Raw genomic sequence first — 131471 nt, 5'->3', positions numbered from 1 at the left:
GTCACGTTTTAGATATACATTATGTTTGGGGATATTATGAATTGAAGTTAATGGCGATTGAGTAGAGATTGTTTTCTGATGCTTCAAATTAATGAAGTTTTGATTCTTAAATAAACACATTTGTCGTGTACACGAAAACCGGAACACTATCATAGCCGCGTTTCAAATTGGTGACGTTCAGTCAGTGTTTGGCCACTTATAGTTTGAAATATAGTCATTGTTACATCGTTGCAGGTGGTACTTTCGAGAAATGTAGAGTCGACGTTGCTTTATATGTTTGGTTATTTGGATGTAGGTGACCATGCACCGTTTTGTAAATGTTTACCCTGCAGCCGTCAAAATAGGTATATCGGGGTCATTTATCATGTTACCGTTCGATGTTTAAAGCTGACTGCATGCTGTAGTCTCAGTCTATAGTGCAGAAAACTCTCATCAAAGTTTCGCCATGGAATCCAAGATGATTTCTCTGTGCATATGACGTAAATAATTCTAGTGGTGGGAACCAAACTCTGGTATTTTGCAAGTTTTAAATCCATGCATTTTCTGCAGATGTCATTAACTTGTTAACTTATGTCCATATTCGTTTGGATGTTAAAACTTGACAATCAACTGTCAGTAGAAAAGAATTGAAGCCATTCACAGGTGTGGTTGTGTGAAGTCTTTAAAGTGGGATGGCGGCAGACAGGCTCAACATGCCCAAAGATTTTGTGTATTTTATTTAACTTGTTCGAAACAAATCACATAAACACCACCATGCATGTCAAATCAAATTGTTAATATTTTAATAAAAACAGTTAATGGAAAGTACATGAAGAATTGAATACACTAAGGCAATGTCAGACTTACACAAGGGACACAATCCCAATGTCTAAAACTTTACTGACATGAGGCTTAGTTCCTGTTTGATCTAATATATCACCATGATATGGCATTGACTTATCATATAACCATCACATGGCTTTAATTTGGCATCTTGAAAAGAGATAAGATTTATACATCAAAACTATATACTATGGTAATAACCATCAAGGACCCCCATATTTTATAACTTTATATATATGAAACAAAAAGAATTACTATGGTTACTAGGTAACAGAAGTACAAGTTGAAGGAAAGTTTTATTTTTTTATGTTTACATTACAGGGAGCCCATAAGAGTTTCCGGATTAAGATGAAGCTGGCCAAGAAAATGAAACAGAATAGGCCAATCCCCCAGTGGGTCAGAATGAAGACTGGCAACACAATAAGGTAAATGAAAGTCATACTAATAATGACAGGTGCTAGGACATCGGGTTGGTTTGCGAAGAAGTAACAGATTGTAGAAACAGTTTGAGTCTGTATCTTGAATGAAAAAGTCATCTTTCAGAACCAGTTGTGTTCATAAGCAGCACCTACTTTTTTGTAGTACCGGTATAAGGCAACTATGCTTGTTGTAAGTGGTGACTAACAGTATCAGGTGGTCAGGCTCCCTGATTTGGTTGATGCATGTCGTCATATCCCAATTGCACAGATCTATGTTCATGATGTCAATCACTGGATTATTTCCAGACCGCAGTCATACAGCTGGAATATTGCTGAGGGCGGTTTTAAAAAACAAAGAAACAAACAAACCTTTTTGTATGTCAGTAAAGCAGTGATCCTCCATGAATAGAATTCAGAAACATAAGGAGAAATTTGCTGATCAAATTTGTATGTTTGAGCAGATAACATATGCAGAATGTTAACTAGTCTAGCTATGAAACTAAGCAAGAGTTATAGTTACCAGAAATGTAGTAATTTAAAAACAGCACTCCTTTGAAATCCATGTGCTTTCATTGGAAGACAAATGTCCTTATTCTGTTTATCCGTTGACGATGCAAAGCTTTCTTTTTTTAATTTTGTTATCATTAGTCCATAGATATTTCTGCTCTGTTCTAAAGTGTGTTGATTGAACATTGTATAATGCAAAGCATGTATCTTTATTTCAGGTACAACGCCAAGAGGCGTCACTGGAGGCGTACCAAGCTGAAGATGTAAATGCCTGCCACTTGTGGTACATTGACTGTTTTTGTCGAGGGCTGGAAGTTGTTCACATGTCAAGTTGTCTCCCTTTACAGGATTCTTTTGGGCACATTCTTGATATCCATGTATTGAGGGGTTCAGTTTTCATCAACTTTGGATTGTGTGAATAAATGTGCTTCTAGGCTAATGAATGTGTTTGTGGTTTCTGGTGAATTCTTTAACAATTGATGATTGGCATGGCGTCTTACTGTGGATCCAGAGAATGTTGCTATTCAGCAGAACTACCATTTTGTTATGAAGATCATGTGATCAACCATGTCATATGAAAAGACGTTGAAAGATGGTACTTGTAAACCTACCTGGCATTCAGCATTAACGCCGTAAAACAATGACTGGTCGGCTTGGACTTGGCATAATGTTATTGCCAAAAGCTGAGTAAAACAGTACTCACTATGTTGTGATTAGGTCTGACTATAGGGGCCATTTTCACTGTATTGATTGTATTGTCATAGTTGTCAACTATTGCAATAGTTTTTCAGTAGCGTTAAACAATCTTAAAGTCTTAATAATCATATTGTTGTAGCAGTGAATAACATATCGCTGACTACATACATAGTTTGATTAATGTTACACTCCACTTGTATTGCAGTCAAACTTATGTTGTGATGAAACATTGGTTTGTTACTGCTGGTCTACCAATCAGAATGCAAGGTTCTACATTAATGGACAAACTATAGTATACAGTAAATAAAGCACTTTATTCATCATTTGTATAAATACAATTGGATGAAGAGATGATCTTCAAATTGCTTAAATATTTTGACCATTCAAACTTTTTATATTGATAAATAATGTCGTACAGAATCTGTTGGTACTAAATTGATGATCTGTTGGTTACATAAGACCAGTTTAGTACAAACTTAACAATTCAGCAATAGTTAGTAAAAATGACCAAAATTTCTTACATTAAAACTGTGCTACAGGAATTGCCCTAAATGAAATGTAACAACATCCTGATCATGCATGTGACTGCAATGGTTAATAGGATCTGATCCCTTTTTCCAAAAGCCTGCACCATCACCATAGCATGAACCTTAAAAATACTGTGTTTTCCCTCTGTGTTAAAAAATTTCCAGTAAGAAATAATGTATCTTAGGGTTTACAAGGAAAACTTTGCTAAATTGGTACCGGGTACATAGCTCAAGCTTGGTAATTAACACTAACCTGTTGAACACTGTTTCTGTGACTAGGACATATGTTGTTACAAGACATACCATAAACTGTAAAAGTTAGTATTAATAGGGTGTCTTACATTCTATGTCACAGCTACTTCCTGGAAGTCTGGCCCCTTGGGTATTCTGAATTAGAGTGGGTCTCCAGCAACCTACGCTGGTCTTAAGAGGCGACTTGATGTATCGGGTGGTCAGGATGGTTGAGTGTGTGGTCCCTGACTGTGCATTGTTGCTCACATCAATTACTGGATTGTCTGGTCCAGACTCAATTATTTACAGACTGCTGTCATACAGCTGGAATATTGCCGAATGTGGCGTTGAACAAACAAGAAAAGGCCAGTGTGACTTACCATCAGACACTCAGATGATAATATTGAGTGAGTTAAGTTGTCATGTCACATCAGCAATGTTGCAACTATTCTCACTAAATAGCGAGGAAGTAAAACTGGATCCTGTTTTCAGATACAGTTGCCATTAGAACAAATACCGTATTCAACGTAATAAGCGCCCAGGGTGCTCTCAAAATTAGAAATAGGGGGCTCTTATTAGAATATTATTTTGGGGAAAAAAAACAATTAGAGTTGAAAGATGAATTTTGTGTTTTATGCTGACAACCTGAAATGTTTCTATACGACAGATATATTATTCCAAAATTTAATCGCCCATTATTAAGGGTGCATATAACACACAAGTGCGTATTATACGCGAATATATTGGTCTTCTGTACATTTATCAATGGGATGGGGATCTAATCAGGATTGTTCACTAGCCAATACATTAGCAGATATCGCCGTGGGTGCTGATTACGTCGAATACGGTAACCCTTTTGGAAAGGATATTATGACTGCTTCAAGAAAAATACAAAATGTTGGCACCCATTGGTGTCGACATGAAAGGTAGTCTTCTTGGTAAGCAGTTCATAAAACAACTGCACTGAATCACCATTATCACAAAGTGAGGATTCTGGAATAGAATTGGTCCTCTGTATCCTATTCTTCTTGAAGGAGTTGATTCAAATGGAGATTGGTTAGTCAGGCTCCGTGTCTTGACTGTGATTGTGTGTCATCCTGACCCTGTGTTTCTCATGTTTTCAGTCACTCGTTCAGAGTTTTCTTATAAGGGTGTTTTTCAATTTTTCGGCTGACACCATTTGAGGTCAAGACTTCCAAATTGGATCTTTGGTCCCCATGAACCCGCCTCTGTGTGTGCTACTTTTCCTGGTCCATACTGGAATATTACAGTCCACTTAGACTTAGCTGCAATATTGCTGACTGAGGCATAAATTTTGTTTGATCAAGGCCAAGTTCCATCAAAAATCCAGAACATGAACTTCACTCCGTACTTCCAGTAACAACTTATTCTAGCTTCTACATTTCCCCCCAGCTTGCTTTAGAAAAAGACCTTGTTTAAGTTGAACCACAGATCTATTAATAGATATATTATCCATTTGTGGTTGAAATAAAATACTGTGCTGCTCACTTCCTATTCATTTATGGGTCTTTAGTTTATTTATGCAATGTAACTACCCACACAAATATAAACTTGCATCAATATCAAACATTCAACAACCTAGACCCAACATTACATATTACCAACACAAAAAGCCTTCAACTGTTTAATTTTGTATAAGAACCCTTTTATTTCCTTCAGTTGATAGAAAGTGAACATATTGAGAAGCCTTTATCCAAAAAAGCTTCAGAGCAAATAGTGAGAACAGTACAGCCCTTTATAAGTGATAAATATCTGATCAAATGGATGAGCATGATCAATAAATATTTTTAAACACAGCACCATATTGTGTAAATCACACATATTCACATACAAGCTACATCCAACCCACAACCCAACCCAGTAACCATGGTAACATCACTGTTTTATCTAAAATCTAGAAGAGAGCCATCCATCCTAATGGTCAGGGCAATGTATCCACTTCTCTCCTCCAATACTATGAATGTTTCATAGCCAACTGATTTGAACAGTATTTTTACGGTCAACTGTGAGCCCTCCAGGATATATGGCTGAAGAAGTGGATGTATTGCCCTGAATGACAGAGGATGGATGACAACTTAACAACAAGAGCCATGTCACTCTGTGTTTACCTGACCAGCCAGTGTCAACATTAAACATGATACCATCTTGACTTATGGCTGTAAAGTACTGCTGAATACTGCATTAACTATCTGTTTAAAACTATTCTCACTAAGAACAATATCCCCCTATTTTGTTGAACAAAGAGGAACTACATGTTCATTGGTGAACTTCCAACAATATGATGAATAAATTCATCAGTATCAGTGTATACACATCATGAGAGAAAGAACAAAAACATACATGACTAATAATAATGACTCGTAGCATACAGAACTATTACAAATCTACAGCTGAGGGGAGATACACAAAATACAGATGACAGATGTATGTATGTAATTCACAACATCTATACACATGTGCATCTTTCAATTTCTCTCTTTTCTCAAAAAGAATAAATACAAACTAACACATGATTAGTATTCAGGAAACGTTATCTTTGATCGAGTTGTGACTTTATTTTTTCAATAAATCCTATCTTTTCAACAGTAAATCATTCTGTACACAACAAATCAACAAAAGAGAAAAGATTCCTTTTGAGCAATCGAGTGATAAGAATGATATTGAAAACATCAACATAGGCCATTAATAACAGAAGCAAACAATATAAACAAAAATAAAAACCAGGCATGAGAGCATGTGATGTAAATCCAATCAGATAGAAAAGGATCATTTGACAAAACAACGAAACCTTTACAAACACAATGTCTGTCCAAACATGATGATTAATATTATCCTACTACAAGTACTTAACAAATGTTTACCCCCTGAAAATGTACTATAGGTATAACACATGATTCACTCTTGTATGTACTTCATTTCAAAATCTAAAACAAAATTGGACAAAGAAACAGAAGGTGGACATAAATAAATGCACCAATATTGATAACATGAAGACATATAAAAAGTAGTCATAATTATCAGTGATCAATCAAAGTCAGCATGAAAATATTCAAAATTGCTGATTCAGCGAAAAGTAAGTCATTCATCCAACACCCAAGCTTATAATAATAATCAACACATTTTCAGTTAGAATAACTGTAAACACAACCTGACAAAATAATCATTTTTATTTTGTTTAACACGACCTCATAAATATTTTGAACAAAAGAAAATTATTGAACATTTTGCTTCAATGGGAAAACAGCATTTCAAAAAAGAATATTTCAGTAAAAAAGACAAGGCCTTGTTCCTTCTTTTCCAATGCTCCTTTGTATCATTATATCATTTGAAAAGTATTTTGATTTTGAACTTTTGAGACTCAGGTGATGAATGTTAATCTGATGATGAAACAGGTGTGCACACATACAAAAACATGTGCATAACAGGTGCCCTATAGCTTCATCACAACATGCCAACCCTCTATACCACATGCAGGGATAGAATCAGAGATCACCATCAGCCTTTTCAGCTGGAATGGTGACATTTTGTCCTTTAAATATACATTGTTCCATTGATGCTAACAAGTTAATGCACTAATGGATATAAGTGTAATACATATTCAATGCTATTTAAAATGAACAAATGGATCTATGAAATATTTTGCCACCGTCTTTGTGAAACTAATCGTCTTGATCATGGTTATACATTAATAGTTGCATGAGTGTGTGTCATACTGCTGCTTTTTAATCATTTTCTTTTTGCAGAGCCAAAGTGTGGGAGTAATATATTCTGAAACGAGTTTCCCCAAATCAGTAGGATATACACATGAGTAAGTGAGTGAGTGCCTTTTTTAACAGTATTTCAGTTATATCATGGCATGTCAGCTTGATGTGGGAGGCAAGCTTGAAAAGATGCAGGTCTCAGACAGTATGGTGCCGACAAACCTAGAAATATAATCTGGGCAAACAGGATTTGAAGCCACGTTCCCAGGTTTCTGGCACATATCTCTGCACAGTGAACTGCGGCACCTTGGACAACTTCGCCATCAGTGCCCCATGATGATATGGAAATAAGAAAGAGAGACTGAATTTTCTGATGAGAACTACCATCTTAACCTATAGATCAAGACATTGGTGTAAAGTGTTATGGGTTGGGTTCTTAACAAGGGCAGTGGGGGTGTAACAGATCCCACATGTCTACTTGGCAGAGGACGAGTACATGGGGGACTTAGAAATTCACTTATTCTGACATTTTACTTGTCCTCTAAAATTATACTGAAAGGATTGGGAGAACATTTATTGAAGAAAATACAATTGCTTTGTGAATCATCATTTCTACTGGACTAGTACTCAACAAAAATTTACAAATATAGGTTTTATGCAATCTGTTCAGACACATGGGAAATTACTTAGCATAAGCTTAAGCACGATTAGTTTTAGCAGTTATTCAAACCATAAAGATAAACAATTGTAGATTTCAATATTTCTTTTTTAGACACAGTGTTTCAATGCTGTTCTTGGCCTGATTACGGGGCTAGAGGTAGTCTTGAAATGTGTACAAAAATAAAGATAACAGAACTATCTGAGTTTAAGACAGAGTTTGAGAGAATCTTGTCTTATACATGAAAGAGTCCTTGTTATTCAGAGACCTATGGACAAAGCTAGATTCCTTTCCCTGGAGATTTAACATCCTAAAGGTTCATTCTTACCAAGGTGTAAACAACCTCGTCCCTCCAAAGATCATTTTCCTTCAGACATCCTAAACTTGACGCCAATACACATGATGAATGTACACACATCAGGAAACATAACATCTGCCTCTCCATATTACATGAAAGCATATGGGTTTGCATACCAAAGGCTGTGAAAAGTTTAAACATATGGTTCATCATTGTGTGGGTCATTGAAAACTTGCCTTGTGAAAAGAAATTCAGTTAAATAAGTAATTTCAGGTTTTAAAATAAGTTCTAAAAGAGTTATCTTTCCTTGCCTTAATGAACTTCTGTCCCCGTTTATGATGGGACTTCTGCCAACAGAAAAAAATTGCTGACCTCGTCATTTTGAAAATAACTTTCAGGCCTAACATTGTTGAATAGGGAAGTTCTTCAGACAGCCGTCAGAAATAAAAAAGTATTAACATAACATCACATTAGTGAGTAATGAAATAAATGAAGACAATACAGTCTAAGGAGAAAGGGACATATCTAGACTTAAGCACAAATAATAAGGACTTTATGAGGTTTAAGGACATGGGGGAGGGGGATTTCTTACATGATGATACAGACTTAAGGACGTTAACATTACATATATAAAGACTTAAGGATAATATAATAAGGACTGAATAAGGTTTAAGGACATATACCACATGAAGACTTGACGATTTAACGACATCATGTATGAAGACAATTAAGTTCAAGATGCAAGGACTTAAGGTAAAAAAACTTAAGGACATGTATGACAAGGCTATCAGAGGTCCTAAAAGAGATTTGATTGGTAATAACGCTGTAAAATGACTAGATCAATGAAGATGATTATATAAAAGATCCTTCAGATATTAATCTATATCTCTGCACTATATATCTTCTGCATAACATTCACTCCTTGCTAACCCGTACTTCCCTCAAGTTACCATCTGTTGTTTGTCCGCTTTTCTCTTTTCTTCACATCCTTTCCTATATGAATGAAACCAGTTGTGGCTCCATTCGTATGAATTTTTAGGCTGAGAGATCAACATAACAGCTCTAAAGTTACAGTGAGACCGTTAGTAAGTAAACCCAAGCTTATTGATGCTCATTGATGGGTGTGAAACATTACAAATATGTCATTCTTATTTATCATTTATATCATTAATATTATTAATAAAGCAATCATATATTGGACATCTTGAAATGGGATATAAAATGCAAAAAACGAAATGCTTTGCTCCAGATTTCAATATAGTCGAGAACATAAACATGCATGTCAGATATTCAGGCTCATTTTTTGTTGTAAACTTAGTTAAAAAAATACAGGTGTGAACTTACATCGCGAGAGGTATATAGATAATGATGCAATATTAATGGATCGCAGAAAACTGCCAATAATTATTTCATGTAGATGAATGATGCATGATCAACTGACTATAACTGACAGTGTCATCAACTTGGGTTACAAAATTCATTGCTGAATGGTTCAATTTGTATTCTGCATCAAATCAAAACATCCATGGAGAAAAACTTTCTCTTAAACTTTGGTACAATCTCATTAAAATCAGATCTAAGTTCTCACTGCCGTGAAACAAAGATCTTGGGATGTCCCATTATGGGTCACGTCAGAACGACCTCTTGCAAACTTTGGCCGACCACTGAAATGATTAAAAAGAAGTCAACATTAGCCAATTAGAAAGCAGCTTTCTTGAGCTTTTACAGCATTTGTTTCAACCTGGCGCCTTCCATTTCAGACTACGCTTAAAAGATATGTTGACACAGTTCTCTATTAAAATTTTGGAAAGTGAACAAACGGAATTCCGGAATATCTAATATATGGTTGAGATTGTATGGCAGTGCTTCCCACGTACTGTGAAACGCCTCCTCCATTCAAATGTTTATCCCACGGAAGCGAGAGAAAGATGATAATTTTAATGGAATCAGTCGTACAGGCCATAAATATCATTCGGAATACCCCGTGTTAACATTTTCGAGGATTAGAAAACACAATCCGACTGTCACTTTCATGATCTGGTAAGCGACGCTTTGATTGGTCGGATGAAAGGTCGTTCTGACGTGACCCATAATGGGATGCCCTCAGATCTTTGTTTAGCGGAAGCGAGAACTAAGATCTGATTTTAATGAGATTGACTTTGGTATGGCAACATGGAATGTATGGAACATTGTCACAGTTACCAAAAAAGTCTGGACTGGCAACTTTTATTATGAATTCTTGCCAGTCCTCCAGTCTGGCTTGAAAATATCTGAATTTAAAACACTGCTTTAATACTGTAAACTGATAATGAGCTTGGGTAGCTGACAAGGTCTCACACACAAAACAATGATTCCATAGTGAAGTTTTTTGCAATGGATGACAGACATCATCAGGAATCCAGAGAATCACGATTTCATTGAATATATAGAATTTCAAGCTGAAGTTATGGTAAATATTGTGTTTGTCTCAATGAGCATGTCAAAACAATGATGAGATTGGAGCCTAACTAGGATCAATATTTGTTTTAGCTTTTATTTGAAAATAACTTGATTACTAAACTCCTCATCTTGTCTTTTCAATCCGATTCAAGAACTGTTTCTGTTTAGATGTAAACACATTCACTATTCATTTATCTGGATAATTAACATCTGAATGTAAAATATGCTGAATGATATTCTGACTGAGATGTGTAATAAAACAACGATGACATCACTTCAGTTTGTTTTCTTCTCCTCGGCATTATCAACTTCTTCCTGTTCTGATGGCGGACTGAATGGCCACTGACTGAAGTAGGCAAGCAACGCTGACCCCATGGATAGATAACCAAGGACGATGAACGATGCATGCCAGTTGTAGAACCTTGCAATCAGACTAAGAGGAAGGCCTGATGCTACAATACCCACTGCAACAGAAACAATGGAGAGGTGAAGTGAATTGAGGTAATGTCTCGTTCAATATTATTACACTTATACAGCAACATGCATGCATGTGTGGCTGCTTGTAATACCCGGACTGATTCTGGTTTTATAGCCCACTGAGATACTATGCTGCAGTTTTAACATGAATACCCCACTCAGACACAGTATACTAACTCGGCGCCGAACCAGTCCTTGTTTTATTCCCTTAATGCTGAGCACCAGGCAGGATAACAACAAGTACCATCTTTTAACATCTTTTGATATGACATTGTCAGGGATTGATCCCCCGACCTACTCAGAGGCGGTCAAATGAATGAGTGAATCAGCTGGGATTAACATTATTGTTGTTGTATCAGCTTTGTGTGGGAGTAAGCCAAAAGTGATGCATGTCTTGGACGTTTACCACTATGAGCACGGGTATTGTGCTGACAAACAAAGGATTATAAGCAGGAGCCAGGCCGACCAAAGAGAAGCAACTCTGTACAGCTAACTGCAGTGTCTTACACAAATGAGCCACAGGTGAAACATAACTGTGTCTACTAAAACAGAATTCAAATGCAGCAAAAAGCTTCATGAACAAGACTGCACCAGGCAAGCAACTTTTGGGTATGTTGACTACTATCAGCCATGTCACACTAAAGGCCCCTCACAATGGGCACTTCATAGCTGTATCATTAAAGTTATTCATAACTTGGAAAACACATTTTTGATTGATCAGACCTTATAAGTCAACAACGTATTGAACTTATTATTCGCTGTTAGACTCTATTTTTGAATAAAAAAGTGCAACAAAATGCTGATCAGAAGCACAAGTGTCTCCGGCAATAAACAACTTAATGACTATTTCTACCTTTCCAGATTAATTATTTGTACAGTTTGTGAATCCTCAAATACAAACAGCAGCCTTAGAAATTCATTTTTTAAAGACTAGTTTAGAGGACGAGTATAAAGACTAGTTTAAAGTTTATTTTAATATACCTCAGAGTTGTAGCTAGTCCTTCTTGAACAAGGCAAAAATGTTGTAGCAAAATTAAAGCATTGAGAACTCATATACAACTAGTCAATTGGGACAAACAGCACTGGATTTTTACTTGCCCTCAGCACAATTCAGTAGTTTTGGGCTATCAGACTGGTGTGAATTTTGAAGGCTGAAAGAGAGTTACTCACGGTTAGAAGCAAGGGCTGCAATAGAATGAGCTGTTCCCTCCATGCGAGATGGAGCTGTTTCCATGGATGTGACTCCAAACATGGCTGTGGCACCATACAGTCCAAAGCCAATACCAAACCCTAGGGCACTCACCCAAAACTGCAAAGCAATTTCAGCAAAATAAACAATTCAGCAATTCAACTTAGAGATAATTTAGGGAAAACAACTTCATTATTTACTGTAAAGGTGATGTTTCGGTATAGATCCTTATACCGTTGTCAAGCAAGGCTTATCTCCACTTTGTCATCGATCAATTTCTAAGTAATGCCTATCAAACAATTCGACTCAGCAATTCATTCATACAATATCTCTTAAAGGATACGTCCATCTGTGCCAAACACACTTGTATCATGTTAAGTATTGAAATCAAGTGTTTCCCAATGAGTCACCGGGGCAAGTGATGAAGTAACGGTTCACTGAACACATGGTTTGTTTCATCGAATGTCGCCCATCGGTTGCTGCACATGCTATCATATTTATGGTGGTTAAACGAGCCAATTTTAAGCAGGGGTACAGGTACAACATATTTGATTAATGCAACTAAAAAGAGTTTTGTAAGTCGGTTCACAACCTCAAATTCAGTCTTGGTGAGAGTAGAAAGACCTCAGGGGACCCTTGGTCTGATTTTTAACCTATCCACCTCAAGTCTTACTACTTCCACCAAGACCAAGTCTGAGATCCCTTACTTACAGACTGCCATGATAGATGCAGGGATAGATCTAGGATGTATATATTCTCTAGCCGACTGAAGTGGCTAGAATTTTTGGTGATAATTTTGGACATATGGGTAATTGAATAGGAAATACATGCACTGTCAATTTGTTCAAAGAGTGTTATTACCTTTGATTTAACATGAAATGTCTTATTACATGGAGTCTACATGGAAGGAAAGAATTAAGGGAGCTCATGAATTCGAAGAAAAACTCAGTTTACCACCAAGGAGAAATACATTGACCACAACAATAACGAGGTGTCACAATACTGAACGTTAGTAACGTGTGTGACCCCCAAGACTCTGGACAACTGCCTGGGCATGTATATTGCTCTGTATGAGATTCCTGAAGAGCTAATAACGTTCTTTGACATGATGATTAAGAACATCCCAAAGATGTGCAATGGGGCTCAAGTCGGAACATCTGGCAGGCCAGGACAGCAGCATATCCATGGAGACCTTAGCACTGTGAGGATGGATGTTGTCCTGTTGAAATTCAAACAATTGCCCCGCCCTGGGTGCAAACGACCCTGCTATCAAGGCAAATGAGGCCAGTCTTGATGTCAAACGTGATCCCGCTCCACACCATCGGATGCCATACCACCATACCCACTTGAATTGTAAACATTGGTCATTCTGATTTCTGCCACAGGAAAACGACTTTTGAGGCCAGCCAATTCGAGGCAATTACAGACCATACGTTTGCTAAATATTATGCTCTAAACACAGGGTAACTTGTGAAGAGGATTTAAAGCAATCCTGTAAAGTGATGAGCCTTCTTTGGCAATGGTTGTTTTGGGCTTCGGTCCACAACCACGTCTCATCACAATGTCCCCTGTTTGCCAGTCATGATACCACAATGACGTTTGACAACGCACACATGCCTTGTCCCTATGTTTACCTGCACCACATCTTTGATACATGATTTCCATGTGCATGTTTCATTGCTGTGTTTAGTCACACTGAGTGCAGTGGTATGTTTACACTGTTGATAGTTGGGATGTTCCCATACCCAAGGCTTCATGAATTATGTGCTTGCTTATTTTTTTCTATCTGTATATTTATGAAAAATCTTGAAGACAGCCTCTTATGTGAAGGTCGAGTGTTATTAACCTACTGAAGATAACAGTGTCTTCAGAAATGACAACTAGACTTACTTTCGGTGAGTCCTCCTGAACACAGTACATGTACTACTACTCTGACAACTTGACTTACTTTAGGTAAGTCCTGAACATACCACATGTACCACTACCCTGATAACTAGACTTACTTAAGGTTAGTCCTAAACATACCACATGTACCACTACCCTGACAACTAGACTTACTTTAGGTAAGTCCTGAACATACCACATGTACCACTACCCTGACAACTTGACTTACCTTAGGTGTGTCCCCCTGAACACAGTACATGTACCACTACCCTGACAACTAGACTTACTTTAGGTAAGTCCTGAACATACCACATGTACCACTACCCTGAAAACTTGACTTACCTTAGGTGTGTCCCCCTGAACACAGTACATGTACTACTACCCTGACAACTTGACTTACCTTAGGTGTGTCCCCCTGAACACAGTACATGTACCACTACCCTGACAACTAGACTTACTTTAGGTAAGTCCTGAACATACCACATGTACCACTACCCTGAAAACTTGACTTACCTTAGGTGTGTCCCCCTGAACACAGTACATGTACTACTACCCTGACAACTTGACTTACCTTAGGTGTGTCCCCCTGAACACAGTACATGTACTACTACCCTGACAACTTGACTTACTTTAGGTGTGTCCCCCTGAACACAGTACATGTACTACTACCCTGACAACTTGACTTACTTTAGGTAAGTCCTGAACATACCACATGTACCACTACCCTGACAACTTGACTTACTTTAGGTAAGTCCTGAACATACCACATGTACCACTACCCTGATAACTAGACTTACTTAAGGTTAGTCCTAAACATACCACATGTACCACTACCCTGACAACTAGACTTACTTTAGGTAGGTTCTATTGAGCCTAGTACAGGTACTACTACTCTGTCACTTGACTTACTTTAGGCGAGTCCGCCTGAACGTAGTACAGCAACAGGTAGATACACACAGCTGTCATCCAGGTAAACCACAACACCACCTTGAGACGTGGATTCACCTGCCATCCTTTCTGTAACAAACAGTAGCATCAGTCTGAGTAAATTCACTCAAGCACTGAAACAAAGTAGTTGTCTATGACACCTACAAGAAGTCTGAGAAGGTTTGGAATACAATTGTGTCTGCCCGGAGAGTGGAAAGTTGGTGGTTTGATCCCTGGCCTCCCTGGTATTTGTTGTTACCCGATATGGATAAAACAAGGCCTGGTCGGCTTAGTCAGTTTGCTGCTATCATCCTGAACAAGATGTTAAACCCAATCTCTCCTCGCCTCACATCTCACAATCCAACATGGTATCTCATACTAACCTTATAAACCAAATAATCCGATATGTAGCCTGCCAGTACAGATCCCACAATTCCACCAACTTCCTGGCTGCTTGTGAAAGCACTTCCTGTAAGACAATGAAAACACCCTATATGTTCTTCAGTGAAACCTTGTGAAACTGTTGCTGTTGATGACTAACTTTACATCAATGGGAGAACATGTGCATGTCCAAGAAAGGAATCCACTTCTCTCAAACAAAGGATAATTTGACATGGTATTGATGATCCCTGGGATTTTACTGTATGTAGTGTTGATAACTAAAGTCACTTGAAATATTTCATCACATGATGGCATCTTCTCTCATCAAAGCATGATATAAGTTTGAGTTTCATAAATTTATTTGAAGCCTAGCAATCGTTTATATTGAATGTGGCATCTGCACCAAAAATAGAGTTTGCCTATTTATTTATGTTTGTGTACTTATTCTGACATAGATGTAATTTTCATTTCATTTACAGGAAAATAACTTATAATTGTTAAATCCATGGTCTTAACCATAGATTGTTTTGGCCTTAAGCATTGAATGTTATTGCCTTAAACATTAATTGTTATGGAACTTAACCATTGATTGCTATTGTCTTTTCAATGAAATGTCTCATTTTCAAGACAAGGCATCAACATTCGAGTCATCTTTGGTTTAAGCCTTGATTCATGTGTGTCACCAGACCCGTGAAGATTCCAGGGTAGAATAGATCTTCAGCAACCCATGCTTGCCGTAAAAGGTGACTATGCTTGTCGTAAAAGGCGACTAATTGGATCAGGTGGTCAGGCTCGCTAACTTCGTTGATGCATGTCATTGATACCAATTGCGTGGATCGATGCTCATGATATTAATCACTGGATTGTCTGGTCCAGACTCGATTATTTACAGACCGCCGTCATATAGCTGGAATATTGCTGAGTGCGGCGTTAAACAACAAACCAACCAACCAATCCTAAAATTATGTTCATGTAAACTATACCAATAAATGATGGTTGCCCCTTCTCCTCTATGAGATAGAGCTGGCCCCAGTCGTTACATCCGCCACGTATGAAGGAGACAATCCAGTAGTTGATGCAGACCATCACATACAACGGACAGCGGAACAACACCGGCAGACGAGACTTCTGCTGCGCTAATGCTGGCAATTACAAGAAGCATATCTCTACATGAACATCATGCATACATATATATATATATATATATATATATAGAGAGAGATATATATATAGATAGATATATATCTATCTATATATCTATATATATATATATATATATATATATATGGAGCACAGTTTCTGGGTCTATATGTTCATCATTAACTGTCTTGTAATTATCCAAACAAATTGGCAGACCGGCCTGTACTGACATTCATACATTAGAGAGCTGAGTTTCCTTACCGAGAATACACCATGACAACGATGTCAAATCAGTGACACCATTCAGGGCAATAATGAAACAGAAGCCCTGCCCATTCTATTATGAGCTGATCAGGAAACAGTAGTCCGCAAGTGGGCATGGCTTTTTTTCAGTTCATAAAAGTACAAAGTATATATTTGGCAATATCCACCTTTTTTTAATTTGACATTGCACTACTTAAGTAATAATTCAATTGAAAAATAAATCCATCATGAAGGAAAATAATTTATGCATTGTGACAAAGATCATGGGTTAGAAATAGGGATCAGAAGGATCTGAATTGATCCAGGACAAGTGCAAATTTACTTTCCAACAAAAACAGTTCACTTGCCCTCATGACCTTAACGTCCTTAATTTGGTCCCTACAAATCCAAACATGAGCCAGTTCATATGCTGACATGTCTAAATGTTGCACAAGTGAAATTGTTTGCATATGTATGCCTATCCTATAAAGTTACTTACAGAAATCTTTGAGTTTGGGAGCATCGGGTCTAGCACTTGGTTCACTGCCCGGGGGATAGTCCTGCAGCAGCAGCAGACACACCCCAGAAAAACACATCGCCATCAAACCTGCAACATGAAAGACGCAATGGGGAAAACACATCGCCATCAAACCTGCAACCCTGCAACATACAATAGGGCAAATACATAGCCAGCATGCGATGCAATGATTCTATCTGCCCCCCTGATGCATTTATTCTATCTGCCTCCCTGGTGCAATGATTCTATCTGCCCACCTGATACATTTATTCTTTCTGCCTCCCCGGTGCAATGATTCTATCTGCCCACCTGATGCAATGATTCTATCTGCCCACCTGATGCAATTATTCTATCCGCCCACCTGATGTAAGGATTCCTTCTGCCCACCTGATACAATGATTCTGCCCTCCTGATGCAAGGATTCCATCTGCCCACCTGATGCAAGGATTCTATATGCCCACCTGATGTAATGATTCCATCCACCCACCTGATGTAATGATTCCATCCGCCCACCTGATGCAATGTTTCGATCTGCCCACCTGATGCAATGATTCAATCTGCCCACCTAATGCAATGAATCAATCTGCCCATCCGATGCAATGATTCTATCCGCCCACCTGATGCAATGATTCTATCTGCCCACCTGATGCAATGATTCTATCTGCCCATCCGATGCAATGATTCCATCTGCCCACCTGATGCAATTATTCTATCTGCCCACCTGATGCAATTATTCTATCCGCCCACCTGATACAATGATTCTATCCATGCACCTGAGGCAATGATTCCATCTGCCAACCTGATGCAAGGATTCTATATGCCCACCTGATGTAATAATTCCATCTGCCAACCTGATGCAATGATTCTATCCGCCCACCTGAGGCAATGATTCTATATGCCCACCTGATGTAATGATTCCATCTGCCCACCTGATGCAATGATTCTATCTGCCCACCTGATACAATGATTCCATCTGCCCACCTGATGCAATGATTCCTATCCTCCAGCCGTGCGAGGTAACAAGGGCTGCTGACACCAGTGGACCCACGGTGCCAGCAGTGTTCATTGACGTAGACAGTATGCTCCACCACGTGCCAAACTGATCCGGAGAGAACCACTGCAATAGTAACAATGTCCGTTCTAACAGGAATCAGTCTCTTCATCTTCCATGCTCAGTAATAATTATTTTAATTTAAAAGACATCTATGGCATAATTTATTTCTCCCTATTGATGTTTTCCATTTTCATTAAAGTTATTGGTATATGTTATTTTAGAAAAAAAATAAATATCCACAGTATTTTAAAACATTTTTGAACAATGTTTTACTGTTTATTCAAATGTCAGACATGTAGTTCAGGCCTTGACTGTACAGTAGCTCTGAAACCATGGCAATGTACTGCTCTGTTCTTACTACTTTTGCTAGTGCAAAGCTACAAAACCGTCCTACTAGCCTTTAGTTCTTATAACATCTAATGCCTTCACAAGCTCCATTAGAGAACACCAAATAAAAAACAAACTCTCTAAAAATACACTTAACAATGCATCAATTTCAATTACAAATATATCAAAGATAAAGAGGTTTGAAAAACTTAAATATAATAGAAAGCAATGGGTCTTTGACAATATCTCAAATTCTTCTGCCCATTGCCAGTCGACACCTGAATATAGCCTACCCGTTTAATGAGCACAGCACAGGCCGGCCAGCCTGTCCCCTGTACTATACCATTGAGGAACCAGATGACTGTGAACATCATCCATGAGTTGAACACTGCAATACACAATAATGACAACAAGGTTCATACAAACATGAGACACTTAAATTCAAGGCATTTTCAAGACTTTCAACTGTCCCTTTCAAGGCTTTTTTATTTGGGTTATTAGTCTTACTTCTTTAAATCCAGCATACCAGATATCAGTCGTAAGACCTAAGAGTGAGTGAGTGAGTAAGGTTTTACGCCGCTTTTAGCAATATTCCAGCAATAGCACGGCGGGGGACACCAGAAATGGGCTTCCCACATTGTGCCCATGTCGGGAATCGAACCCGGGTCTTCGGCATGACGAGCGAACGCTTTAACCACTAGGCTACCCGACCGCCCTGTAAGACCTAAGAAGCAGCATGAACATCACAACTTTTCCAACAAGATATATTTTCACAACCAACAAATAAAATAAATTAAGCAATAAATATTACTACTTTCAAAAACAAGCATATGTAATTTTGTACTAATTCAGGTTCTTCAAGCTATTTTGGTGATTTTCAAAGCTTTTCAAGGTTGACACTAAAAATCAAGGCTTTTGAAAAGGGACCTTTAAATGTAAGGCCTTTTCAAGCCTGTACAAATCCTACACAATACATATTTGAAAAATTGTAGTAAATACTTGAAACATGCAGTAGTATTAGGCCATGAGAAATCAGTCAAGCCAGTCAATCAGTCAGTTCAATCCTGCTGTGAGAACAACGTGATGACAATCTGTCACTTTAGCTACAAGTCCAAAGATTGAGTCTAGTACCATTCTGTTAGACCTAGTTAGCTCCGCTCATGATTGTCCATATAATAACACTAAATCTGCTGCAAATTGTGCCGAAAACCAAGTTTAGGCAAGTATACTCAAAGGTTTTGGAACAGACTGATCAATAGTTTAGATGCCGGTAATCTGTAAAAATTCTGGGTTTGTTTTTTGTTCTTTGAATATCAAGACTGTCTAGATTTTAGGGATTTAGGAATAATTTCTTTTTCTGCTTCAATGTCTACTGAGAAAAAATCCCAGAAGTTGTGAGGAATGAGCTGTGTTTTGGTGTGACTACTGCAGCAAGTACTCACCTGTAAATATGACGGCAGTGAGTCCGGTGAAGAACAGTCCCGCAGCAAACAGGAAGGTGGGGCTGTAGAAGTCGACCATGATGCCGCTGATGAACTTGCTCACCATGTAGCCGAACATCTGACTGCTCACTATCAAACCTGGACAAATACCTCAGTTATTAGATTATCAAAATGGCAAACGGATACATTCGGATTCATGTTCCAACTCCAAAAAATACTTGTTTAAGAAGGGATAAGCCATGCAAACCAGTGCTTGATAACATGATCAACAATCCACCTAGTTGTATGGGGTACTTCTGCCTTCAGTGAGACAAGCATGGGTGACTTCTCCCATGAAATTCCAACAGTGAGACAAGCATGGGGTACTTCTCTTGTGAAGTCCCCACAGTGAGACAAGCATGGGGTACTTCAGTGAGACAAGCATGTAGTACTTCTCCCGTGAAGTCCCAACAGTGAGACAAGCATGGGATACTTCTGCCCTGAAGTCCCCACAGTGAGACAAGCATGGGGTACTTTTCTTGTGAAGTCCCCACAGTGAGACAACCACATGGTACTTCTACCATGAAGTCCCAACAGTGAGACAAGCATGGGTTATTCAGGACCTACTCTCCCCAGAATTCCCATTGGAAGCCAAGCATGGAATACTGGGGATCCATTCTGTTGTTCCCACAGGGGAGCCATTAGAGACATACAAGCCCTGAAATCCCAATGAGGACATAAGAAAGGGTCACTATGGACTTATTGTACCCCAGAATCCCCACTGGGAGAAAAGCATGGGGTATAGGGGATCTATTCTGCCTTGAAATCCAAAAGCATAGAGTCAGTGGGGATTTATCCTGTCCCTGCAATTCTCAGGGGAGACGAAGTGTACTCTGCGCAAGATTCCCAATGGGGAGATAACATGTAATGTTCAGAACCTATCCTGCTCCTGCAGGGAGACTAGTACGCTCAGCATGGTCACTGGGGACCGATTCATCCCAAGAATCCTCAAGGGGAGACAATCATGTTGAATTGGGGAATTATTGTATTACTGAATCCTGGGGTCTATTGATGAACTTACCTAGCTGGCTCTTCTCTAAGACATCTTCCTCCATGATGGCAGGTGTGGAGAAGGAGAAGGACTTCCTCACATAGACAAACAGCATGTAGCCCACATAGAGGCTTGAGAACATGACCATCTGCTGGCAGTATGTCACCATGGTGAACGGGTGGGGCTCAACAATGGGGAATTTTCAACACTGAATGATAGAGAAAAAAACACATAAGGGATATTATATTTTGTAAAAGTGCTTTCTACAGCATTTCTTTGAAAGCTTTCAAGGCTCCCAGCAAAACATTCTGAGTTAGTGAGGGAGCAAGTTTGGCATAGCGCCACTTTGAACAGTTTGTTGTTTAACACCGCACTCAGCAATATGCCACCTATATGACAGCAGTCTGTAAATAATCAAGTCTGGACCAGAAAATCCAGTGATTGATATCGTGAGCATCAATCAATCCAATTCTGATACGATGACATGCATCAACCAAGTCAGTGAGCCTGACCACCCGATCCCTTTAGTCGCCTATTACGACAAGCAAAGTCGCCTCTTAGGACAAGGATGGGTTGCTGAAGACCTATTCTAAGCTGGATCTTCACGGGTTCTTTGAACAGTAATAGGTTCGAGGAACTGAGCATATATAGATCATATATAAAAGGGAAAAGGAAAAGGTGCATATTTATTTTAATGTAATTTCTTTGAGAAGGGAATTTGCTCAAAAACATTTAATTTCAACAGGACATGTTCAAGGCATGTTTTCTTTTTTCAAGGCCTTTACAAGGTGGCTTCTAAGTTCAAAGGCTTACGACTCAAAATACGATTGCCATGATTTAATGAAATGAGGTTTAACTTCATGTAAAGGATTTTTGCACTTACATTGCAACGTGCATGTATGCATTTGTTTGAATGCTTGTGCCATGTGCAGTAGTCTGGACTTAAGCCGTGTTAGCTCACTGAAATACCATGCCACAGTTTAACGTGAATACCCCACTCAGACACAATATATTGACTCCAAGACGACCAGTTTTAATCCCTTTAATGCACTCAGCCAGGCAGGTTAACAACAAGTACAACCTTTTATCTTCTTAAGTTGTGATGCAGCCAGGGATCAAACTACCGACCTTCTGCAGTATTTAGCAATGCAATATGAACATCCTCTAAGTTTTCAGTTTAAAACATATACAAGTATGTACACTACCACATCTCAATCAATCGATAACTAACAGATACATCTAGACATCTGCATCATCTGACAACTGTAAGTGTAGTTATTGACACTATCAGTTTCAAACTTTCAAAAACCTGTACATCATAAAAGTAATACAGAGGTACTGGAGCTCACCTTGCTAAGAAAGGAAATGTTGCCACTAAAACCATGTAAACCATTAGTAAACAGGTAATTAGGGTTGGCAAAAAAAGATCGATAATTGGAATTATCGTTGATGGGAAGAAATATGAAAAAACGAGATATGAAAATTGTGTTATCGATAATATCTTACATAAACTATTGTGATGAAATAAAGTTTAGATTTACCAAAACAGACTTGTTATTGTCAATAACGTCAATTGCTGAAGATGGAAGGTAACTTTTTTTGTTATATCTCCAAATGTTCAAAAAGTAATCCCTGCATAAGTGTAACACCACTCACCAGTGGAGTGAAATATCTTCATTTCTTTCAGAACTTTTTGTGTGTATTTTCTCAAAGATACTTCTCTGATATTTATCGATAATTAATCGATATTTAGTTAATGATTATCAACCTCTATGATCTGTATTGATAGTCAGCCCTACAGGTCATACAGTTGATATATGCTGTAGACACACATTCATAAAGATTACCATGAGTACGATGAACTAAATCAAAAGAAAAGAATAATGTTCTTTACTTCATTTTCAGGATTTGGCATTTTATTGTTTTGGTCAGATGGTAAAGATTAAAAAAACTATAACAAGGCTGAAATGAGTCACCTATACAATGAGATTACAATCTGCAAATTGTATCGATACATAATACGGTGAACTCATTTATAACCAACTGACAGATATAATGAACCTACTTTTGGGTCCCTGCCATTTGCTGCATATATGTTTAAAATGAACTGTGGTCATAAGAAACTAAAATAAGGGGTCCATTTGAGTTTGTTATAACTCTAGTTTACTGTACTTCATACAGGGCTCCAGATAAAAAAAAATGTAGCCATTCAGTTTATGCTCACTTCTTATCATTCAGTTTGGGTATTGATAGTCATATCTGGGTATTGGATATTAGGTTTTCCTTTGTTCTATCAAAATTAGAAAACCTTCTCTCAACTTGCCTATGACATTGTAAATCATGATAAATATCTTTTCTATCATGAGTGAGTTTGGTTTAACAATATTCCAGTTATATTGCGGCGTGTCAGCTTAATGTGGGAGGAAAGCCCAAAGTGATGCAGGTCTCAGTCATTTACCACTTTGGTGGAACCCACGAGCACGGGTATGGTGCTGACAAACCTAGAAACATAATCAGGGCGAGCCGGGATTCGAACCCACAATCATAGGTTCCTGGCATGCCCAAGGGACACAACATCTCTTCTATCAAGGAAAAGGGGTTCTCTTCATGATTGTTTTTTAGATGCAGAGACTTATCTAGGATTCCACACCAAGTGCCTTTGTTTTAATGTTTTATTTTAATAAATTCTGAGAAAATGGGAAATGTTTAATTGAATTTGGGAAGGTTTACTGTCATTAACTGCAGACTTAGGGCCGAATATCGGCCTCTGAATGTGTCTCGAAAAATCTCTACAGATGTTTGAAGTGATCAGAGACTATACTTTGCATTTTATCCATTACTGTTTTAATATTTAAAGTTATTATAGTTAAAGTTTGTTGTTGTGCAAGCTATTTTTCTGTTCAATTCAAAATAGAAACATATTTGGAAGTACCTCCATTGAAATAAATTAACTGATGCCAAGTCAAAATTAAAGCAGTAAGGAATATCATTTAAGTGGTTTACATAACTGACAATATTTACTGACAAAATTCATATTATTCTACCAAACATCAAAATGAAAAGACTATAATAACAGTAAGTTTCTCCAGCTTGTCAATCAAGAGTACTTTGGACGACAATCTAAAACACTACAACCCGTAATGCAACATCAATAACCCATATGTGAGAAGATGGCCTAAAAATGTAGTGAACTACCTAAAACCATAAGTTACAATGACCCCTATCACAGCCAGGTCAGAGACCCATGAAGATACAGGGTAGAATAGGTCTTCAGCAACCCATGTCTGCTGTAAACCTGTCGAATCAATGAATTTGTACAGTCAGCAACATAGTTTACTTTACCTCATCTGACACTGACTGATAAGCAGATGTGTACATAATGCTGTAATACTGTCTTGCTGCAGCTGATGCCACAACACTGTGTCAGTGTCATTGGAATAGTTTGCAGGGCAATTTATGCACAAAACCAATTACCTACATAATTGTCTGACATAGAAACACCTCACCAATAAAAGAAGCATCTGTCAAATGAAATATCAAAATGCAAACGTCTATTTTAAAAACGTTTCTCCAAAATGTTCTATAAGGGTGTATTTACAGATTGTTTTATCCATAATTAGATTCTTCTAAAAGTGGGAAGTTTTTACACATACTTATACATCTCTGTCCAATTGTTACACATTAATAAAAATTAAAACAAGATGATGCATGACTTCACAAGGAAGGTTTGTACAAGCATCAAGCCTAGCATTGCTTAATATGCTTATGAATTGGTGTCAAAGGGACAGGACATCAACCTGTCAACCTGTCTGCAAACTACCAAAGCATCATATTGTAATCTAGGCTTTGATAATCACTAATCTCATCAAGGTGGCAATGAGTATTTGTAATTCATCTGTAAGAAAAACACACAAGCTGATTCTTCAATTTGCCTCTAATAAAAAAGCATTTCTGAAGCCAGAGCTCTACCGTTTTGGTTTGAGGATTGCATCATGTGACGTCACACTCAGAAATTATTTCATGCATAATTAAAAACACAGAACCGTTGACCCTAACATCAATAATGTGACCTATCCTATGAATCTTGCACAAAAGGAAATAGTTCTGATTTCAACCATCAAACTCCTCCAATAAAGTTCACTTCAATTCTAAATGTTCCATTGCATTTCGTGCACCTCTTGTAATCTGCAAAAGAATTGTATCCGCCGTACTGCTAATTTTGGACAAGGCATTTATACCAATTGCCAGGTTCATTTTTGCATTTTACCCTTTGCATATTTATTCGGGCTGCAACAAATACAGTATGAGGTGAATACCATTTGTATCAAGAAAATAGGGTAACAAATACAAATATTAATTCACAAATGCAATAACAAGTCAGCAGTGTATTATTTGTTATATTCAGTGAAACAATAAGAAAATAAATTATTTGAAATGGTTTGTTAGTTATTAACATATTATACATTTATATACTGCACTTATCCAGGTACTAGTATCTGCTCAAATGAGACAATGACCAGTGACCACAATACTGTTAAATTAAATATCATAAAAGTGTTGTCTTTGAGTGAGTGAGTGAGTGAGTGAGTGAGTGAGTGAGTGAGTGAGTGAGTGAGTGAGTGAGTGAGTGAGTGAGTGAGTGAGTGAGTGAGTGAGTGAGTGAGTGAGTGAGTGAGTGAGTGAGTATGGTTTTACGCCGCTTTTAGCAATATTCACGGCGGGGGACACCAGAAATGGGCTTCACATATTGTACCCATGTCGGGAATCGAACCCGGGTCTTCGGCGTGACGAGCGAACGCTTTAACCACTAGGCTACCCGACCGCCCCGTGTTGTCTTTGAAATCTATGCATATAATATGTTCTTATGGACCTTTTTATGTACACGGTATGTAAATGCACATGATTTATAAATATTTGATTCTAGTGGCCAAGGATAATGAATTCAATTCATGAATGGATACAGTTCAATTCACCGAATACACAAGTGAATCGTAACAGCCCTAATATTTACCAAAGAAAATATGGTGAAACATTTTCCAAGTGCAGGACTATATATAGTGAGAAACAGCCTGGAATCAATTTCATGTCTATGGTCTAAATGCAATTAGTGACTTGCACAAATGTGAGACAATGTTTTCTTTCCTCATCTACAGGGTTATCCTGTATTGCCAGATAATGACATATGCATGATATGAGTCAGCCTGGTACTTTTATGTGACGTCTTGAATCAACTTGCTATAAAGCTTAAACTTGAGAGCCAAACTTATTCCCTATTCAAATGACCTATTTTCTTGGCATGCAGAACGACTATGATTATGTTTCTGGGCTTGTCAGCCCCATACATGTGCTCATGGGTTTCACCAAGGTGGTAAATGTCAAAGACCTGCATCACTTCAGGATTTCCTCCAACATCAAGTTGACATGCTGTGATATAACTGGAATATTGTTCAAAGCCGTATAAATCCAACTCACTCACTCCTTTCTTGTCAATTGGCATGCAAGCATGGCTCGGCAGAAGTACCAATATGCAGCTGCAATGGGTAACATGAAGGGGTGCCACGCCCACCCCATACCTGTCCCCTTTTTGCTTCAATCTAAACATTTATAAGTCAAAACATTTACGACAGCTGAACTAACCCATTTGGTAGTATGTTTACACATAATGCCACTTCGATACACAAATTGAATAGCAGATTATTTCAATACTTGTGTATATCTACAGAGACCATATAATAGATTATTATCTATTATATGGTCTCTGATATCTAGCATTTCTCGCATTACCATGAATATCCTATATCAACTTTTCTTCACAAAATTTACTTCTCCTTTAAAAAAAATCTGTATATGTGCTTGAGTTCCTGTTGTAATATGGCAACCGATCACAATGGTAAAAGAAATGTTCTGTTGAAGCGTTGGTCCAGAAAACATGGCAAAGAACGCCATAATAGCAATAATACTAAATATAAGGGATAATTTTGTTAATATCTACCGTTACTAGACATAATAAAATGCTGACGCCCCTTTTTATGATACTGATACTGAGTAACTTAATACATTTATTAAGCATTTCGGAATAAACTAAAACTGGATCTAGTCTGAATGTTGAGAAATACCAACAGAATCCCACTCAGTGAATCCCCCCCACATGTCTTACCAGCTCTCAAACACTATCTACGTGTCGTCATCCGCAACTCGGTCCTCTTTACAACATCATATATCGTGAAAACTCAGGCAGTGCAAAAGTACATATACTTCATAAGAACAAATGTAAACAACCAAAACGTCAACTCAAGATAAACAACACGCACTACCGGCAATAAACTGGTTTCACTGTTGGAACGCGACACAAGATTAGCGCCTCTATTGATTTTGGTAGACAAGAGCCCAGTCAAAACAGACACGGAGTTACCTCCCTTTAAAGGGGGCGTAACTTGTACATTTGATTTACTAACTGCGCCACTAAAAAATTACGCTGTGTTGATTGTTTTCCTAATTTGTCATTTCCATAATGGATATAAGTGAAATACATTTCTTCAATGTTATTTAAAACGAACACATGAATCGATTAACTATTCTGCCTCCTTCTTTAGGTAACTGTTCGTCTGATCGTGGTTATACATTTATGTTGCATTAAAACTTCTTACACGAGTGTGTCGCACAGGCCTTAAGAATCGAGCGTTGCAATTTTCATATTCGCCGAGCAATAGTATGGAAATAGATAATTCTGATAAAATCAATAGTAATACAAATAATGTGACCTTATTTATATATATATATATATATATATATATATATATATATATATATATATATATATATATATATAATAAAATAATAAAGTCCACGTTAGTCCATCTTCTTTATATCAGTTTCATACATAGTACTTTCGCTGTCTCATGACAGCTCTTCAGTGTAACTGACATATACATCCATGTATTTATGTATTTATGTAAGATTATATGTATATGTCAGTTACACTGAAGAGCTGTCATGAGACAGCGAAAGTACTATGTATGAAACTGATATAAAGAAGATGATGGACTAACGTGGACTTTATTATTTTATTATATATTACATGTACACCGAGTGAACATTTACCTCATTTTTGTATATATATATATATATATATATATATATATATATATATAAATAAATAAGGTCACATTAAATATATATTTTAAAATGAGCACATGGTTTTGATGCATGTATACGGAATTGAGCTTCCCAACATTAACATAAAATGTTCATCTCGAACCAAAATACCACCCCCCCGAAAAAATGTGTACTACCTTATGGTAACAATGTACACACAACAATCGTTAATAATACAAATCGTATTTTCTTCAGGAGTAACTTTGTGAGTGTTTGGATCTGATCTTCTACGAACAAGGTTGATAAATCGTTCCCTGGACGGTGATTAGCTTCTGCATCCACAAACAAATCGTCACGTGATTTTTAGCACGTGCAGCGAATGCAAGTCGTGCATCTGAGGACGTTTGTAGCTTTCAAAGTTGCAATCACATGACAAGTATTTGATCAGCAGACGACCGAGAGACGACTGACTGTATCATTTCTACGATTTTTGAAATCTCGGATACTATTTTGGAATTGTGTTTAAGGTGATCTAGGTAAGATTAACAGCGTATGTATTTATATAGAACGATCTTGAGTATTTTGCATTGACTTGATCCATGCTTCAGTCAATGCCGAAATGATATCAGTTTCAATGACTGACTGAATCCACACATTCGACAGTTGAACTGAATAGTCAAGAACCTGATATACTATTGGCTTATAAAGTTGAACTCTATAATAACTGCTTCCTGCTTCGTACCCCACCATATAAACCCTCGAGGTGAGATGAAATGGGGTTTAACGTCGCGTTAAAGATTATTGCGCCTTTTGAGCAAGCGCGCATGCACACGTGTGTGCGTGCACGCGCCTACTTGTACCAGCAAGTCCTTGTTTAACAACGGTATAAGGACCTATACCGAAACGTCGCATTTACAGTTTTAAAGAAGTTGTTATCCATAAATTGTGTCTACTTTGTAGTCAGGTATAAATGCCGGTTTTAATGCAGTTTAACATGGATACCCTACTCAGACACAGTATATTTACACAGAGCAGACCAGATCAGTCCTTGCTTTATCCACTTAATACCGAGCGCAGGGCAGGGTAAACATCAAGCACCATCTTTAACGTCTTTTGTTATGCCGCGTCGGGGGATCGAACCACTGACATTCCGCTCTCCGGGCAGACGCTCTTCCACGAGGCCACGGAAGAGGTCTGTAAACACACGAACATTTGGACTTCTGACATGATTTTTAACCATAATTATTATGTGTGTAGAGTTTTCTTCTTCAGTAATGAAAATCATCTTGGTTCAAAGACTTGCTCATTTGCAAATATTAGAAAAAAACCCGCTTCCTTTAAACGTAAGGAATCAGTGATATTTACATCTATTTAACCTAACCTATGTATTTAGTTATGTAAGTCCATAACATGTATATAAACACATCTGATAAATACACACGGATATCGATGATAGCTGCTCACGCCATTATCCACCGGAGTGCCTGTTCCAAATATCAATTATTTACATGCCGATGTACTCTGAATTCTGCCGTCTCTGGCGTTGTGTGTCTATCGTTATGAAAGGAGGAAGAAGGATAAGGACTATATTTGGCTCAGTGGGAATGTAAAATTTGATATGTGCTTAATACTTTGAAATATTTGTGTGAAAATTATCAGACATGTTCTTATGGCGGACAACCCGTTATTTGACTCTAGGTTTTAAAAAGAAAATCCCTTTCCTTGGCTTAAAAACAAGTTGGCATGGGGCGTGAAGACAAAGGCGGGAATCAGCTCGCAAGCAACGCAGGAGAGGGGGACAGTATAGATATGGACAGGGGTTGGATATTCCGTACCCTCATCGCGACCCTCACGATACGAGCCTCTTATTATTGTGGTTATTGGCATCGCCGGTGCATGGTAAGATGACTGTCCTTGGTCACCGTTACTTTAGTTTTTACACACTGTTTTTTGTACACATTGAGTTTCAACAAATTTTGGAATCTTATACCCGATTTTGGTGTCTGTAGAACGCAATGTTAACATAGAATTTTGGCGGTTGACATTTGGCGTCTTTAATAAGACTAACTAGTGAGGTGATGTTTCATACTTGACGTTTTCAGCGACGACAATGTGGAAGATCAAGACGCTTCTCTGTGTGTCTCTCCTGACGAGTGTTGCGCCACAACTACGGTGGGAACGTATCCACAGCGGCGTCACTGCACCCTCCCCGTCTCCCCGTCGTGATGTTGCAATTGGTTTTCACACAGCAACAAATCAAGTCATTATTTTCGGAGGTCGACCGGGGCCACTAGACGATACATGGATATTCAACGTGACAGAGGGTAAGTATATTTAAACGCATGACATGTATGTACTTATGTTTCGTCTTATTGAGAAAGATTGTTTGTATATATTGAAACTTTAAAAATAACTTTAACTAAACTATCAAAGAAAGTGAAATTAAAGTATGAACGAACTTAAAAAAACAAACAGAAAAAACACTTTGTGACTATCAAATTACATGTTGCTTGAAATACATAGACGTTATAGTTATATTTGTAATGGGTGCTGTGTGGTAGCCCAGTGGTTAAAGAGTTCGTTCGTTCGGGAGGTGGCCATCCCCTCTTTATTAAATGTTACATGGTATTTGAAAACTATTTTATATACCCCTGTCTCAAGGGAAGACGTCATTGAAAGCATTGCAAGTTTGAAGAACCGATATTGTTGCTCCATATTTAGACATTTTTTAATTCTATATTTGAAAATTCGACATTTCCGTAAAATTGGTTTGCTGGTGTAATTATCCCGCTTCATAAGCAGGGTTCAGTTAATGATAAAAATAACTATCGGGGCATCACATTATCTAGTGTTTTTAGTAAACATGTCTTGCACATCATTAATACAAGACTTTTGCCTCGGACCGATTCTCATGGTAAAATAGCATAATCACAAGTCGATTTCAGAGATGGTTACAGATGATATAGTTTCGTTTTGCATTCGTTAATTCAACATATCTTTCAAAGGAGGGAGGTAGTAAATTGTACACACTATTTGTTTAGTTGGGCATTCGATTCTGCACAGCAGGATAAATTGTGGTTTATGCTTAAGAATCGTGGCCTCAGTTATATAATGTCAGAATTATTGTCATTATATATGAAGACGTAAAAACTTTGGTACAATGCAACGGTAATTCCTTCATCAAGAAATGTGAATGCAATATAGGAGTAAGACAAGGATGCATATTAAGCCCTTTCTTCTTTTTATTCCCTATTAACGGAATAACCATGGAAATGGAAGAAAAATGTCAAGGTGGTATACAACTACATCCCAATATTGTGCAAGCCTTTTTACCGCCATTTGCTGATGATATTGTAATGCTTTCCAGCACTATAACTGGATTACAATAACCTAATGTATTAGAACAGTTTTGTGAAAAGTCAGGCCTAACGGTCAACATGGAAAACGGGGAAAATGGTTTTATGAAGGCAAAGTATACTGTGTTGTTACAAAATACAAATATCTGGTCGTCTATTTCTCCAGTAAACTGTCATGGAATTGTCACTCAACAACAGCTGCATCGTAGGCAAAGAAGATCTTCTTTGGCATTCTAAAAAATCACAAAAATTGGTGATGTAAACTTTCATGTAATATTTAAGATATTCCATACAAATGTTATTGTACTAATGTGCATTTGTTTCTTAAATACCGGAAATACCGTTATATGCCGATATTGTTTTATGTTTTCCACAATTATCAGGAAAATGGCGTGAGGTGGTGGTAAGTGTTCGACCAGGTCAGCGTTACACAGCCGTGAGTGGCGTCAGCGGAGACTATTTCTATGTGACGACCGGGGAGGGCAGAAATGAGACGTTTTACAGTGACATCTGGCGTTTTCACATGAAGTAAGTTAATGTAAATATATCTATTACTGCACAGTCTCTAGTGGTGTATGTTGCCATCTATGAGGTCAAATGAACAGTGTGGATATTTCATTATTAAAATAAAATATTTTTTAAACCATTCTTGAAAGTTACTTAGATTATTTTGTTCTTCACCTTCCATGACTGAGTTGCGTCCCTCAGCCGTGCCAGGATATGTTGATCGTGGTTGAGATCGTTATCAAACATTGCCCCTAATTATGATCCTAAAACTTGGTTTGGCAACCGTGCTCGTGTTTCATTGCTATACCTATCGACCTGTGCCATTGTGGGGTTTCATCCCATATTAAGCGGACATGCCGTGATGTTACTAAAATATTGTTGAATATAGCTTTTTACCTAATTTACTCACTCATTCACTTACTCAGTCCTGACCACGTCGGATTTATAACCGTGTTATTTATCACCAGTAAGAGTGCGGGCACATTAGTCCAGTGGCCTTAGGTACCACATTTCGTTAAGAATTCTGTCCCTTAGTTGTCAGCCAGGATCCGCTGGTCGTGGGTCCCGGTTCAGATCTTTAGTTTGTAAACCTCTTCGATCTGCGTCACTAAAGCAGCTCCTGGATATAGTTAATATATCCATGTACTCTGTTGACAGACGCGAAGAATGGGAGGAACTTCCAGCGCAGAAGCGTCCGTCTTACATTAGGTAAAAATAAATAAGTGCTGTATATTTGTTATTCAACTTCAGTTTGTTTATATGTAAAGATCAACAGTTGCCTTTGTTTATAAATTTACACCATGAGAGTTATAAATTTAATTCATGTTATCCATATACCTTTATGGCACTTTGGCATTCTCAATGCGTTACCATACAGTTGTAGCGGTTAAATTATTGACGTCTACATTCCTGGGTCTGTCCACCCTAGCTGCGTCAAGCTGTTGAAAATGGCATAAAAACTCACCCATTTACTCAAAGACTAATAATTTGATGCATTTATAATCAGTCAGAGCATTATATATCCGCACAATTGCATTAACATACGTTTACCTTTACCACATGTAACATTGAAGGATGGTGCTGAGCGGCAAACGGAAGGGGGTGGTTTCGATTCCCGGTGTGAAGCCAACTAGCCTATTTCAAAATCTATGTTCCCGAAACTAGGCTGTGACATGGGCTGGTGGACATCATTCCCTCGGGAAGATGATTGTTTTGTGGTCCCCGCCGTGATAATGCTCACAATAACATATACTCAACAACAAAAGTTCCTGTGACACCAATAGTTTAGTGTATTTTTCAAACAAGTAAAGTTTGGTTTTCAATATTGTAGTACATGTATGGAATCAAGTCACAAAAACGCAACTGCAACAGAAAAGCCTGCATTCCATGCAAAAGTGGACTTTTATGCAAGCCCCATGCATTTCATTTTGGCATGTTCATGTTTTTTTTATGAAATCATGCATTTTCTGAAGACAGTACGGCAAATTTTAACCATTTGAACACTTACAGGAGTCTTTTATCTGTTGCACACCGAAATTGTTTCAGATTTGGTAAAAAAAACATAACTTTGCATTAAATCTTATTCAATGTCACAGGAACTTTTGTTGTTCAGAATATTAATATCCAGTATGTGCCCCTCGTTACTGTAAGCCATTATAACAATAGGGTTCAGTTTTGGTGTCCCCATGATCAGTATTCGAAGAGACGTTTGGGCTTCTGAATTCAGAAACAAAGTATATGTTCTTTTTTATGTCTTTCTCGTTGTGTACAGCGGCCACAATTGGGCCACGTTGTCTTTGACCTCTTTCCGTCCGGAGGCACGGTACGGCTCCGGGGGTGGGATATTCCCCGGGGGTGGCAGGATGTACGTGTCTCAGGGATTCTCCACCGTCCGATACTTTGATACCTTCACCTATGACGTCAACGCTCTGGGTTGGCAGAGAGGTTAGTGTATATCAGAGTTAACAACGGTGAATGTCTTTTTTCCCCCGAGTATCTATTTTGTTTGTTTGTTAATTAACGCCACTCACAGCAATATTCCAGCTATATGACGGCGGTCTGTAAATAATCGAGTCTGGACCAGACAAACCAGTGGTTGACACCATCAGCATCGACGTACTCAAATGGGATACGATGACATGCAACCATGTCAGCGAGCCTGACCACCCGATCCCGACCATGTCGTCAGTCGCCTCTTTAGACAAACATGGGTTGCTGAAGATCAATTCCCACCCGGATCTTTACGTTTCTATACATTATAAAGATAATTTTCCGTTGTGTGTGAGATATGTTTTTTTATCCTTAATCCAAACACTGTACTCGTAATCATTTAGGATATAAGCCGATCTCTTCTCGCTATCGCTAAACAAAGATCTGAGGACATCCCATTAAGGGTCACGTCAGAACGACCTTTCATCCGACCAATCAAAGCATCGCTTACCAGATCATGAAAGTGACAGCTTGAATGTGTTTTCTAATCATGCAACCTTGAAAACGTTAAAACGGGGTATTCCGAACGACAGTTACTGCCCGCACGACTGATTCCGTCAAAGTATCTCTCGCTTCCGTGGGATACACATTTGAACGAAGCACCGCCATACAATGTCAACCATATATTAGACACTCCGGAATGTTCTTTTGTTCAGTTTTCAAATTTTTAATCGAGAACTGTGTCAACATATTTTTCAAGCATAGTCTGAAATGGAAGTCGCCAGTTTGAAACGTGTGCCGTAAAGCTCGAGAAAGCTGCTTTCTCACTGGCTGATATCGACTTCTTGTTACTCGTTTCAGTGGTCGGTCAAAGTTCGCGAAAGGTCGTTCTGACGTGACCCGTAATGGGATGTCCTCAGATCGGTAAATACATACATACATACATACATACATACATACATACATACATACATACATACATACATACATACATACATACATACATACATACATACATACATACATACATACATACATACATACATACATACATACATACATACATACATACATACATACATATTGGTTACACAATAGTGTATACAAAAAGAAGTGATCAAATCTTCACTGGGCCACTGGTAGTTGCACCCGGGCCTTATTTGGCAAGTATTTGGCCTGAAGCATATTTCAATATAAAACGATTTTCTGTATCGATGTTATCGGCCGCATTGTCAGATTTTCGACACATGTATCAGAACTTTAGCAAGAATAATACTTAGGTAAAAACGCACTGTGGGTATATCTTGACACTTCAAAATTGGGTGGCCTTGTGGTTAAAGCTTGTCACACCGCAGACCCGGTTCGATTCCCGACATGGGTAAATGTGTGAAGCCCATTTCTAATGTCCATGCTGGGATATATTGCAGAAAGTGGCGTAAAACCATATTCACTCATTCACTTAATACCCTGTTTGTAACTGGTTTGAAATGTCTGTGCCAAATGCATCTGATCTGAGTATGGCACTGACTTTTGACAGAGAACTGTGCAACGTGTCACCCCTACGACCCTCGTTACCCCCACGCTCGATGTCTCCACGCCAGCACCACCATCAGCAACGACGAGCTGGTCATATTCGGGGGCTGTCTCAGGTAAGGCTTCTTTATGCTCTCTCCATCACTCTCTGTAGTACATCAACAATTGTCGAAGACTCGAAACCCTGTCACCAGCAAATCATAATTTGTCATGAGATATCTTAGCCAGCCAAAATGGTGTTTATATGTCCTACTTAATGGAACTTTACCACTGCAACCTGTGCTGGGCGTAAGATGTGAATTAATGGATCGGATGGTCAGGCTGGCTGACTTTGTCGATAACGTGTCATCGTACCCAGACGGTGTTTCGTTTGTTTGTTTGTTTGTTGTTTAACGCCGCACTCAGGAATATTACAGCTATATGACGGCGGGTTGTAAATAATCGAGTCTGGACCAGACAATCCAGTGATGATGACACGAGCATCAATCCACGCAATTGGGATAAGATTACATGCATCAACCAAGTCAGCGAGCCTGACCACCCTATCCCGTTTGTCGCCTTTTACGACAAGCATGGGTTGCTGAAGACCTATTCTAACCCGGATATTCACGTGTCCCCACACGGTGTGGATCATAATATCCATCACTGGATTGTCTGGTCCGGACTCGACTTTTTCACAAACGGCGATCATACAGCTGAAATATTGCCGAGTGTGGCGTTAAGCAAACAAAATGAATGAAATTCAGCTGAAAAGGACAAACCTTTATGAACAAATGGTCTGCTATAGTGGCACAAGAACACATACCTTTAGTAACATGAACTCTGAAAATGGACCCGGAAGTGATCGTGCAATACCTAATACATATGGGATTGTTCTGTCTTTCTGGAAAAGTCAGCCTCTGTGGTCTAGTGGTAGAGCGTGCCCCGGAGAGCGGAAGGTCTGGGATTCATACCAAAAGACGTTCAAAGAGACTTTCATGTTGTTACCCTACCATGCGCTCGGTATTAAGGGGCTAAAACAAGGACTGGTCGGTTCGGAGTTATAGTACACTGTGTCTGAGTTGGGTATTCATCTTAAACGTCGGCATGGTATCTCAGCTTGCACTATAAAATCGGCATCAGTCCGAGAACAAGCAGCCACAAACACACACATTATATAAGTGCAATACTCCCGAACGCAACGTTAAACCCCATTTTACCTCCCCACCACACTTTTCTGAAAGAGTGAAAGGATAACAGGGAGCAAAGGTCAGAAACCAACAAGAATGACTGTGATGCATAATCTGAGAATTTTTCATGCTTTTGTTATACATCGTTCGTGATACTGCTTCCCTGCTGCCAAAGTTACACTTGCTTGTTTGTTCTGTTCCATGTGTTACAGTGGTGGCGGAAGTGGAGGGCCCTGTCCAAGCGGGGATTCCTGGGTCTTTGACAACAGGCTCAAAACATGGCGGAAACTAGACAACTGCGCAACTCCAAGGTGAGCCTCATTACACACTTCCGCTCCTTTAATGTGATGCATGTATTACAACAAGACTCTTTTTTGTTTGTTTGTTGTGTAACGCCGCACTCAGCAATATTCCTGCTTATTACGGCGGTCTGGAAATAATTGAGTCTGGACCAGACAATACAGTGATGGACACCATGAGCATCGATCCACGCATTTTGGACTCAAGAGCCTGACAACCCGATCCCGTTAGTCGCCTCTTACTACAAGCATAGTAGCCTCTCATAGCAAGCATTGGTTGCTGAAGACCTATTCTGAACCGGATCTTCACGGGTCGTATAAGGCTTATATCCGCGATGACTTCATCAATACACTGCATATGTCGTGGTAATATAAAGAGAAACAGGTGGTCAGGATGCAAGAAATTGACGCCCTGGACATTGATTTGCATTGCTTAAACAAGATTTCTTCATTTGGTGCTTCCTATTGCATTCATTTGTCAGGGAGCCTTTAAGAGATTGACTGCCAGGGTAAATCCACCACAAAATGATCATGGTATTTGTTTCCGTCGAACTGATGTTTCTTGGATTATGTTTTAGTTTTGTAAGTTTATCGAAACCATTAATTGCTTTATAAGATTGAAATATTATGGTAATAGAAGGTCAATGTTTAGATTTTTATGTGTTATGCGTTTTTACTTCTCATGAGTGATTGGAGAGCCCAACACTAAGCTTTGCTAGCCATTGTTTTTACCAGCACACAATAATGTTTTTAAAGGGGAAACCCACATGATACCATAATCTTATTGTGTGTGACCTATTTGCGTTAATATATATACAGATTTGCACTTACTTAAGTATTGTACATGAAGTGGTGAGATTGAGCGGTTGTTTCCACGCCCATAAAACGGATTCGGGTCCCATATCGGTACATTTAAACTGACATTTAGTCCAAGAAATAAAGTTATCTTATTAAAAGAATATATCTACAAAACAAAAATATAAAATCCAAATAGAGCCCAGAACGATCCTTAATTTCAGAGCTGAGGCAATCTCGGCTTGCCAAATCATCCTTGAGTCTGACTCCTGTTTAATGTTTTGTCTAGGGTGTGGAAGACAGCCTGGGGTACATTGTGTTTGGCTCATTATTGGCGAGCCCCCATGAAATAGCTGGAATCATGATGTTCACCACCTCAGTTATTACATATGTAGATATTCTTTCTACAGTATTTCATTTACCACGCATGCTTTGTGGATGTAAGCTTAAACTGATGTAAATTTGCAATGGTCATGTTTTCACCAGCAGATATATTGTGTGCACACGAAAGAGCCTATATGCATTGTTCGTGATTGTGTTGGTGCAGGACTTACGCCAGCATGGCTGAGCTTCCCTCCACCTATGGGCGACGGAGGGTTGTCCTCTACGGTGGTTTTGAAGACGGAGAACAGGTTCTCAATGTACGTACGTTGGCAAGCATTAAAAGGCGTTTCATCGTTTTCAAGATTGAAATGATTTCTTCTATAGTATGCATACATGATTCTAAGAGCTGCTAATGTAGAAGTGATGAGGTGTTATGATCTTGGTGTGAACGCCACCATGTGCATTATTTGAACGCCACCATGTGCATTATTTGAACGAATGGAGTTTATTGAATTTATTATTGTGATCTATTGCCTATATACCTTGAAATCTTATATTTTTCAACAGACAAACCCTAGCGGAGAAGATGTAGTGGCTGTTCTTTCGCCCGAGATGGGCAAATGGTCTCAGAGAAAGACCACTGCGGTCGTAAGTAACACGGTTAAAGTTGATGACGGCGCTTTGTCACAGAAACAAATAGAGATGTTAGCAGTATCAGAATCAGAATTGACCGGTGAAGATCCAGGGTAGAATAGGTCTTCAGCACACGTTTGCCGTAAAAGGCCACGAACGGGCTCGGGCTCGCTGATTTCGCTAATGCCTGTCATCGTTTCCCAATTGCGTTGATCCATGCTCATGTTGTCAATCAACCTATGCTTGCCGTAAAAGGTGACTATGCTTGTCGTAAGAGGCGACTAACGGGATCGGGTGGTCAGGCTCGTTGACTTGGTTGATGCATGTCATCGTAACCCAAATGCGTGGATCGATGCTTATGATGTCCATCAATGTATTGTCTGGTCCAGACACGATTATTTACAGACCGCCGTCATATAACTGGAATATTGCTGAGAGCGGTTAAACAAACAACAAAAACAGAATCAGAATTAGAATTGAGGATCAACAACAACGTACATTCTAAGGGGGCCGTGTTCTACAGTGCAACAATTCGATGTTGTGCAACTATATTCAATTAGTGACCGGTCATTTATTACAGGGGTGGGGGTGTCAGAGGTTTTTAATGCACTAATGTACAGAAAATATTAACCCTCCCCTAATGCTTGTCTTGTTTTGGATGATCCTCCCCACGAGGTCTTTTTTATTCCTGACCCTCTTTGAGAAGACAAAATGACTTATATTTTATTATAAACTATGCAGTTCTTCGTGAACTTCCCCGAATATGTGTAATATTTTGTATGACCCTCCACTAGAGACTGTCATAATCCTTTAAATGCGTTGTATAGAAGTATCTGAACGTGTGTGTTAAGTGATGTCACTTGTGTTTAATTTGGCACATCCTGGTATAGGTTACCTATAAATCGTTTACTGGGAGAAAAAAAAGGGGCGGTCGGGTAGCCTAGTGGTTAAAGCGTTCGTTCGACACGCCGAAGACCCCGGTTCGATTCCCCACGTGGGTACATTGTGTGATGTCCATTCCTGGTGTCCCCCGCCGTGATATTGCTGGAATATTGCTAAAAGCGGCGTAAAACCATACTCACTCTCTACTGAGGGAAAATGTAATAATTTGTAATACTGTCGGTGATGTATTTCGTGCTCTTTTATGATGTGAATAATTAAACAATAATAGAACTGGAATTTTCTTCAGGAATTGTGGAATATTATGCTGAATGAGTTAACATTTGTGTTTAAATTTCACTTATAAAAGTATGAATACTAAACTGTGGTAAAATATGTTTCTCCATTATACTGCAAACACACAGGTCCTCAAAGTAAATCTTATACGTAGTTATGTTAAGAAAAAACATTCTACTGTCAAGTCATGCACTGTAAAACTCGATCTTCATGTGTCACATACTGTTGGCTGAAACACAGATTTGTCAGTGTGTGTTCTGATACTGAGTCTCCCGCAGGACGAGATAATCTCAACACCGGGCAGAAGAGCTTCAACCGGCGTGGTGACAGGCAGATCTGGGATCTTCGTGTTTGGCGGAGTAGACATAAAGATGTAAGTTCTGATACACGGGCAATCTGATTAAAATCAGATTTTTCACTCCGATACCATACTTCTTTGCTGATGATCTGAAGACACATCATGGGAGGTCAGCCAAGTGATTTTTTTAATCAAGGGCGTTTAAATTCATGGTACCTGTGAGCAGAACATTGCTGGATCTCTTCAACGAGTATAATTAGCCAGTTCCGAATGCCTCAAAAATATAACTGCGGTTTGTTTTATATTTTATTGTTCTGGATAATTCATACATCCTGCTGTGTCTGAGCGCAATGCATCGAAATGTCGGAATCAAGGTGGAAAAGAAATGAAACCGCACCAGCGTAGAAAGCTGACATGTGATTGGCTCAAGAACCCACGCATCCATCTTTTAGATTGGTCAAAGTTCGCTCGGGGTTAATGGGTTTATTTTTAAGTGCTGAGGTCCTTGTCACGCTGAAGACCCCGGTTCGAGTCCCCACATGGGTACAATGTGTGAAGCCCATTTCTGGTGTCCCCCGCCGTGATATTGTTGGAATATTGCTAAAAGCGGCGTAAAATCATACCCATTCACTCAGTTGATTAATCGTACGTTCACATGTTGAAGACGTAAGATTTACAAAATGACTTAAAGATGGATTAGTGGATAAGGGTTCAACTGACGCGGCCTCCTTTAGATGTGTTCTCAGATCTTCCCACAGAGGGTATCGCATCGGAGTAAACGATCTGATTAATGAGATAGTGTAACCTGGCTAACTGTATCGTTGCTTAACTGGTTGCCTGACCCATATTTGGTATAGGTAAAACATTGCTTTATATGGCATAAACAACATGCACCCATTCACTACGTAAAAGATATGCTCATAAAAATACCTAGTCAAAAGAAAAGCACGTCTGGTTGGCAGCTTGATAAACTCTATTGCTGTTCGTAACGATTTCTTTGTATTCACACTTTTTTACATAATTTTAAGGCTCCATAAATTACCGTTAAGCATAATTACCGCTTCTTATAAGAAATGTCATTTCCGCATGGTGTATGTTTTGTCGTGGAAATAGGAAAATAAACAGCATACATGGAGAGGAAAACGTTATCTTTACATTTCACTTTTTCATTCTGTAAGTCTTGTGCCAAGCTGAATGGTGAATTCCTTGTTTTCAGGAACGCTCTGCTCAGCGACCTCTGGTTTCTACGCGGAAATGCACGCGATGCTGACCACTCCCCGGAAGTGGCGTGTTCGATAAACTTCATCAATATGATTACCGTACATGGTGTCTTGATGGTGATTGGCTGGGCCGTGTTCCTGCAGTGGGGAGCGTTCGTTGCAAGATATATGAAATTCAAGAGTGGGCTCTGGTTTTACGTGCATGTCTTCTTTCAGGTTGGTGTCTATAATAAGTTGATAATGGAAGTAAAATCAAAATACAAACTCAGAACTATATTATTAGGGATATTTGTTTCACTTCTCTTGAAAAACAAGCAGTATGTATTGATATATTTGCGTTCAGCGAAATTTGTTTTGGGGACAAACTAATTACCAAAAAATCCTTGCGAAACTAGGATTCGAACCCACATTCATAGGAACATACTTATCCAATGCACTGCCACGAGTTTCCTTCCTTATTTACTATCCTCTTATTATCCTACTTTATTTACCCATACAGTATTGAGCATGGATTTCGCCAAAGTGGAAAACATCTAAGACCTCCAACACTTTTGACTTTCTCCCCATACAAAATGACGTGGGGATTTCGGGACATTTTACGTAAACATATAGGTTATCTGTACCCTTAAAGTCAAATGGGAATAACTAACGGGGTTCAGCTCGCTGACATGGTTGATACATGGCATCGTATCTCAATTGAGTAGAATGATGCTCATAATGTCAATCACTGGATTGTCTGACCCAGACTCGGTTGTTAAGGACCGCCATCAAATTGATGGAATATTGGTGAGGGCGGCTTTAAACAACAAGCAAAACAACTCGTAATACGCGAGAATAGGTCTCCATCAACCCATGTTTTTTTCGCATAAGAGGCTCAGGTGGTCACAATATGCGGTCGGGCTCATTGTGTGGCATCCCACTCCGACAGGCTGGCAACCTCTGATCTAATTTGGTCCTCGTCTGACTTCTTTGCATGCTCCCGCGAAAGACCCTTGAATATTGCTGAATTTTCTAACTGTTTAAAACACGTTTCCCAGTCATTTTTTAATTTGACTAATTATTCTTTGTTGATTGAATGGAAAAACCCATTGTCCATTTGTTCAAAGTGTGCTTTTATCTTATTGGCGTAACGTGAAATGTGTTGTATATATGGAGTCTATTTATAAAAAATATGAAGACGCATCGAATTCCAACATGTAAAAGATATTTCGCCATGAGAATAAGAGTGTGACATTTTACAGCCGAGTCTTGCAATAACTTTTACGTATGCTTCAGTGACGACATAATGGGTAGTTTACTTTCCTAAAATGTTATACCACCGTATATATATAATCTATTCAGGATATTTACCTTGGTTTCTATATGTGCGAGTCTTGGGGGCTCTAGGTAATAAATATAGGGGGTCCCAGGCGTTAGTACCCTTGCCGAACTAGGCTGGAATTCCTGGGCTCGAACTTAGCGCCACCAGTTGCTATTACGAGTTTATGTCCCTTCTAGGCCTCTTCTATGGATCAGTTAGATGCCACCTCTCGTATCACTTGCATTTGCTTCAAACAAAATGGCGGCGCCCAGTCAAGACGATCTCATCGATAATCAGTATCTATATTGTGATAAAACGTGTCTTACATCGCGAAGTGCACCAAAATCACGTGTGCACCTTAATCAAAATTGTGGAAAATATCTGTTGACAACGAGTTGGCGGTACACATGCTTTATAAATCCTGCAATTAACCGAAATCTGCATGACCGTTTACGAACCGGATTTCGATTCCGTTGCGCGATTTGGACTATGCAGAAAATGTTAGTCCAGCCAAAATGTAACTCCATAAAACCAGCCTAGTTCGGCAAGGGTTGAGACTGGACTTTTATAGTCAGTTTACTCTCTTGCCTCGGGAAGATGAGTGTGATCCAGAATGAAGGGGTTGTTCCGATTTTACTGTGTTTCAAATACTATTCAACGTCATCATACTGATGCGGTTAGATATTGATGATGCTCTTCACTATTTACTTGCATCTTTCCTGAATAAAACCGTTGGTTTTCATGAATATATGGGGGGATATTTTTGATAGTGAAGACTGAGCACTCAAAATATCCCCCCAATATATTGATAATCCTTAACGTTTTTGTTCAGTATACATATTACTTTTCAGGTGTTTGGTTTGTGCTGTATAATCGCGGGGCTGGTGTTCAGCATTCTCTCAGTACAGTTCGACCACTTCAAGTTCTCCCATGCAATCATTGGTCTCGTCGCTACCATCTTGGCAGCTCTGCAGCCTCTCAATGCTCTCGTGTGCGTAAAATTATAGGTGGCAACCCCTCGAATTCTAACAATTTGATTTAATTATCTGAAAATGAAGTTGTGTTTGGAAGGTTTTCCTTAAGGGATGACTTTTGATTTCCGTATGATACAAATGCTCATTCGTATTTTTATTCCAACACAGGCTTATATTTTGCCGTCATATATGAAAAAGATTGCATATTTGCTCCCATAAATATGCTTCAGTTTTCCTTCGAAAAAGTTCATGGGACACCAAACGGTTTCTTTTTGGGGGCGGGGGAGGGGGAGGTTGGAAATAAAATACGTTCCACCTGATATATATTAAGCTTGGTATTAAATGCATAAACATAATCTTGCTACAAACTGACCTTAATCACCTAAAGACCGAAAAAATGTATTATTTCAGACGTCCCCTTAAAATCTCCGACCACGAAGACACAAAGACTCAGCGACGACGGGTGTGGGAATGTATCCACCATTTCGGCGGGCGGTGTTCGCTCCTCCTCGCATTCATCAATATCTCCCTGGGTGTGTTCCTGGGCGTGGCTCAGATGGTTATCTGGGCGCTGTGGTTCTCCTACCTTGGCTTCATCGTGCTTGTGTATATGATGGCCGAGGTGTGTCGGTCGGTGTACGGGAGGAAGCGGGTAGACCTCTTGGGGGACATTTACCCTGTGGAGAAAACCAAGTACAGCTTAGCCGAGACTCCCAAAGAACCACCAACTGATTACATCAGTGGGGAAACCAACGGTCTCTAGGTCTCACGTTGGTATGCTCCAATTACTGTTGTTGAGTGATGTCAAAGCTGGAAAGGCGGATTCGTCTTGCATGGTTTATGAATCCGCAGACCCAAAGTGTGGAATAAAATACACATTCTTAGAATTGTCTCTTTTCGTCAACAAGTTTACACATTTCAGCAATCCAAAATCCAAATAAAGAAGATATTTCATTCATCCGATCATACTTCTGAGCGACCACTTGAGATATTATACGTTAATTCTAATGTCGTTTTAAATAGTGCATTACTTTTTATATGTTCGTTCCACTAGTTGGTAGGTTGGTTTGTTGTTTAACGCCGCACTCAGCAATATTCCAGCTGTATGACGGCGGTCTGTAAATAATCGAGTCTGGACCAGAAGTGATTGACGAGCATAGATCCACGCAATTGGGATACGATGACATGCATGAATTAAGTCAGCGAGCCTGACCACCTCGTTCCACAAGTAAAGGAGTTAGTTCGTTTATAAACATAGGCTTCAGGTTTGGCTGTCCAACTAACTTTTGTTCTCTATCTGCAATGTTAAGGTGCCAGCAAACATACTTTGCTCGAGTTTTAGACAAGTATAACTGGGTGTTATTGTTGATGAAACACTATCCACCATATAATATACGAAGGAAGGGAGGAGTGAAATTTTTGTTGGAGACAACAGCAATTTATCCCTGAAGAAGCCGAACAAATTAATATTTCTTTCCAACACATTGATACAGCGCACCGAGCACATCCAGCGAACACATTAATTTGAGGGCTAAAACCTGAGGACAATGTTATCCCTTTTTTCTGGAACAAATTATTAAAAAAATAAACAAGGTTATTCTCAGAATATCAAATGGTCACTCGAGCCACTAAGGCTGGAATTAAGATCACCTGAATCTGCAGTTAAAACCCGTTTCACAAAAAAAAATCATCTCGAGTTTAACCCCCTCATCAATCCTTAACAGCCCCCGTGGGAATTGCAGGTTAAAGGCCCCCAGCAACCTATGCAGCTCGCAAGGCCTGGATACGTTTTTAGGTGTTTCTCATCTCAGATCTCAACGAGCAAGAGAGCGAGCGGGCGGGCGAAATAAATATTTAAGAGATAGAAAAATGAAAAACATCTATTTTTCAAAATTATGTAACGTATGAGACATTTTAAAGTTGAAAACACTTGATACCAGTTTCTAAATTGAATTATGACGTAGGTCGAGTTGCTTTCTTCGGAAACGAGTTTTTAATACATAGCTGAACACAGATCAAGTTGACCTGGACATTTTATGAGTAGGCCATTGTAGGATTTTTTATCACATTGGGGCATAATTTCCACTGTTGCGGGGAAAATTGTTTTAGGAAAATCTGTTATTTCCCGTCGGAATACAAAATTCGTGCTTTACCCAAACGCAGCCTACAAAAGTGCAATGGGACTCAGTTGCGGAAAAGTCTTGTCAAAAACATGATGCACGTGCTTATCGTGGATGGTATGGGTATAAAAGACACCCAAAACTGTTAAGCTGGCTTTCGTTATTTCGATTCATCAGCCAAGGGATCGGAAGACTGCAAGCAGGCCAGAGTGCACAGGTCGTTGCAAATGCATTCAATGTCAACGTCAGAACGATATATCGTTTGCAACATCGACACAACACCACCGACGACCGACCGCGTAGTGGTCGTCCTAGAGTCACTACTCCCCGACAAGATCGGTTCATGTTACGCCAACATCTGCAGAACCGATTCCGAATGGCCACTGAAACAGCTCGGCAAACCATTGGCAACCACCAGCGTGCCATCAGTGATCGTACAGTCCGACGTCGCCCAACTGCCAACAACATCTCGTGGTACCGTCCTGCTCGTGTACCAATCCTGAGAGACCGTCACCGACAGGCCCGACTGCAATGGGCCAGGCAGAATCAAAATTGGCGTCAACAGCAATGGAGAAGAATCATCTTCACTGATGAAAGTCGCTACTGTGTTTCAATGGTGGATGGCAGAGTCAGGGTCTGGCGAAGGAGAGGCGAACGTTAAGCTGATGTTTGTGTTATGGAACGAGACCCGTGGGGCGGCCCAAGCATCATGGTTTGGGGTGGAATCGGACTGAACCAGAGAGTTGGATCTGTGGTCTTTCAGAATATTGGTCCAGGCAGGGGTAATGGCATCACAGCTCTCCGCTACATTGACCAAGTCCTCAGACCCCATATCGTGCCTTGTTTTGCCCGTCATCAAAACCACACCTTTCAGCAAGACAACGCCCGTCCCCACTCTGCCAGAGTCACCAGGGACTTCCTCCAGCATACACTTACTTACATATATAAGCATTTGAAAATAAAGATATTTATATGATACATCCACATGACGTTTCTTTTGCCTTTCAGTGTATGTATCTGTGACAAGATAGACGTTTGGATCCAGACGTACATCAAATATACAGTAACTAAAACTGGTTTTATAAACCATTAGTTTCTAGAACAGGGAACCACCACACAGTCAACGAGGTCACATGTATTCCCGCCCGATCCTCATTCTGTACCAGTACATGTAGGTATACCTGGGACTTATTCGTTGTTGTTGTTGGTTTGTTGTTTAACGCCGCACTCAGCAATATTCCAGCTATATGACGGCGGTCTGTAAATAATCGAGTCTGGACCAGACAATCCAGTGATTAATATCATGGGCATCGATCCACGCAATTTGGGATCGATGACATGCATGAACCAAGTCAGCAAGCCTGACCACCCGATCCCGTTTTCGCCTTTTACGACAAGCATAGTCACCTTTTACGGCAAGCATGGGTTGCTGAAGACCTATACTACCCCGGATCTTCACGGGTCGGGACTTATTCAACCCGCTCACTTCTTGTATGACGTATATGCAGTGACTTGAACATTGACGATTTTTTTTGTGGTACGTCGTTTGAATGCGATATGATATTTGACACTCATTGCCATTTGTTTTCGTTTGAAGAAAAAGGTTTTAACAACTTAAATGTACGTTATTAGGGATCCTAATCTTTTTACACGGCTTCCATACACGTTAATGTCACCTCAAGTGTGTTGGAACTTTTAAGGCTACGATATGGTCCGTAAAGTTTTGCGACGAAAGCTAAACAAGCATGTATATATTTGTGTCATCATTCAGTTGCAACGCTGCTTTCTCCTCCATCCCGGTCATTGTGTTTCAGTAATCATATGGCACATCAGTCAGAAAACTAGCTGTACATAGCCGTTATAATAAAATCAAGGTGGCTGGTATTTTAGCGAAGAAAATGAATTGTCCGAAAATTCCTTTAAAAAATTAGACTGTTGTAAATAATGAAATTGCCTGCCACGAAAACTTTATATGTTGCAACGTGTTTTTCTTTTTAAAAATTCAGGCTCATAGTTTTAAATATAAATAAAAAATGGTTTTGTTGCTGTAGCTACGCCAGTAGTAGCGCTATGGTTGCTTTGTGGAACGGAACCCTATTGCTTTCCTCTGTCTTGATAGTTATCTTTGGAAGGTCAGCATCATCACCATCAACCACCTGCATCGCTATTGGCTTCTTTCCTCCGACAAAAAACTATACCGTGATATAACACAAGTTTTGTTAAGAGGACGCTAAACCAAAATTCTCTCTCTCCATTGTACCATTTCTTGCCCTCTCGCGTTCCTCTGTAACTAACACTGTGCCATTTCTTGTCATAGTTGTGAACCAAGGTGAAAGTCGCAAACCCCAGCTGTTATTTGCTAATTAACCCACATATGATGTTCACATTTTGTAATGCTAGATCATGTTATGGCGTAATATTATACTCCGATAAGCCCTCCACGGTTCTGCAAGGGTGGTAATTTCCGAAAAGCGCGTGTAGAATATCGCCACTCCTTTCAATCGATCACCCCAGGGGTGAGTATGGATGAGTAAACCCAACCTATACATCCAACCAAGTAGATTAACATTTCGTATGATTTTAGACTTGCCTATATTTATGATCTAGATTGGTGTTTATTACATTAAATGCAGATAAATTAATAGCCGTGTTAGTCTATGAATTTTTTTTAATATATAGGAACAAGCAAGCAAATTAAAATTGAAAGGGAGCACAAGTGAGGTGGGTATTTCTGATCCTGTGGAAAATCTATAAACTTCCTTAGATTATGGCAATGGCTTTACAGGAAGTGAGGTGGTGAAATTGGTCGCGTCCAAGATTATTGCACTTATATAGCGACGTGCATGTACGTGTTTGTGTGGCTGCTTGTACTAGTCCGGACTGATGCCGATTTAAAGTGCTAGCCCACTGAGATACCATGCCGCAGTTTAACTCGAATACCCCAATCAGACACAGTATACTGACTCCGAGCCGACCAGTCCTTGTTTTAGCCCCTAAATGCCGAGCGCCAGACAGGGTAGCAACAAGTACCATCTTTAAACGTTTTTTGGTATGACGCGGCCGGGGATCGAACCCCGGACCCTCAGTTCTCCGGGCGGACGTTCTACCACTAGACCACGGAGGCGGTCTTACAGTAAGGGCTTGGCGGAAGGGAAAATAATAGGTTGATGAACTGTAAGACAAACTAATGGTCATGTTGCGGGGCAACCTACAGACAACACCTACATTTCATTAACAAATCTAAGCAGCAAAACCCTAGTGGTTAAAGCGTTCGCTCGTCATGCCGGATCCCGGTTCGATTCCCGACATGGATACAATGTGTGAAGCCCATTTCTGGTGTCCGCGCCGTTATATTGGTGGAATATTGCTAAAAGCGACGTAAAACCATACTCACTCACCATATTACACGACAAAACCGTTTCCATAATCACAAGAAAGCTGATTCCATTGTACGATTCCATCTACATCATAAGCATGTGCTTATGTACCACTATCGTATGTCGCTGATAGTAGGTATTCGCGAAAAGGCAAGCGTATCCCGCCCCACCGGTCGCATTCGTCACAAACACATACAAAGGCAAGGAATTGATCCTATTACACAGAATACGTTGCATTGAGAACAGACAAGAAGAACAAATCGACAAACACAATGAGCAAATGTAACCGAATATCAGAACATCATTACTCGTGAAAACAAATACAGACCGAGTAAATGTGCAAACTATTCTCCCAACTTGATCGACTCTTGATCACCGTGCACGAGATAAACTTGGCAGCTGGTTCGACGCTGCTGTACCTCCTGTAACACATCACAGGGGTCGAGTGTGTCACATTTCCTAGATTTAGGTCAACAGTCTGACGGTCCTGAGAATCAACGTCAAAAGAAAACAAGACTCTCCACTATACAGCTCACATCCGAGCCCCGGGTGTTGCAATCTGTTCATTCCGATCTCCTACGATCTGTGCTGGACGTATTTTAGTGACATCATTTCCATGTCTGGCACATTTATCAACACGATTAAGAGTTGAAGGAAAATAGTGCAGGCCAGATGTGTTCACAATTGATGTGTTGTGAAGTGTATGTTCAACACATGCTTGAAGTTTTTTGTTTCGAGCCAGATTTAACCTATTATACAATTGGGGTTGAATAAACTGCCGTGCAACAGAAAGTATACATCCATGTTTGATGTCTAAAAATGAAACAAACAAGAAATGGTTGATGTATATGATACGGATATCACGCCATCGTCCCGAGGCAAGAGTTAACTGTACTGTAAAATTCCAGCTGAATTAGGCTGGAATTATCGGGGCGATTGTATCATAGACGTGGTTTGGACCTTTGCAGTTTGCAGTGTTTCGGTGACTGTTTTCAGCCTGGTAACGTTTTGACAACGTATGTAATTGTTTGGTCAAATCAAGTTTAAAGTTTATACATACTTTCTTTTGCCCGGCAGATTTTAAGGAACGTAACCCTCTCCTTAATCATTAGAAATATGTTCTACATGGAGAGATTGAACATTATTTGTTTATCATACCTCCATGTCAGAATGATGAGATCTGATTGGATCCCACCTTAACCCTCCAAGGCGGGATACATAGTATTTTATCACGTGAATCCATCAGATGTCATCATTCTGACATGGAGGTATATACATTTCCGAACAGTAGAATAAATCCCCTATACCCCGCCAAAAACAAGACAGGCTGCACGTGGATTTATGAAAGGGAGAATAAATCCCTTATAACCCGCTTCGAAGCAAAAAGCAACAGGCACGTCAATGAAGGCACAGGGCATGGCACAAGTTACCCTCAGCTCAATCAAACAGCTGTTTTCTATCAATTTCAAGACTGTATGACAAGAGGGGTGACTTAAACTTTCCAATAGTCAATTCATGTCCAGCAATATTCTAGCAGCTCCAGCCTTTGGTGTTTACATTCGCAACTTTTGAGATACAATCGAGCATGCTCTTTCTAACAAGATTTCAAAGAACGTCGTACGACCCTTGCTCAGAAGTTGTTTTATCGAGGTAACAACATTCAAGGCCTCAATAAATCTTTCATAAAGTTTTATGGTAGACATGTGGAAGACATTTCCAAATTTGACGCATCAGTGATGTCCGATGCAAGTCCCTATTTTGACTGTTACCATATGTTCCCATGATTTTTCAGGTGAACAATTGACTTGCCTTTTCATGTGTTTGTGACTGGTGCCACCGTCGGGGCAGGACACGCTCACCTTTTCGCGAACACCTGGTATCATTACTATTTGATAGTGATTCATAAACACATGCTCATGATATAGACGGAATTGTACAATCGACTCTGCCTTATGCATTTAGATTTATGCAGTAGATTTCTACTGGATATGGAAAGGGTTTTGTCGCTTTAGTTAATTCTTTTGCAATGTGATATTAGAACATGTCGTTGACATAGATTCGTTGTAGCAGCATCACTTTTGGTACATGTTATTTAATGCGCCCCTCGTTAGATTTTATACCACTCGTCTCCGGCTCATATTGGAGCGGCAATCCACACACCCGTCAACCTATGACTGCTTCGGCGGATGAGACTTATCAGCGGAATCATTTTGGAGAAGACAAGAGTAAGTGAGTGAGTGAGTGAGTGAGTGGTGGGGTGGGTGGGTGAGTGAGTATGGTTTACGCCGCTTTTAGCAAATTTCCAGCAATAGTTCAATAAAGAGTTTAAGGCTTTGATACTGGCTAGTGGACACGCTTGCCTGGGGAAGATAAAATGGTGGACACTCTGAAGCAGTATTACCCTTATGACAGTTAAGCATACACCAGAACCTTTTCTGTGCATGCCCGGTGAAATAACGTGAAGATAAACTGACGTCCAAAAGAAACTTTACCAACTGAAAATATAAATTTCAGACAAAGTTTTGATGAAGTCTATCTAAAACACATAACCTAAATACAACAATAGTGTATGCAGAAAATGTTAATCGTCTGTTACATGTTTGCGAAAGAACACGCGAAAAAGTGAAAAACACGTGCACCACGGACAACTGCAAATGCACTTGCGGGTAAGGGTATAAAACGATTGCAACGGCAAGTCAGTCATCCATAGTGATAAAAAAACACCAAAGAAATGCCACGACTCACAGTCGAACAACGTGAACGAGCCTTGGGTATAGTACAGATGGGAGCCACCCACGCCCATATTGCACGATCCTCCGGTTGCTCCCGTGTTGCCGTTACCAACTTGATGCAACGTTACAGACAGAAAGGGCGGACCGCTGACAGGCCAAGAACAGGCAGACCCAGGGTGACCACGCCCCATGATGACCGGTACTTGCGTACCTTGCACCTCCGAAATCGCTTCCTGACAGTGACGTCATCGGCGACAAATGCCTTAGGTCACAGGTTTAGTCGACAGACAGTGGCCAGAAGACTCAGGGCTCATGGAATCAGGGCTTTTAGACCATACAGAGGACATTTATTGACAGCGCAACATCGTGTCTGCGATTGAGATGGGCAACGTCGTGACTGGCAGAGGGTTGTCTTCACTGACGAAAGTCGATTCTGTATGTTTAGGGCTGATGGAAGACAACGTGTTTACCGCCGAAGGGGTGAACGAACGGCGACGTGTTGCGTGCAGGAGGTCGTACCATATGGTGGAGGGAATGTCATGCTGTGGGGAGGAATCTGAGGGCAGGAGAGGACACCGCTGGTCATCGTTGACGGAAACTTGACAGCTCAGCGTTACATGGATAACATTCTTCGTCCAGTTGCCCTACCATTTCTCCAACAGCAGCCACGTGGTGTCATTTATCAGCATGACAACGCTAGAGCCCATACAGCCAGAATTGTCACTAACTTCCTCGCAGCCAACAACGTCAACGTCCTGCCGTGGCCTGCACGCTCACCCGACATATCCCCCATAGAACACCTCTGGGACTTGATGGATCGTCGTGTTCGACAACGACCACACTCTCCAGCCAACCGGCAAGAACTGACCTTGGCCCTCCAAGAAGAATGGCGTCAAATCCCACGTGACCTCATCAGACGACTGACTTTTTCTGTGCGTCGAAGAGTTTTTGCGTGTATTGAGGCATTTTGTGGTCACACACGCTACTAATGACTCGTTCTGCCTATTGTCCATGATTCTGAAAGCTCGAGTTTTGTACCACACCCAACTTTGGGGGGCTCTGACGTCATTCTCGGTCGCGGTATGATTGTCATTTTCAGTGTTAATTATGTTGATATATTGATCTTCTCAATACACTTTACTTCATGCATGTATGTTTTGTTGTTTTTGAGTAAGAGTGATTTCAAACTCTGGTAAAGTTTCTTTTGGACGTCAGTTTATATACAATCGAGTTTTTACTTCGAGTAGGTGAAGTGAATACAATACAACACAGGATAATTTTACAAGTAGAATCACAATGTTAATTATCTTAAAGGCACATATTTGAAATATTACATAACAGATTTCAAACCTGGATAAGCTGAGGTTGCCATGAGTCGAATAAATTGTTGGACTGACGGTTGAATTACATATTTATTTGGTATGTATTGCTTTCGAATAGCTTTTAAGGATGGACATATGAAGGTGAAATGATACAGATCTTCGATATTGTTTAGATTACAATATTTACATAACCTTTTAATACTGGAATATAAAGCCGTGTGCATCCAACTCGAGCACGAGCAAAATCGGTAGCAAATATACACAAGGTCGAATCTATTAAATATTTCTCTGCTTCCAGGCTATCTTAAAAAGTGAATAATAATCATATCTAGTACTAGATGATAATATATTGGTCCATTCTTGGCTGTACATATCTTTCATTCTGGTTTGAAAAGGGTTAAGAACACTAATTATACATCCAACAGTTTGGTAAGCCAAAAGCATAGCCAAGACCTGAACTAAACACGATAAGCCAAGCATTACTTGCCCAGTTCTGTCTACCTACTGAATCATGATTAAATAACATTTCGTATGCCGAAAGCAGAAGTCTTTTAAATGGCATATGCATTTCACTGAACTGTTTATAAACAATGGGTACCGCCCACATTCCCCTAAAGCCATTACATTAGGAGTGTTAATTCATGTACCAAGATAACATTTACATGCTAGATATTGGACCCTTTCCACTACCTCTTATCTTTTATGTCCCCATATTTCGTACCAATAAAGAAGATGGCTTTAATTTTTGGATGAAATATTTTGAAAAATATTCAGAGTGGGATCTTTCGATATGTCCAAACTAATTTTAAAACAATTAATAGTGACCCTTTTCCCATTTAACGTCAAATGTGACTCTGCTCTTGTTAAATTTAAAGATGGAGCTTGCACCATTGTGACAAGAAAATGTATAATCACCAGTGTTTCCATCCTCACCAAAACAGCAATTCATAATGTGGAAATCTAAGGAAATACATGTCAAGGCTTTGACCAAATGTGTTTACAACAGTATCTTTTGATTAACGGGGCGCATCAGAAGGATCTCTATTCTCACCGGCAATAGTATCACTCGTGTAATCAGACAAATTACCGGTTCCAGTATTTAAGTCTCCTCCTAATATGATGTAAGGCTTGTTTGGCAATAGATCTTAAATGATATTTCCTCAAAGCTTTATACCACTTTTATCGGTTATTTTGTCATAAAATGTCGAGAGGTATATACACGCACGAGTATAATATATCTACATTCATATAGGATAATGATAATGCATTAAAGATATGCCTAAAGTGCATGTGTACATTTTTGGGTCATAAGATGACTAATTGTTTTTCTAACTTATACTGTCACCCGACCCGAACTCCGCCCAACATTAGTAAATCTTGACGCTTGTACTTGATAAACATCAAAGGCAGGAAATGCATGCAAACAATCTAGTTCATGTGCCCAGGTTTCCACAAGACCTACTAAATCACAATCAGAGATATACTCTTAAAAAAGAAAATATTTTGGCCATAAAAGCAAAATTAGCGGACCAAGAGGTGCAAAATGAAGAGGTTAAATGTGTTATTGTGTCAGTGACACATTTCCCGGATCAAAATGATCACAACAAGGACATGCAAACCATTAGTCGGGAAACATGTACGATTCGGGAAAGTGCGTCCAGTGCATTAACAAAAGGGTCATAGAGCTGCACGTACTGCACGTGCAGCAGCACTATGAACGGTATTAAAATGCAGGGTTTCTGATTGCCTAGCATCTGCGTCAATAGAACAGCGACAGTTCAACAACATGCCAAGATTAACAGAAGTGCAAAGAAACAACGTTATAGGCCGCTTGCAGGCAGGAGAATCCCGATCAGCTGTAGCCGGGGTTTTCAAAGTAGCGTCCAGCACCATCACAAGGCTATGGGATCGGTTTCAACAGCATGGGTCAACACGTGATCGGCCAAGGTCGGGACGACCAAGAGTAACCACCCCCGCCTAAGATCGCTACATCCAACTGCGCCACCTATGTGAAAGGACGACGACAGCCACCTCAACCGCGTCCCAAATACCCGGACTGCGCAGAATCTTCGACCAGACCGTATAAAATGTTTAAGAGCAGCATGTCTACAAGACAACACAGGGTATGGCCTCAACTGCGGTGGAAAGATGTCTGGTTCAGCGACGAATCACGATTTCTCCTCCGTCGAGGTGATGGAAGAGCACGGGCCTACAGATGTCGGGGAGAACGTTACGACGGAAACTGCTTACAGGAAGTGGATAGGTTTGGTGGGTGTAGCGTTATGATGCAGGGGGTTATCTCTCACCACGACAAGACAGGTTTGGTCCATATCCAGGGCAATCTTTCGGCTCAACGAAATTCTCCTACCACACGTCCTCCCAATTCCAGCCAACGGCAACGCTCGACCGCATACAGCACGGACCACAAGAGCCCGTCTACACAACAACAACGTTGATGTTATCCCCTGGCCCTCCAGATCCCCGGATTTGAAACCGATAGATCACCTGTGGGATGAATTGGATAGACGGCTACGCCGACGTCATACACAATCCCAGACGTTGCAGCAGTTGGCTTTTGCGTTGCAGGCCGAGAGGGCTACCATTACTCAGGATGTGATTCGCATACTCGTCTCTTCCATGGGCAGTAGATGTCATGGCCGCTATCGATTCCAACGGGGGACATACGCGTTATTGATGCTAGCTGACCTTCACCTTGGGCTTTTCCTATGGACCGATGAATGAGATGACCATGTACAATCACAAAGTGTTCTCTCCACAACATTTTGGCTCAATACCTTGTACGGTTCCTCGTATAAATGAATGTTCCTACCTCACACAAATCTGGCTTTGCGTTTCTTTCTTTTTTAGAAGAGTATATTATCTATGGAGTTTTGTCTTCTCCAAAATGACTCCGCCGATAAGTCGCGTCCGCCGAAGCAGTTGATGGGCGTGAACAAGATAGGATTCGAAGGATCATCCTGATTTTGATCTTTGTCAACACCGTATCCATGGAAACCATCTTCGTCTCTTTTGGCTTCAGTGTAATCCAATAAGCTGTGAGCTAAACTGAAATATTGTTCAAAGATGTGTAAAATCTCTTACTGCCAGATTGGGTGGCCAAAGTGTTGACAACATGTTTGTTTCGTCGTTTGTTTCATATGTTACTGACGACTACTATGTGAAGCCCGGATCCTGATCCTGATCCAGGAGTCGGGGGTATACCTTAGCCCTGCTCCAAGGCTGAACTGAAAGATATGTCCATGGATGTGTAGTAATTCTATCCTCCTAATAACCAAGTCTAGATATGTCAGTTTTATAGGGACAACTTGTTCTTACTATTTATATAATCTAGAAATTATGATTTAAACTAATAATTACTGCCTTAGAGACTTGTGCAAGTCTAGGGTATTCATGTATTGTGTAATGAAAACGTTTACGCCTACATCATTCTATCAATATCGGAGGGGGGGGGGGGGGGGGGGGGGTTGAGTGAAGGGAATCTTATCCGAACCTTCTTCAGCGTCACGAGCTAACGCTTTATCCACTAGTGACGTTAAACCCAACTCACTCACCCTTACTTCACACTCAAAACGTCATTCAAGCAGCCAGACCGTGAAAGCACCTGGAACATTCACCTCCATTCGGAAATCCACTTCGTGTATGCACGTGCCAGGGGACTAAACTAATTAATGTTTTAACGAGGTAATTATCGGTGTTGTAACCACTACCACCGGTACATCATCCATGGATCATGGTCTCATCACACCCAGCCCATCATCGTATGTCAACACAGGATGCATATCTTTTTTGTCCTGAACACATCTTTAGTGTTAATTAGTTTGCACGAAAAACAACCAACATTTCAAAGATGCTCGGGTCAAGATGCCCAGTGGCATGATGACTACAAGCAATGAAAATAGAAATTAAAAGTAATTAAAATTAATTGCTTCCGGTCTTGCCTTCGTTATCAGTGTTCATCTTTCTTCGCTGTAGTGATGTTACATATTTGTTTTCAGTTTTCAATTTCTTATGTCTAATATGACTCGTATTGAAGCGCACGATACACGCAGTGTCATCTTCGTCGGTTTGCGGGTTATTTAGTTTTAATTGGCATTTTTTTCAAATTGCTAAATATCAAATGACTGGCAAAGTGTATAACGATGAATAACCAACCAGTTCGGTTGTTGAGAAGTTCCGGGGTCTAAGTCGAAGTTCGGGTTATCTAGATAATCAAATATTGTATTTCATTTTTTTGTTTTATGGTTACATATTTTGACAAATGCATTTGAATGTAATCTATCTGCTCTGTCCTTTAGATTCATCTCATTTCAAGAAAATGACTTAAAGGTATTGAAGTAGTATGGTAGTGACATTATAAAGAATAAGCTAATTTGCATGTAAAATATCCTCATCTAAATCCTAGCTACAGTTTCTCTTAATAACAATAACAAAAACTGAAACAAGAAAAGAAAAAATACAAATCCTTAATTCGGTTTTCAAAAGTGTCACATTTTCATCAATATCCATTTACCGATCCGTAAACCTGACCCGGGTGTTAATCTAAAACCGGATCACCTGACCCGGACCACGGTAACATGAGGCTGCTTCGTTCTGGTTGCAACCGGTTAAAGTGGGGCATTCTCATGCCCTCATTGACAAGTGTGGAAGTCGTGTATTACCCGCTTGTTGTAATTCAAACCATGTTTCTGCCTAACGTGTTCATTTCGTGCTTGGCTCTTGTTTTAGATATACTTACAATCGACGCTAGTCCACCGCATATAATTTTCTTCTTGGCCGATGATCTCGGTAAGTCATTTCTTATCTTCAACATTTGATTGACCCATTGTTTATTTCAGTTTGTATTTAATGACACCGTGTGTTCGATTTGCAAAGGGATTCTGGTTACTTAATAGCGTTACGTTTTTTACATTGTACAACTGCACTCTATGTTTTTTCATGTGTTTATTTTTGTAAAGAATATGTTGTCATGTCGAATTGTGATAAAACATATATTGTTTATAATTACTTATTTCTGGTTTGAAACATGTTTTAGTATGAGATGGTATCTGGAACGGACACATGTTGTAAAACTAACATAGGTTTAATTACCTAAAAGATTAACCAAAATCTAAAATCTGTACTACAATGTACAATACAACCGCATCCATATCATGTGCTTTTTACAAGTGTTTATTTCGGCACTCATATTGCTATGTAGACCTGCTCAGAGGCCGGAATTCGACCACAAGTCGATGTTAGTAAAATTTCAAAATAAGAATGAGTAATTCACAAGTTTATGTTAAAATTGTTGTTGGTAATATCATGGTTTTCAGAGGTGACTTGAGAATTTCACTGATAACAGGACCAATATTGGGGAAGATCTAGGCTTTATATTAACACTTTTACATTATTGCAGTGAGTGCAATATTATTTGAACATATAAAACAAGAGCCTTTTTAATTTTTTAAAAATGTTTTCCCACTGAGTTTGAACCTCCCACCCCCACCCCAACCAAAATAAAAATAATAATAATAATAATAAACCCAGGTCTGTATTATGTTCCACTGTGTTTCTCTTCAAAACGCAAGCTTTATTGACAAATGAAAGAGGATTTAGAGAGAACATTGGATCCTGATTAGCAGGTTAGTTGAGTTCATATTTGGACAGTTTTAATTTCGATTTCCTTTATCAACAAGTTAGAAGTGAAGATAGTGTTTTTATTCAAATTCGCTACAAAATATTCATTCTTGTAAAACATCAAGGGCTTTTCTGTTTAGGTAGGGTCACCTTTTTACCGTACTGACCCAGGTCACCTTAACATGGATCGTCCGTTTATATTTCGCGTGATATTCGCAAATTCTGTTACCGTTTTAGAATAACCACAAACACGTGTTCAATCCACAAATCCAGAGAAAGAACGAAACTGTAATAAACATTCAGATTTAAATAAAAACAACCTTGTCGCAATGACAAGAGTAAATGGAAAATCAGTTCAAATTATATTTAAACCAATATGCGCACAATGTTTTAGGACAATCCACTATTGTTTTCGAAAATCCACATGAATTAACGGCTTTGTGTTATTTCTCGAACAATCGGATTTTAATTCCCCGACAGTAACGGTAAACTGTTATATTCCTCTCTTTTTGACCGGCATTCGGATGTCATAAACAGTTAGAGATGATCACATGGACGTCCTTATATCAGGAGCTTATACATTTATCAGCAAATACGTTTCACTGAACGGTGAAGTGTGGTAAAATGGGGTTTGACGTCGTGTCCAAAGTTATCGCACTTATATAGCGACGTGCAAGCCCGCGCGTGCGTGCGTGTGTGTGTGACTGCTTGTACTGGCCCGGACTAATGCCGATTTTATAGTGCTAGCCCACTGAGATACGATGTATCAGTTTAACATGAATACCCCATGAGACAAAGTGTACTGACTCCGAGCCGACCAGTCCTTGTTTGAGCCCCTTAATGCCGAGCGCCAGGCAGGGTAACAAAAATTACCATCTTTTAACGTCTTTTGGTAGGACGCGGCCGGGCGGGCGCTCTACCACTAGACGACGGAGGTGGTTTTTACTGATGATGATAACTCCCTGTTCGGGGAGGTATATTACGTACAAGAAAGTACACGTGGATTTTTTTATATGACGTGTTTTGTTGCACGATAGAAACTCGAATTCATTTCATGCTGAATCAGCAAATACGTTTTACTGATCGTGGTAATTCACTGTTCGTGGCCATTTATTACGAACACGTAAACTGGTCACGTGGGCTTCGTTCTACTTCGACTACTTGTTAAGTACGTTGTTATTTTCTTACTGACATCTTTGTTGACTTGCCAAGTATTAAAAGTGCCACATTCCGCACTCGAACGACTAATCAAGACATTCATTAGCATCTTGGGTCACAGATACAGTTGCCATAACACTTACATAACCACGTGGTATCGCCTCGTTATCACTGTAGCTTATTTGTACAGTACTAATGTCACTTGATACCTGATCAGCACTATCTTTGAACATCAGCCAATCAGGTAGCGTTTCGGTGGGATCAGCCAATCAGATTGCAGTATGATGGTCAGGTAGTCAGGCGATGTGAAATGTACTCTTGTGAACACAAGGTAACGCGCTGCTGAGAGAGCACTTTGTGGCCCCACGTGGCTCATTTGGGCACTCAATCGAACCCAGATGCACCTTAACCCTTTCAGTTTCAAGTTAGAACTGAGAACTCTATGCATGCATACGATTTCACTCTCTTGTTAATTGCTTTTTTCTAACAGTATCTCATTGTTTCTCTCCTATCTCTCTCCAAATGTGTCTTCAAGTAATTCTCTCTCATAAACACTGACTCTAGTCCTGCACCATGACCGTGAAAAAAATAATCTAGAAATGCATACAAAAGCAAGTCTAGCCAGCTCAAGCTTGCTCTATCACAAATCAGCATAGAGAATTTTTTTATATTTTTAGAGTCAAGAAGGATATTGTGTTATATAAGATTTCAGAGACTAAATGTTAGTCTACACTGACTCGTGCATCCCATTCACTCAATCACAACCTCACTCACTCATACACCAGCGTGGAGACCCCGGTTCAGAATAGGCACCAAGCAACTAATGTTGGCCGAAAGAAGCAACCAAATGGATCGGGTGGTCAGATTCAGTTACTAGGTTGATGGCGCGTCATCATACCCCGATCGTTGTTCACAATATCAATCACTGGGTTGTCTTGTCCAGAGATAATTATTTACAGGCCTACACCATACATCCATAAACGCACTCTCTTGAGAGTGAGTGAGTTAGCATATGGTTATACGCCGCTTTTAGCAATATTCCAGCAATATCACGTCGGGGGACACCAGAAATGGGCTTCACACATTGTACCCATGTCGGGAATCGAACCCGGGTGTTCGGCGTGACGAGCGAACGCTTTAACCACTAGGCTACCCGACCGCCCCTTTCTCTTGAGAGGCGAATAGGCTGCCTTACTGGCCTACTTTCACACTGAAATGTCGCGACGATTTAGGGCGTCTTACAAGTTGCTGATGCAACAAAAAATCTCATTCGCTCACTCACTATATAAATCCACTCATGACAGCTCACTCAATATAAAGAAGCTTCTACCGGCAAATTGCAACGCCGTATATACGTCAACTTCTGAATTCCTGCAAAACCTGTTTAAGTTCATACGCACAGTAAACAACCTATTTCAAAGACATTTATATCTCAAAAAGTAGGATCCCCCAATACGAGACCGGGTTGTTTATGTTCAACTTGTTAGAATGTAAAATCGTGCTTGCTCTATTTTCAGTTTCTTTTAATGTATTTCCGTATGTTTGTCAGGCGTCATCTACAGCTAGGGCTGTTTGTGTAAATCTTTCGGTATGGAACGACTTTCATTGTTAGAATATGTCCCTCTTCCTAAAGAGATCGAGTTGTTGGATGTTTTAAATATTTTACCATAAATCTCTTCCCTGAGAGTAAAACCCTATTGGGTGTCTTCAGGTCTTGTTAAGTATGTTTTAAATGTTGAAATTAATATTAAATTCTAAAACAATCTGGAGAAATACAAAAACAATTCCAATCAATTAAAAACATATTTACCCGCGGGGACTCCGGGTAAGGATATAGATCCCAGAAACTCGTGCTTCTTGATAGAGACGACTGAATGGATCGAGCGGTCAGGCTCGGTGGCTTGGAAGATTGTGACTGCGAGTCATCGTATCCCAATTGCGTGGATAGATGCTCATAATGTCAATCACTTGATTGTCCAGTTCAAATTCTATTATTTAAAGGTCGACGTGATATAGCTTGACTTTTGTTGAATGTAGCGTTAAGAAATAAACAAAACCTTACTTGGCGGTTTGATGTCATGGGTTTGGGTTTCAAGAAGTCAAGGTTAAAGCGTTCGCTCATCACGCCGAAGACCCGGGTTCGATTCCCGACGTGGGTACAATGTGTGAAGCCCATTTCTGGTGTCCCCCGCCGTGATAGTGCTGGAATATTGCTAAAAGCGGCGTAAAACCATACTCACTCACTTCAAGAAGTAAAAAAAAACTTGGGTACAAATTACATGTTGTTGGGTGCATGGTAGGTTAATCCGTACCCCACTGTTAATTTGAGCAGTTATTCTGAGGTTTGAATCTCAGAACAATTGAGGTGTTATTCTGAGGTTCGAATCTCAGAACACACAGACATACGTGTCATATAAACGGGAACAATGCCTTTAAATTGCCAAGTAAGGTTTTGTTTATTTCTTAACGCTACAAGTCAAGCTGTAAAATAGCAAATTTGAACTGGACAATCAGGTGATTGACATTATGAGCATCTATCCACGCAATTGGCATACGATGATTCGCAATCGCAAAGGTAAAAAACCGAACAAGGGGCGCATGTATCCCAAATCCAAACTGCTATAAGTTATAGTATGACCAATTACTTTTTTCAAATGATCGCCGTTCTGATATAAAGCAATCGCTCACTCACTCTTAATGTACATTTGCAGTCGACTCTAAACAGGGATATTTATAGGGAGTCACAATTTGAAACATGCATTAACTGTTAACGTAAGAAGGGTTAAAGAAACATCACATGACATTTTGGTATACATCCGTCAAATCCGCCACTTGCACATTCAATTCCATTTGTGAATGAAACCAACAGATGTGCTTCGACAAGTCACTCGGCACTCCTCGGGTGGTCGAGTCATTTCGGAATGCGCGTATAGCAAACACCAACATCTCGAACTCCAACTATGGAGGTCAAGGTATCCTGCTCGCTTTGAAAATGTTTTGTAGAAAGAGCTCTTAGAATTCGTTCAATAGAGAGAAAAACTACCGACTACCGACAACTACAGTGAAACTGATCAATTATTTATGATGCATAACAGATGTCTATGCCATTTCCAAGGAAAGAACCGATGGAATGCTAAAATTCATCAACTATATTGTTCATGTGACCAGTCGCAGAGAAAACCGAAAAGAAGGCGACTATGCTTGTCATAAGAGGCGACTAACGGGATCGGATGGTCAAGCTCGCTGACTTGGTTGATGCATGTCATCGTATCCCAATTGCGTGAATCGATGCTCATGATGTCCATCACTAGATTGCCTGGTTCAGGCTCGATTATTTCCAGACCACCGTCATATAGCTGGAATATTGCTGAGTGCGGCGTTAAACAACAAACAAACAAACAAATAGTTATTGCCACATGGGGTCGATTTCGAATGGTGCCAGAGTTCAAGTTGAGTAATATTTTAGGCCAGCTTGCACAAAGCGACAATAGCACTAAAGACTCATGCAACCCCGAAACTTATGTATAGACTTAAAATACTCGTTGTGATAGAATGACTTTGGACAAGTGGTCTCTGGCCTAGGCAGCCAAGCCTGGAGCTAGATTAGCCATTAGTCCGTGTGATGTGGTTATATCACGGTGTGTCAACTTATTGTGGAAAGAAAGCCCGAAGTGATGCAAATCTCAGACGTTTACCACTTTGGTGAAACCTACGAGTATCACTTCATCAGCCCCGCTCAACAAGGTTGATGCTCTCTCATATAACTGAAATAATTTTCACATCGGTGTTAAACCAAACTCACTCACTCACTCACTCACTCATGAGAGCCGACACCCGCGGATCGAGTGGTTCCAGGGTGACTTGTCAGGTTTCGTGTCATCTTGCCCCGACGGCGTGGTTCGTTGCTCATATTATCAACCACTGGTTTGTCTGACAAGAACCGACAGGTTTCGAGGCCGTATAACATAGTTTCTGCGGAGTAGAACATTCACATGCATTATATTTTAATCTCTGGACAGATTGTTTTGATAAAAATGTGAAAAGGCGATATGGGGCATTCATGTACATATATACACTCAAACATCTAATCACCATTCGGGTATATTATAGAGTATGGAGCAGACAAACCAGTATAAAAGTATAACAGTATAAAATCTGTTAGACTAACATCTAGTCTCTGAAATGAACATATCGTACAGAAAAAAAACAGTTGTTCAGTTATCTTAATAAAAATATAACAAATGGGAGCCCGGTGACTCTCTTGATGTTCTGATACTGCAGTAATCTAGACTTGCCAAACATTATAGACTTGCATGGGCTGTATTTGATATATATTTGTATCAGGGTATGTAAGACAGACTAAAAAACTGTCTCCACAACATTTCAGATACAGCAGATACTCTTGACTCTCTCCAGTACAGAATGCGCTTAAAGTAACTTGACATATTGAAGAGACAGCAACACAATGCTTCTGTCTTCGGCAATACAATGACAATAAACTTGTAAGTTCGAAAGGTGAAGGCCGAGTATAATGCACCCATATATTTTTAATGTTTCGCCTAATAAAACACTAAGCCCGTTTATTTCTTACAGACATGTTTCAAAGTGAACTTCATTTCAAAATGTCTTTCCTTTTCATAACAAATTTCCTCAAAGAAAAATCAGTTCCAAGCGTGTTTGGCCATTATCAGAGGGTAAACTCTACCGAGAGACCGTTACATTAACATAGCCATGCCCTCCTGCAGTGACACGGGGCACCTCTTACCATTCCGTTCTGGCTCGGGGATGTCAAGATGTAAGCATTCCAGTCTTTCTTCTGTCACGATAATGTGGAATTACAGCCGAAGATACATACGACCTTGAACTTATAATGACCTCTCGCTAGCCGAACTTTGGGAACTCCTTTGAATACGTCGAACGGGTTCGTCGATAAGCCAGTATGCGAGTGGTTTCTATTCTAGTTTGATAAATATCCTGGAGCAGTTTCGGAAATGACGTCACTGCTTCATCGCTCCTATCACCAACTTGGCACAGATTTTCTCTCTCTTAAGAGTTTGAAATAAACAACCAATCAAAATCACTCTTCTGAGCGAGACTTCTGCACATCTAATTTTAAAATTGCACCTTTTACGAACAAACACACAATCTATCTGATTTAATCAAATTATTGATGTTTTAGCAAGGAACGCATCTTCCCGAGGCAAGAGAGTTAACTGACTTTGAAAGTCCAGTTTCCACCCTTGCCGAACTAGGCTGGAATTCCTGGGCTCGATCGTAGCGCCACCAGTGGCTATTACGAGTTATGGCCTTTCTATGCCTCTCCTATGGACCAATCAGATTCAACCTCCCGTATCACTTGCATTTGTTTCAAAGAAAACAGTCAAGACGATCCGATCGATAATCAAGATCAATATTATGATAAAACGAGTCTTACATAGCGAAGTGCATCAAACCACGTGAGCACCTTGATTAAAAACATGAAAAGATTTAGAAAATATCTGTTGACAACGAGTTAGCGGTGCACATGCTTTGCAAATCCTGCAGTCGACCGAAATCTGCATGACACTCTACGAACCGGATTTCGATTTCAGTGCGCGATTTTGATTGGACTATGCATAGAGTCGTTAGTCCAGCCAAAATCTAACACCATAATACCAGCCTAGTTCGGCAAGGGTGGAAACTAGACTTTTATAGTCAGTTAACTCACTTGCCTCGGGAAGATGCAAGGAACATTGTTTTCCTGAGTATTCAATTTATTTGTTTGTTGTTTAACGCTGCATTCAGCAACATTCCAGCTGTATGACGTCTGTCTATAAATAACCGAGTCTGGACCAGACAATCAAGTGATTGGTATTCCTATTGATACCCATCAGCAACATTCATAAAATTGTTTCCACATAAAATACATTGCTCACTTTCTGATGTATGTATGGAATATATCTATGTGTTAAAAGACTTGCCATCTTGTCTTGTACATATTTTCCATAGGCTCCCCCGACCCGTGAAGATCCGGGTCAGAATAGGTCTTCAGCAACCCATGCTTGCCGTAAAAGGCGACTATGCTTGTCGTAAGAGGCGACTTACTGGATCGGGTGGTCAGGCTCGCTGACTTGGTTGATGCGGCGCTAAGCAACAAACAAACCAACCAACCATAGGCTCCCCCGTCTTGTATTCTTATTCTAGAAAAGCGAAATATTTGCTCACTTGTTTCTGTGAAACAAATATATTGCCAGATGTAAGCCGGAATTCATAATGTATTATTGATGGCAAAAAATATGCTAAAAATACTCACATTGTACAGCATACGATCGCCTCCCTATACGACCCTCATAACTCGTGTCTGCTCGGCTTAATCCGCTACATCTAAGTAATGCACTCGGATCTGCTCGGCTAATTTCGTCATCTACATGTACGTACCCCAACAATGGTATAGTGATTGTGTATAATTTACCTGCCCCGAGAGCGGAGGTCACTGGTACCTGCCGCGTCGTACCAAAAGACTTTAAAACATGCTACTTGTTCTTACCCTGGCTTACCTTCGGCATTAAAAAAAGCGGTAAATGTCAAAGACCCCGTTCCACAAAGCGATCTCAGCGCAACGATGTCTTGGGGTGTGTGTCAAACTATAAGAGTTGTGATCGTCTCAGCACTACGATCGCTGTGTGGAACTATACATTACTCAAAGATAAGTGTTGAGAACGGGCCCTTTTTGATACGTGTTTTTCCTCCCACATGAAGCTGACACGCTGTGAATTACCCGAATTACTGCAAAAAGAGGCAAACCCATCTCACTCACTCACGCAACTGAACTACAAGTTGGAGCAGTTGTCATTCAGAAATGACATTCTCTTCAGGCGGGATGCATGCAACCATTCCTTGCCTTGCCTTGTCTTCATGCACTTTAAAGGCGCAAGCTGAAAGAAAATATCCTCTCAAGAATTCTCATTCCCCTGGAACTTGTTTAGCGTAGCGAACCACTTACCGCCTGCTTATTAATGTTTGTTTATGTAGTATCCTGTTACGCTTAGGTATCTTTTTGAGGTTTCTCTCTGGGTCAGTAGGTCAAGGCTACTGACGTCGCACTTCTGAATATTCCAATTATCGCAAAAATACGCCGTAAGTTATTTGAGCGGAATCTATACCTCTTATGCGACCAATAATGAGATCTCTTCCGAAAACAGCTGTTAAATGTGGCGCGGTTTGAAACGTTATTAAAACGTGAACACATATTCTCTGTAATATTGACTCCTCGCTGTGAGCGTCAAAGGAAATACGCTTTCCTTGAGAAATGACTTAATAACATTGACAGAAAACTTAGAAAGATTGTTATTTTTCAGATATCAATTTCCTTTCTCTAAAAAGCATCTTGTTCGTTCGTACTACATATATTGTGTAAATAATTGTATTCACAAATTTCGTTTAAGTACAAATCCAAACAAAATATTATATTAAAGATATAATCAGCTCGAAGTGTGTCTTGCATGATTTGTTGGTTTGTTTGATTGTTTGTTGATTGACGCCGCACTCAGCAGTGTACCAGCTATATGCCGACGGTCTGGAAATAATCGAGTCTGGACCAGACAATCCAGTGATGGACATCATGAGCATCGATCCACTTAATTGGGATACGATCACATGCATCAACCAAGTCAGCAAGCCTGACCACCCGATCCCGTTAGTCGCCTCTCACGACAAGCATCGTCGCCTTTTACGGCAAACATGGGTTGCTGAAGATCTATTCTAACCCGGATCTTCACGGGTCGTGTCTTGCATGACAAAGCATTGTCTTGTGAGTGACATGGAACACACTATCGCAATGGAAAGTGCTATTTCATTGTTTGATATTGGAAGGACACGTGTTTACAATAGATTTATAAGACACACAGTGAATCCACATGAACGTGAGATGTTTATCTATGATATGTCGAAGGCCAGGGTGCGATTGCCCTAATGGGTTTAATGTCTGAATCCCAATACCATTAGTCCCCCACCGTGATATGGCGGGGAAATGGCTGAAAGAAGCGTAGAACCTAACACGCTCACTCGGTTCTACTGGAACATGTTTTACGATGTTTTACGATGTTTTACTATGTCTACTTTATCCTTCCTACGGACATTTCTATTTCTAAAGAAGCTTAGACGTGACGGTCATCATTGGCAAGGTCACTGCTGACGACCTCAAGTAAAACTGTAACGGAAGCGAAAATGTCCTCAATCTTCAATACACTGTTTACGATTGTACTGCAATACAGTTGAACAAGAACACGAACACAATTAAACTTAACTTTAGTAATTGCCTAAGCATTTTAGTATTTTAATGCATACACACGCACACACGCACACACACAGACCCCACACACACTAGCACACACGGGAACGCACGCACGCCCAAGCGAACGATATATGGACGCACGGAGTACGCACACCGCCACCACTATGACATTCCTTCCTTCATATTCTCAGTATTAAAAACATTTTTGGAAAACGATATAAAGAACAAATAATATACTTGTTGTGGCTTAAACAAAACAAGTACAACCAACAAAACAAGGTATTTCTAACTATAAGCATCCTAAAACACGTTTCCCTACACCCAACAGCGATGTTGCGCGATGTCATTACCAGGTACCCCTGTATAACATATCCATCCCCTAGAAACTCCTTCACAAGAAGTTAACGAACTTCAACAAAAATCTACAGTCATTTCAGCGTATTTGGAAACATGTTGATTTTTGAAAGTCGATACCCTCATTTTAACGCGTTTGGTTTGAACTGGAATCTTTATTGACCAATGTTGGCACATGCTAACTCATTTACGTCATACTTCGGACCCGTGAAGATCCGGGGTAGAATAGTCTTCAGCAACCCATGCTCGTCGTAAGATGCGACAAACGAGATCGGATGGTCAGGCTCGCTGACTTGGTTGATGCATGTCATCGTATCCCAATTGCGTGGATCGATGCTCATGATCTCCATCACTGGATTGTCTGGTCCAGACTCGATTATTTCCAGACCGCCTTCATATAGCTGGAATACTGCTGAGTGCGGCGTTAAAGAACGAACGAACGAACAAACGAACTAACGAACATGCTACAAAATTTCTTCTCGCCGTGTTGCTCCTCTGGATCAAAGTTATCTTGATATGTACTTGTGAGCGAGTTGAGTTTACGCCGCTCTGAGCAGTATTTCTATTGCATCACAATACGTCAGTTTGATGTGGGAGGAAAGCCCGATGTGTGATTCGGGCCTCAGACGTTTACCATGGTGAAACCCACACTCACAGGTAAGGTGCTGACAAACCCAAAAACATGATAAAGTCGAACCTGAGATTCGAACCCAGTATCATAGTGGTTAGGTTGTTGCTTAACGCCGCACTCAGCAATATTTCAGTCATACGACGGCGATCTGTAAATAATCGACCAGAAAATCCAGTGATTCGAACTACGCAATCTGGATACGATGACATGCATCAGCCAAGTGAGCGAGCAAGGTTGCTAAAGGCCAATTCATACCCGGATCTTCACGGGTGCTCATGCGTGATGTAAGGGTGTGACCAAAATAACATTATTTTACTTTTCAGGGTGGAATGATGTTGGCTGGAAGAACCGCGAGATCAAAACTCCTAACCTGGATCGACTGGCGCGAGCAGGGGTGATTCTCAACAGTTCCTACACCCAGCCCGTCTGTACCCCGTGAGTACAACGTAGTGGGGCGGTGGGGTAGCCTTGTGGGTAAAGCCCTAGTTCGATACCCCACATGGATATAAGTGTGATACCCATTTCTGGCGTTCCCCGCCGTGATATTGCTCTAATATTGCTAAAAGCGTCATAAAACCTTACTCTCTCACAATAGACGGAGTAAGTGAAAAAAAGTTGTTGAACGCCGCAATCAGCAATATTATATCACGACAGTTAATAATTGAGTCAGGTAAACCAGAGACTTAGAGCATGATTTCACTCCATCGGTGAATGATGAAACAATTTCAAATACATTTTAGTTAGTTTTCCACAAGAACATTCTGGGGACAAATTCTAACCCGGAATTCTCAACATATGTCGAGAATTAGTTCATAGACAAATTGCAATAAACTATTTAAAAGAACTCTCGCTTATCCATGGACTATAGTTGACAGTTTCGGGGAAAGTAAGAGATTCTCATAGCTCCCTTTTATTAGATATAAAAAGACAAATTAACAAGAATATTTTCATTTCAGAGATTTAATATAAGTTTTGGTTATACATTAATAGCAGTTTTTAGTTGAACATGTTTACATTGTACAATGTGTGTTTTTTTTCAGAAATAATTTATATTTACCTTTCAGATCGCGGACGGCCATATTAACTGGTCAGTATCCCTTCCGCACTGGCCTTCAGGTAATCTATGACGACAATGACAATCTTTTGAAATTTGAAAAGAGGAAAAAGTAATTATTTTATAGAAGTCAATCAAAGCCTGTCCTGGCGAGTTCATGTTAACCGAGATTTTCCGGGCGTTTTAATCACTTTATATGTTGTTGTTTATGTCATGGTTGTGACTATTTCCAGAGCGGAATCATGCCGCAGGACCGACCGATGTATCTACCGGACAAGTTCCGCCTGCTTCCAGAGGAGCTGAAAAAACTCGGATACAAAACACATATGGTTGGGAAGTGTGTAGCATCAAAATATTCTCACAATTCAACTACATTTAGGTCTTTGATACCTTGGTTGCACTGGTGCATAGTTGCGCTCCTAAGGCATGCCAGTAACTATGCTCGCTGGTTCGAATCTAAAATTCGCTCTGATTTGGTTTCTAGGTCAGCACCATATCAATGCGAGTCGGTTTCAAAGTGGTCATATTCTGCATCACTTGGGGCTTCCCTTCACAACGCGTGCGTGCGTGCGTGCAAGCGTGCGTCCGTGCGTGCGTGCGTGCGTGTGTGTGTGTACTTATACTAGTCCGGTATAATGCCGGTTTTATAGTGCTAGCCCACTGAGATATGCTACAGTATAACATGGATACTCCACTCAGACACGTGATAATGATAACGAGCCGACCGTCCTTTGTTTTATTCCCTTAACGCTGAGTGCCAGACAGGGTAACATGTACCATCTCAGTCTTCTGGTATGTTGAGTCCTGTATCAGCAGCGTTACACCCCAATCACTGTTAAACTAAGGAACCATCCGTGAGAAAGTTTTACAATAATACAGTCATACAACTCATATGGATTAGTATGCCATTGGAAATATGTTAACGTTAGCTCACAACTTATTCATGATTTGTTTACCAAAAAATTCTGATGACGGACATCTGTGTGTTTAACGCTTCTAGATGGCACCTCGGGTACTGCAACTCCAAGTACACGCCCACATACCGGGGCTTTGACAGCTTCCTGGGCTTCTATGGAGGGGCGGAGGACCACTACACTCATATTAGAGGTAAAGATTCTTTTCCGCGTTAAACAGTCATCCCTAAGGCTCAGGTATAGACGCTATTCCACATGAGACAGTCATCCCTAAGGGTCAGGTATTGACGCTATTCCACATTAGACAGTCATCCCTAAGGGTCAGGTATAGACGCTATTCCACATTAGACAGTCACCCCTAAGGGTCGGGTATTGACGCTATTCCACATTAGACAGTCATCCCTAAGGGTCAGGTATAGACGCTATTCCACATTAGACAGTCATCCCTAAGGGTCAGGTATAGACGCTATTCCACATTAGACAGTCATCCCTAAGGGTCAGGTATTGACGCTATTCCACATTAGACAGTCATCCCTAAGGGTCAGGTATTGACGCTATTCCACATTAGACAGTCATCCCTAAGGGTCAGGTATTGACGCTATTCCACATTAGACAGTCACCCATAAGGGTATAGACGCTATTCCGCGTTAAACAGTCATCTCTTAGGGTCAGGTTCTGTTGCTTGACTGCATTAGAATGTACAGACGGTAGACGGCTTCCTTTAGGGAGAGGTAGGGACCGTAGACCCACATTATACAGATACCCCTAATGGACAGAGGTAAGGACGCTAGACCAAATTAGACAGTCACCCCTTAGATACAGAAGTTCAGACATATCCCGCAATAGACAGTCACCATTTATAGGGACAGAGAAACACACCCCAGACCGCGTTCGACGCGTCACCCCTAACGGACACAGGTTACAGCATGTAGACTAAGCAAGAACTAAGATCTGATTTTAATGAAATTGAAGCAAATTACACTCATGGGCGAGAGAGGGAACATCCTCACTCGACCCTTATCACAATGCAATGGAGATATTATACCCTAGATAAACGAAGATGGTTCAGGCGAGAACACAACTGTTTCAGGCCAACAGAGCCACATTGGCTTGGATTTCTGGTTCAACTCGTCTGTCCTCGCCACTGAAAATGGAAATTACTCTACAGTAAGTGATGAAAGCCATATGTTTTAAAGGAACAGTAGAAATCACCTTTTCAATTGGAAATTGTTGATATCATTTAGCGGTATATTAAAATATATCTTGTTTTACGACCAACCCTAATGTTTTGAAAAAACCACATTTCAATAACAGAGGGAATGTAAGCGTGTCCCTGATAAAGTGACCTTTAAAGAGAATATGGTGGTGTTACACTTTTAAACAACATTTACTACATCGAGCTATGCACACTGATATGTGCATTCTTCTGTCATATTTGGCCGATGTGCAGAATTATGTATGTGGGCATTCTGGGTTGGAAGTGGTCCCCAACAACCTATGCTGGTCGTGAGAGACAAAATGGATCGGGCGGTCAGGCTCGGAGACTTAGTTGGGGGTGTCTTATCGTACGCCGGGGGCGGTCGGGTAGCCTAGTGGTTAATGCGTTCGCTCGTCACACCGAAGACCCGGGTTCGATTCCCGACATGCGTGCAATGTGTGAAGCCCATTTGTGGTGTCCCCCGCCGTGATATTGCTGGAATATTGCTAAAAGCGGCGTAAAATCAAACTCACTCACTCACTCACTCATCGTACCCCGACCGCGTGGATGTTTGCTCATTATTTCAATCACTGGATTGTCTGACCCAGACTCGATTCCTTACGGAACATCGACATAAAGCTGGAACATTGCTGAGTTCGGTGTTAAACAACAAACACACTGACAGAAAGACACTCGTAGCTTTAACCAAAGAGGTAAACGTTAAACTATATCGTTTTGAACTGCCTTTCAATGGTAAGCTGACATGCCGAAAAATAACTCAAATGAACTTTAACAACGGCTCTACACCCAACTCACTCAATCATATTCCGAAAATTCATTGCCTTAATATCTATTCGTATTTTGAAAGAGTGCCTCTTAACCCGAAACATGTTGCCTTTCCAACGAAAATGTTGGGTTTAACCTTCAAAGTTAGTATTATTCCAGCCATGTAACGGCACCTGAACTGCACCTTAGCGGGGACTAGAACCCGTTATTTGTCCACGTGACAAGCAAAGGTTTTAGGCTACAAGGTTACTCTACTTTCCTTCGATTAATCCTAAGCCATAGGAACCCTGGTACAAAACCAAGTCATTACTCATACAAACTACCTTCGTTCCACAAAGTGATCTTAGCGATACGACTAGCGTTAGTCTGTGTTAACGTACGGGAGTCACTATCATCTCGGCGCTAACATCACATGACGGAGCGGGACTCAGGTACATTGTGTGAGTAATGATAAGACTTTGTGCCATAGTTAATAAGTACACTTTGTCACAGCACAAAATATTGGTCACATAGCGAAATATGTATTAACAAGGACAAATATAACAAGAGTGAGTGAGTATTGTGTTACGCCGCTTTTAGCAATATCACAGCGGGGGACACCACAAATGGGCTTCACACATTGTATCCGTGTCATCGGCGTGACGAGCGAACACTTTAACCGCTAGGCTACCCAACCGCACGAAATATAACAAGAGAATTCTTGACAAAAAATAAAATAATCACTAATACATCAAGTTGTCGCTGTGCAGAGCGAGAACAACAGCGTTGAAACCACATCACACGGACTAATGGCTAATCTAGCTCCAGGCTTGGCTGCCTAGGCCAGAGACCACTTGTCCAAAGTCATTCTATCACAACGAGTATTTTAAGTCTATACATAAGTATCGGGGTTGCATGAGTCTTTAGTGCTATTGTCGCTTTGTGCAAGCTGGCCTAAAATATTACTCAACTTGAACTCTGGCACCATTCGAAATCGACCCCATGTGGGACCAACTATTGTTTGTTTGTTTGTTGTTTAACGCCGCACTCAGCAATATTCCAGCTATATGACGGTGGTCTGGAAATAATCGAGCCTGGACCAGTCAATCCAGTGATGGACATCATGAGCATCGATCCACGCAATTGGGATACGATGACATGCATCAACCAAGTCAGTGAGCCTGACCACCCGATCCCGTTAGTCGCCTCTTACGACAAGCATTGTCGCCTTTGCAGCAAGCATGGGTTGCTGAAGACCTATTCTACCCCGGATCTTCACGGGCACCAACTACATTAATGACTACTGAGTATCTGGGCATAAATGTCTTTCCAATTCGTTTTAGTGGTACATTCATATATTGATAATAATCATCGCCAATGTAATGGTGACCGTGCAACTGTTATTACACATTGTTATAACTATTCAGAATTAAATAATTCATAAATAAAACGGCTTATATATTAATATAGACGAACGCACAAATCCCGATTTATTGGCAATATTTCATTTTTTTCGAATTTGAGCAGCTTTTGAAGGTTTTGGACCGTGATTATCGAAAGAATGAAGATTCCATATTTCCAATCTTGTTTTTATTTAGCGTTACTCCTCTCAATTTCACTCATAGAAGTTGATAAAAATATAACTTAATGCGTGACGTGTGTACTACGTTCAATATGCCACCCACAGTTACAATAAGTTATAAATTAATAAGTCGTGTCAGTTACCATGACAACTAATCTGCTATTGTTATTTTCCTTGTCAGTTTGTGTTTGCCCGGCGTGCAATAGACATCATCCGGACACACAATCAGGAATCACCCCTCTTCCTGTTCGTGTCATTCCAAGCTGTGCACGTGCCGTTACAGGTAACTACGGAAACGTATTTCGAGAACATTTATTTTTGGGTATGACAGATAAAATATAAAGATAAAGTATTGACGTCACGTTACTCAAATTAGCACTTCTCGTTATGTATGTGGGTGTACATGAACATCACGTTCTCACGCACTGAAACTTAAAAAATAAACCAACCATCAATATCAACAACACTGACTTAGGGACCGACTATTGGGATTTTGTATCGAGAATACATAATTTTTGCAGCTTTATCTATGAAACAGATGTTTTTAATTTAATACTATGAGGGATTTTTTCAAGAAAAACACCTTGCAACAATGTAATTCAACATATTCTGAATCATTATTTTTTCGAATTTCCGGGGACAGTATATTCTTTTCGATAAAATCCCCCCAACACACACACACACACACTTTGTTTAAAATACGAAAGGATGCATTACAATTCTAAAATCATGATTGTGTTGGTCCTTACAGGCCCCCAAAAGATTTAAGGACATGTACTCAAGAATCCGGTATCGATCTAGGCGTTTATATAGCGGTGAGTATTAAACTAAAGAAAATGTTTTGCAACAATTATTCTACCAAAGATCAAGAATAACAACAACTATTCCAGTATATATCAAGTTTTGCAATAACTATTCCAGGATATATATTATGCATTGCAACAACTTTTCTCAGTATAGATCATATACCGGAACACCTATTCCAGTATATATCATGTCTTGCAAGAACTATTCCAGTATATATCATGTTTTGCAACAACTATTCCAGTATATATCATGTTCTGCAATAACTATTCCAGTATAGATCATATACCGGAACACCTATTCCAGTATATTTCATGTTCAGCAACAACTATTCCAGTATTTATCATGTTCTGCAACAATTATTCCAATATACATCATACACCGGAACACCTATTCCAGTATACATCATATACCGGAACACCTATTCCAGTATATATAATGTCTTGCAAGAACTAATCCATTATATATCATGTTCTGCAACAACTTTTCCAGTATATATCATGTTCTGTAATAACTATTCCAGTATAGATCATATACCGGAACACCTATTTCAGTATATATCGTGTCTTGCAAGAACTATTCCAGTATATATCATGTTCTGCAACAACCATTCCAGTATTTATCATGTATTGCAACAACTATTCCATCATATATCTTGTCTTGCAACAACTATTCCTTCATATATCTTGTCTTGCAACAACTATTCCAGTATACATAATGTACTGCATCAACTATTCCAGTATATATCATGTATTGCTACAACTATTCAAGTTTGTATCATGAACTGCAACAACTGTCTAGTATATATCATATACTGCTACAACTATTCCAGTATAGACCACGTATTGCGACAATTATACAATAAGCAAGGACACATAAGTCCCATGGAGAATCCCGTGACTATTTCTACCTTTTAATCCCGGGTCAGATAGTTGCTACAGAACCCCCTGACTATTTCTACCGCTTAATCCCGGGCTTGATAGTTGCTACAGAACCCCCTAACTATTTCTACCTCTGAATTTCGGGCTTAATAGTTGCTACAGAGCCCCGTGACTATTTCTACCTCTGAATTTCGGGCTTGATAGTTGCTACAGAGCCCCGTGACTATTTCTACCTCTGAATCTCGGGCTAGATAGTTGATACAGAACCCCCTGACTATTTCTACCTCTGAATCCCTGGCTAGATAGTTGCTACAGAACCCCGTGACTATTTCTACCTCCGAATCTCGGGCTAGATAGTTGCTACAGAACCCCGTGACTATTTCTACCTCTGAATCTCGGGCTACATAGTTGCTACAGAACCCCGTGACTTCTCAGAGGTAGAAATAGTCCCCCCTGACTATTTCTACCGCTTAATCCCGGGCTTGATAGTTGCTACAGAACCCCCTAACTATTTCTAACTCTGAATTTCGGGCTTGATAGTTGCTACAGAGCCCCGTGACTATTTCTACCTCTGAATTTCGGGCTTGATAGTTGCTACAGAGCCCCGTGACTATTTCTACCTCTGAATCTCGGGCTAGATAGTTGATACAGAACCCCGTGACTATTTCTACCTCTGAATCCCTGGCTAGATAGTTGCTACAGAACCCCGTGACTATTTCTACCTCCGAATCTCGGGCTAGATAGTTGCTACAGAACCCCCTAACTATTTCTACCTCTGAATTTCGGGCTTAATAGTTGCTACAGAGCCCCGTGACTATTTCTACCTCTGAATTTCGGGCTTGATAGTTGCTACAGAGCCCCGTGACTATTTCTACCTCTGAATCTCGGGCTAGATAGTTGATACAGAACCCCCTGACTATTTCTACCTCTGAATCCCTGGCTAGATAGTTGCTACAGAACCCCGTGACTATTTCTACCTCCGAATCTCGGGCTAGATAGTTGCTACAGAACCCCGTGACTATTTCTACCTCTGAATCTCGGGCTACATAGTTGCTACAGAACCCCGTGACTTCTCAGAGGTAGAAATAGTCCCCCCTGACTATTTCTACCGCTTAATCCCGGGCTTGATAGTTGCTACAGAACCCCCTAACTATTTCTAACTCTGAATTTCGGGCTTGATAGTTGCTACAGAGCCCCGTGACTATTTCTACCTCTGAATTTCGGGCTTGATAGTTGCTACAGAGCCCCGTGACTATTTCTACCTCTGAATCTCGGGCTAGATAGTTGATACAGAACCCCGTGACTATTTCTACCTCTGAATCCCTGGCTAGATAGTTGCTACAGAACCCCGTGACTATTTCTACCTCCGAATCTCGGGCTAGATAGTTGCTACAGAACCCCGTGACTATTTCTACCTCTGAATCTCGGGCTACATAGTTGCTACAGAACCCCGTGACTTCTCAGAGGTAGAAATAGTCCCCCCTGACTATTTCTACCACTTAATCCCGGGCTAGATAGTTGCTACAGAACCCCGTGACTATTTCTACCTCAGAATCCCGGGTCAGATATTTGCTACAGAACCCCCTGACTATTTCTACCACTTAATCTCGAGCTTGATATTTGCTACAGAACCCCGTGACTATTTCTAACTCTGAATCTCGGGCCAGATAGTTGATACAGAACCCCCTGACTATTTCTACCTCTGAATCTCGGGCTAGATAGTTGCTACAGAACCCCCTGACTATTTCTACCTCTGAATCTCGGGCTTGATAGTTGCTACAGAACCCCGTGACTATTTCTACCTCTGAATCTCGAGCTTGATATTTGCTACAGAACCCCGTGACTATTTCTAACTCTGAATCTCGGGCCAGATAGTTGCTACAGAACCCGTGACTATTTCTACCTCTGAATCTCGGGCCAGATAGTTGCTACAGAACCCGTGACTATTTCTAACTCTGAATCTCGGGCCAGATAGTTGCTACAGAACCCCGTGACTATTTCTAACTCTGAATCTCGGGCCCGATAGTTGCTACAGAACCCTTGACTATTTCTAACTCTGAATCTCGGGCCAGATTGTTGCTACAGAACCCGTGACTATTTCTACCTCTGAATCTCGGGCCAGATAGTTGCTACAGAACCCGTGACTATTTCTACCTCTGAATCTCGGGCTAGATAGTTGCTACAGAACCCGTGACTATTTCTACCACAGAATCCCGGGCCAGATATTTGATACAGAACACCGTGACTATTTCTACCTCTGGATCCCAGGCCAGATAGTTGCTACAGAACCCCCTGACTATTTCTACCTCTGAATCGCGGGCTAGATAGTTGCTACAGAACCCCGTGACTATTTCTGCCACAGAATCCCGGGCCAGATATTTGATACAGAACCCCGTGACTATTTCTACCACAGAATCCCGTGCCAGATAGTTGATACAGAACCACGTGACTATTATGCTTGTCAACCCGTAATATCTCCACGGAGAAATATATCTGACCAAACGGTTTCGAGTCCACTACATGTCCAGTGGGGCAGTAGACATGCACATAATGGTTGTCAGTTAGGCCTCGTGGCTCATGTTTATGGACAATACATGTTCTTGCCGGTTTGAATAGTTAAGACCACCAGTCAACTGTAGGTGGGCTGGCCTTGTGTGCCATCTTCTCTCACGCACGTTCATAATATGTTCTCTTCTCCCCCAGCCATGGTATCCGCTATGGACGAAGCTATTGGGGATATAACGAGGTCACTCAAAGTTGAAGGATTGCTCAAAAACTCTCTCGTCATATTTACCTCAGATGTAAGTATTGTGTTACGACTTATGTGGGACATTAGAGACGGAGATCTGACAGTTCAATGTTCTCAGTCAGAGACTTTTCCCTTTAATTTCCATCACCGTAACGTGTGGAGTTCTCTTTTGTCCATCTTCCCGTGGCAAGGGAGTTAACTGACTATAAAAGTATAGTTTCCACCCTTGCCGAACTAAGCTGCAATTATGGAATTATATTTTGGCTGCGCTAACGAGTCTATACATAGTCCAATCAAAATCGCGTTATGAAATCGACATCCGGGTCGTAAAACTATCGTGCAGATTTCGATCGATTGCAAGATTTGAGGAGCATGTGTATCGTCAAACGGGCCTCGACAGATATTTTCCAAATCTTTTCATGTTTCTTATCAAGGTGCTCACATGATTTGATGCACTTTGCGAGGTAAGACACGTTTTATTACAATATAGATCTTGACTATCGATCAGACTGGACGCCGCCATTTTGTTTAAATCAAATGCAAGTGATATGAATTGTGGAATCTGATTGGTCAGTATGAGGGACATAGAAGGGACATAACTCGTAATAGCCACTGGTGGCTCGTCAACCGAGACTAGAAATTCCAGCCAAGTTCGGCAAGGGTGGAAACTGGACTTTTACAGTCAGTTAACCCCCTTACCTCAGGAAGATGTCTTTTGCCTTGCTGGGGAGATATTTTTTCAAAATACATTTTCTGTGATATAAGTTGTAGATGAATAAAAACGCACCAGGTAAGTTGAACCGAATCAATAGATACGAGTAGATGCAATATTTTTATTATACGGCACGACTACATACACTACCTGGATAGGTGTAAAGTTTTTAAAGATTTTTGGTGATGTCATGACGCAGTTTTAACATGAATACCCTTCAGCGATACAGTATATTCCACTCCTTGTTTTATCCCCTTAATGCCGAACCCCAGGAAGGGTAACAACAAGTACCATCAAATAATGTCTACTCAGCATAACGCGACCAGGGATCGAAGCCCCGTCCCTCCTGATAGACGCTCTATCCGCTAGACCACGGAGGCATGCTATAAACTTGATAAGACTTCTTTCTTTGCTTTGATAGACGCCTGACTAATAGAGAAAAAAAGACTTTCTGTCTGATGGGTGACCGTTCCATTTTGAAATTATTCTCGTTGGAGGAATTCTGAGATCTCTGTTGTTATTAAAAGGCATTGGTTTCAGTTATCAAGATTTTGGTGGTCAGGTAGCCTAGTGGTTAAAGAGTCGCTTGTCGCGCGAAGGATCCCGGTTCGAATCCAATTATGTGTGCAAAGTGCAGTGCCAGTTCGGCCCGGGCAACACTTTTATTTAGACATTGTTCTCAAACATTTGCTGAGTTGCCTCCCCTAGGCGTGCCCGAAACCTGTGAATCGAGCTTCGAATTACAGAATCGCCGTAATAATGTTTCTTAGTTTGTCAGCACCATACCAAAGTGGTAAACGGTTAAGACCTACCTCACGTCTCCCAACATCAAGCGAACACGCTGTGATAAAAGTGAAATACTGTTTAAAGCAGCGTTTAACAAAACTTACACACAGGTGTTCTCTTTCACATATGATTTACAACAGTTACATCCTTAGCAACGCGTTCTTTTATCGTCATGGGTGAGCTGAGCTTCATCTCTAATATCTCAATTCAATAAACTGTAAGACCCAGTAATTATTTGCCCTTTAACAAATTTTATAATTTCAGAACGGTGGCGCCCCCTATGCAGGGGGGAATAACTGGCCCCTGCGGGGTGGAAAAACAACTCTATGGGAAGGGGGCATGAGAGTCCCCACCCTCGTGTACAGTAAAACTTTGCTCAAGAGGAGGATACAATGGCATAATGGGTAATCTGTCATTATATTACACATAACTTACAATTATAGTCAAAACTTCACGTGTTTGTATACACCACGTTCCTCCATCACCCGTAATTACACACGGCCTCGTTGCCGTGTATTCGTTATTTTTAACCAACGAATCAAGTGACGGCCTGGTTCTGTCGAGAGGGAAACCAGCGAGTACTCAGACCAATGAGAGCCCAGTTTACATCGCTCAAACGGCAATGTTTCTGGCTGGACATCGTGTTAAACATGTCCCATAGCCTTGTTGTAACTTCTCTCTATACATTGCATTCGTCTCCTCTCGCCCCTTTCCGTAACCTGCAAGATGACTCGTCCCTCTATCGATGAATGTTATGTGCAATGCGCGTATGATTTCAAGTTCTTCGTCAAAAAATCCCTCAGGAATAATTTTTGATTTTACATATGTCTTGCATCTAAAAATATACCCAAGACACAGTTAAATGTGTTCAATCATACTGTATAGTTCCGCATGTCCAGATATGCTTTAAATTGCATTTGAAATATATATAATATATGGGGATATATATGTGAACCATTACGCAACGAGTTGACAGTTGTTTTAGATATGCCCCTTTGCGCTAAGACGGAACCCGGTCGCAAAAACGGCCATGAGAGGGGCACGAGTCGCTATTCGGCTTGTCCCGGAATAACACGAATGTATACATTGCTTTAATGGAGGGCAATGGTTGGGTTCGAACAAAGTTTATGTTCGGAGTGGGATGCATTTGACTTCTGTGTGTAATACATTGCCTCAGTTTATTACCTGACTAAAGACCCGTGAAGATCCGGGTTAGAATAGGCCTTCAGCAACCAATGCTTGCCATAAAAGGCGACAATGCTTGTCGTAAGAGGCGACTCACGGGGTCGGGTGATCAGGCTCGCTGACGTGGTTGATGCATGTCATCGTATCCTAATTACAGACCGCCGTAATATAGCTGGAATATTGCTGAGCGCGGCGTTAAACAAGAAACTAACAATAACTGACTAAAAAGAGACACTCATCAATACAATCCCGACTTTCAACCTGGTGTAGTCACGGGTGAAGGAGGAAAGCAGTGTGTAGAAACGCGTGAAATATTGATGATCCGCAGCAGTGAGATTGGTAGCCTAGTGGTAAAAGTGTTGTTTCGCCACGTCCTGGCTCTGTTTCCCCATATGGGTACAGTGTGTGAGGCCTTTTCCTTGTTTCCCCCCAATGATATGATTGGTAATTTGGTAAAAGGGGCTTCAATCCCAACTCACTCACTCACCTTCTCATTTATACAACACCGGAGCACGGGTACAGGGGAAATTGTATTCAGTGTAGATCACTGGGAATTATTTAGACGTAAATCGGGGGCGCCCTTAAAAGCAGTGTTAAACCCAACTCACTCCCTCACTATATGTAACTCATACAGCACAAAGAAGGAAGATCCGTAACACTGATAAAGGTGATGTTACACAATGAGGAGGGGGTACGGTAACCACAGCTATGTTAAACCTAGCACACTCACTCACTCACATACTTACATGTATGTTATAGGTTGTTCCATGCTGTGGACTGGTATCCAACGCTGCTTCACATTGCAGGTGGGAAGTCAAGTAAGTTCCAGCAAGTGTCCACCTTTATTTCCCTTTGGTTTGTGTCCTTAGTGTCAGGCGTTTGGAGTGATGTGGGTACTTATGGTGTTAGATGTTGGGCTGGTGGCATTGGGGTGTATAATGTGTGTGTTGTGAGAAACGTTGCCAGGTGTTGAGGTGGGATGTGTCGGGTTTTGTAGGGGGGTGCTGATGAGATGGGCTTGGTGGGGGATGTTGGAGAGTCGGGTTTGGTGGGGGATGTTGGAGAGTCGGGTTTAGTGGGGATGCTGATAAGATTGGTTTGATGGCGGATGTTAGCTATAGAGAGTCGGGTTTGATGAAGAATGTTCGAGAGTTGGGTTTTGTAAGGGGATGCTGATGGAGGAAATTTGGTGTGGATGCTTATGAGATGGGTTTGGTTTGGGATGTTCGTGAGAGGTGTTTGGACGGGATGCTGATGAGATGGGTTTGATGGGGATTTATTAGAGCATGGGCGTGTTTGATTTTATTCACATGTTATACATCATCGGCAATACTTTACAGGTTTTGTATGCACTACGTTGTTCCATGATGGAGGAATGTAGCGTGTATACACAACCTGTGACGTATTGAAAATGGTTATACATTTACCAAGTAGATTTATACCCCAGTCAATGCGTTTGTAGAGAATGTTAGGTGGCATAATGGTTGAAGCGTTCTCTCGTCACTCCGCCGGCCTTGGTCCGATTACCGGCATTGGTTAAATGGGTGAAGATTGCTAAAGGTGGCATAAAATAATACTCGCTCGCTCACTCACTCAAAGCGTCTGTAATGTTGACTGAAGTTTTAAAAAAATCTTTCAGGTAAGAAAATGGACGGTGTCAACCAGTGGATGATGATACGGAAGGGGACGCCCAGCAAACGCCGGCAGATCGTCCACAACATCGACGACATACGACAGAACGCAGCTTTACGGTAGTTTGAAACAGGCAGGGCGCTACCTTCAGGTCAACGTTTTTAACTCACCTGGATGGCATACGACAGAACGCAGAAATACGGTAGTATTAAACAGGCAGGGCGCTACCTTCAGGTCAACGTTTTTAATTCACCTGGATGGCATACGACAGACCGCAGAATTCCGGTAGTATTAAACAGGCAGGGCGCTACCTTCAGGTCAACGTTTTTAACTCACCTGGATGGCATACGACAGACCGCAGAATTCCGGTAGTATTAAACAGGCAGGGCGCTACCTTCAGGTCAACGTTTTTAACTCACCTGGATGGCATACGACAGACCGCAGAATTCCGGTAGTATTAAACAGGCAGGGCGCTACCTTCAGGTCAACGTTTTTAACTCACCTGGATGGCACATGGATGGTATACGACAGACCGCATATTTACGGTAGTATGAAACAGACAGGACGCCACCTTCAGGTCAACATAGTCAGTTCACCTAGGCGACATACCACCAGGCAGGACGCTACCTTCAGGTCAACATAGTAAGTTCATCTGGACGACATACGACCAGGCAGGACGCTACCTTCAGGTCAACATAGTTAGTTCACCTGGACGACATACGACCAGGCAGGACGCTACCTTCAGGTCAACATAGTTAGTTCACCTGGTCGACATACGACCAGGCAGGGCGCTACCTTCAGGTCAACATAGTAAGTTCACCTGGACGACATACGGCCAGGCAGGACGCTACCTTCAGGTCAACATAGTAAGTTCACCTGGGCGACATACCACCAGGCAGGGCGCTACCTTCAGGTCAAAATAGTTAGTTCACCTGGACGACATACGACCAGGCAGGACGCTACCTTCAGGTCAACATAGTAAGTTCACCTGGACGACATACGGCCAGGCAGGACGCTACCTTCAGGTCAACATAGTAAGTTCACCTGGGCGACATACCACCAGGCAGGGCGCTACCTTCAGGTCAAAATAGTAAGTTCACCTGGCCGACATACGACATACGGTCAGGCAAGACGCTACCTTTAGGTCAAAATAGTAAGTCCACCTGGACGACATACGACATAATAGAGTTGGTAAATTTGGGTCAACAGAGGCGACGAGAAACACATAGACAGCACTTGTCCTGTCGTGTTTGTTAATGCACCGGTATTTTCTAAAATTTCCAAGAACGCCAGGGGTGGTTGAGTAGCCTAGTGGTTAAAGTGTTCGCTCGTTACGCCGAAGATCCTGGTTCAAGTCCCCACATGAGTACAATGTGTGAAGCCCATTTCTGGTGTCCCCGCCGTGATATTGCTGGAATATTGCTAAAAGTGGCGTAAAACAATACTCACTCACTCCAAGAACGTCGCTTTAAGATCAAGGGTACTGTACTTTTCAAATTGTATCAACTGAGTCGCTAATAAAAAACAACAACTGTTAACGTTGTCATATTGACTGAACATTGTCATAATCCCAATTATCATTTACCTCAACCTGGTTATAAAGTACAAAGTTTACAATACGTTTGATCTCTTCTCCACAGTATTGGACATATGAAGCTCATCCACGGCAATCCAGGGCGCTATAACAACTGGTACCCCGTACCTACCCTGTGGACAGACAGGTGCCTCTATAAAGCTGACAAGCTCAGGCTCCCCGAGTACCAACTCTTTAACATTACAGGTAGTTGAATGCACCTTAATGGAGTGTGTGGAGGTGGAGGTGGGGGCTTGGGTGTGGGGGTTCGGTGTGTGTGTGTGTGTGTGTGGGGGGGGGGGGGGGAGGTATTCAGGTACAATAACTCCAAGTACTCCAAGCTAGTCGTAATGGCCGATTAATGGGGATCGGATGGTTACAATTTGTGACATGGTTGATTGTGTGTTGTGTCCCGGTGACGTGGTCGTACTCATGATATCAGCCACTGGTTCACCAGGCCGTTGTGATATAGCTGTAATATTGCTGACTGCGGTGGAAAACAACACTTATCCATGACAATGAAATACTTGAAACGCGCCATGCTGCGTACTTGTTATGTCTTCATCTGAGGGCACAGTCGTTTGTGGCATCACAATTCGCTGTGCAGAGTTGTGTCCCTTAGGTGTCCCAGAAACCTGTGGTCGTTGGTTTGATTTCTTATATTTATTGAAAGGGTTTTATCACTTTTATTTGAATCCCGGTTAGCCCTGATGATATTTCTATGTTTGTCAGTCCCAATTCCGTGCGCGTAAGTTTCACCAAAGTTCCCAACCATGCCTTCTGGCTTTCCTCACAAATCACTCTGACACGTCGTGGTATAACCGAAATACTTTCAAAGCGGTGTAAAACATCACTCATTCACTCATATTTATCTACACACATTAGGGCGTTATTTCCAATGTGGTTCAGAAAGAACAATTTACCAAAGAATTTCTAATCGCTTCCTCTATGGATCCGCTGACCATACATTTCAGTATTGTTGCATAAATCGAGATTATTAATCGAGAGTGTGATTCCGTATCATAAGTGTCATATATTAGGAATACAAATTTTATTATGTGAGCCATACTATTCCTGAAATATGATATTTACGAAACAAAAACGCACGAGGGTAATAATCTCCTTATCATATAATGTCATTCTTAAAATAATCATTGGATCAATTTGCTCAATGAAACCGCGTATGAATACAGTGTAACCGCCTATGGATACAGTGTTTGAGTAAACCGCCCCTTTAATCATGGAGGGCCAAATGATTTGCAGGCATGTGTGTCCACAGAGCACCCATACATAGGGAAACCCCCATCAAGCTCATTGGGAACACATGTAATACAACAGATGAATGACTGAGCAGACATTGGTTCTATGTATGGACCCTAAATATAGTTCTTGCCAGGTGACCTCATTTGCATATTTATAGGATCGTGATACCAAGATCCTTATCGCATCAATAATACTGTCCATTACAAATTGTAAGAACATTTTCAGTTACGAAATTATCTATCCTATGCGGATTGGTAAGGGAAAATTTGATAAGACACTAGTAAAGGTATATTTCGTGGTTTTTGTTTTATTATTTTTCCTATAGCCCATAAGTTTATCTGAATGTGTACTTGTGAAAAAAACAGTAACCATTTTGCCATAGGAAATAGACATCCCGCGTTCATGTTGTGACGAAACACGGCTTGTTTTTATTTAAGTGACACATTCGCATTGAAATAGAGAAACAGACAACTATTTTCTAACGACAGGTCTTGTTACTGTTTCGTGACTATTATCCGCCGTAGACAAGTATGTAGTTCCAGGGGATACTTCTTCAATATACAACACAACTCCGTCTGCGGGTCCACAACGTTTTATTGTGCATGGGAGCTTCACTAGCTGTTTCGTGTTCAGCTCCCAGATCTCCACTGTCCAGCTCGCGCCGGTCTAGCTGCATAGAACTCACTTTCTAACATTCATACTATTCTATATAAGGTAATACAGAAATGCTACGTAGTATCTCGTCCACAACCCACATGCCTCACGTGCAGTGGTCGTCCGGATGATCTTACTCTTGGTCTTATAAGACATCAGTATCAAGTTGCAGTCCCATAACTCCAAGAGTATGTATACCGGCCTCCAGCACCCCTCACTAGCCACCGGTGAAACAGCTGACCAGTGCACGCCTGGCCTGTGACCTGGTAACTCCCCCATTAGGGGTTTGCTTGAGGGAGAGGGGGAGGAAATGTGTGCAACTGCCCAGCGCACACTGCTCGCGGTCCACTGTTTATTACTGCATGTGGCATACTGTATATTACACTTGAAATATTGTATACTGCATGTGATACTATACTAGTTAATTGATTAATCTTTCTATTGCGTATCCTCGGAGAGAGGAAGGTCGGGGGTTCGATCCTGGTCGCGTCATACCAAGAGACGTTGAAAGTTTGTACTTGTTGTTAACCTGCCCTGAGAATAAAACAAGGACTGGTCGGCTCGGAGTTGGTACACTGTGTCTGAGTGGAGTATTCATGTTAAACTGCGCCATGGTATTTCAGCGGGCTAGCACTATAACCGACATTAACTGAGACTAGCTATGACGTAAGCCATGTTTTAAAAACATTTTAGGGGGTGTGGTGGCCTAGTGGTTAACGCGTTCGTTCGTCACGTCAAAGACCCGGGTTCGATTCCCTACATTGGTCCAGTGTGTGAAGCCAATTTCTTGTGTCTCTACCGCCGTGATGGTGTTTGAATTTTGCTGAAAGTGGCGCTTAACCATACTCATTCACTTTAACACATTATATTTTTGTCACTGCATTTGATGTTTAAAGATTCTTCCTCATTCACTAATTTCTTTGTACATAGCTGACCCAACCGAGAGTTACGACATCGCCTACAAGTCCCCGGATATTCTAGCAAAGATGATCAAGATTTTGGACCGTTACAAGAGGAAGCTGGTGCCCTCATATTTAGGAAAGTCAACACGTAAATCCAATCCCAAATACTACGGCGGAGTATGGGCCACCGGCTGGTGTTGAGATGTCCCTAGCCGCATCTCATAATAAAACCTATCGTTATCCCGCACATGAATATTTCAGAACTGTTTTTTCGAACCCCATGAAACCCCATGGATTCTCGAATATTATTGTATCGAACCTGTGTGTCTCTTAACTTGATTCTCGATTCTGGATACATTGAACCTGGCGTCTCGAATTTGGATACTTCAAACCCGAAGTCTGAAATCTGGATATATCGAACCTGATGTCTCGTATCTGGATTTCCTCAACCTGTATGACTCGAATCCTGATGTCACGAAGTAGGATACGTCTATTTTAGTCAGCTTTCACAACTCAATTTGACCTCCCCCCTCCTGTTTTGGTTCGTGTGAGTTCCACATACCCGGAGGCTTCTATGTTCTCAAAATGCCATGATGTGGTGCTGTTAGAGGGTTTCCATTACAGGTAGGATATGGTTTGGTCAGTTCAACTAAAACCTGGTCACCTAGAAACTCGTATTGATTATAAGGTCTTCATCTCAACTTCATGTTTGTTTAATGGGTCGGAGATCTAAGGTGAACATTTGCATTGAATGAGCTGAATTGATTCATCTGTGTTTATGCGTTTAAAAAAATACTAGTCGACCATTCAGCCTGTAACACCCTTGTGTCCGTACGCCGGAATAGGGTTAAGCAATCGTGACAGGGCTTTCGGTACCACTCGCCCCTTCCCGTCAAGGAGACAAGACTCGGAATAACACGAGTGGTCACGAATGGTTAAGAGGGCTAAACTACTTCCAAAGGAGACGTTTCCTGAATTACGTATTATTGTATGTGAGTTCTTATGCGCAAATTTCATTTGCACTTGAATTCCGTCAGTAAATCATATAATGTGCGATAACGATTGTTTTGCTAGTTACTTTTAGTACGGGTCTTATATTGCAAAACGTCATGGGACCTATGTGCAGTTCATGGGACAAGAGTTATTTGCTCGGTTAGCCTTTTTTTATATTATGTGCTTATATGTGTAAAATAAAACTCAATAAAAAGACTACGAATGAAAAGTTATTCGCATTGAAGTAATAAACAATTGTTATTTTCATAAAATAAAACACGGACTTGATGCACTACACAATTCTGATGTTTAAGAAACCAATATAACTACTCTGCAAAAGTACAGCAGTCCGTTACTATTGAGTATCGTTGTCAACCCTGTACATCCTGTATGGTCGTGCCCGACAAGGGCATGTTACTCTAGTTCAATTTCGTTGCCATGGCTACATTGGTTTCTCTGATCAGCTAACCCTTATTTGTACTGTCTGTACCATGTCAGTGGTTGTGGCAAACGCCAATGCAACAGACATATTCTCTGGATGGTCTACTATCTACCTGTTGTGTCCTATTTCTGATGTTATCCTTTATCAATCTTATTAAAATAAGATATATGTTTTTTTCTGATACGATCTGTCTTCAGATCTTCCCGCGGAGGGGTACGGTATTGGAGTTAAAGATCGGATTTTAATGAGATTGGGAAAGAGATTAAACAGTATTAAATCATTTTGCGGTTTTGCTAATAATTTTGCATTATTATTTTTTACAATAACACGACTATTGAAAGAAATCTTTGGATCAAATTCTACAATATACAGATGTAAAAAAGCAATAAAGAATAAGATGTTATTACTGTGTACGTGTGATCTACTCCTGATATTACTCCGAGACAAGTGAGGTAAATGGCCACTTGCATTTGCTTCAAACAAGATGGCGGCGCGAAGTCAAGTGGATCTGATCAAGTTAATCGAAGACAGGTTTCACATTCCCTGCCTCACAGACACCCAGTGCATTTTGATTGTAGCACATCAAATGAGTATGGTGGCCGAGATGGGACATCGCTTTCTTGCGGTAAAGCAATATCTCATATGACTATGGTTAATCAGTCATTGCTGATTGTCTTGCAAAACACTATCTTATAATTGTGGGTGTTCTTTAACTTGTTTTGAGTAGTATATGATGGTACGGTGTGAATGCCATGATGCAGTTGTCCTTAGATATTCTTTTTGACATTTAATTTATGATCAACTTGTGTTGTGTTGTCTTGTCCAAATGTACAAGTCTATGTACTTGCATATGGTATTTTGTGGTAGATAATTACAAAACCTACATCAAACGCAGAATTGATTACAACCACACAGTTTTATAGATAGACAATTGTTACATAACTACGAATATTCCTGCTTGAACAAAGAGCCGATAATAATATAATCGGGTTGGTAGGCATAAAACAAATAACTCCCATAAAAAAGTAATTACGTTTCGCATTAATATTTAGATCATTGCCATTCCCCATGTCATGCCATGTCCAATAAAACTCCTAACTAGGGCCATAAATCAATCAAATACTTTGACGCAGAAATCCGAAAATTGTTGGGTTTTTTTAAAATCACCTACGCATGTATAGTAATGTTTAAGTAGACAGAGAGATAATTTCCATATTCCCTCCATCGGTATAATTTGAAATGTGACTGGAATAATCTCAGCTCTCTTTTTTGAAAAAACAAACTCAGCCCATTTTACAAATACATGTACTGCAATTGACCGAGTACAAAGTTCGACACACATAAGGTGAGCGGAGTTCCAGCAAGCGACCCAACACTCCTACTTCAGACCGTATCCGTGGTCCGGTGGAAGGTGCGCTTTCCCGGCGATCGAAATGTAGGTCGTTCGATCCACTGCCGTGTCATACCAAAAGACGTTAAGAGATGGTACTTGTTACCCTGGCTGTCTCTAGGCATTAAGGGGAGATAATATGTCTGAATGGGATATCCACGTTAAACTGCGGCATGGTAATTCAGTTGGCTGGCACAATTAAACCTTGTTAATCCGGACAAGCAACCCTCCCGACCCCCACCCCCAGTTTCGGTATAGATCCTCATAAGGTTGTCAAGCAAGATTGTCTTGCTTGACAACGGTATAAGGATCTATACCAAAACGTCGCCTTTACAGTAATTAAAGAAGTTGTTATCCATAAATTGTGTTTAGTTTGATTTTCCATTAGTCTGCAATCTCAAACCAATCTGATTTAAACAAACAAAAAGGTAAATGCATCTGGGAATTCTGGTCAGTCGTAAACCTTTTCAAAAGTCATTATGATGGCATTCCCAAAGACATAAACAAAAATATAAACGTGATTACACTTTTGAGGTTAGAGGGCAAATTTCAAGATTCTTGTATGGAACACTCCGGCGCATTGGCGACTTACCATCACAGCCAAATTTGCATATCACGTGACCGGAGTTTTCTCTTGTTTGAAAACAAACGCGTTTCTTCTGAAATCAGAACAGATTTGCCTAATGGAAGCCTTTAGGGACGCTTTACATATTGTTTTGCATAATTATATAGATACGCTACTCCAACTGCGGCAGTCAGGTTCATGACAATATATCTGCATACATCAAAGTGACCGTATCGCTAGCTCTCCGTCGGCCTTCGATGATAGCACGTGGAGCCGTACAACCAATGTAAACAAAGATTAACTACGCAAATGGAAATAGTTTCGCACGTTTTGTGATATTTTTACCATGAAAGTTATCCCTTCTATGACAAGTGTTTATCTAACCGTGTTGACTCGTCAAAAATGATTCAGATGAAAAACAGATGTAATATCTTGAATGGACTGTGTAAGATGTGACGAATCGTCACATGACGCTGGCCTGTGGCAGAGGTACCATGCTGGCTGCATAGAACTCTGGATAGGAGAGTGCACTGACGAAAGCGCTGGTAGGGAGCTAGACTAGAGAGCAACCAAGGGAGATTACTCTAAATGAATGGGCCGATACGGTTGAGGGTGTGATAGAGTTCCAGTTGTCATTCGCTCTAAATTGGTCATCCTGGGACTGACCTCTGTTGCCTATATAAATCGCATCATATTATCAATCAGTACATGATAAACATCTGTTAATAAACGACCATAGAGTGTCTGAGCAATGCTTTAGGGCGCCACATCCTCCTGTGCAGAGTTGCATCCCTTAGACTTTACGCTTACCATAGGTTTGAATCTATTACACCTTCTCGTTATTATACTGATTACTGTTAAATCACAACATCAAACACAGCAACTCATTCACGCCAAAAAAGTGTGGGAGGAAAGCCCAAAGTGATGCAGCACTCGGACGTTTACCACTCCGGTGAAACCCACGAGCACAGGTACGGTGCTGACAAACCTAGAAACGTGAATTCGTAATCGGGGCGATCTGGGATTCGAACCTACAATCATAGGTTTCTGGCGTGCCCAAGGAACACAACTCATCACAGAGAATCGCGGCGCCTTAGACGACTGGGCCACCGGTGCCCCCCATTGTCTATAGCGGGGAACCGCAAATCAGCGGGTATATGTTATGTTATTTGAAAACTAACCGCCCGGTGCCTTAGGGCATCAATCGACAAAATATGTCCTCCCTGTAGATCTAATTACTTGATGACGAGAAAGGAAAGCATTGAATGTCATACTGAATACTGTAAGGTACATTCTCGCGTTATCGCATTCTCACGATCTCTACCATGAAAAGAAGCTAAATGTGCAAAGATTTGCGAGGAAATGCGAGATTTGGCCAAAATCTTGCACATTTTGCATATCTAGCTTGGTGCCAAAGTTCGAGAAAGTTAGAATATCCCAGACAGCATTCCATAATATTTCGAAAAAGCATGCTGGTTAATCAGCGCAAATCGGGGATTTGAACCTACAGCCTTCGGGCAGTTATGGTACGCACATCTACACATGTGCTGCTCCTTGGACAAGTCCTGGAAAAGGAAAATCCAGTATTAAAGTGTAAGCTTTGAACAGTATCTCATTTATACCAAGGCGTGTCAGCTTTATGTAAGAGGAAAGCCCGAAATAACGCAGGGCTTGGAACTTTAACACTTGGATTCGAACCACGATTTTCGTATCCTGGCAAGCCCAAGAGACGCAACTCTGCACGCCTTAATCGTCTGAGCCTTCCGTATGTCCGTCCCAGTTTCTCAACCAGGGGACGAGGGTTCGTTGTAAATACCCTCGATCATTATTTTAACACCCGGTCCAGTACATCTTTCCATTCATTAACAATGGACCCTTTGATGACAAATATATACATTTATTTACAAAGAATTACATATTCATTTACAGCATGTTACAGTTATTGAGGACAAAACACACCCCACCCACCAGCAACGAATTCATTGGATGACGAAGCAGAATTTGTGCCCAGGTGCTTCTCGATCTCCACAAGCATTGGAATAAATAAAGACTAATATGTTTTGATTTATTATTGCGTAACGCCGCAGTCAGTATTATTCCAGCTATATGTCGCCGAGCTGTAACCAGTGGTTGATATTAGGAGCAACGTTCCACGTTGTCGGGGTACGAAGGCACGCTGTGAGCACTCGATCCGTTGTAGCGCCTCTTATGAGAAACAAATGAGTGTTGGGTCACACTTGAAACTAGGCGTGCTGTGAACCTATTCTAATCAAGATCCCCACAGGGGCAGTATTCAGACAATGTGACATTTAAATAATGCTTAATAGCACTGTATTAACTAGGTTAGGCCTGATACAGGCAGTACAATCCCTAAAGTGAGAAAATTGGCTGTGAAACATATACCTTTTTAAAAAAAATTAGGAAACAATTTTTTTACCATTTGAGGACACTGCTGCTAAATGTAAATGGATCAATATACAGAAACATAAAATAAAGGGTTTTTTAGTTACGATTTTTAGGGTTCTGGATGATTTGAAGTGGTAGGGAGTCTCGAAACTATCCCCAGATCACAAGGACCATTCTTATCAGCAGTTATCTTTATATTCATATCTCCCCTATTTTTAATATACTATCAACGTTTCCAGGGCCCGTTCCACAAAATGATCTTAGAGTTACAACTGCCGAAGGTCTGTATTAAATCTAAGATCACAAAGTCTATGTGGAAAGCATCCCTCGAATATCAAAATTAACACCTTATGCCTGAGTAAACATAGCCCATCAATTCTTCAAACCAATTTTTTATAGACGTTTTCTCCAGTTCCTTTGAAAGCCGCAGCATCTTGGATGAACGATGGATGGTGAAGTGTGACAGATGAATCGTATGTATCATGACGTCACACAATACACCTGTGTATAATGTATTCACATAAAGATGTATCTTCTGTCAGATGATATTGTGCTATAGAGCATGAGAGAAGGCACATTATGTTTACACATGACGTCACATAAGAAGGCACCGTCTGTTTACAATCTGAATGACGTCACGCGAACGCGCACGATGTGTATATGTACACCTGGATGACGTCAAATGATGATGCACCGCCTGTAAATAAATCCTGATAAGGACATCATCTGTTTATATAACTGGATGACGTCACATGATAAGGCATCGTCTCTTTATAGGTCATGATGACGTAATACGATACGGCGCCTTCTGTTTATTAATGTGGATGACGTGGCATGGCAAGGTCTTCTCCGTTTACACTTCGATGTCACACGACAAGGCATCTTCTGTCATTTGCATGGGCCGGCGTCAAACGGCACACTGTCTTTATTTCTCCATGCACGCATGCGCGAACACAGGTTTCCGGTGGTATGTGTCTACATCTGTGACGAAGTCCTCCGCAGTGGGCCTGAAACACGAAACAACTCATTCACTACTACTTACACTACTACTACTACTACTACTACTACTACTACTACTACTACTACTACTACTACGACGACGACTACTACTACGACGACGACGACGACGGCGACTACTACTGCTACTACTACTACGACGACGACGACGACACACAGCACATTGCGACGCCTTAGACAGCAGGACAGCTTATGCCCCAACCATACCGTGAAGGAATTTCAATTACGTACATAAATATACATATGCATCAGAGAAGTGCTAAGTTCCCGAGCACGTGGTACTACCTACTGATTACCCCACAGTTCAGGTATCTGCGGAATGTATTTATACCAACTTGACACTAATTTGCTGGTCATAATTGTATCGAATAAAACGAGTTAAAACATTACAAGCAAAGGATGTTGAGATTATTTGCAGATTCTAAAAGTAAGCCACATGTGATAAAGGATATGTTCATGAGATCGACCTGAACATTGGGTCTTGTTGCACCTGGCATAATGCACCCGTGCGAATAAGGTTTTCTTATTAAACGACTGACAGATCGTTTAGGGTTTTTATACTTCCACGCGCTGCCTAGGTAGGTTCTTTCTGTTGGGCATAGATCTCCAGTACCACGTGTTTGTATCCCTGTAAGGACTCCGGGGCTGAAAGAGCCCTAATCTATTATGCTTGTCTCACAGCCTGCCTTCATTGACAAAATGTGCATGGCGAACACTGTGTCTGTCTTAAAAACTGTGGATGAAGTAAACAGGTGAGACTGGGCTGATTGCGTGTCCTCGTGCGGCATGTATAGTTGCTCATGATATCAATCATTGGTTCTTCAGGTCCGGATTCGGGTATTCACAGGTCGCCGTGTTGCGGCCGTGATGTTGCTAAGTGTCACTAAGAAACTAATATAAGCAACAGTTACAAACTACGTCTACTGTACGTATGCAGACCCACAACCCCTTAGTACTGTTAAGCGTTCCGCCAGTCGTAAAAGGCAACCACACGAACGAACGAACGACGGGTTAATAAACATACGAACGATGAATAAATAGATAATTGAAAAGATTAGTAGTCAGATATGATAAATAATGAACGTAAATCAAATGACGTAGACAACTAGACAGGTTTTATGCGCATATGTCAGTGAACATGTTGTGGCAATGTAGTTGTCGTTCAAGGATAGAACACGTGGCTAATACATTTGCTTGTTTTCTACTCATCCCTTAGTCAACTCATATGAAGAGTTCCTCATTCCACGCATAAGTACAACCATGTAATAGGGCAAGAATTCCGTGTATTTTTTTAATCCCGGTGAAGGATTATTCCCACGTGCTTCTGTTTACGTTGCAGATGTGGTAAATAAACAAGATTATTAACCTCCTCGGGAGGATCAAATTGCTGTTATTTTTACCCAAAATAAACAGTCAATTTACATAACTAGTTGTAACCGACTTACGTGGTAACACTTGCAGTCTAATATGGCAGATATGTGCTATTATTATCACCAGATTGCTTACACAGGTTGGTACATGAAAAATAATGTTCCACTTAAGTGAGCAGTACATATAGAATGTTTTGAGTTCGTGTTCATGCTCGTATTTATACGGTTCTGTATCTCAATCTATTCGATTAATGGATGGATCGATGGATGGATTGGTGGGATCGATTCATGGTTGAGTGGGTGGGTGTATAGATGGGTTGGTTGGTGAGTGCATAGATAGGTGGGTGGATTGATGAGCGGGTCTGTTGGTTGGATGGACAGAAGCATGGAATGGTGGGATTAATTCATGGATGGGTGGGTTATTGTATAGATGGGTGGGTTGATGGATGGGTGGGTGGATGAGTGTATATATGGATGAGTGGATTGGCTGGATAGACAGATGGACGGAATGGTGGGAATGATTCATGGATGGGTGGGTTATTGTATAGATGGGTGGGTGGATGAGTATATATATGGATGAGTGGATTGGCTGGATAGAGAGGTGGACGGAATGGTGGGAATGATTCATGGATGGGTGGGTTATTGTATGGATGGGTGGGTTGATGGATGGGTGGGTGGATGAGTGTATATATGGATGAGTGGATTGGCTGGATAGACAGATGGACGGAATAGTGGGATTAATTCATGGGTGGATGGGTGGATGATGGATTCATGGATATGTGGGTTGACCGATTAATAGATGGGTGGCTGGATTGATTAATGGATGGTTGGGTAGACTGTTGATTGGTGGATTGATGAATGGGTGAATTGATTCATGGGTGGGTGGATTGATTCATGGATGGGTAGACGAATTGATGATGTATGGATGGATTGGTAGGTTAATTGATGGGTGGGTAGATTGATGGGTGTGTGGATTGGTGATGGATGGATGGATGCTAGATGGAAAGAGCAAAAGATGGATACATAGAAAGAAAATATGTGTAACTTCTCATTGGTTCCGTTTCTTCCCCAACGTATCAAAGGAAATGCCAAACCTAGCTAAAACACATTGGAAAGTCTCTGTGAACACCTGCACGTGTATATATACTCGTTACTCGTGCGTGCAAGCAGATCACTAACGAATTGGCACAGTTCGGTCCTCAGCGTGATAATTTAATTACCCAGTCTGTTCCCACTTAAACACCTCTCGCTGCTGACAACTATTACTTACAGCTGAATTCTTGGCTCTACTGCACACGAGTACACCGCGCGTCTAAACATATTGCATGGTGCGGAGATCCCTCAAGGATATCCTAAATATAGCATCACAAGTGTCTAAACCTAGATATTTTTGTCACGAATTTCAGAGTATGTCCAAATCTGTCGGTTTGTGCGTTCCACGGATGCTCCTCTTTGTTCTCTCATTCTTCCGTGAGTAATTGCTACTACCTTTAGCACCGCAAGGTCAAGTTTGGCATGAAGAATGTATATTCAAAGAGCAAACAATGCTATTATGCTCCGTTCCCCTGGTTTAAAGCATTTTGATGGATAGTTGAGTTAGGTTGTTCTGACACGGCAATGCCTTTGGTTCACCTTTTCAGCTGATTCTTCAAAAAATAAAAGGAGACCACACAGCACGGTTTTGCTTTGACGTGCGATTTTAAACATAGCTTCTTAAAATTACATTTTATTAATGTTGAAAAACAAAATACACTATAGAAATATAAAATATACCAATTGTTCATTATATATATTGCATTGATAAAACTAGCTTGGTAGAGATGTTAAATAAACCACTTTATATTCATGTGTATACCCCACTGATAAAACTAGCTCTGAAGTGTCATCGTCATTATATATACTGCATTGATAAAACTAGCAAGAAAGAGGTATCAAGTAAACCATTTTTTATTCATTATATATACTGTACTGATGGAATTAGCTTGGGAGAGATATCAAATAACCCATTTATATTTATTATAATTTCTGCAGTGATAGAACTAGCTAGCTAGAGATATTAAATATACCACTTTATGTTCATTATATGTACTGCATTGACAGAACAAGCTTAGTAAAGATATCAAATATACACCTTTAATTCCATTACAAATACTGCATTGATAAAACTAGCTTAATAAAGATATCAGATATCCCACTTTATATTTATTATTGATACACTGCAATGATACAACTAGCCAGGTAGAGATATCAAATATACCACTTCATATTCATTATATATACTGCACTGATAAAACTAGCCAGGAGGAGATATCAAGTAAATCATTCTATAACCATTATATACAATGCATTGATAAAACTACCAAGGTAGAAATACCAAATATACCATTTTCTGTTCATCTAATATACTGCAATGATAAAACTATATCAAATATACCACTTTCTGTTCATTATATAAATGCATTATATATTCTGCAATCATAACACTAGCCAGGTAGAAATATAAAATCTACGACTTTCTGTTCACCATATAATGCATTGATAAAACTAGCTTGGCAGATATATCAATGTATCACTTTCTGTTCATTATATAATGCATTGATAAAACTAGCTTGTGAGATATATCAGATATACCACTTTCTGTTCATTATATAATGCATTGATAAAAACTAGCTAAGCAGATATATGAAATATACCACTTTTCGTTCATTATATAATGAGCAATATCGAGCTTGGCAGATATATGAAATATACCACTTTCCGTTGATTATATAATGCATTGATAAAACTAGCTTGGCAGATATATCAAATATACCACATTCCGTTCATTATATTATGCATTGATAAAACTAGATTGGCAGATATATCAATTATACCTCTTTCCGTTTATCATATAATGCATTGATGAAACTAACTTGGCAGATATATCAAATATAACACTTTCCGTTCATTACGTAATGCATTAAAAAGACTAACTAGATACAATAGAGAATCGAGAAATTAAACAACGTTTATGACAGTTTGTCCTACATAGTTTTTTCTCCTTAATATATTCCCATAAGTCACAACATAAAGCAATAAAATGTTTTTGGTTTTAGTTTCAATCATATCGTAAAAACGTAAAATCAATTGCCCTTTTTAATAACTTTCCCCTTAAAACAAGTTACAATTGAAATTCATTGAGCGTTTACTCAGATGCGTAAGCAAGCCAGAGTTCAATGTGACCCTATATTACTTATTAATATTTGACATGTTCTAAACAAATGTAAATATATAGTATGTAATTAACCACAGAATCAATTACCAGTTGCCATAATTGCTTGATGAGAGTACTATTATCTGTATCGAAACGTCGCATGGAAAGAATAAATACTTTCTTGTACTTCATAAGTCAATCCTGTTGCAAAAGTATACACGGTTGTATTTAATGCTGTATAAAAATAAAAATGCATAATTCAAATGGATGCCTAGGTAACATTTGATATACTTTTGAAACATACGAGATGGCGTAATATGCCTTCAATTTATGACCGAGTTCTGTGGCCTGCAAATGAGAAGACAATATATGCGTCGTTAAGCGTCAGTTTACAGCGCCGTTGTATATCAACACAAAGGACACATGTATATGTGTTCCAACTCGTAACTGGAATAATGGTACGCACATTACAAATAGAAACAAATATTCTCGTAAGATATCTCAACAGTTTAAAATAGAAATGTAAACAAACATAACAGCCTTGAAACAAACTTTAAATTAAGATAATGTCTTTTCAGACAAACGAACTTAAACTTTCTTGCAATTGCTCCTTAAGAAACCCAGAACAGAAAGATACAAACAAGGCTACAAGGTTAGGAAATGAATTGCATCGATTATGGGTCATAGAATATATGCAAAAGCAATTATGAAGAAAGAATTGGAACGTTTCAATTTGGAACGCTAATCCATACAACATTTGTCCAATAATGACTTTACAGGACCTGGAATGCTCTCTGATAGTAAACGTCTGCGAACACTGACACGCTCATGATAACGAGTACTCACCGTTAGTAAGCTTGTGTCGAAACGTTTTACTCTCACTCTTGGTATTGATGATTGTGCGAGGGGAACTGCATGGCCAACTGTCCACCAGGATACAAAGACTAGCCACTGGACAAAGACAAGGACCAAAATAGTCTTGAACACCATGACTCTTCTTCAAACACAAGGCTGGTCTCACACACACTCGCTCTTTTATCATACCAATTGTCTTATATTATGATACTACTCTCCCACGTGGTCCAAAAATATCCAATAAATACGTAGGCGGTATATAATACTTTCTCACTTCTCTGACACATATCAAAGTTTGAAGAAGGACTGGCGCTGTGAGGACGACGTGTCGCAAGACAGCGAGCGTCGGGAGAAGAGGCCGGGGGCTCTGTACCAGCGTTAAATAGCACAAGCCAAGGAGGTTCCTCGTCTACAATGCTGCAAAAAAACAGGGCTAATATCCTACATCCCCCCAATGACTGACTCTCAATTGTAAGGATGAAAAAAGAAACAGTTCTTGAAGTGATCACGAAGTGCTTGAGCAACTCCTTCTTGTCGAGTGTTCATCCTTGACTATACCTATATGAAGACACTGCGTCCCAGTATTGACGTAGGGTTGAATCCTTTCATGTACCTAGCTGAAGAATATGGGTGATTAACTGAACCTGAGTGACGTACATGGCTTGTTTTGGAACAAAAATGTTTCTGTGTGGTGCTCTTTCATGTTTTACCTTTTTGGACATCAAAATTATGTTAGTAGAAAAAAGGTTCATTGTAGTTTGGCGTGGTTTGGAAGCACAGGACTTCATATTGAAAGATTTGACGCTATGTATTTTTCGAACACATTTGTCAAAGGTTAAGAATTTCTAATGCATCGTTTGATGGTGCTTATAATAAATGGTCATTTCAACAAATATCTTTATTTAGTATTTTCTTCTGTGTGCCATTTAAACAACATATAAACAGATTAAACATACACGTCGTGTAGCTTGTAGTGGGACTGTTATGACATTGGAATTAAAAAAAAATTTGTCCCAAAGAACAAAAACAAACCTATTCAAGAAAAACTGAACAATCCAAGCCTTCCTTGGAAGCATACCGATTTGTTTCGGGAATGCAACATATTCTTATGAAATGTAGGAAATACTCTGTTCTCACGAATGGAAGGAAATGCTATTCTCATGAATGGGAGTTAACGCTGTTCTCATGAATGAAAGGAAACGCCACCCCATGAATAGTAGGACATATCCCCTTCTCATGCAGGGAAGAAGCGCTCTTCACATGAATTGACATAACACCATATTGGCCCAAACTGAAGGAATGCAACTTTCGCTGGAATGTAAAAGATAATATTGTCATCATGATAGAGCGAGCGAGTGAGTGAGTGATTCGGGTTTAACGTCACTTTTAGCTTTATTCCAGTTATATCACGGCGTGTCAGCTTAAGCTTAATGTGAGAGGAAAGCCCGAAGTGATGCAGGTCTCAAACGTTTACCACTTCGGTGAAACCTACGAGCACGGGTATGGTGCTGACAAATCTAGAAACATAATCGGGGCGGATTCGTACCCACAATCATAGGTTTCTTGTGCGTCCAAGGGACGCAACTCTGCACAGTGAATCGCGGCGCCTTAGACGGCTCGGGCACCCGTGTCCCCTCATCATGATAGAAATACCGACAATGAAAGAATAAAATTATTATTATGAATGGAAATAAAACACGTTTCTCATGAATGAGGGAATACAAAAAACGTCATTTCAACGAATGGGAATAACGCAGCATTCTAACGAATCAATTGAAGTACTGCGAGATTAGAACTTTCAAAAATGCACACTTTTGTCACAGTGTGATATCCGTTTTTGTTAATATATACTTTGATTTATTGGTATATTTGGAGACCACATACATGGTCCCTGGTATATTATAGTATATTCGTCTTAACTTTCATCGGTTAAACTGCTGTGATTGCTTATCAGTCGACCGCCGCCGTGGCATACTGGATAGAGCGTCTGCCTGAAGAGCGGAAGGTCGTGGGTTCGATCCCCGACCGCGTCATACCAAGAGACGTTAAAAGATGATACTTGTTGTTACCCTGCCTGACGCCCGTCATTAAAGGGATATAACTAGTCGGCTCGAAGTCAGTATACTGTGTCTGAGTTGGGTATTCATGTTAAACTGCGGCATGGTATCTCAGTGGGCTAGCACTATAAAATCGGCATCAGTCCGGACTAGTTCAAGCAGCGACACACACACACACACACACACACACACACACACACACACACACACACACACACACACACACACACACACACACACACACACACACACACGTGCAAACGTTAAACCCCATTTCACCTCCAAGCCTTAACGTATAACAGCTTAAGTCAATAGAACTCCTAATCCTGTGTCATGGTCGATCATTACAGAATGTCACTCGGAGGAAACGCCCTGAGGGTGAGCATGAGTTGGACTCAGCGTTGTGCCTGTGATGTCAGAGCGGGTATTCTGTTCTTTTTGTATTTATTGTTGGATGGTTTAAATGTAATGCATTAAGAATTCGGGAACGGCGTTTTCATTCGCTACAAGGGTCAATTCCCTCGAGGCATCCATCGTCATGGATGGAATTAATACAGAACTAAATAACTGAAAAGAGAAACTCAAGATTCTTGTGAAATTGAATTTAACTTTCCTTTCAGTGGAAGGAATATTTTTTTAAATATATGAATCGACTGGATTATCTCCTTATAGTCCAAAGCCCATTGTTTGCTTTGACAAGACATGCGTTCGTGGTAACGCTAGGATCGCTTTGTGCAGGAAGTCATTGGATGTAACAGGAATGGAGCGTGTGTCTGGTTGACACTTCTGAACATTGATCGCTGATAAATACCGGCTGATCTGTCCAGTCAAGCTGTTCCGTTTGGTACACGTTCTATAAGCGTGGGGCTCCCGATGCCTGGCGCTCGGTGGAGTTCCGTTCAAAATTGGCCTCGCTGTAAAGCGCAGCGCCGTAGGGTTTACCGGTCCACTCTGGGTTCTGAATATCATGAATGATTGGCGTAGAGCGTTTCGTACAGTTGCTGCCTTGCGACACAACACAGTCTTCTATGTGGATTGGGAACTCAAACTTGTGTTTCGTCAGCGGACCACAATTCGAAACACATTTTCAACGTAGTCATTTCTGTTTCATAATGAGTGAGGTGAGATAATATAGAGACGTCCATGCACGTGTGTGTGCGTTTGTGTATGTGCGTCTGCTTTTACTTATCCGGAATGACGCCGGTTTAATAGTGAAGAAGAAGAAGAATATTTTATTATAGTGTCACCCGCTTCACATATAAAATGACAAGGCAAGAATGTAAAAACTCAAAATGGCCTACGGGACACTAAAAGACTCATAAAAACAATGTTTTATATATATATATACACACCGCATTAAATAATAATTATGAAATAACATTCATAATATCCCTCGTCTAAGCAACCTTTCTACACACAACCACATCCATTCCCACATCCAGTCCTTCACTCACAGCAGCTTACTCAAACCAAACGCACCCGCTCACTCAATCACATCCAAACCCTCATTGACAACTGTTCAATCACATCCGAACCCTCACCCACATCGTCACACAGCACTCTCACCCACACCCTATTCCTCAAGCATACCCTCACCTGTACCCATTCCCGCATCCATACCAACTCCCTTATCTGCATTATCAACCACGCCCTCAATCGCATCCACATCCCGTCCCACTTCCACAAAGAAGCATCAACAATGTACAAAGACACTAACAAAGTAACAATCCACTGTCACATATACACACTCCCAACTTAACAACACACATACACATACAATTAAACCCGACAGTACGAAACAAACATACAGCACAACCTTACGGGTCAGTCATCCCAACTCGCAGCATCTCCATACAACAACGATAAAACACAGCAAAACAACAGTGAAAATGATAGGAATTATCACATGTATACAATTACTCAATATATAATTTCATATTTTCTTCTCTGAGACAATTAGAAGATAAATGCAGCAAGTGGTTTAACCAGATCGTCGCACTGCATTAAGAATACGGTTTGGTCTGCAGGAGACATGGTAATAAACGAGGGGTTAATAAGGGATACTTTCTGCCAATGATTAAGTCTTAGATCTCTATAACAGTCACACGTTACCAAAAAGTGAACTTCATCTTCAACAGTTTGGCCATTACATAATTTACAGACGCTTTCAGAAACAGGCAAAGTTCCACAGCGAGGTATAGCTAAAGTGCTTCGTCATGGTCTAACCAGAATATGACGTACATAAAAAGAAAGTTTCAGTGTATTTTTAAACAATCTAGACGTTCTCAGCTTATTACCTTTAGTATGGACAGTGTCATTCCAAAGTCCATAAAACCAGTTTTTAATAGTGCTAGCCCACGAAGATACCATGCCGCAGATGACATAACCACTTCATTCAAACAGATTATACTGACGCCGAACGACCACTCATTGTTTTATCCCCTTAGTGCCGAGTGCCAAGCTACGAAAGACTATTGGTGCCACTTTTGAAGCATAAATTTATATATTTTTAATCGGAATTTTGTGTTATTTCAATAATTTTCTCGAAATGTCGAATTTTTCTCCTTATTTGGAATATTTTCTCGTCCTCTCAAAAGCTCGATATTTTAACTTTTCTCGTTGCTTCGATTACTTTCTCGATATTTCGATTATTAAATTCTAGTTGCTACAAGTCTTTCCTCGTAACTTTGACTATTTACTCATAATTTCGATTATTTTCTCGTTGTTTTAAGTTAATTTCAAAAACTCGAAATTTCGAGTTTTTTGTCGTTACTTCGTTTATTTTCTCTTTATGTCATTTATTTTCTCGAAATTTCGAAATAACCTTGAAATAATGAAAAACTTATTGAGGTTACGAAATTTCGAGTTTTTTAAATAAGTGATGTACTACTTCCTTCATATCAATATAGGTAATCTCTCTTGGCTTGACAGATTACTTTAGTGATAAGACAAAAAGGGGTGATCCTTACCATTCTTGAGTAGTACACACCTAAATCTATAACTAGAACTACAACAATAACTACACCAACTAAGCATACTACAACAGCTACAGTCCTGTGTAGATTCCAGGTGAGAATTGTTCAGCAACCCATGCTTGAAAGAGGCGACTAACGGGATCGGGGGGTCAGGCTCGTTGACTTGGTTGATGCATGTCATCGTATCCCAATTGTGTAGATCGATGCTCATGATGTCAACCACTGGATTGTCTTGGCCAGACTCGAGTACTTCCTGACCTATTGCTGAGTGCGGCGTTAAACAACAAACAAACGACAGCTGCAGAAGTTGATTTAAAATTAAATGTCTGGCGACTGGTAGCTATTTCCAATGGGTTTTTTAATAAATACATAACAACAATAAATAACACCTATGTGTGATCTACAACTTATGCAGATGCCAAGGTTGCCTCGCAACCAGATTATTTTGAACATCAAGTGTTGAGACAAAGCACAACGCCCTAGGTATGAATGATTAGTCATTGCTTATATTTGAAACAAGTCAACATGAATGCTCTGTTGCCACAACTTTTACTCATCCTCCTACTACTACTACATCTACAACTACAACAACTACTACTACTACTACTACTAGTAGTAATAGTTGTTGTAGTTGTAGTAGTTGTAGTAGAAACGGGAGAATTCCCATTGAAACTACGAGTGATTCCAGTTCCAGTATTCCAGTTATATCGAGGCGTGTCAGCTTAATGTGGGAGGAAAGCCCGAAGTGATGCAGGTCTTAGACGTTTACCACTTCGGTGAAACCCACGAGCACGGGTATGGTGCTGACAAACCTAGAAACATAATCGGGGCGAACCGGGATTCGAACCCACAATCATGGTTTTCTGGCGTGCCCAAGGGAGGCAACTCTGCACTGCGATTCGCGGCGCCTCAGACGACTGGGCCACCCGTGCCCCTGAAACTACGAAGTAAGCAGGCAATATTACTATTCTTGGGATGAACATCAAACCTGAAAAAATAGGGCAAGACAAAAACACCCGAGATGAAGCCCTAGCTCGGAAAAAAACTCACTTAAGCAATCTGGTATATTAGTATGTGTACCCATCTGAAGTCACAATTGTGATGACATTCAGCCACCAGAAAGTCACTACAAAGGGTTACACCCTCCATGGACTCTGAAAACTCCCACAGTTGACACTATTTTAACATCAGAAGTCACGCAAAGGGAAACCCCAACCCTACTATGATCAGTCGCTATCAATAAATTCAAACTACCTGGGACAGCTGGGCCCATATGTCCACTGTTGGATCCAAGAATCCTATCAACAACACAGCTGCTTACGTGATCTATATCCGTAGCTTTAAACCCCATGCTCATTCGGCTGAGTCAGTAAATTGGAGGCAATTCATTATGCACTCAAACTCATACCGGAACTACTGGAAGCAAAGGCAGTCCTTCTATCCTACTCGCCAAGTGCACTACAAGCGAACAGCGGCAGCAACTCAAACTCGAGACCAAACACTTAACTAACATTTAGTCTCTGAAATGAACATATCTTACAGAAAAAAAAAAACAGTTGTTAAATTATCTTAATAAAATATAATAAAAAGAATCCCTGAGACTCTTTCAATTTTCAAGTACTGCAGTTATCTAGGCTTGCCAAATATAATAGACTTGCATAGGCTTTATTGGATATATTTGTTTCAGGGTCTGTATGACTAACCAAACACAGTCAATAATAATCTGACTATTATACAAAACTTTCCGGAGAGCGGAAGGTCGTGGGTTCGATCCCCGACCGCGTCATACCAAAAGACGTTAAAAGATGGTACTTGTTGTTACCCTGTCTGGCGCTCGGCATTAAAGGGGTAAAACAAGCACTGGTCGGCTCGGAGTCAGTATACTGTATCTGAGTCGGGTATTCATGTTAAACTGCGGCATGGTATCTCAGTGTGCTAGCACTATAAATCGGCATCAGTCCGGACTAGTACAAGCAGCCACACACACACGTGCATGCACGTCGCTATTTAAGTGCAATAATCTTGGACGCGACGTTAAACCCCATTTCACATCACCTCACCGATTGTCGCGGGTTGGTAAATACTCGCAAATAATTAAGTGATTGGATTTGTGGTTTGCGGAAATTTTCGTTTTAAGTTTTGCCTATATGAGCCATTCCAGGTGATTGGAAATATAATGATGTTTGTTCGCCAAATCTATGCTTGAGATAGTACAATTATGCTAGAGCAGTCACCACCACTAATGTTATATTTTCTCACTTATGGATATGCTCCATTTCCCCACAATCCATGTTTGCTTTGGTAAGAATTAACAAGAGGAAGTTTTGTGGGGGACATATTTCAGGGATAGATCCTCAGTGTCTATATTTCACCAACTAGCCAAGGCGAGGTTATTCACTCATTTGAGAGTGAGGAGTTAATTAACTCCCGGGTGTTGATTGGTCACAAAACGGGGCCCAAAATATCAAAATCCTCTCTCAGATAATTTCACTGCCTACAATATACTTATATACATTGGTTATCAAAGGCGGGGGTCCAAACAACCTGGTCATTAGCAAATAATATGAGAAATAAGCAGATGTGCTCTTAGCATGGGCAAATACTGGTATAAGTTATAATGACCAACTTAATATAGGATCACAAAGTGTGTAGTACAACAATATATAAAAAATCATTGGAGGTAATACTCTGTTTGATTAACATTTGCATTCTCAAGGAAAAAGAAATATTAATGACATACTGAAAGGACATGGTGAACATTTGACGAACAATATTATGATATATTAGGAACATATTTAATTGGATGGAATGATACGCATTTGCTACACTTTATATTGTATTTTTTTTACCAATTTTCCATGGTTTCAGTTTAGAACACATCAAAGAATTATAGCAGCAAATAAATGTTTGAAAATGATCAAACGAAAAACTGATGATTCGTGTGATTTTTGCCAATCATCAGATGAAACAATACGTGCGAAGTTGGAAATAAACATTCAAAAACATTTAAAGATAAACATTTCCTAAGAACAGTGAATGATTATTGTCATATATGTGGCATAAATATATTTGATCACATCCAGCAGATAATATGATAGGTATCTTCACCTTTTTCCTTCTCAGCTTATCGTTACTCTCGATGGTTACTTAGCTTAAACCTTCATTGGACTGTTTGACTATTACAAAAGGTAAATACCCTTTGTTGTTTTAACTAAGTGTGGGGTTATTGGGGTGTGGGGGGGTTGACATGTAGTTTTTGGGGGGGAGACAATCCGACACACTAGTGCACCGGAGTATACCCAGATCGTCTAATTTCCTAAACCAATTAATACCCACATTGTCTAATTACTGGTCAGCCCAAATTGCCTAATCTGTGTGATCACTAATCCATGCGCTCTCCCGGCCATGTTGAGCAACGGTGAAGTCATAGCTTATTAAGCTTTAAACCAACACTGCCCTTAAGTGGGAATATTAGCGTTGTATAGCTTGCGTGTATGATCTGCGTGTATGACTTTGTGAAACTGATCAAGAGAGAACAGTCTGTGACAGAGGTGAAGTTGGCACAGCAAAATGGACATCAGCGTGAGCCAAGAAAGAAAAGAAAGTACATCGCCATTGACCAACGGTTAAGAAGGGCTAAAGACAGTTTGCATGCTGGTCCCATTTCAATCATGGACTATGTTGACCTGATTGCTCATAATCTTGGTGAATGAAACTATCTGGTGTGCATCTGGAAATCACATTGATCAATCAGAGACACTAAGAGACACATAGTTTTTGATAGAGGCTACTTGTTATAATATGTTGTTGATTAAAATATGTATGATTATCTCTGGCTGTCTTGTCATCCCTTCATTCAGTAAAGTGGACTGTTCCAACTACCCACATTACCTAATTATAAAACTCATCCAGGGATGGCATACCCACATCACCTAATTTTATTTTGGTACCTTGTGGGGAGAAATTAGGCGCTCTTGGAGGACACCAGTGCACCCAAAATCTCCCGTGAGTATCCTAAATACATACCGTGACCCTAATGGGATGTCCTAAATTCTTTGTTGAGCTGTAGCGAGATCTAAGATGTAGTATTAATGAGATTGGTGTGCAGTGATGCGCATTTAAGTAAAAGTGGCATTGTTGTTTGGATACTTTCAAAATGACACTTAAGTAGGGAACTTTATATTAATATAAATTTATAATAATACTCCTTGATACTAGCTTTATGGACATTCACTGTACTTGTCATCACTATTTTGCCTTTCACGCCTCGTGGAATTTGTTTCGGGAGATATTCGAGACTGATAACTTTTTGGCGTTGACTCTTTAAAGCATCTACAGAACATCACTTAAACGTCGATGTCTCTGCAGAACTTCACTTAGCTTTGTTGTCTCTACAAAACTTCACTTAACTTCGATGTCTCTACAGAACCTCAATTAACTTTGTTGTCACTACAGAACTTCACTTAACTTCGATGTCTCTACAGAACTTCACTTAAACTTTATTGTCTCTACAAAACTTCACTTGAACTTCTTTTGCCTTCACAGACATTCACTCTAATGTGAATGTTTTTTTCCAATGGTAATAAATCTCAAACAATCTCGATCTTCCCCCAAACAACACCTGAAGTATATACATCACTGGGCATTCAACATCGAAAGGCCAAAATAATGTAACTATGACATGTTTTCTGCCTTGCGGCATGGACCGTAAATATCGACTCACTCTATGTTACATTCTCCAAGGTCCGGCAGACAAATACAATCGCTACGGTCGCTACCTGGTTTATTTACTAGATAACAAAGGTCGTATAACAAACAGTCATGCTTCCCTTGACTCAGTCGACAGTGTTAATGTACAGATACCTGTTGCGGGTGCTACCAGTACTGCATGCCATGCTCACCCTTTTCGCGAGCACCTGGTGACATCACTGACTTTCAGTGATCTATTCCCATAACTTTCAACGTTATTTTGCCTTTCAAATTATTGTGACAATTATAGATAAAGTATTCCTTTGTTAAAAAATTACAATGTAGGTTAATTGTGTATAACAGTTTTCTTTGTTTGCTGTTTAACGCCGCACTCAGCAATATTCCAGCAATGTGACGGCAGTCTGTAAATAACTGAGTCTGGTCGAAACAATCCATTGATTGACATCATGAGCATCGATCCACGCAATTGTGATACGATGCCATGCACCACCCGATCCCGTTAGTCGCCCTTCACAAGAAGCATTGGTTGCGGAAAACCAATTCTAACCCGGATCTTCGCGGGGGTAATTGTTACGTGTGTAACCATCTCTAAAAATATAACCATTTATCACTATATATTATATCTAAAATAAACGCCAACAGATAGCATATACTATTAAATATTTATAGAATTCATTCAGTAGCGTATATCGAGCACTTTTATGGTTCATCACACATATATCAGATGTCAATAAGCTTTTCAATTTACTGTTGTAATATGCGGCAAGGATAGTGAAGCAAATGTTTGTGTTCGAATTGTGTGGTTTGTATGTAAGTGAACCTTAACGTATTCTGTGATTCCACCTTGAAACCTAGGAATTAGATCAAGGACGAAATCAACAACATTTATATACATTATTGTGTTCGTTGACCCAAATCCAGATTGTGTTGAGTCACTATGGGGACCTTGGGTGGTGACTTTGAGCTGTAGTACGAAGGTGTGTCCTTAAGACTGGATGCTCACCTTGAGTCAGGTGCGACATCATGTATCTTAGTGAGCTAGCACTATAAATCGGCATCAGTCCGGACTAGTACAAGCAGCCACACACACGTGCATGCACTTCGCTATATAAGCGCAATAATCTTGGACGCGACGTTAAACCCAATGTCACCTCACCTCACCTTTCCGATTATTGTTATTATTATTTTGTGATTCCCATACCAATGTGACGTCATGAGGCAGATGTGAAGATGACTACATATACGGTTTTATTTGATGTTGTTATTAATAGAAGAAACACAATCCTTTCCATATTCATAAGAAATCTCACAAGAGTCCATTGTACAATTTCGACCCCTCACAAACACATGCACGGGCAAGTCAGTTCTCTATCTGAAAAACATGAAAGCATATGGTACTAGTTAAAACATTGTCACTGATGCGTCAAATGTGGAAATGTCCTCCGCATGTCTGCCTTTAAACCTTTGGAAGCTTTACTGAGGCTTTGAGTGTCGTCACCTTGTTCAAACAAATTCTGAGAAAGCTGAGGACATGCTCGATTGTACTTTAAAGTTGTGAAATGTAGACATTAAACAATAGTATGAGACTGTATCACTTTCATTCATTAACAAATATTGACAAAAAATCTTTCATTCCTCGTAGCTCGTCGATTATTCTCAACGTCACAACAAAATGGTTACACATTAGGGGGACAAATCAGCTGCTTAAAAGTTGAACTTTGGATTGTTTGTGCGCACGATCCTCATGCTTCCCCCCTACCCAGTAACTAGTACTTCGTAACTTATTCTCAAGGTCGTCACAAAAACGTTATTATATTGGGGACAAATCAACCTGTTTAACATTTCAACTTTTAGACTCTTGTGCAGACGGTCCTCCTGTTTATCCCCTATGCTGGTGACTCAGATTCAGTTTAAGGTACACCGAGCTGCAACCATACTCAGTTTACCCCGTCCAACAAGACGTAGCAATTTATATACATTTGTTTAAAAGGATACCACTTTATGAGTTTTAATGAAAGCATTAATGGCACTTACGGGGAACTGACACGCCCACTATATCATTAACCCCCTCCCATCTACGCTTGAATCAATGTGTTTGTACCATGACGCTCGTTAACTGCACTAACATCAGTGGGTGAAGGATATGAAACCATGTGATGGGATACACAGATACACACCTTCACACACGTCATCGCCTACGCACCTTCACACACGTCATCGCATACACACCTTCACACACGTCATCGCTTATACACCTTCACACACGTCATCGCATACACACTTTCACGCACGTCATCGCTTATACACCTTCACACACGTCATCGCTTACACACCTTCACACGTCATCGCTTACACACCTTCACATACGTCATCGCTTACACACCTTCACACACGTCATCGCTTACACACCTTCACACGTCATCGCTTACACACCTTCACACACGTCATCGCTTACACACCTTCACACACGTCATCGCTTACACACCTTCACACACGTCATCGCTTACACACCTTCACACGTCATCGATTACACACCTTCACACACGTCATCGCTTACACACCTTCACACATGTCATCGCTTACACACCTTCACACATGTCATCGCTTACACACCTTCACACACGTCATCGCATACACACTTTCACACACGTCATCGCTTACACACCTTCACACACGTCATCGCTTACACACCTTCACACGTCATCGCTTACACACCTTCACACACGTCATCGCTTACACACCTTCACACACGTCATCGCTTACACACCTTCACACACGTCAACGCTTACACGTTCAGTTGTTATGTTTTAGATAGATTACATCTCATTAATTTCTGAGCTATCGTTTTAAAGGTGACAACCCATCTGTCCTTGGGCTTGTTGTGACAGTAGTTCAAACCTTTTTAATCATCACCCCATTATCGTGGATCACGAATAGCATGTGTTTCGTTCCCACTTATTCGATAAAAATCTTACATCTGTTTCACGCCCCTGTGAGCAAACAACGTCACTATGGGCCTGCTCAGTCGCCTGTAGTATATAACTGGATCGTCCAGGCGAGGCAGTCGCCATAATGACAGCAATGTTGAAGTTGTGTTGGCTCGTCGTTTGCTCCGCACTGAGCGTCAGCTCTGCGAACCCTCCTCATATAGTGTTGATTGTTGCTGATGATTTGGGTAAGTATATCCAAATAGTCATAACGATATCATGTTGTAACAATTATACAAAACTATTTACAGGATCGTTGTGTAATGTATTTGATTTAATACTACGCATGACTCAATATGTGTGTATTCATGAAGACATCAGGTCGTAACGACGTATTGTACAAGATAGGTGTGTATTGTTTTCCGTTTAAATGTTTGCTGTTTACTTTAAACTCATCTACCAAATATAAACCTCTTTAACTCGAAGTTCTCGGGGATAACAAATGTTTGTAGTTCACTTTGCCCGAGATATTTGAAATATAGGGAATAATATGTCTCGATTATCTGCCGAAACAGTATCCATTGGGCGTGAAGGTAAAATAGTGATGAGACTTATATGAATGGAACGCTGACACTCAGTGAGGACACCAGGGGTTCACGAAAAGGGTAACCCACTGCTGTGCTGGTACGTAATAGGCTAAAGGATTCTCCCGAGTCTATCAAGGTACATATTATATACAGAACTTTAATCGAGTTAAAGTAGTTCCATGTCACCGTATGTCATGATCAAAGAATGCTGTATTGGTCCCTTTGGTTGTGTCACCGTGTGATTAATTGGTCCACAGGGTGTGTCGTCTATTAAGTCATATTCACATCTGAAAATATATCAACAATTGGTTTAGTCATGGCGTTGTCCCAGATTTACGTTCAGTACACCGATTACCTGGTACGCAACACCTCCACCCCATCCACTACTCCCACCCCGAATTGTTGTATTCGTCTTTGTAATGGACCTTTTGATAGCGGGATTAAAGACAGATGATTAAATGGGTCTAATGTGCGTCATCAGTTCTTACTTCCGATGCCCTTTATTGGCCACAGTTAACAGATTAATAGAATTTTATTCGATATAATAAAATTAGGAGGGAGTCATTTTATTATATTTCATATTTTTAAAAAGTATTCAAATACAAAACGTCAAGGCCTGAGAACAACCAGACCCGATTATCCGCCGGAAGAAATTCCATTGTGCGTCAAGCGCAAAATAGCGATGAAAATACTGATAGCCCCCGCAACAGTAATCTGTACATGTACTGTCGACGGAGTCGTGGGAAGCATGACTGTTTGTCATATGACTAGAATATGGTTTTATTCATCCTGTAAATAAACCAGGCAGCGACCGTAGCGATTGTATTTGTCTGCTGGTCCTTGGAGAATGTAACATAGAGTGAGTCGATATTTACGGTCCATGTCGTGAGGCAGAAACATGTCATAGTTACATTATTTTGGCCTTTCGATGTTGAATGTCCAACATTGTATATACTTTAGGTGTTGTTTGGGGGAAGATCGAGATTCCTTTTGTTTGAGATTTATTACCATTGGAATGACTGTCAAGGTAAAAGAACAAGGCTTAAGTGAAGTTCTGTCGAAGCAACAAAGTGTTAGTGAAGTTCTGTAGAGGCAACAGAGTTTAAGTGACGTTCTCTGGAGGCAACAGAATTTATATGAAGTTTTGGAGAGGCAAGAACGTTTAAGTGACGTTCTCTGAAGTCAACAAAGTTTAAGTGACGTTCTGTAGAGGCAACAGAGTTTAAGTGACGTTCTGTAGAGGCAACATAGTTTAAGTGAAGTTCTGTAGAGGCAAAAGAGTTTTAAGTGACGTTTTTGGAGAGGCAACAAAGATACAAAGAAGGTCTGCAGAGGCAACAAAGTAAAGAAAAAGTCAACTCCAGGAGTCTCGAATATCTACCGAAACAAATTCCATTTGGCTTAAAAGGCAGTGCTGCGCGTTTCTGTATAGATAGGAATATTATTTATATTTATGTAACTTTAATGGTAGCTGTCCCCTGCTTAAGGGTCATTTTGAAGGGAGTTTACCGAGATGCACATGACTTCACATCGACGGTACGTATTAATAATACCAATAGGAGGACTTGGGTGCAGTCAAATGCTAGTGGTTTTTTTCCCCAAATTATAGGTTGACTGCATGACTAGACACGTACTTGACGTAAAGATAAACTGAAAGTGGCATTCGTTACGACAGGGTGTATCCAATACTACTCACTGAGTTGGGTTTCATGTTTCTTTTAACAAAGATTTCCAGCAATATCACGACGGGGGACACCAGAAGTGGGCTCCACATAGTGTATCCATGTGGGAAATCGAACCCGGACCTTGGGCGTTAGGAGAGAAAGCTTTAACCACTAGGCAAACCCACCGCCTCACAGGCTCTTTATTATAGAAGGTGTTGATTCAGGGACAGCACAGAAGCTGAAATTGACGTCGCGGCTGTGGTTACGTCTTTTGTGTTTTCTGTCATTCATTACGTCAAAAGACTTAGAGAAATCATAGCCGTTAAAACAAGAATAAAAAGAGAGGGAGTGACCTGGTAATTAGGAGAACTAGGTCATAACCTGCGACCACCTTTGGGTAATGTACCTGTAAAAGGGATGAGTGAGTAGATGTTTATGCCGCATTTGTCACTTTCAGTCAAATAATAATAAGTAGCCCATTCTTTTATATCAGTTCGAGCCATCTTGAATAGAACCAAATTCGCTCAACTTTTGTATAAAAGTTTATTTGAAGAAAGTTATTGATAACTGTTTTGCAGCACAGTCAACATTGTGGTATAGTTCACAAAGGCATAATAAGCCTTCTATTTTGACTGAAGACAACCTAGTTCTAAGCAGAAATCAGCTGGCAACATTATAGAGACACTTGGGCGAATGACGTATAAACACACCTTGGCATAACATCACTACGACCTTCGGTACATATATGTACATGATAACAATGATGATAGTTTCATTTCACAACGTTTTTTATTGATGGCGCTTTTTTTCATTTGAAGGCTGGAATGACGTCAGCTGGAACAACCCCGACATTTCGACCCCAAACCTGCAGGATCTGGCTAGCCAGGGCGTCATCCTCAACTCATCCTACGTCATGCCTGTGTGCTCTCCGTAAGTTGGGAACTATAATTAAATCAAACATTGTACCCATGTGGGGAATCGATCCTGCGGCGAATACTGCGGCATCCAGGATGTGTGTGAAAAGATATATGGCTAGCCATCGTATTTGGTGAACAAGATGATGGGTAGAGCCCGAAGTTTCAGATCACGAGGGCGAAAATATTGTTTCTTCTGTTCAACAGATGTACATTTAGCACACATATAGGTCACAATATTCAAGTAACACTAGATAAACAGACACGGCAAGTTTATAGTTATTTCGATGGCCATGCTCCCTCCTGTATGTTGCCTGTAACGTCCTGCCCGTAGAGCGAATGTTCAGTGGTTCGATCCCCCTGCGCCTCCTACCATTAGACCACGGAGGTGGTCCGTAAACCAGCTGAATACATCCTGGTTTTACGTTAAAAGAACATGGTGGAGGAATGTTGTGTTGTGGCAACAAATGTATATCTTGAAGCAGTAACAATAGCAGGTTTGGGGGATTTGTCGTTTTTATTATAATGAATATGGAAAGGGTTTTGTCACTTTTATCATCTTTGTGATGATTACTGAAAAGGTTGTGTTGCTTTTCCTATTATGATTATTGAAAGTGTTTTGTCGCTTTTATCATTATGATTATGGAAATGTTTTATTTATCATGATTAATATCATGATAATGATAAACGTTTAGCCGCTTTTTTATATTATTATTATCATCAATATTAGCATAATGTACAGATTAAAATACAAAATACAGCTAAGAGGGTTTGGGTGATCCTGGCAGTCAGGCTGGTTAGGCTCATCATCAGTTCAGGGCCCTTGCCCCCTCTACACGCAGCCCAAAAAGCGAATGGAACTTCTCCCAGGGAGCGCTACCTAGTCAAACTTTTCGGAGAATGTGAAGACTCCCAAACACTGCAGCCTTCTGCATTACCCAGATTGTCAGAAGGGCTGTGTTCCTGGTAGCAAACCCGGGTACTCTCCCAATGTCAGTCATCAGATTGGGAGGTACCAAACCTAAAGCACCGAGAACAATGGGGAGGCTGACAACTTGGTACTTGGGATGCATGCGTGACATTTCGAACACCAGGTCTGAATATTGGCCATGTTTTTCCTGAATCTTGTCAATCACATTGGTGTCAAAAGTGACAGAAAATTCAATAATATAAATAATTTCATTGGATTTTAAAAAGGACAAGATCAGGTTTGTTGGCCTGGATACGTCTGAGGCTGTATACGGGCCTATTCAAAATACTTTTGTATTTATCATATCGCCCTCTACATATTCCGGGTCGTACCATGGATGGACCTCTGTGTCAAAACCACAAGCATGGCGAGGACGGTAATAAAATGATTGCGCCACTCCATCATGTGGCTTAAGATACTGTGTTTGTGCCAAAGCTGGGCATCCACTAACAATGTGTTGGACATTCTCATTAAATTCATTACATAATCTACATTTCATATTTAGATTTTGATGCAAAATCACACATTGATGGTTTCGAGTGGGAAGTGACTGGTCCTGAGCAGCAAACAGAAAGCCTTCTGTTTCACTTTTCAGGCCAGTCCATCTCATCCAAGCGAAGGACCCTGCAGGGTTGCTGATCTTCTCAACACACTGCACATTGACTGGATGCAGTGGTCGATCAGATCAGATCAGATCAGATAGCATCTCCTTGAGTTTGGGCCGATTTGATATTCGATTGGTCGACTTTTATTAGGATTTGTCATTTAGAAAAGAAATATATTACATGACATGTGATTACGGAAAGGGTCGCTTTTATTCATCTTGAGAAATCAGTGTTTATTCATTATCCAGTAATTTGTGATGTTTCAGAACAAGGGGTGCCCTTCTCACTGGCTATTACCCATATCATCTTGGACTACAGGTAGGTTATAAACAACCTCGCGTACAGATATGTAGGCTGACGGGTGGTATACCAGGCAAAGACATTTTGTTATTTGTTTTTTAAGTCGCCTTGAACGCAAACTGGGTGGTAAGCCCGAAATGATATACTACTCAAAAGATGAGACATTAACTTTAGTCATATGATCATATAGTCAAAATCGTGTGCTCTTACACTTCTTTTGAATAGTATAGTTCACCACTTTTATTTGACCAATGAGCACGGATATGGTGCTGACAAATAAAGGATGAGAAAGGGGGGAAGTCTGGGATTCGAACTAGGCCACCTTGACGTCATAGTCGTTGAGTGTTCAGGGTCAAATCTATTTTAATCAAAGCTTTAACTCCGCCGATGCGATCCCCTCTGCGTGATAATCGGAGGATACCTCCATGGGAGGTCGCGTCATGTGAACCCTGAGCGACTCGACTATCCAATCAAAATGAAGGTTGCGTGAGTTCTTGAACCAATCGCATGTCATCTTCCTTAAATGATTCGGCTTCATTTCTTTACAACCTCGATTCGGAAATTTCGATATGAGTTTAAAGCAAACCCCCCAGAACACAGATATACACACAATAGTACACCCTTTAGGTTGAATATGCCTTGGCGCTAAAAAAACCCTACAATATTAAAAAATGAATGACGAATGGGAGTTGTTTATTGTACGGTAAATAACGACCACGAGTCGTTTATTTCGTATATGGAACAGTATGTACAGCCTCTTTTTGGATGATGATAAGCCTTAATAAAATCTATCCGTAATTTATGATCCCCTCAATAGAAACCGACCTCGGCTATGTCGGAAAAGTCCATTTTATGAACAGGTGGGTAACGTTTGGTATTTCCCGCATAATCTCACAATCCTCACGTCGATTATCTGTACCTTTCCTCCCAATACCGATTGCCATATTTTTTGCACTTTTAGATGCGATCGTTCGGCCATTGCGTATATCTACATTGCCCAACTCACTAGACGCGTCCCTCTAAAAAATAATGTCGTCCAATATACGACGTCATCAAGTTGCGAGCGCAAGTTCGAATCTCCAGAAATGACGTCATAATACAACAATGTTTTATTTTATTATTATTATGCTTTCGGATTCCCCGATTATAATTCGCTTTCGATATATCTAAATCAGATATGCTGATCTAACTGCTTCGTTCACACACACAGGTAAGTCGCTAATAAGCTGAATGGAAGCATCCCCCAAAGAAGGTTACGTCAGATCTTCACACAGTGACATCGTATAAGAAGGTGAAACGATCTGATATTAATCAGATTAGATCAGGGTACGTGTTCACAAATCTGTCGTAGCTGTGCGACTGGCGTAAATCCTGGTCCTTAACCTAGACCAATGGCACCACCATGTGCGCTTAGTGAATGTTGACTGCGGACGTGACCAACTGATTTTTCAAATCCTTTGACGTTCGTTATATCCGTAGTTGATCTTACACAGCAGTCGACGTTCAGTTATGCCTCAACTGTTTCAATGAACTATATGTTTTATTGTGATCAAATCCCGGACAATTGCCGAACAGTGAATGAGCATGGTTTTAGCAACATTCCAACAACGGCGAGGGACACAAGAAAAGGGCTTCACACATTGCATCCATCATGGTCGGGAATCGAATCCGGGTCTTCGGTGTGACGAGCTTTAACCAGTAGGCTACCCACCGTCATTAAATGAGGAATAAAGATTGTTTGAACTGTATGCTAAGACTTAACCTTATTTGTTTCAGCATGGAATTATCAAAGGTGACACCCCCTCGTTTTTGACAACAACTAAGAGTACGGTCTCTGAGAAACTGCACGATAACGGCTACACCACACACATGGTCGGCAAGTAAGTAGACGAGCACCTGGATGAGGCTCATTTCTGTCTAATTTGTTGTGTATTCGGAGATCGGGACTTGCGTTGAGTGAGTTGGGTTTAACGCCGCTTTGAGTAGTATCAGACGTGTCAGCTTTATGTGGGAGGAAAGCCCGAAGTGATGCAGGTCACAGACAGACGTTAAAACCGTTAATCGAACCCACGATCTGGGAGGTTTCGGGCACATTAAAGGGACACAACTCTGCAAATCGAACCGTTGCGACTTAGATAACTGGGCCACACTTGAATCTTCCATGCCGGGATTACACAGCTACGGTATTTTGGTCACCAGATTTTTTTATGAATAGAACGGCGTCAGCCTCTTCAGGATACATCGGAATACAAAATTAACAACTGTCATCATCGTCCCCGGCATTTCGGAATAAGTCAACGCATATCATTCTACATTTGTATTTTATTGTTTCATTAGCGGGTGTCTAAAGGTTGCACCAGGTGCGCGTTTATAGGGCCGACCATTTGAGAGTCATAGGTGGTTGCGGGTGTCTGTTTTGGTTCTGAGACATTTCATATGGCGGGGAACTTTGATGTTCTGCAGGAACATTATCTTGTAAGAGCACTCGAGGCATAAAACCTAATCACAATGTGAAAGTACAAAATAACAACAGAAAGCGATTATTTAAACGTCTCAGTATCTGAACTCATGAATATTCAAACATAAGGATTAGTTTTACATGATGCGAAATTGTAGTAATCATATTAATTCTTGTCATCAATGTAAAATATGCATCTGGTTCGTTAACCTCATAGTTCCTTGCTTTTAATTTCACAAACAAAGAGGAATTGCGAAACGAAAGAAATATGATCTTGGTTTGTTTTTTTAAAAACTGGATTATCACTAAACTTTAATAAAGTCATTAGTCAGTAGAAATCTCTGGGTTTGTTCCCTTGTTTTAAATGACCTAACCACCACAACTTTTTTTGTCGCCGATGACTAACCTGACTACCCTTCTGTCAGGTGGCACCTCGGGATGTGCAACTGGACTTACACCCCTACGTATCGAGGGTTCGACACTTCCGGAGGGCTTCTCGGTGGTTCGGCTGGACATTATGACCATATGAATGGTAATGTGAGACATGGAACCTTTTTATCTCGAACTCCTATATCTCGATATTAATTTAAGACGATTTAACATTATTCTCATCCGAATGCCAAATAGCATTTGGATCTTATATGGACATTTCGTTTGTCTCGATCTACGGAGAACCTGACATAATTTCTACGGATTTCCAGGACTTAAAGAGGTATCACTGCATGTAAATAAGTATATTTATTGTTTATTTTAATGCGCCATATGAGCAGGATGGTGAGTGATTTGTATTTTACGCCGCCTTGAACAGTATTCAGTTATTTCACGGCGTGTAAGCTCAGTGTGTGAGGAGAGCCCGAAATAATGTAGGTCTTAGATGTTGGTTGGTTTGTTGGTTTGTTGTTTTACGCCGCACTCAGCAATATTCCACCTCGTTGGTGATCTCATCATGAGCGAGGGTATTGTGCTGGGAAATCGCGATGATTATAATCAGGACGAACCTGGAATTCGAACCCACTTTTGTAGGTCCGTGTCACGGTTAACTCTGCAAAGCGAATTACGGCTCCTTCAACTACTGGGCCACCCGTGCACCCATGAACAAGATATTGAAATGGGATCTTGCTCTACAATATCTGGCATAATCGAGAATCACAGTTAAATGGGAACCTAACACACAGTTACAAAGTTGTTCCCTTTCTATTTACTATGAGTATACGTTGTCCAGCATATTTGGCTATTATTTCAATTCAGATAAACTTATTAGATAGTTGACAAATTAAATATAATGTATTTTAATATATCTGTTCAAATTGCCATACAAACAATTATACAAGCGCATAATCTCAGGAAGGGGATTGATAATGTACATATGAAATATATTGGACAAAATATTAATCGATCGTGGAAGCAAGATTGACGCTATGCGACAGATAAATGGTTGAGTGGAACATCTGTGTTTATTGTTTACCTACCTATTCACACGACAAAGAGATACACATGGGTTTATATATGTGTCACTCCTCTATACATGAAACATATTGCCTTAATGATGTGCATTATCAGTCGGATAAGTGCAAACAGCTGTATGTGGTAATAATAAAAACAGTCCCAGAGCGTGTCCTTCCGGTAATCTACAGCCATGACTTCATTAACGGTATCTTAACGGTAGTCATTGTCCGGTGAAATGAACGAACAAGACACTTAATAACGGGACATCTGTCACATTGTTCTATTTATCGTTCTGCACAAAGGTACTTTGTTCCACGGTCCTGAAGCTACAAGTCCTTGTTTGAGAATGGGATTTCCAATGGTCTAACGATTTGTGAATCGATGCCCGAATATGACATGATTGTCACAGATTGGATTGAAATAAATAATCACCTTGCAAGATCTTTATTCACTTCCCCTGTACACTGTAGAGTTGTCATCTGGACTATACTACTTTTCCCAGCCGCATCGAAGGGTAAAGAATATTATCAAGCCACTAAAAGCAATCGAGAAGACTTCTATTCTTGCCACTTCAAAGAAAAACCGTAGCCCTAAGTCTTGTTACGGATATGACTTAGGTCAGGTCTCAGATTTAAGTGTAACTTTTTCCATTTCTTAAATTTTAATCACTCGAAAAATATTTATAAATAAAGCTCCATGGGCTATGATAAGACTGGGGACACCAGGTATGTGTTACATAGGCGTATTAGTTCCCATATAGAAAACTGACCCCGGTATTTTGGTGTGACTACATGGATCCTAAGTGCATATAAAGAGAGAGGGGCTTTATTACATAGAAAACAGAATTTAATCAGAAAATGGTATCCTGTGGTGTGACGAACGCTTTGACGACCATGCTACCCCACTAAATGGTCAGACATAATGATACTGAAGTAGGGAGGATGCATGCTGAAAGTAAAATAATGATGCATTATAGTTAGTTTAACTACTAGGCTACCGCGCTGTCCCTTTGTTTTTGTTGAAACGGAATGAAAATTATCATTGTATTCCAGGTAACGGTTTTGATTTCCGTATCAACACAACCGTCGACCACTCTTATGATGGCATACATTCTACGGTAAGTTAAGATACTGAATACAACAGACTAAAAATCATTAAGTAATCATTTCTTCCTAACATAAACAAAACATAACATGACACAAAGCGACCAGAGTACCTGTCCCTTCTTGAGGCTTTCTAGGATTCTTCTAGGTAACATTAACTTCCATGTTATTCACTACTGTATGAACAAACACTCTAATTCTCATGTGGTCTGTGGCGGAGGGGAGTGATAACGCTGTTTTCTTGTTTGCATGCTTCGCTTTTTTCATTCTTGGCTTTTCACGACAACAGTGTGAAATATTAGTTTATATATAAAATTACGTACATGCAGTATATATTTGAATACAATTTGAATTTGAGGTTGGGTGAAATGGGGTTTAACGTCGCGTACAAGATTATTTGAACTTATATAGCGAAGCGCATGCACGTGCACAGTGACTGCTATTAAAAAATACTTCTACTAACGCCACTACTTCTACTACTATTTCTACTACTACTGCCGCTACTACTACTACTACTACTACTACTACTACTACTACTACTACTACTACTACTGCAATGTCTACCACTACCACTTCTAGAACTACAGAGACTGTTATTACCACTACTTCTACTGTCGCCACGACTACTACTACTACTACTACTACTACTACTACTACTACTACTAAAGAGTACAGCTTCTTCTCTTTATTTCCAGGAGGCGTATACTGACATAGCCATAAACGCCATCAACGGCCAGGACCCCGACAAGCCCATGTTCCTGTACCTCGCCTACCAGGCCGCACACACGCCCCTCGAGGTGAGCTACTGTACACTCTCTGATAGTGGACACACTCTGATTACCGTAAATACTCTGATTACTGTACACAGTGTTTAATGTACACCCCCTGATGCTGAACACACTCTGATTACTGTACACCTTTTTCACTGAACACAAACTGATTACTGAACATTCTCTGATACTGAACACACAATGATTACTGTACACACTCTTATTACCGTTCACACGCTGATTACTGTACAGACTGATTACCGTACATTCACAGATTATCGTAATTATACTGAATACATACACACACTGATTCTTGTACACGCTCTGATTACTGTACAGACGCTCATTGTTCACAAGCTGATTACTGTACACACAGAGATTAGTTTACATACGCCGTATACTGTACACATTCACAACTGTACTTACACTGATGAATATACATACACTGGTTACTGTATACTGAGCACCCTGAAATGTTTTTTTTGGTTTTTTTATCATTAATACACTGATATGTGCCGTGCTACGATATACATAGAAGTTTATATACTAGAGCAATTTAACTTCGGTAGAACCGTAATATGTACGTTCAAAGGACAAATATCATTACATGTTTAATACCATTGTTTGATAGTGTATATGCTTTGATACTAATATGAATGTAAGATCACGTAATATTTGATTATTATACTTTTTTTCATATTTTACTTGTTGAATAACGACGGCAGTATGTCCGCGTGAATGACTTGCGTCCTCTTTGTGCAGACGGATCCTGCATATGAGGCTCAGTACAGCAGCGTCGTCAACGATAACCGTCGTATTTACAGCGGTAAGATAAACATTTCCACACAGCGGTCGTCAAGTCTAAAATCACAGTTTGTCAATTCCACTGCGGTTGAGGTTTGTGAGAGTGCCGAGACCCACAGTGCATCCCTTTCAGTGGGTGGGTGAGTGAGTTGAGTGGGGGTGGGATGGGGTGAGGTAAGGTAAGGTAAGGTGCGTGCGTGCGTGCGTGCGTGAGTGAGTGAGTGAGTGAGTGAGTGAGTGAGTGAGTGAGTGAGTGAGTTTAGTTTAGTTTAGTTACCCCTGAAACATGGTCTTTGAATGGAGACACCACACCATACGTTTTCTGATTCAGTTTTCACAACTGAAAGTGGCAAGTACAGAGAAGATAAATCTCTCTTCAGAGAGGATAATACATCAGAACTTCGTAAATCGGTGATGTTTCTCTACTGACGACCTGCTGGTATGACAACCAATCGTTATGGTCATCGCTCTATTTAAGCTGTCACCCCCTATTTGCAGGTATGGTAACCCAGATGGACGATTCCGTTGGTCGGATAAGGAAAGCTCTCGAGGACAAGGGATTCCTGGACAATTTAGTGCTTGTGTTCATTTCAGACGTACGTATACCGAGGGAGCTAGAATTATTGTAATTATGCAAATTCAAGACTCATCTACAGACATGTTTTAATTGTGAGAGAAGAATGACTAAGTTGGAACTTCGTCTTCTGTTAAAGATTAGTAAGTAATGTTTTACGCTGCTTTTAGCCAAATTCCAGAATTCTCATGACGGGGTACATCAGAAATAGGTTCCACACGTTGTACCCATGTGGGGAATCGAACCCAGGCCTTCGGTGTGACGAGCGAACGTTTTGACCACACCACCCCTGCTGTGAATAGTGTGTCCGTTATATAACGGTAAACAACGTTGGTGAAACCCACGAACACGGGTATAGTGCGTGCACTCAAGGTAAAACCTAGTCGATACACGTCATAAATCTTACGTTTTTAGATGACTTGAATTATGAACCTTATGAGGAGAAAAACCTGCTGTGCTTTGAACTTTGAGGTAGTCTAACGGTAGATTAGATACCTCTTTTCTTAATTGGGAACCGAGCTCTAAATACGTTTATCTCCCATGCTACTATGGCGACAAGAACCATTTTTACGGTTCTCCTTTGGGAATATTAATTACACATGGGTAAATAGGTCGCCTATCTTAGACCATTCAAATGAGAGGTCACAGGTTGTGAAAACCTTAACTAATGTTACTTCTGTTTAAACATGGGTTACCCAATACATAGTCATTTTTCAAATGAAGTGAAAACATAACCCTCCATAAATATAAAGTTAATTCGCTATATACATTGTGTATTCCTAACACGTGATATTAACCATCCCAAAATACACAAGTGTGATAACCTCTTTATCATACTATAAAGTCATTCTTAAATTCTGTCGTCGAAAAACCTGTTCTCATCTCTCACTAACGGTACCTAAACATTGCAAGTTTTCATGCAATGTACGCATTGATATACCTTACGTCAGAAGGTCAGTAATTGCCCTTTATCAAAGGGAAGTGACTCTAGCTTTTTCTGTCCCACGTCACCATTGTTTAAGGTCTGTCTGTTCTGGCATTACGTTACGATAATAAATTTGGAATATTGTACTATTATTTTTATATTGATAAAATTAGGCCCAGTAATTTGTCCAGATCCTTGATGGTTAATTAATTCTGACTCGATCACCGACAGAGAAGGGCGACGCCATGTTTGTTTGTAAACACTGAAAGTAGTTCCTACCCGGCCTTATATAAGCATATTTATCTGTAAATGGATACCGTATCCATCCTTTTGTTTTATCTTGCCGAAAGCCCTACCCATTACATGATAGATCGAGTTATCCGTATTTCGAGAGAATCGAAGTACGAATATAAGAGCACAATCCTAATAAGGTTGCTGCAGGTGCATTTACATTGTCCTGAGATATATGTAAACAGAGTTTTAACACCAGTGAAACATATGCATGGAACCGCTGCTAAGTATGTATCACACTTTTGTTTGTTATCTCAAACAGAATGGAGGAGACGTTAACAATGGCGGAAACAACTACCCCCTAAGGGGGAGCAAGTCCACCTACTGGGAGGGTGGGGTGAGGACCCCGGCGTTCGTCTACAGTAAGACTCATCTAGACGTCACGGGATACACCCAGTCAAAGTGAGTACTGGCCTAGGTTCCATATCGATGAGTTTAATCTATAAATTAAAGATAGTCATTAAGTCAAACTAAAAGGCTGGAAGACGCACAGTAACACGTGACCTCAATACGTCACAGTGGAATTCTCTGCCTTCAAACCTTCTCGATGGCTATGTGTACATCATGATATAATATTTTGTGACCCTTGACCAAGACTCATGGTACACAATTTTGGAGAGAAAGGAGTGAGCGATCGTGAATGTGTTTTAGGCGGCAGTCAGTCACAGTGATTGATATCATGAGCAACGCTCCACGCCGTCGGTATACGACGGCCAGGACACATTGAAATCACCAAGTCGTCGGTAATACGACAAGCATGGAGTGATGTGTACCTATCCAGCTCGGGGCTGAGAATAAATCATTTTGACATTCCTTTAACATAATCAGTTTCTAATATTAACCGTCAACGTCACCTAGCCGTGATTGGCTGCAGTACTGTTAGTGCGGCTTGAAACAATATTCACTCAGTCGCCAGTGTTAGTTCAACACAAAATCTATACATTATAAGATTAACATGTTTTAAGTTTATATTTAATAAAAGACGTCTATCAGCGCTTGCATCTGGTCGAACTAATTGTATTGTTTTATTAATAATAAATACTTACTTCAGAAAGAAAAAAAAACCTTAAACGAATGATGGAAAATGAACAGACGTCTTTAAATCACACGTTTCTTTGTATGTACGGTGGCCCATAAGGGACATGGAGTCTGTTTTTCAATATTTTGATATTTCACTTACTGTTATCGTAACCTTTTGCAAATTAACACGATTTGTCATACAAACATGTGATAAATCACGTATAAAGAAGATATTGAATCGCTGAAAAGTGAAGCGAAATTGTCAAAAACTAAAATGAAAATGTAAGTGAAATATCAAAATATTGAAAAACAGACTCCATGTCCCTTATGCGCAACCGTACTTATGGGCCACCCTATTGTGCATGTAGATTTTATTTGGTAGATATAATCTCACTGAAAGACATTCATGTTTCGTGCACAGCTTCCTGCACGCAGTCGACTGGTACCCAACGCTCTTGGAGGTCGCTGGAGTTTCACAAAGTAAGATAAGAGATATTTTAAAGAGAATCTTGTCATATTTCATCACAAGTCAGTAAACAGTAGAAAGGACATGTCCATATAGTTTAAAGTCCTCTCTGGGATTTAAAAGCCACATGACAATGAACCGGAAAAGCAGTTAAAACCATAAAGAGTTTTCCAAGCTGTTAAACTTGGATCGTGAATGTTCAAACACATAGGGGTCACAGGATCAGAGATATCCGGGTCTTGTTTATTACTGTTGGACGCTCGCACCACATTAATTTATCTTATTACTCAAGCATTTATCCATTTCATAAACCTATGACTAAAATCAGGTATGCCATACCCCAATGGCATAAGTATGCAAATTATATGGCCGGAAACAGTACTTTCTTCACTTGTGCACGTGAACTGGTGTTTATACAAACAACGGAACAGCATGGCATGTGTTTGTAACGGGTGCCGACGGTGGGGCAGGATACGATCACCTTTTCGCAAACACATGGTGTCATCAATCTTTGAAATGTTTTCTTAAAAACATGCTCATGATATAGTGGGAATCGTACTGTCGACTCTGCTTTTGGCAGAGATTTCTTTTGAATATGGAAAGGTTTTGTCGCTTTTTTTTATCATGTTGTTGTTGGAGACATCGTTTTAATGGATACAAGGACAGCGATACAGTGCTAACAGTTTTTACAAAATGCCATGAAAGGTTACCATGGTGACATAGTGATTGTATCTAAGCCCGAGGTGACTGCGACAGGCGCAGTTTGTAGATACCATGTCCATTGCCGATTTTTTGACGAATGATGAAGAGCTGTTTTACTTCGTCAAACACATTAGGATGCCTAAATCTTGCGACCAATGGTTTATCGGAAACTCAAGACGACTTACACGTGTTGTTAACATCCATTTACTAGGACTAGGTTGACATTTGCCACATTAAAACCATTGGTAATGGATCCTTGATATTACCCAATTGACAGCCATCCGTCTATTGGATATACCACTATCTGTCTAGTCCTGCACCATGACTGTGGAATATATTTATTTTATGAAAAAAATCTAGAAACGCATACAAAAGTCTTGCCAGCTCTAGCTAGTAATCAGCAAAGGGGATTTTTTAATTTTTAGAGTCAAGAAGGGTATTGTGTAATATACGATTTCAGAGACTAAATGTTAGACTACAATCTGTCTTGCCACATCCAATGTAACCATCAAATGCTTATTAAAGCAACTACGTTAAACATTCGTTGCCTCGAACCTTTTACATGTACCGCATAATGTACGGACGATTCCATATCTATCAGGCGAAACTATTGGTTTTGTAAAGCGAGTGAGTGAGTTGGGTTTTACCGCGCTTTGAACAATATCTCAGTGGGGACACCATGGCATGTGTTTTACACTGTAAAATATGTGTTCAGATCCTAAACACAAACATAAACGCGTTCTTTGTCCCATAATTTTGACACGTTTTTTCCTAAACATGTTTGGGATTGTGTTTAACAGCTAAACGTGATTAGGGTCTAAATGTGGCAAAGACCAGTATATCCCTCTTCTTGAAATTCATTGTAGGTAATTTAAAAAAAGGTGGCGCTTTCTTTACGTTTTTAGTGTTGTATAGGGATATAGACGTTTGGAATAAGGTTAAAAAGCTAGGGGTCTATCGTAGTAAATCAGATATACGTTCATTGTCATCTCCCGTTTCCGGTATGATGTAAATACTATTAGTCACACCACTATTTAAACTTGTGTGGAATGCGAACATTCATCTTCATGCCACCACCTGTGTTACGGAGACTGGTGTCGTCACAAATGTCATTTTTCGAAGTCACCATTAACTTTGCTTGGTTTATTTGTACATGTTTATGTTGATATTGTGCCAAGTTCGCTGTAAGCCCTGGCGGATTTATGTGTTATGCAGGTGCATTTGAATCTAATTTGCGCGTCTAATTGCACTTTATATTATATCTATTGTTCATGATATTTGACTTAACGCCCTATGAAATTCACTATATTTAAACAAGTTTAAATTCTTAACATATTTAGATGATTAGGATAATACACAATAAGTGCATTTTGCCGTAAACATGTTTAAATTATCAACGTGTTTAAACTCTAAACGTGTTGAGAATTTAAACATGTTCAGATAATGGGGATGTTCTGTTTAGGTGGTGCTAGTCTGTGAGACGATAGCTCATTTTCATGTGTTTAGACCCTAAACGTGTTTATATAGAACACACAAAAAGAGTATTCCGTTTAGACCTAAACATGTCTTGTATTTGCTTACACTTGTTACTATACAGTGTGCACGTGAAAAGAGTGACAAAAACCTTTCCTTTTAACCACGAGTGGAATCGAACCCGGGCCTTTGGTGTGACTAGCGAACGATTTAACCACGAAGCTACTCCACCAAGGAATGGCTGTCATAAAAAAGTAAAAAACGACCACCTGTTTTGATTCCATAACAAGACTACCTTGAAATACTGCAATGCCATGTCTGCCCCGTGTGTTTCAGGCGACAACATCGACGGTGTGAGTCAGTGGGATATGATCAAGAGCCAGGGCGCGTCAGCCAGAACAGAGTTTGTCTACAATATTGACGAGATCAAGAACACTGCAGCCATCAGGTTAGTGCGCCGTGAGTGAGTGAGCGCCACATCCTCAATAGCTCAGTCATTTTGTGACTTTAATATGTTATTTAAGAAATACACGATGAGTGGGATTTGTTTATCATACAATAAAACATTGCAGGGAGAATAAACCATGGGGTGTTTTATTGTACGATAAGCAACCACGGGTCGTTTATTACTTGTATAAGATATCAACATCACCCTCCTAAGGATGCTGATAAAATGTACATGCTTTACAAACATTTACCCAATTTTTTAAAATGATGACTCCCTGAATTGAACCCGCCCTCGGAAATGTCGGACAAGTCCATTTTACGAACAGGTTGATTAAGTTTGGTGTTATCCGCATATTCTCACAATCCTCACGTCGATTATCTGTACCTTTTCTCCTAATACTGATTGTCATATCTCTCCCATTTTTGGATGCGATTGTTCGGCCACTGCATGTAGCTGCGTATCCCAGCTACATCTATGGTGAAGCTTACGAGACACTTCCCTCTAAAACATAACGATATGACGTTATCAAGTTGCGAGCGCATATTCGAATCACCAGAAATGACGTCATGATAGAACAATGTTTTCTCGTGAAATAAATCACGCTTCGTTCTTTGCGATTTATCGCGTAACCATCTTATATACAGTACGATAACTACCATTATATCACAGTATTGCTTTTAGATATATTTTACTGATATCATCAAATCAGTTGACCATATCACTAAATGAAATACCGATATTAGTAATATAAACAAATTATATAGATTGGTAATATGACGATAACACACTTCTATCAATGGAATCTAAACTGATCTCTTTTAAATACGAACTAATGAGTGAGTTGAGTTGAGTTTTACGTCGTTTCAGAAATATTTCAGCAATATCACGGCGTGCGAAATGGGCTTTACTCATTGAGTGAGTGTGTGAGTATGGTTTTACGCCGCTTTTAGCAATATTCCAGCAATATCACGGCGGGGGACACCAGAAATGTGCTTCACACATTGTACACATGTGGGTAATCGAACCCGGGTCTTCGGCGTGACGAGCGAACGCTTTAACGACTAGGCTACACCACCGCCCCTACTCTTTGAGCTAAAGGTGACAAAACCCTTTTCATAATGTTCGCAAAAAGGTGAGCGTATCCTGCCTCATCGGTGGCATCCGTCACAAACACATGCAAAGTAAAGTCAAGTGTTCACCTGTACAAAAACGGTAACAAATGGTACATGTCAAAATAGGCCAGGAATTGCAGACAG

General features: G+C 40.3%; 4 protein-coding genes across 5 annotated transcripts in view; 3 read left to right on the top strand and 1 right to left on the bottom strand.

Annotated features, from left to right (window-relative positions):
• Positions 1-9913: 9913 nt before the first annotated feature.
• LOC124117775 (glucose-6-phosphate exchanger SLC37A4-like) lies at positions 9914-27283 on the bottom strand. The gene is made up of 11 exons (XM_046479785.2): positions 27088-27283; positions 20961-21138; positions 19901-20038; positions 18752-18846; positions 18059-18194; positions 17060-17167; positions 16161-16319; positions 15180-15265; positions 14779-14886; positions 11967-12105; positions 9914-10783 (listed from the first exon to the last, which is right to left on the bottom strand). Exons 2-11 carry the CDS (start codon positions 21097-21099, stop codon positions 10596-10598), a joined length of 1296 nt encoding a protein of 431 aa, XP_046335741.1. The 5' UTR covers positions 21100-21138; positions 27088-27283; the 3' UTR covers positions 9914-10595.
• A 1129-nt stretch (positions 27284-28412) lies between these two features.
• LOC124117789 lies at positions 28413-44428 on the top strand. 2 transcript variants are annotated; one of them, XM_046479799.2, is made up of 13 exons: positions 28413-28561; positions 30128-30349; positions 31765-31909; positions 32546-32596; positions 33660-33832; positions 35355-35466; positions 36732-36830; positions 38161-38254; positions 38505-38585; positions 40025-40119; positions 41261-41480; positions 43416-43555; positions 43950-44428. In XM_046479799.2, the coding sequence occupies exons 2-13, from the start codon at positions 30136-30138 to the stop codon at positions 44299-44301; spliced, it is 1776 nt and encodes a 591-aa protein (XP_046335755.2). In that variant the 5' UTR covers positions 28413-28561; positions 30128-30135; the 3' UTR covers positions 44302-44428. The 2 variants fall into 2 exon arrangements, with proteins under 2 accessions (XP_046335755.2, XP_046335758.2); XM_046479802.2 differs by lacking the exon at positions 28413-28561 and adding an exon at positions 29792-29924.
• Positions 44429-57457: 13029 nt separating this feature from the next.
• LOC124117784 (arylsulfatase J-like) lies at positions 57458-89621 on the top strand. Its single transcript, XM_046479796.2, has 14 exons — positions 57458-57895; positions 69465-69576; positions 70206-70257; positions 70429-70532; positions 71196-71302; positions 72200-72276; positions 74836-74937; positions 75406-75469; positions 79043-79140; positions 80851-80990; positions 82531-82589; positions 83411-83522; positions 85044-85183; positions 87824-89621. The coding sequence occupies exons 1-14, from the start codon at positions 57685-57687 to the stop codon at positions 87994-87996; spliced, it is 1551 nt and encodes a 516-aa protein (XP_046335752.2). The 5' UTR covers positions 57458-57684; the 3' UTR covers positions 87997-89621.
• A 23170-nt stretch (positions 89622-112791) lies between these two features.
• Positions 112792-131471, top strand: part of LOC124117779 (arylsulfatase I-like) — a 21614-nt gene continuing 2934 nt past the window's right edge. The window contains exons 1-12 of the mRNA XM_046479788.2: positions 112792-112943; positions 115765-115876; positions 117702-117753; positions 119512-119615; positions 120619-120725; positions 122692-122756; positions 123438-123539; positions 124275-124338; positions 124815-124912; positions 126369-126508; positions 127548-127606; positions 130104-130215. Of these exons, the coding sequence (XP_046335744.1) occupies positions 112841-112943; positions 115765-115876; positions 117702-117753; positions 119512-119615; positions 120619-120725; positions 122692-122756; positions 123438-123539; positions 124275-124338; positions 124815-124912; positions 126369-126508; positions 127548-127606; positions 130104-130215 (1118 nt within the window). The 5' untranslated portion in view covers positions 112792-112840. The remainder of the gene's footprint in view (positions 112944-115764; positions 115877-117701; positions 117754-119511; positions 119616-120618; positions 120726-122691; positions 122757-123437; positions 123540-124274; positions 124339-124814; positions 124913-126368; positions 126509-127547; positions 127607-130103; positions 130216-131471) is intronic.

The sequence above is a fragment of the Haliotis rufescens genome, unplaced genomic scaffold, assembly GCF_023055435.1.
Source record: "Haliotis rufescens isolate VD_foot unplaced genomic scaffold, xgHalRufe1.0.p SCAF_6, whole genome shotgun sequence".
Taxonomy (NCBI): Eukaryota; Metazoa; Mollusca; class Gastropoda; order Lepetellida; family Haliotidae; genus Haliotis; species Haliotis rufescens.
The sequence above is the reverse complement of the archived record's forward strand: the minus strand, read 5'-3'. Positions and strand labels throughout refer to the sequence as shown.

What these genes read in the sequence shown, in the direction of transcription:
- LOC124117775 (XM_046479785.2), bottom strand. Translation starts at nt 21,099, where the DNA reads ATGGTGACATACTGCCAGCAGATGGTCATGTTCTCAAGCCTCTATGTG. An exon ending in TCCCAAACTCAAAGATTTCT is followed by an intron (nt 16,320 to 17,059) that starts GTAAGTAACTTT and finishes TGTAATTGCCAG; the next exon opens with CATTAGCGCAGCAGAAGTCT. An exon ending in CGGATTATTTGGTTTATAAG is followed by an intron (nt 14,887 to 15,179) that starts GTTAGTATGAGA and finishes TGTTTGTTACAG; the next exon opens with AAAGGATGGCAGGTGAATCC.
- LOC124117789 (XM_046479799.2), top strand. Translation starts at nt 30,136, where the DNA reads ATGTGGAAGATCAAGACGCTTCTCTGTGTGTCTCTCCTGACGAGTGTT. An exon ending in ATCTGGCGTTTTCACATGAA is followed by an intron (nt 31,910 to 32,545) that starts GTAAGTTAATGT and finishes CTCTGTTGACAG; the next exon opens with ACGCGAAGAATGGGAGGAAC. An exon ending in GGCGGAGTAGACATAAAGAT is followed by an intron (nt 40,120 to 41,260) that starts GTAAGTTCTGAT and finishes CCTTGTTTTCAG; the next exon opens with GAACGCTCTGCTCAGCGACC.
- LOC124117784 (XM_046479796.2), top strand. Translation starts at nt 57,685, where the DNA reads ATGAGGCTGCTTCGTTCTGGTTGCAACCGGTTAAAGTGGGGCATTCTC. An exon ending in AAAACACATATGGTTGGGAA is followed by an intron (nt 70,533 to 71,195) that starts GTGTGTAGCATC and finishes TAACGCTTCTAG; the next exon opens with ATGGCACCTCGGGTACTGCA. An exon ending in AGGATACAATGGCATAATGG is followed by an intron (nt 80,991 to 82,530) that starts GTAATCTGTCAT and finishes TGTATGTTATAG; the next exon opens with GTTGTTCCATGCTGTGGACT.